Source organism: Electrophorus electricus, chromosome 3, assembly GCF_013358815.1.
Source record: "Electrophorus electricus isolate fEleEle1 chromosome 3, fEleEle1.pri, whole genome shotgun sequence".
Lineage (NCBI taxonomy): Eukaryota > Metazoa > Chordata > Actinopteri > Gymnotiformes > Gymnotidae > Electrophorus > Electrophorus electricus.
This window is the reverse complement of record NC_049537.1, coordinates 19677636-19817344: the sequence shown is the minus strand read 5'-3', so window position 1 is coordinate 19817344 and position 139709 is coordinate 19677636. Positions and strand designations below refer to the sequence as shown.

The 139709-nt window shown below is 41.0% G+C and overlaps 12 protein-coding genes across 27 annotated transcripts in view; 8 read left to right on the top strand and 4 right to left on the bottom strand.

The window, feature by feature from the left end:
* The window catches only part of ppp2r5a (protein phosphatase 2, regulatory subunit B', alpha isoform), a 36014-nt gene extending 18775 nt beyond the window's left edge, over positions 1–17239 (top strand). Inside the window, exons 3-13 of the mRNA XM_027015557.2 lie at positions 5434–5535; positions 5882–5974; positions 7473–7603; positions 8968–9027; positions 10091–10199; positions 11667–11720; positions 12027–12077; positions 12795–12914; positions 13385–13512; positions 13602–13703; positions 14193–17239. Coding sequence (XP_026871358.2) covers positions 5434–5535; positions 5882–5974; positions 7473–7603; positions 8968–9027; positions 10091–10199; positions 11667–11720; positions 12027–12077; positions 12795–12914; positions 13385–13512; positions 13602–13703; positions 14193–14397 — 1155 coding nt within the window. The 3' untranslated portion in view covers positions 14398–17239. The remainder of the gene's footprint in view (positions 1–5433; positions 5536–5881; positions 5975–7472; positions 7604–8967; positions 9028–10090; positions 10200–11666; positions 11721–12026; positions 12078–12794; positions 12915–13384; positions 13513–13601; positions 13704–14192) is intronic.
* Positions 17240–28394: 11155 nt separating this feature from the next.
* Positions 28395–34487, top strand: tagapb (T cell activation RhoGTPase activating protein b). Of its 2 annotated transcripts, none has more exons than XM_027015049.2 (10): positions 28395–28528; positions 29217–29301; positions 29458–29511; positions 29706–29775; positions 30061–30212; positions 30836–30997; positions 31088–31197; positions 31746–31929; positions 32526–32634; positions 33066–34487. In XM_027015049.2, the coding sequence occupies exons 2-10, from the start codon at positions 29275–29277 to the stop codon at positions 34166–34168; spliced, it is 1971 nt and encodes a 656-aa protein (XP_026870850.2). In that variant the 5' UTR covers positions 28395–28528; positions 29217–29274; the 3' UTR covers positions 34169–34487. The 2 variants fall into 2 exon arrangements, with proteins under 2 accessions (XP_026870850.2, XP_026870840.2); XM_027015039.2 differs by having other exon boundaries at positions 30058–30212.
* A 4626-nt stretch (positions 34488–39113) lies between these two features.
* rnf8 (ring finger protein 8, E3 ubiquitin protein ligase) lies at positions 39114–46490 on the top strand. 2 transcript variants are annotated; one of them, XM_027015838.2, is made up of 8 exons: positions 39114–39497; positions 39974–40102; positions 40472–41158; positions 42319–42381; positions 42479–42568; positions 42940–43047; positions 43916–44120; positions 44492–46487. In XM_027015838.2, the coding sequence occupies exons 1-8, from the start codon at positions 39363–39365 to the stop codon at positions 44554–44556; spliced, it is 1482 nt and encodes a 493-aa protein (XP_026871639.2). In that variant the 5' UTR covers positions 39114–39362; the 3' UTR covers positions 44557–46487. The 2 variants fall into 2 exon arrangements, with proteins under 2 accessions (XP_026871639.2, XP_026871648.2); XM_027015847.2 differs by lacking the exon at positions 39114–39497 and having other exon boundaries at positions 40009–40120; positions 44492–46490.
* A 580-nt stretch (positions 46491–47070) lies between these two features.
* On the top strand, positions 47071–51156 carry tcte1 (t-complex-associated-testis-expressed 1). Of its 2 annotated transcripts, XM_035524562.1 has the most exons (5): positions 47071–47085; positions 47462–47696; positions 47874–48442; positions 49021–49470; positions 50589–51156. In XM_035524562.1, exons 2-5 carry the CDS (start codon positions 47507–47509, stop codon positions 50760–50762), a joined length of 1383 nt encoding a protein of 460 aa, XP_035380455.1. In that variant the 5' UTR covers positions 47071–47085; positions 47462–47506; the 3' UTR covers positions 50763–51156. The 2 variants fall into 2 exon arrangements, with proteins under 2 accessions (XP_035380455.1, XP_026871659.2); XM_027015858.2 differs by lacking the exon at positions 47071–47085 and having other exon boundaries at positions 47267–47696.
* A 1802-nt stretch (positions 51157–52958) lies between these two features.
* Positions 52959–62785, bottom strand: tmem151ba (transmembrane protein 151Ba). The gene is made up of 2 exons (XM_027015870.2): positions 62309–62785; positions 52959–57681 (listed from the first exon to the last, which is right to left on the bottom strand). The coding sequence occupies exons 1-2, from the start codon at positions 62390–62392 to the stop codon at positions 56236–56238; spliced, it is 1530 nt and encodes a 509-aa protein (XP_026871671.2). The 5' UTR covers positions 62393–62785; the 3' UTR covers positions 52959–56235.
* Positions 62786–63800: 1015 nt separating this feature from the next.
* Positions 63801–72184, top strand: nfkbie (nuclear factor of kappa light polypeptide gene enhancer in B-cells inhibitor, epsilon). Its single transcript, XM_027016247.2, has 6 exons — positions 63801–64488; positions 67028–67130; positions 68731–68941; positions 69405–69493; positions 69791–70039; positions 71133–72184. The coding sequence occupies exons 1-6, from the start codon at positions 64151–64153 to the stop codon at positions 71196–71198; spliced, it is 1056 nt and encodes a 351-aa protein (XP_026872048.1). The 5' UTR covers positions 63801–64150; the 3' UTR covers positions 71199–72184.
* A 2176-nt stretch (positions 72185–74360) lies between these two features.
* slc35b2 (solute carrier family 35 member B2) lies at positions 74361–82761 on the top strand. 4 transcript variants are annotated; one of them, XM_027015703.2, is made up of 5 exons: positions 74361–74785; positions 77014–77133; positions 77370–77530; positions 77886–78170; positions 79428–82761. In XM_027015703.2, the coding sequence occupies exons 2-5, from the start codon at positions 77028–77030 to the stop codon at positions 80082–80084; spliced, it is 1209 nt and encodes a 402-aa protein (XP_026871504.2). In that variant the 5' UTR covers positions 74361–74785; positions 77014–77027; the 3' UTR covers positions 80085–82761. The 4 variants fall into 4 exon arrangements, with proteins under 4 accessions (XP_026871504.2, XP_026871496.2, XP_026871487.2 ...); XM_027015695.2 differs by having other exon boundaries at positions 76943–77133; XM_027015686.2 differs by having other exon boundaries at positions 76901–77133.
* A 7613-nt stretch (positions 82762–90374) lies between these two features.
* On the bottom strand, positions 90375–95959 carry hsp90ab1 (heat shock protein 90, alpha (cytosolic), class B member 1). 2 transcript variants are annotated; one of them, XM_027015337.2, is made up of 12 exons: positions 95851–95959; positions 94551–94694; positions 94236–94442; positions 93973–94132; positions 93757–93890; positions 93260–93577; positions 92941–93106; positions 92572–92762; positions 92259–92406; positions 91862–92130; positions 91110–91443; positions 90375–90857 (listed from the first exon to the last, which is right to left on the bottom strand). In XM_027015337.2, exons 2-12 carry the CDS (start codon positions 94692–94694, stop codon positions 90745–90747), a joined length of 2184 nt encoding a protein of 727 aa, XP_026871138.1. In that variant the 5' UTR covers positions 95851–95959; the 3' UTR covers positions 90375–90744. The 2 variants fall into 2 exon arrangements, with proteins under 2 accessions (XP_026871138.1, XP_026871146.1); XM_027015345.2 differs by lacking the exon at positions 90375–90857 and adding an exon at positions 91737–91765 and having other exon boundaries at positions 91391–91443.
* Positions 95960–97433: 1474 nt separating this feature from the next.
* rbm25b (RNA binding motif protein 25b) lies at positions 97434–112063 on the top strand. The gene is made up of 18 exons (XM_027015319.2): positions 97434–97539; positions 98398–98521; positions 99733–99782; positions 100068–100238; positions 100984–101041; positions 101150–101310; positions 101524–101709; positions 101970–102053; positions 104912–105180; positions 105614–105740; positions 106501–106590; positions 106783–106856; positions 107561–107711; positions 109210–109639; positions 110196–110497; positions 110929–111027; positions 111228–111275; positions 111369–112063. Exons 2-18 carry the CDS (start codon positions 98416–98418, stop codon positions 111459–111461), a joined length of 2499 nt encoding a protein of 832 aa, XP_026871120.2. The 5' UTR covers positions 97434–97539; positions 98398–98415; the 3' UTR covers positions 111462–112063.
* eif2s1b (eukaryotic translation initiation factor 2, subunit 1 alpha b) lies at positions 111633–116355 on the bottom strand. Its single transcript, XM_027015324.2, has 8 exons — positions 116226–116355; positions 115474–115716; positions 115304–115383; positions 115056–115207; positions 114108–114214; positions 113615–113712; positions 113297–113440; positions 111633–112783 (listed from the first exon to the last, which is right to left on the bottom strand). The coding sequence occupies exons 2-8, from the start codon at positions 115712–115714 to the stop codon at positions 112658–112660; spliced, it is 948 nt and encodes a 315-aa protein (XP_026871125.1). The 5' UTR covers positions 115715–115716; positions 116226–116355; the 3' UTR covers positions 111633–112657.
* A 1076-nt stretch (positions 116356–117431) lies between these two features.
* Positions 117432–121061, top strand: atp6v1d (ATPase H+ transporting V1 subunit D). Its single transcript, XM_027015644.2, has 9 exons — positions 117432–117659; positions 118807–118924; positions 119357–119436; positions 119515–119582; positions 119818–119862; positions 120057–120160; positions 120392–120458; positions 120533–120611; positions 120761–121061. Exons 1-9 carry the CDS (start codon positions 117619–117621, stop codon positions 120903–120905), a joined length of 747 nt encoding a protein of 248 aa, XP_026871445.1. The 5' UTR covers positions 117432–117618; the 3' UTR covers positions 120906–121061.
* A 14620-nt stretch (positions 121062–135681) lies between these two features.
* Positions 135682–139709, bottom strand: part of gphnb (gephyrin b) — an 86366-nt gene continuing 82338 nt past the window's right edge. For 7 of the 9 annotated variants that reach the window (XM_027015632.2, XM_027015589.2, XM_035524585.1 and 4 more), the window contains 8 exons: positions 139698–139709; positions 139288–139409; positions 138776–138863; positions 138435–138508; positions 138269–138342; positions 137598–137701; positions 137308–137404; positions 135682–136895 (listed from right to left, as the gene is read on the bottom strand). The exon at positions 139698–139709 is cut by the window's right edge and continues 142 nt beyond it. In XM_027015632.2, coding sequence (XP_026871433.1) covers positions 136762–136895; positions 137308–137404; positions 137598–137701; positions 138269–138342; positions 138435–138508; positions 138776–138863; positions 139288–139409; positions 139698–139709 — 705 coding nt within the window. In that variant the 3' untranslated portion in view covers positions 135682–136761. The remainder of the gene's footprint in view (positions 136896–137307; positions 137405–137597; positions 137702–138268; positions 138343–138434; positions 138509–138775; positions 138864–139287; positions 139410–139697) is intronic. The other 2 variants (XM_027015569.2, XM_027015625.2) reach the window with 1 other exon arrangement.

Sequence of the window (139709 nt, the reverse complement as noted above, 5' to 3'; positions counted from 1 at the left end):
AGAGAGGAGAAACTATTGGAAATAATAAGATGCCTTTCTCCCTTTCTTTTCTGTTTTAAATTGGTGACTTTTTTTTCAAAGACAGATGCATCAACAGGTATGCTGTAGATAAAAGACAGACAAGTGCATTTGTGGCTTGAAATGGCTTTAATGTTAAAATGCCTGCACTCAGGAACAATAACCTTCCTCGCCATAGCGATTCCACTGATTAACTGAAATGTCTCTATCACTAACATACAGTGATTGTAAAGTGATTCAGTGATAAGGGTGCCCAATATGGGCCAAAATAGCTTATTGCAACTGTATTGCTACACGTGGTGATGGCCACTCGACAATGTTAGGAACACACCGATGTACCCCAGATGTGCCCTGTTTTAAAGACTGCCATGGGGTATTCCAGTAAAAAGTAGCTGTTGTATCATGTAATCACTGCAGCTGAAAATAGGCCCACAGAGCGCTCGTCTGCAACATCTGAAATTGATTGGGATGTTCCTAGCATGTGCATGCGGGCGCACACACACACACACACACACACACACACACACACACACACACACACACACAGAGAGAGAAAGAAAAGATATTAATAATGATATCACATAAAGCTAAAATATACAAATGATCAAGGTGTGTGTGTGTGTGTGTGTGTGTGTGTGTGTGTGTGTAAAAGATATCCTCATGCCTAATAGATGTGGGTTCGCTACTATGCAATATACTGTGTTCACATGGTACAATTAAAAGAAATCTGGCATCATAAAACCCTGTTTCAAAACCTGGCACGTGTCAAGGTGAATGACTCCTCTTAGTATTTAGCCATGATCGTGGCTTGGCGTCTCAGATGCCAGACCAGATTCCACTCCCTGTACAGAACAGGCCTGTAGGTTCTCTACCAAACAGAACTGTAGATGCGCTCTACAGTAATTACACCCAAAGATAGAGGAACGATCGCCAATCGCTGTGAGTAATTACACACAGGATCAGCTGCCGGTCAGCTCCACCTCCCACCCCTCACATCATGAGACTACACCATCCAGCATGGGTCAGTGGAGAGGTTGGGAACTCGGGGAGTGATCTGAACCATAGAGCCCCTTCATTCAACACAGTCAAACTACTGCCCAGTAGAAGGCCTTTACCTTTCTGTACGCCAGCTCTGAACGAAGTGCTTGGCTAAGTCACTGCTGTGTTAATGAAAAACAAGCACTGGCAAGCATTGGTGAGAGGAGACTGAGCGTACCATGCGGACTGTGAAACGACTCCATTCCGATTAGCTAAATTAGGTTTTAAAACAGATGGTTTGTTCTCCAAGTGGCTCAGTAATTTATTTTCATTTAGCAGGCTTTATATCTTCAACTGGCAAATGAGCATCTGAAGTGAGTGGCATATTTTAACACCACAGGGAAAGCTAGAGCTTTGTGTTTTTTTCTGATTTAGATTAATCTTGTTCTCTTGGGCACACATTGTACATATACAAAGTGTGTCCTTTGAATACTTTTTCAAAGTCCAGTAAATGATATTTGCCAGAATGTTTTCCCTCCAGAGTAGAGGTCCTAATACTGGGTTAAACTTATGTAAACTTTATCTTTCTGATTGGAGAAATTAATGTGGCTTAACCCCTCCCACACTTAAACTTTACGTAAACTCTGCATTCCTGGTTTCTCTGAGCAACCTAGTTGGAGAAAGCTATCTAGTGAGCAAAAGCCAAATGTCTTGGAAGTGATTGTCTTGGAGTAACAGGTTCTATACAGACCTAAAATGTTTATCCATCAAAGATCTTGCAGCATCGTGAATTAATTCTATATGTATGAAAACGGGTTAGATTGGGCTGCGTTAACTTAGGATGTATGATTCTGATTTTCCCTGCTTGCACCATTTTCTTTCCAGATCTGTCTGAGTTGTGCAAATCTGTGACAGTAGGCTGTCAGTCAAGCATGCTCATTGAAATATTGGAATGCTTATTGGAAAATTAATTTTTTGTTTGTTTTTATTCACTTATTTGAAAATTTGCTTCATGTTTTAAATAACACTAGGTATGTATCAGATATTGTTAATATTTCACAATATTTTCCCCAAGCATCAGCCCATTTCTTACACATTTAAAATTTGACATCTCATACAGTGCTTTTCAAATTACATAGGACCTTATGCCTTTTTTCCCCAAAAATCTTCCCTCAGTCAAAACGGGTTGTTCTGATTTTTGTCTAGATCAAGTAGAACATCTACATGTGTTAAATCAGTGTGTAGCATCTCCCCTTGTGTGTCTCTGAGAATATGGGCAATTCTGATCGACACAAGCCTTCACTGAATTGTTATTCCATGACTGTCTTTGTGAGTTGAAACCTTGACGGCAGGGTTGTTTGTCCGCTTAGCAGCTGAGGGGAACGTGAGCCTCTCTTAGACCTCTCTGTAAATCTAAAGCTGTCATAGCAACATTTTTCAAGGTCAGTCCAAGAAGCTGCAAGAAAGCCCCTAAAGAAGGGCATTTACAGACAAGGGCCTGACAAATGTTGCAAAATAACTGCAGATCCCCAGATTTAATGGTGAGTGTGTCATGCAGTAAATGATGGGCTCACTTGCAAATGGGCTTTAATGTGGCTGTTTCTTTTGTCTGTTTTTCTCTTTGACATGTTCACCTATACATTACAGCTTTGCAACTTTTATTGTAAATGCGCATGACGCCAAAAGACAAGAGACGATTAAAGGCAGTCAGCAGAGCGTTGCAGCGCTCTCCTTTGGCGTTTTGATTCATGCTGCGGGAAATGTTTCGAGCGTAGCTGGAGGAGACAGAAGCAGAGGAACAGCACCTTCCCAATGAGACACGGGTCCGTTCCAGCAGAGCATCACAAAGGGGTAGCTCGGAATAACAGTCCCGTTTAATGTTCAGGACACATCAAACCCAGTGCGCCAGTGTTGTGGAATAACACAACTCTGCAAAATCTGCTCAAACCTTTACATGTATTAGTAGTCTGTCACTAGAACTCTGCCCTTGGGCTGGATGCATGACCTCGGTTTCAGAAGTATTCTAATGTCTCACATCCCAGGGAGTTGTCTCTTGCCACTGTGGCCCTTTGGCTTGCTCGCTGGGGGGGCTTGGACTCGGACATTCGTAAAGCTGCTTTGTGGCAACAACTGTTGTAAAAAGCACTATATAAATAAATTTCACTTGATTTAACATGTCCTGCAGCAGAAAAATGGCCTCGGTGTCAAAGCACTGAAGAATACACAATGAACTGGATGGTGGCGGTTTTACATGTATTGCTGCTAGGTACAATCTGCAAAGAGCGATAGCTAGTGTTTTGCAGAAAAGTAATCCACCTTTCCGTTTTTAAGCCACATTTCAAGAAGGCGCGTTGCTTGAAAACTACAATGGTTCAAAGAATCAGACTACCCTCCAAGCAGTATGTTTACTTCTTTTGCAAGTGAAAGACACTAATGAGTGACCAGAGAGAGCATTGCAGTATTCCACGACTGCACCCACACTTCAAAAACCTCAGATGAGCTAAGAATATAAACATTGCCATAATTGGGAATATGTTGGGTGGCAGCTTGAGCAGACAGGCCAGGCTAATTACCAAAGGCGCATAGCAGTACAGATGCCAGTTCAGGCCTGACCACACATCGCCTGTTACTAAATGCTTCAGGGTTAATGGAGAAAGGCCTAGAGCCAGCAATGGTCCATCGCACTGTTCAAAAGGGTAGCCACGCTGTCACCTGTGCCATCGTTCCCTGAGATGGCTCCACTCAGTGTCTTAGATTCAACATGGTGCTTTAATCAAAGCACTTTGGAGGGAGTAAAACCAATAAAGAACTAAATCCCTTGGCTATTTTGGTGTTTTATTTTTCAGTTTTGAAATTTTATCCTCTGCTGGCAAATTTTCCAGAATTAAAGTCTCCTGGTTCAATTTTGCAGTAATAAACACATTTGCAAGTGATATGACTTTATTTTCAATCCTTTCATATTCTATTATAGTTAAGGTTTGAAGGTTTATTTTCCTTCATACCACAGTTATTTAGAACACACACCATATTATGAGAATACAGTACCAGACTAATAAGAAACCTACTGGCATGAATGAATTCTCATATTTACCCATAACCAGCTGATTGCACATGAAGACGTATATTCTGTGCCTTGCCTGTTTTACTTTTCATTGATCTCATAAATACATGCTCACAATGACCCACCAGAAGCCCATGAAGACGGGCGCTAGCAGCACATTGCCATCAATGTAAAACAAATGTCAATGGGTCAGAAAGTCTCTTTGGAACTGATTGATCTTAAGACGATTTTTTGCCATTGCTGTTGAGAGGCAAAAACATTTCACAGCTGTCGGTAAACTAGTATGTGCTGCTTAGGCGAGCTGGCCACTCCTGGTGTTGTGTTGGAAAGAACCCCAGGGAATATTGTCAGGCTGAGTAAACCATGTGTTGTTACTGCCACTGGGTCAAACAGAGAATCTCGAGTGCATGACCCTCTTTCAAACACGCCCACCGATCCAGGTCCCTCGCCGCTGTGTGTCTGTGTGTGGCATGTGCTCCTACACATGTGCCGTTCAGATATGTTAAAGCCTTGGTACACTTTGCCGCATGGCATGTGTGACTCCTGTTTGTAAATTGGTGTGATTTGAGAAATCCATTGACTTAAATGGTTTCAAAAGCAAAAAATAGGAAAGTTGTTCCAAGTAAGTAGGTGTTGCCTCTTCCTGGTATAAATGAAAGAAGGCCTCTCAGCTATCTGCACAAACGTCATAGTCAAACAGCACAAATTTATGATGATTTTTATTACATTTTCAGTCAAAATGGCCATTAAGTAAGAGTTATTCATTTTAAAATATGAACACACAAAGCCTCCGACATATCAGATATATAATATCAAATCTGTCTATTGGATTTGTCGAGTTTTTACTTCTTTGAACTTTTATCGATTTCATTCTGCTGGTCTTACAAAATACAGTTGATCCCTCCCATCTAAAGACTTTCCTAAATGTGCACATTTTTACCGTTCAAAGATAATGTAGCATTATGTAAAGTGTGTGTACTGGTCCCTCTCCAAGGATGTGACGTGTGTATTGAGTGCGCAATACCCTGCAGAGATCAGTTGATTTATTTTATTTTTTTTTTTAAATTTGATTTCTTAAAGCCAGTTTAAGTTTACTTTGTTTTGGCAAATTTATGAATTTGTCTTAAGCTACACTCACCCAATCCCTTTTTTTTATTATTTATTTATTTTTATTCAACTACTAAGGGAGAGATCTGTGTCAGCCTGCTACGTAGAGTGCAAAAAAAAAGAATAATGAATTGCTTAATAAATGCATTTTTAAAAATCAGTGCTGCCAATGTGTATGAGAACAATGCAGCTTCCTGCAGTCCCCCTTCTGTGTTGGGGAAGGAGGCAAGGTCCTCTGAGCTAACGCAAGTCATGTTCATCATTCCCAGATTAGTACCAACCTGTTCAGAACACTGCCACCCAGTGAAAACCCAGATTTCGACCCAGAAGAAGATGAGCCCTCTTTGGAAGCCGCATGGCCACACATTCAGGTATGTAGCGATGGATAGTCATATTACGTCTGGGGTAATAGGCTCTATTCTATGTAAATGTAAGTAATGCGTGACCAATTTTTCACCTGTAAAAGTAACTGAGGAGGGACTATTGCACAAATCCTGCTTGGTGACAGCTGGTATACCTTATTAATTCCACCACTTTTACTTTGTATAGCATTTGTATGACAGCTCACAGAGTAATTGGAATACAATCTTGTAGCCATTGCGACTCCAGGTTCCAGTTGTAATTTAATTGCCGTAGTTGTGAAGTGACTCAACTTTTTCCTTTTGCTTGATTTGTGTTTTTATATTTATTGGTTGCCTAAATTTTCTTTTCTTGCAGCTGGTATATGAGTTTTTACTCCGTTTCCTGGAAAACCCGGATTTCCAGCCGAGCACTGCAAAGCGTTACATCGATCAAAAGTTTGTGTTACAGGTGTGTGTCATGCGCACATAAACTCACTGCGGTTATGCAAGTGTTTGCTTACTTTGGGAAGATCATGGAAATTGAGGACTAGTTCTAAGTCTGAAGCAATTTGCTTAAATTTAATTTATGTAATACTCTTTTTTCATTAGCTTGTCAAAGTGATTTTATATTGGAAATTTCAGATGTGTAGAGGGAAATACTATTAACCAAGCCTTGGACTAAGCGTTGGATACAATAGACAGTCGGTCACCACCGGGATCACAGGCCTGGCTGGTACAGGGCAGGGACAGAGCGGCAAGTGACGAGGACCAGTTGCCATGATATGAGTGTTGGTTTCCCCCCAGGTCTTTAAATAGCGCGCCTCTGTTTCCTGTGCAGGAAGGGGAGAGGATGGCATGGTTCGGGGGTGGGGCTTAGTGAGAGTGAGTTAGGAAGGTAAAGAAAGACAATTGTAGGGAAGCGGTTTTAAAAAAAGCAGCTCTGAACGAGGCCGGGATGCTGTACTGTGGTCTGGATTTTGATTGTCACTGATTTTGAGTTTGTCTGAATTTCCTATCATAGACCCAGAACCCACTCGGAGTTCACCAACACAGCACAGTTGAGTTAGCAGTTAGTTGAGCAGTTGCTTTTCAATGACGCCCGTGTTGGGTTTTAAGTTGTAATTCTGTTGGTATAGTTATGGCTCATCTTTTAACACACGGTCCACAAACACTGCATGTTTTCTAGTATTCTTTAGCTGCAGGGAAGATGGCAGTATCCTTCAGCTTCATCAGTGGTCATTTTCGCGCTACCGGACCACTGTTGGCTGGATATTGTTGGGTGGCAGATCACTCTCAACCAAACACGGGCTTTAAAAACTACAGTGCCTCTGCTGTCCCTGATCCACTCATTCCAGCACAACACCTGCTACCATGCCATAATCATGTCAGTGTCACAGCTGTGAGAATAAAATCCAGTCAGTAGTGGTTCTGTAGTCACATGGCCAGTGATGAATGGGGTAGAGAGTGGCTGACAAACTGGCAACAGATGTAACTGAACGCGTATAAAAATAACAACACTTATAAAATCAACCTATAAGATGTGTAAACCATTGAGTGTAAATGCAAGATTGATTTTTGTAATAAATTGGCTGGGGAGTTTGTAGGCTATAGATGTTTGTAATAAATTGGATTGTAAGTGCACAGGCTAAGAATGATCAGGAACTCTGCCTCACACTGGGAACTTGGACAGTGGAGAGTGCAAATATGGCTGCTATGATTTACACATTTTATGGCATCAGGGAGATGAGATGTGAGAATTGATTTAGAAGTGTAGTTTCTTTTTTGCTTGCCTAGAGAATGTCACCATGTAACAGGGATAAATGGTGTTGCAAGTGCCTTGATAGGACAGACTGAAGTTCACAAGTTTTGGTCTTATTGGTCTTACATGGAAATAACTTAGAAATGTTGTTTTCTCACACACACACACTCTGTTTCTCTCTCTGTCATTCTCTCGCTCCCTCTCTCAGCTGTTGGATCTCTTTGACAGTGAAGACCCACGGGAGAGAGACTTCCTGAAAACTATCCTGCATCGCATCTATGGAAAATTTCTGGGCTTGCGTGCCTTTATCCGCAAACAAATAAACAACATTTTCTTACGGTAATAATATATGCTCCAATAACAAGTTCAGTAAATACATAATGCCACCACCACCACTACCAACAGGCATATGCCCACCCCCCCCCAACACCAGGCACTTGTTGCTGTGGAAACGCACAAGTTGAGTAAATGTGGGGTTCCTATCTAAATACAAGTGTAGTATGTTTCTATTTGCTCTCAGATCTTATTAAATGTAGAAATGTTGAACTGTAGCTCTGTATTGAAATGATCAGCCTTTATGGTACAAGTTCACTGCCTCCAAAGGCTTTGACACCTTTGGCACCAGAGGTGACATGACCCATGGTCACACAACTCTGGGCCCAACACCCTTCAGAGTCCGCCATCGTTTTCAGTCACGCAGTTGAGCACTTGTGTCCCCACTACGTCTGGTTTGTTGCATGCTCAGCTCCCAGAGTGCAAGCTTGTTCACACATTACGAGCGTGAGCGAAGCGTGTGAATATGTTTATGCCGGCAAAACACGGTGCTGCTCTCAAGGGACCAGAAGCCATCTCTGTGCTGCTAGCCTCCCAGCATGTACGTGTGACTGTTGGTTTTTCTCTCTGTCTCTTCTTGTCTCTATCAAAGCTTCTATCTCTTTCTTTTCATCTTTCTCTTTTGTATTTCTCTCTCTCATGTGTTTGCATTGTGTGGCCTGGAGTTGCATTCATGTCTGCATTACTGTGCCCACCCAGACCATCTGTTGCAGGGTTGTAAATAGAAGCATGTGTCGGAGGTTTCTGTCAATGAGTGGGCACAGCAATACAGAGGCTCCATACCACCCCCACCCCTCTGCCTGAAACAGCCCCACCCCCTAAGACCCCACCCTCAACCCACAAACCTCTGTCCAAAAATAGCCCCTCCCCCAGATACCACCCCCACTCTCTGTCCAAAAATAGCCCCTCCCCCAGACACGACCCCATCCTCTGTCCAAAAATAGCCCCTCCCCCAGACACCATCCCCATCCTCCTGTCCAAAAATAGCCCCTCCCACAGACACCATCCCCACCCCCTGTCCAAAAATAGCCCCTCCCACAGACACCATCCCCACCCCTTGTCCAAAACTAGTCCCTCCCCCAAATGACACTACCCTCAACCCTCTGTCCAGAAATAGCCCCTCCCCCAAATGACACCACCCTCAACCCTCTGCCCCAAATTACCCCTCCCCTAAAGACACCACGTCCAGCCCTCTGCCCAAAAAGAGTTGCAGATTGTTACTACCCTTACTACTGCCAGCCAGGTTCTTTTATTCTGTCATTCATTCAAATGTTGATTTTAAATTTTTGATTTGTCCCCAAGTCACTCTTTTTCATGTGAGTAAATGTAGGACCCATTCTGTAGTTCGATACTAAACATCTGCTCCCCAGGTTCATTTATGAGACCGAACATTTCAATGGAGTGGCTGAGCTTCTGGAGATACTGGGGAGGTGAGTGCACCCCTGGTGCTGACCCCCCCCCCCCCCAACCCTTAAGCCTGCACATGACCCAGATATTTTTTTCTGACTTGCATCTTTTGTATCCTAAATGTAATACGCTAACACACATGACACGGATCTGTTCTAAAGGGAAGAGGCTCTATGAAATTATATTCTAATAATATTCTATTATATTTATTTTTTCAGAACTTAGATTGAAAATGAACAGTGATTAGATTGAAATGAACAGACCAGAGGCTAGAGACAATTCTTAAAAAGGGGGGTTAAACAACCTGCCATTACTTCCAATTCTGTATCTTCTTTGTATTGTGAAGAATTTTAAATGTTTAATTACACCTACTTAAACAAAATTTTTATATCTACATTATATACAGCTGTAAGACAAAGAAACAGAGAAAGTTTGCCAAACTGATGACCAGTTTTTAACAAATGCTCTTGATAGGATTCCTGTTTTTAGAAAGTACATCTTACCACTGATTAATATTCAGTTTAATATTCATATCTATCTCCCTTTCTTGCCAGGGTAGCTTTCTCTGTGTGCGTCTGTCCTGTAAATGAGTAATTTTCGATCAATCATGTGTTCATGCTTTCCACTAATTAATCATTAATTATTCATCAATATTTGAATAATTAATTAATATGGACTATTAATTATTCATATTTTGTTAGTTATAGAAATGTCATTGCCAGACTTTGTTGCCATAGACCACCAAGACGGGTACAGAACGGTAATTATGCCAGACTTTCCTCTAATCATGCCCGCTCCTGAGCACCACACGGCCGAGCGTTAGAGCCGCGCCGGTCCTGAGCACCAAAGTGCCGAGCAGGAGAGGCGCATCAGTCCTGAGCACCACAGTGCCGAGCCAGTGGTCAACACTGCTAAGGGACTGCTGGCACCGTGGCTCTCCCAGTGTTCCTCTTCCGGTGCTGTGGGAATCTGCAGCCTCCTAAGGGCATTACCTGCTTCCTGCCTCACACCTGTGCCTCCCACCTGTATGATGGCCAGTGACTGGGTGTTCTGGTGGATTTAAATGCCTGTTCTGCTTTGACACAGCATCATCAATGGATTTGCTCTGCCACTGAAGGCCGAACACAAGCAGTTTCTGATGAAGGTGCTCATACCCATGCACACAACCAGAGGGCTGGCCCTTTTCCATGCACAGGTACTGCAACACAAACACACGCACGCACGCACGCACAAAGACATGTACATGTAAGTTAATAGCAAACCATTGGTATGATTTCTAAAAATGTACATTCAGCTCTGACGCATTCAATTTTCCAAATGTAAGTGTAAGACCCATGATAAACTGTTTACAGACACTGTATTATAAATTATGAGTTCATCAGCATGACTAAGCAGATTAGAAGCTAGTCAGTTTTCAGATTTTCTGATGGATGAAAAGATTCTGTGAGTCTACACATGCCCAGGTGAGCATGCTACTACACAGGGGCCTTGGCAGAGAATGACACAAAAAGAAAAAGAAAGCAAACAGCAGGGAGCCAAGATAGCTGCCTTGTAAAGTCTCCTGTATTTCATTGTATTTCGTTCCCCTTTCCATCCAGTAACTTGAGAGGCAAGTAAATCTATTTCAGAAAAAGTCACATTCCAGAAAAAAAGTACGCTGATGGATTGATATTGACTGCTTTTCTACACATCTGCAGTGTGTCAGTGAGAAGAGCAGGGACAGGGGCAAGCCTCTGTCTTCTCCATTCAGAATGACCCTGGTCTCCAAGCATCACAATGCTACATTCCTATTAACGTTTAGACATTGTCCGAAAGGACCTCAGGCTGCCATTGATTTAACCTGATATTTTTGGACAATAACACCATCTAGTGGTTCATTTGCAATTTTGATGAGAAATCTGACTCTCTTGATGCCGCATTTATCAAACACTGTCTGGTCTGTCAGATATTTGCTTGTGGGCTGCAAGTCTCAGAATCAGGAATTTAGACGTGTAGGGACATTGAGTCTGGGTTGGATCAGGTGATGTGTTGCAGTCGTTGCAACATCTCAAAAAAATTTAAAACTGAACAAATGCTTCTTTTGAGGTACAAATCTAAGAGCCATTGCTATAGGTTAGCTCTCATATAAAAGAATGAGTGTGGAACTCAAATTAAAATGCATGTTGGGTGTACATCCATGCCTAAGAGTAATATTCATACAACTGTACTTTTTAAAAATTGTAATTACGGTATTTTTTGTGACAAATTATTTTAGTGTCGGATAATTTCCTTATTTATTAGATTATTTTGGTGTAATTTACATGTTTATGAACACCTTTATGTTGGTAATTCAAGTCTAAATGAATAATCATCCTGCATATGAATGTGCCAGTGATTTTGCATGTAAAAGGTCATGGTTACCTTGAAATTTGAGATTATTATGAGCTAAGTATTTTTGAATACATAGTCTCACAAGTAAAATGCATGTTTTCTAAAGAGGCTTTTATCTGTGTAGTCCACAGTCAGACACATTTAAAGCAAAGCCTTTTTTAAATTATCAAATGTATTATAAGTAGGCATAGTGAATAAATGGACAAATAAATCCAAATCATTCATACACAGATGATGACAAAGACTGGTCGTCTAAAGTTCTCATGTCGTACTCCTCTTCTGATTCCTGCAGCTGGCATATTGTGTGGTTCAGTTCCTGGAGAAGGACAGCACCCTCACAGAGCCGGTAGCACACGACTCCCAGCATACACCTCTTCAGTCTTTCCCAGTCCTGCTGACGGAGTTCCCTCCACTACACCTATCGGAGCTTTCCCTGCTCCGGCGCAAGAATAGTAATTGGCCAGCTGACTGACCTTGTAAATGAGCTGATGGGTTGGGTCAGCTGTCAGCTACACGGGGCTGCTCCAGGGTCAAGGCTGGGAAATAGTGCCCTAAAGCACTCCATTTGCAGGAGCACTAGTTTTTATGGTCTTTGCAACACTTTAGAATGCCGCCCTCATCACTGTGCTTTGGTTTGTATGTATTCCTGCAGGTGGTCCGTGGGCTTCTGAAATTTTGGCCCAAGACCTGTAGCCAGAAAGAGGTAAGACAGATGATTCCAGTAAATGACCTAAACGATTCGACGTTCATCAAGTGTACTGGCGTACTGAGCTGGATTTACACTGTGCGATCGTGACCGTTATGCTGTCACAGACAACAGTTGCAGATTGTTTTCTTTAGTCGCAAGTTAAAATCTTCTGTCCTTGAACTTGTATGTTGTGCTCCATGGCAGCCGATTTAGGTCCTCTGTGACCAAAGACGGCCTATGATTATATTCTGGCTGTGTCAGATATTTTGCTCCAAAATCTCAGTGTGACCACTGCTACAACACACAACCAGTAGGGGCTGGCCCGGAATTACACGCAACCTATGCGCAAACTAGAAATGGTGAAAACAAAATGAAGTATGTGGGACTCGAAGGACATTTGTGGGCTGGATTTGTGGCAGCAGAGGGAATTTTGGCAAAAATTTTGGCAAAAAATAAGTCACATAAGCAGAAAATCAAAAACCCACAATGCCATAAAATTATCACCAGAAAAACAAACTTTCTATAGACCGCTGGAATCACACAATGCAAAACCGGCTTTACTTGACAAGTGTATGTATCCTGTAAAGATTTAACACCCCTTTTCTATGTACTGATCTATATTACGAACATAAAATATCAGATAATATTGTTCCTTGTCTATAATTAAATGCCCTATTGTCCATTTGTTCATATACATTCACTCACAATGTTGTTCTTGGTTCTCATGCTTAGGTTATGTTTTTGGGAGAAATCGAGGAGATTCTGGACATTATTGAGCCTACTCAGTTTAAGAAGATCCAGGAACCATTGTTTAAACAAATCTCTAAGTGTGTGGCTAGTCCTCATTTTCAGGTATGGTCAGTCCAAAAATGTCTCATTCTCCCATTTTAAAGTTTATTTTTAAAGTTTATATTAAATCTAAACGGCATTGCTTAATAATTCTCTTATTGTTTCAAACGCTTCACTATTAGACATGAGCTCCTTCATTACTTAGTTTCAATATTGTTTCACTTTCTTACAAATCAGAAATCTTTATTAAACCTGTGTTTCTTATGTTCTGTGCGAAGGGCTGCAGCCAGTTACTAACTACAACCTAGGCTTGTACTGAGACCTGGGACTTTTGTCCTATATTGGACTTTTATCTTTAATAATACAAACCTGAGTGTACAGCAAAAGAAGCAGTCATGGTCGCCCTGAGCTAGTCAGCCCTACGGCTGGAGGACTTCACCCTCCATCTCAGTCTCTGCAGGCTACAAAGACAGTAGCTTCACCCTAAGACAGCATCCTTTAGATCGTAATGCAAGAAAATGACTCTTCCACAGGTAGCAGAACGGTCACTGTACTTCTGGAACAACGAGTACATCCTGAGCCTCATTGAGGAAAACATAGACAAGATCCTGCCCCTCATGTTCGGGAGCCTGTACAGGATTTCCAAGGAGCACTGGAACCAGTACGTACTGCATGCACACCAGTTGACTCTGAGCTGATGTGAGCCAACATGCAGAATGTGTTTTTCCTCATCATCCTCAACTTTTGCAGGACGATTGTAGCTCTCGTGTACAACGTGCTGAAAACACTGATGGAGATGAACGGCAAGCTGTTTGACGAGCTTACAGCCTCGTACAAAGCCGACAGGCAACGGTGAGACTTTTCTCCAAGATGACATAACAGGAAGTGCATTTGCAAAAATATATCACTGCTAGAGCACACGCGTGTTTTCTGCCACTCTTGGGAAAAGAGACACTCTCTTTTTATACATATATTGAAGCCCTGGTCCAGGTAATGTTAAATTGTATAAAGCGATGGGTGTCAACCTGCTGGTTCTGTGTACACCAAACAAAAGAGGATGACCATGAAAAAAACTGACATTACAATTAAAAAGTCTAAATTACTTTAGCCATTGGTAAATAATAATACTGATATCTCATCAGAGTAAAGAAATCCAAGATGGTGATTCCTAAACAGGCTGCTCTGAGAAAGTAAAAATAAAATGCCAAACTAAATCAGTAATCTTCTTCCTCTGCACTGCATGCTTTACTTTTGTTTACGTAAAGCGAGAACAGGTATACAAGTATATTATAACAAACTACCTTTCTTCCCATTCGAACCTTCTCACGCTTGTGTCCTCAGAGAGAAGAAGAAAGAGCAGGAGAGGGAGGACCTGTGGGAGAAGCTGGAGGCCCTGAAGCTGCAGGACGTCTCCAACAGCCGCGGGCTGCAGATCGCCCAGAACAACAACAACAACAACAACAGCCTCACGAATGCGGAGGAGCCAAACACCTCAGCTGCCATCACAGACAGTGTTAACAGCCAGACCTTCAACTGTGCCAAATGACACTGGACTGCTTTTTTTTTTTTTTTAAATTTAAGACGTGTCGGTTTTAAAAACCAGCTGCGAGTGGTCAAGAAGACAGGCTCTGTATAGACGTTAAACCTGAAAATGCGTAAAGAAAAGCTATATATATCTCTAAATAGAACAACTTTATTCTTTTTTGGCAGAAAATAATATATTTCAGCTATGTAAGACTATTTTTGGATGTTAAAGTGTAGTCACGTTATCGTGCTGAAATTTTGTTCACTGATCAAAGTTTTGACCTCCCCGCTTCTAGGGCCTAGTTTGGAGCTCGGTAGTACAAGAGCATGCTCTTAAAGTCGCACTTTATTTTGATGGGGTCCAGTGCTGATGTGAGTGCATGTCCCACCACTGAAAAACCAATCAGCTGCATTATGAAAGCTCGAGTATGAATGTTGGCTACGTGGGATATTCACCTGTCATATTGCATCACTGGACTTTAGCTACTTTAAGAATAACAAGAACCGGAGTGCGGCCTGGCACTGTTTAGCTTCAGTATGGTTTCAGTATGGCGTTAGTCTGTTTGATCATTTTTTGCCCATCCTAGGGTAACCAATTGGGTCAATGGGAAAAACCATATGCATGTGTTTGAATCGCGGAGAGCTGATTCTTCTGAGGACATGTCATCACCTCTGTGTGAGGAGATGGTAGTACTTCCTAGGAGCTGTCACCTCTCGATCCACCTCTGGATCGCAGTTGAAGGAAGTACAGGAACTGGTGGTGAGGCTTTGCGGAATGTTCTTATCAGTTGTAAAATCCAGGTTGAGATCAAATGGTCTAACTAGAAAATGTACTGTTTCAGTTCTCACCTGTCCTGTGCCACAACTTAAAACATTAAATAGAGATATATAGGCTGTCTGTTCCCACATATCTATTCTAGCATATTTAACTCAGTGTGCTGATGCTGGATGGATCAGGCCTTTTGGATGTCTGAGAACCTGAACCACAATAGTGAGCAATAAGTTATATGATCGACTGTGTTCATTTAAATTCAGTTATGTTGACGTTACATCTCACAAGCAGCTGATGGTTCTTTGCCTTCATCTGCTGACTAGCGTCGTCTTGGTTTTAGATGTAGATGTTTTAGGGCCTTATTTAGAGACAGATTTATCTGTAGATGACTGTGATGAACACTTTTAGGACCTTCCTTTCACAGGCCTCAACTGAAGCCTAGTTTTTATTTTTTAAAAGCCACGGATTTTCCAGTGAGCTGTTGGTACTCGAATAAAAAAAGAAAACAAAAAAGAAGGAAAGAGAAGGAGGAACACAGCCTCCCCAGTCATGCCATTGTGAACCAGTTTAGTCTCCAACATTTGCTTTGCACATATTAGGTTGTATGTGATGGACTGGCACCCTGTCCAGGTATGGTTCCTGCCTTGTGCCGTGTGCAACCGGGACAGGCTCCAGCCCCCGCAACCCCGAATTGGATTATGTGGTTTAGAAGATGAATGAATGAATGAATGAATGAATGAATGAATGAATGAATGAATGAGTGTTGCTGTCCAAAAGCGCCTTTTGCTGTAATACCAAAAACTGAACCGCTGGTCACAGCCGTTTTCATTTTGGTCTGTTAATATGTAATGTTTCCAAAAGAAATCTGATATTTTCACTAGGAGTCTAAGGTTGATTTATCAAATATAGTAATATTTAATTATAGAAAGTTGTAAAATGGTGCATTTTGTATTTGTTTTCAGTAGCAATTTATGATTCCTGCTCTATATGGCCAGGATTACACTGGGTGAGAATATGTGCAACATATCTGCATTCCTTTATATTCTAAACACAGGAGAGGAAAAGAAGGTGTTTATACCCATGAAAGAAGTATTAACCATTTTCCCCTTGAAACAAACATAGCTGAATATATCAGTTGCTCTGTGTTATCTTGGTGAAAATTGTTCTAGGGGTTTCCATAAAAGGGTCTGAGCCAAGACTACCGTTTCAGTTTTTTTTTCATTATAGGGCATTACCCAAGAACTTAGTTTAGTTAAGTGGATTACGTGGATATGAACATACGGGTTTTCCATTTGATTCAAGGGTTGCCACATGCTTAAGACCATGCTTTTGTACTAAGAACATCTAAATCTGGTAATTAGGGTTTCTGGGGGTTTTTTTAAGCTTTTAATATACTGCTGGTCTGTTTAAAAATGTGGGATTTGGGGATGAAGTTCTGACTTGAATATTTCTGATTATGCTACACTTAGAAACTTGAAGCTTTAGTCTGATGTAGTGTGTGTTCTATTTGATGTGCTTTTCACCCGGTGCAGAGCTCGAGCGTTGGAGACAGGTGAGATGAGCATCATACGGGCACCAGGGCCAGAGATGCAATGATTCATACTTCTACTGCAGCTGTCTGAAAGGAGGAGGCCAGGTTACAAATGTAACTTATGAATGAGAAGCACCTGATAACTATAGAGACGCAGCCTGCAGTATTAGCACGCTAAAGAGTGTGTGTGGATTGGGGGCTACTGAATTAGGCTGAATTGTTGTCTCTATGAAAAGGAAACTCGCAGGTAGGTGGAAAGTGAGAGCCATATATTTTCAGTGTATTTTAAAAATTTAAGGAATAAATCAGGGTTGATTGGACCAGTCTGGGTCTGAAGGTTAACTGGTGTGTAACCCAATTACCATGTGGGTTAAGCAGTGACTTTCTGTGCTTCAAGGTAAATATTTTTGTTATTGATGTTGCTGTAGGTCTCTTTATTTGTTGAATTTCTCTGATACTTCTTTGTCAGAGTACCATTCCTGTCCATGTGAAATCCAGTTATGTGGAGAACTTTAACATTTTGAATACCACTGAAATAAAGTCAACCTTATGTTTCTACAACCAGTCCCAGGAACGGTGTTCATTTATTAAAAAAATAATTAAATAAAAAGAGGTCTAATTTTGTTTTTATATGCAGTTCCAATGAGAAAAGATAGTAAGGTGTTTTTGTTCTCAGTTTGCAATTGCTATTAGTAATTCAAGTTAAACCAATTATTTTTAAAGATTTAACATTTCATATATTCATATTTCATATTAAACTGCAAACATCATGAATTTTGTCAATTTAGAATTGCTGGGGACTTTGAGAGTGCGATCCAGGCACTACTGCTGAACACTGGTAAATGCTTCCTTTGTACAGTCATGGCCAAAAGTTTTGAGACTAGCACAAATTTTGGTTTTCACAAAGTTTCCTGCTTCAGTTTTTATGGTAACAATTTGCATTAACTCTAAACTGAAATGAGAGCAGATGAATTGCAATTAATTGCAAAGTCATTCCTTGCCATGAAAATGTACTTAATCACAAAAATTACTGCATTTCAGCCACTGCATGTCAGCCCTGCCAAAGATGGCCTGCTAACACAATTTAAGTGATGGTCTCTTTAGCTCAAGAAAAAGTGTTAATGAAGACAAGGCAGCCAGTATCACTCTGTCATGCTGATTAGAAGAGCAGACTGGTTGCTTTAAAAGGGTCATGGTGTTCGAAGTTTTCTTCTGTTAACCATGGTTACCTCCAAGGAAACATGCAGTTATCATTGCACTGCAAATAAAAGGCCAAAATGTGGGTGGAAAAGATTTTTATCTTTTAAATTCGATTTCTTGTCTGGTTACGGTCATATGCAAAGTCTTTTGGAAAAGCGAATGTGTCTGATTTTTTTTTTCCCCAATCAAAACATAACGCACACCTAAGAGTGACTGAAGATGAATATAGGAAAGGATGTTGAACCATTGATCTGAAACCAGTTCTACCATTAGCGATGTAATGCCAATGGCCACTGACCACTACATGAAAATGGTCACTCAACATTATGACTGTGGAGTAGAGGATACTATTTTTTTTCTGAAATACATTGTTTAAAAGCTTTGTCTACTTCAGTGCTCAAAATGTCTTCGCACCAAGTTCAAAGTGTGCATGTTAATGGTTCTTTAATGCTCAAAAAGGAAGACAGGAAAAAATATGTAAGGTGCTGTCATTTCTTTGTCAATGTCATTTGCAAATTTCCAGTTGTTGAAACTCAGTCTTTAACAAAAGAAAGTATTAATTTTCAATTAAGATGAAGTTTTTGTGGAGTTTAATTTTTTTTTTTTATTGTCTGATGAGTAAATGTTTTGGTTATTCATTGGACAAATCTTGTAGTTGTCCTTCCTATTTCATGCATCTTGTGACATGAATCAATGTTGTGAAAAATAGTCTGTCCACTGATTTAAGTGGAAAAGTTTCATCTTGTCAGAGGTGTTAAATACTTAAGAAAGACTGCAGGAGACCAGGTTGTGAAATTTTTGTATTTGTTTTTGGTAGCAGAGTTTTTTTATGTTTAGTTTTGTTTATTCACCTGATATTGCACTGAGCATTTTTACAGGCCTTTGAAGACCACTACAATAAATTACATTCAAATAATGTTACCTAAGCAAAAGCCTATAAACTCAATGGAAAATATCAATTGCATTCTTAACACTGAATAGCTTGAATTGTTAGTATATGATAAACTGAGCTTGGGGGGGCAGAACAAAAAAAAAATCACCAGAGAAATGTCTACTACATTTGGTTCAAGGCAGGTGAAATATGTATCTGTATATTAATATATGTTTTATTATTTAGCTATTTGTGCTCTTTTCGGTTTTTATTTCCATTATTTCCAGTTGTGTGATGCCCAGGTATGATTCTATTTTTCAGGCTTTTGCTGTGCAATGAATTATGCTTAGCAATCAAATCATCAGGGATTAGACTTTAAACACAAACAGTCATTGTATGTATGCATATTATACATTCCCTCTTCATTCATTGTGACATATTTATTTATTCATTAATCTGCATCCGTTTCCCTATACGTCTCCTCGGCCACGGACAGAGCACTTAAAAAAAGCATTTCACTGCGAGTTATACCGTGTATGACTAGGTACGTGACTACTAAACTTTGAACTTTGATATGCAGTCTTACTCTGTATTAGAAATTAATTTTATCCTTTGGAATGATGTATCTCTTAGCCAACCAAAATGTTCTACTTACATTTCTACCATAATTGTTTACCATTGTACAGGCGAGCCTTAAACTCCCCTTCAAGCCTCCAGTGGCTGTAGTGCTGAACAACTCTGCAGTGTGTTGCAGTCAGACTCCAGTGTGCTGTACCGTCAAGCCCTATGCCTGCGATGAGGAGGCGAAGTTATGCGGATGCTGCAACCCCCATACGGCCAGTGAGTCGTTTTTAAAAGTGATAATTTTTTTTTAATGGGATTCATAAATAATGTCATGCTAAACAATTTCAATCCATGTACATGAAATTGGATATAGGTGCTTGGAACTTACTATTTAGTGAGGCAGATTTAACATGTGAGCTGTGGTTTGATTGTTAGACTTCATCTAGAAAATCTGATATTTAATATTTGAATCTTGAAAAGAGTTTGGAAGATTTTATCCAGCATTCACAAAATGGCCAGCCTTGTGACTTTGGGATAAAGAAGTGACTGATTTATGTAACTGCAGTTACTTGCCTAACAAAACCTCTTTAATCCTATAACTATATATATATATATATATATATATATATATATATATATATATATATATATATATATATATATATATATATAAAAAAAAAATTAGAAGCTTTGTAATTAATTAATCGAATTAATTAATCTTCACAATAACCTGTTTTACTTCCCTTTCCTCATCATACAGCTGCTGGATTTTTTTCGCCATTGTCTTTCTGGACGGCAGTTCGTAACTTGCATCAGCTGACGCAATTTGCAGCCTCTTGTAACCCTTTTATCTTCGACCACAGAGAGCGGTCTACAGTCCACAGCAATCCATCTCGCCAGTGAATTGGTCAATTTGTCTGACGTGGACTTTGACATTTTGTTTCTGAATGTGAACCCCGAAATGTGGTCGAGTGTTGACTGGCGACACTGTTTGCTCGTACTAGAAATACTATCACATTTAGCAGCTAAATTAACATTACTGACCTGCGCGCTAGCCCCAACATGTTTTGCGTTGAGGTGGTAACGAAGGGTGGAAGTGCTCCTGTGATAAGCAAACTCCTTCCTGCATAAAGTGCAAATAACATTTTTGTTTCTGGAAGTTTCTTGTATTTAAACTTCCCATCCACCAGCGTACCCTCTTCCGTCATCTCCATCATGCTCATCACATTGTGCGTCAATATAATCTGTATGCCTGGAACTCGTGCACTGAGAAACGTTCCACGGTGCAAAAGTTTGATTAAAATGCGTTACATTTTTTTAATTCGTTATTTTGCCTGTAATTAATTAATCGAAATTAACGCGTTAAAGTCCCACCCCTAATATATATATATATATATATATATATATATATATATATATATATATATATATATATATATATATATATATACATACACTACAGCTATAACCCTCTAACCTTTTTCTCTAACAAACAAATTCATTATTATAAATTAACTGTTTGGTGGTTTTACTTGTCATGTATAACTTAGATTATTGTTATTGTCAGATTATTTGTCATGGTTCAGGTATAACATGTTACACAGCCATATCTCCGCATACCGAGGGGAGGGTCATGCTTACTCCTACCTATAATGATGAAATGACTCTAAATAGATGCAACAGAAGGGCCTAGCAGGAGCCCTATAACTGAGTAATAATGCTCTTGTAATGTAGAATCTGCCCTGCACTGACCACTGATCCTAGTCCCAAACATCTTACATTATGCATCCTGTCTGGATTCATGTCTTTTTCACAGGGGAACTGAGAAATTAGATTGATTGGTCTGATCACGCACCTTGTCCAAAGGAAGGAGAGCAGGGTAGACTGCTTCTTGTGTCATTTCGGGACATCTGGTTTTCCAGAAATACACAACTGTATGGTATTTTAAATATGACTCCCTTCCCCAAATGGGAGGACCAATTCCACAGGGGGATGGTTCTGTTTCCACAGCTAATTACTGGAACAAGTTACAGGTGTTTATCGGGGCTGTAATCAGGGTTGAACTACTGGCGCAGTGCTCAGTTTCATTACCATGTTCGGTACCACAATACCGCCAATGGCAATATATAGATCACTCCAGTTTAACATACTGACCAAGTGCTGACTCCAGTGAGTCCGACTAGTTTATTTAAATCCTAAGTCTGACTTCAGAATTACACATTGGTGATAAAGGATTATTAAGTCCATATTTGTAGTATAGAAAGGAAGAGTTTCTTTGCTGGATTCTAGATGCTTATGGCCATGTAAAAAGAGATAAGTGTTGTATTTACTATAAAGTTCTGCAATGTTCAACAATGGATGTGTTACAGCATTACTGACATTATAGTGAAACTTGGCTAAACAGAATGTATAACTATATCAATAGCTAGTTTCTCAGTTAGCTGCTCAACATAGTAGAGCAACCTCTGTAGCAGTTAAATCCCATTGGTGTCACTTAGTGTTACAAACAATTTACATATACTTTTAACACACAGTAAATAAACTAAATATATAAAACACTATTTTAAAATGTAGTATTTAGCTGGCTGTAAGCCATTTCAATTACAAAGTATTGTTTTTCATTATGGGTGCTTGAACAAGTGATCATTGTTTTGGTCTAAATGGCTACCACAGAATGCAGCGGTGCAGATGAAAGGTTTCCATCATGGATACATTGTAATTATGTTGTTCAGCAGCTGATCTGCCCCAAGTTGAATTATTTGGCAGTGACAACAAGATTAATGAGCACATTTGTCTGTGTAGAGCTCAAATACGGACAGACAGTTTAGTTGTTTGGTCAAAAAAGGATGAAAAATAAACCCATTCCGAATCCAGAAGGGGTCAGTAATGTGTCAAATAAGCTCAGAAGGGCACTTTTAGGACATTAGCATATTTCCCTTCAAATATGTTGTTATTGCTTGCTCCTACATGTTACAAAATCAACCCACGCCACCCCTATTCTATACCAGTTACAATAGCTCCCATACAAAGCTCTGCACAGTCCTGCACCTCCCTACCTAGCTGAACCCCTACACTCACACTGCCCCACCCGGACACTTCGGTCCTCTGATGCAGGTCTCCTCTCCGTCCCCAAGTTTAGAATGGTCTCTGTAAGAATCAGATCTTTTAGTGTCATGGCTCCTAAATTATGGAACACACTACCTCAATCTCTCCTTCTCTGCGCTTCAATTTCCTCTTTTAAATCACAATTTAAAACATACTTCTTTTTTCAACATTTTTCATCACCTTTTACTGTTAGTTATTAATAGTTAAATGTGTTAAATAGTTACATGTGTAAAAATAGTTGTTAATGTGTTAAATGTGTTAGTCAATAAGGGGGTTTTTTGGTTCTTTTTCTCTCCATCTGTATTCTCCATCTGTAAAGCGACCTTGAGTTGGAGAAAGGAGTTATATAAATTAAACTTATTATTATTATTATTATTATTATTATTAGACCAAAGAACCAGCCCCTTTCTACACACATTTTATGCTCTTGAGTGACTGTCTCTTTCACACTACCCTCTCTTTCAGGGGATGACGGTCTCCGTCACCTTTGAGAAGTGCACCTCAGCGCTTCACCTTTGAGAAGTGCACCTCAGCGCTTCACCCTTTCCATGTGTATTCTCACATGTATGCGTCTTCATTCAGAGTCACACCTCCTCACCAGGAGTTGACACAGTGCTTCACAGCATCCCCTTACAGCGGGGGAGGGAACAGGGGGCACTTTAACCATAGACACACTCCCAACAGCCTCACAATACCATCAAACTTCATTACAAACTGCTTTACAAACACAGGCAATATTTCCAAGCACACCTGGTATGTCCAACTATAAAAAGTTGATCAACAATCGTCCTGTTATTTTTTAGTCTGTCATAAACTCTTCATGAAGAGACAGATAAACGGAGTTACCTGCTGTTTTACAGCACCTCCACAGTGTGTCCCACAGAAGATTATCAGCCCCATCCCTGTTTTTAGGCAAGGCCCTCAGTATGGCTTGGACCCCAATAAGGTATGCGCTAGATATTCTATGCTAAGAATGTTTTAGGATTTTGGGATATTATTGTCAGACTTCATTTTATGGTTTGGTGAGTGTGGTGTTAAAAAAAAAAAAGCTTGGATATTTTTACAACAAGGCTTTCCACATCAAGAATGCCTGTATTATGGTGTTTCCACATTTTATAAGATATAATCTCCATTTAACCTAAAATCAAACAATCTATCAATCTATCTATCAATCTATCAGTCTATCCTGACTTGTACAGTGGGTTACCCCACAGTACAAGAGGTCAGGGGTCCGAATCCTGACCAAGGTGTCCCAGTGTGGTCCTTAGGCATGGTCCTTAGCACGAACCACCTAGTCACACCAGCTTGACGTCGCCCAGATCAACAAGGTCCATATCAGGTGCTGGGGGACCAGGACAATCTGATGAAAGTGGGCAACTGGAACAAATACAAGATGCTCATGGACAAGAGCGAAGACTAGAGGACTGCTGAAATGCTGCTACACTAGCAACCCCAGTGCAAGATGGTATATACGCAGAGGATGTGGAAACTATGCATGCTTGGAAACTCAACAGCTAAACTAACACCGAAACAACTAGTAGCTCAGTGTTCCAACACCTGCAAGTGGCACCTGTTATCCAATGCTCATCCCCATATTCTGAAATTGGGAACCAAGACCCAGTGAGTCCATGCACTAAGATCAACAGTAGAGTTGCTCACCAGACTACCAGGCTACCTTCAACCAAGTAAGACATATGACTATCAAGACAATCAGATGATGCTTGCAGGCAGAGTGCACACAGAATGGCATAACCAAGTGTCTTCAAGGGGCTTCATGTATTTAAGGTGGTGTAGAACAAAAGGTGGAGGTTGGTGTGATGGGTTTACTCATTTAGTGGTCATCTGCTGACTGAGCAGTATCCAACTTTTTTTCTTTTTTTTTTTTTTACTGGAACTGAAGTCTAGTCCAGTATTAATTGATAGGAACCGTATTAATTTATTTTCCTTTTTCATTATTTTAACCTTATTCAATAAACTGAGCATGCTAAACTTACCTGGAGGTGTCCTGTACTCTTGGTGTAGTGAGCTCTGTACTTCATCCTTGATGCTGACCATGTGTAAATCCTGAAATTCCCACGGATTTACCATCCTCTGACTGGGAATCTGACTGTTGCTGGGCAGTTTAGGTGGGGGGAGGGGGAGTAGAGATGGAGGACCCTGTAGAGTCTTCATGGGATTGTGGCATCCCCACTAACTGATGAGCCCGGTCATCGTCACGACTCTAATGCAAGGTCTGTAACTTCATCAGGGTGCCCACAGTGGGGGAGACGATGTGGCTCTGGAGCAATAACATCCACTGACATAACAAAGTCCTTGGGTGCTACAGTCTCTGAGCAGCAGTGTTAGCTTTAGCTTTAGCATTAGCAGTTTATGAATGTGTGATTCTAGTGTTGGTGGAACACAAGACTATGGAGCTTTACCTAGCACAGCGATTTGAGTTTGGCCCTAACCTGCACCCATTGCTCATGTCAACTGTATTCAGGATAGCAGCTCCAACCATGGGATCTCCTGGTCCAACTCTGTGTGTTCCTGCTGCTCCGTTAAGCCCCCGGTCAGTGGTGTGCTGCCAGCACGCCCACACTCTGATACTCCTCACGCAGCATAGGAATGTCAGCTCTTAAACACCGATAACAAGCTCTGAAATCTAATTTCCAACACTGCCATTTTCTGAAGAAGACAGTAACAATTGTGACAGCCCTTCTGGAACCCGTGGAGCCATTTTCTGATATTTCTTTTGTCATCCAACAGGAGCTCAGATATAACTTCTGAAAATAAAGACAGAAAAGCAGAACTATGAAAAGAAGCGTCACAAACACAGCTAACAATAAATAGTAAACCTTTATTCTCATCAATCCCATATATGTGCATTTCAGCAATGGAGAAGTAGTCATTCATTTTATTGTCTTTATTGCTAACCGCTTTATGTGTACCAACAACATATCTAGCTAGCTAAATGAGACCCCTCGCATATGCACATTTCAGCAAGAGGGTTTCATTCAGTCAGCTGGACAGTCAGGAAAGGAAAGTGCATTGGCGGTGTGGCCAAAACAAAACAGAGCTGCTGTGATGAGACTGTTGCTCTAAAGGGAGGATGTTATGTATCCTGTGGTAGTGGAGCAGTGTGCCCTTGTGCTTGGCCTGGCCAGTGAAGACTCCAAACTGCTGCTGGATGACAAAGGGCCTCTTTCTCCTCACTGATGTGCTGGTCATTGCTAAGCTCAAGTAAGAGTGCTAGACACACACACACACACAAAAATACAAATATACGTGCACTTGACAATAGATCAGACAAAGTACTTAAGATTGGGTTAGTTGACCAGAGATTTGAAGGACCAAGAGGAAGTATAGCATTCCTACAGCTATTGCAGCTGAAGTTACAGGCATTATTAAACATGGTGGAGTGCAGGATGGCATCAGTGCAAATACCAGATGGCATCAGGCAGATAGAGAATACCTAGACCTAAGGAGTAATGGATGTGCCAATTAAGAGCAAATGCAAGAGAAGAATTGTATTGTTTAAGTGTGCTTAAGTCCACTGCAACAATGCCAAATATCCATGACCAGCAGTATGTCTGACATTTCTTGGGGAGCGTGAAACAATAGTTTATATAGTGATTAAAGCATGTAATATGTTACATTAAAATTTAGTATTAAATATATTATTTATAGATAAAACCAAACTGTGATGGAGTCCGTGTGTGTGTGTGTATGTGTGTGTGTCATGTCTCATTCATTTGTCTATGTACTGTGGTGATTTCATAAAGTTTTTATATGTTAAGTTCCAATAAAGTGAACCAATAAAAAAATCTTAGATTTCCCTTTAATGATTACGTAAAATGCTGTTAATTTTAATTGAACATTTAATTAATTGGACATTTTAATTGGATGGTTGAATTTAACAATGCAGAGTAACATCTCATAGTGCATAAGACTGCAAAGGTTGAATAGCAAATTCACTCACAAATGTGAAGAAACACTATTAAGTACCTTAACTACTTCTAATGCATTTTGGAATTCTTGACTTTCACTTTTATATTTATACATATTTGTTATCTCTCAACCATGTCAACCATTCCCAAACATACAGATATATTCTCCAGGCCATTCTATGCAGCTATGTCATCTTTCCTCTTTGTGTAATAGAGACACTAGAGGCCCATTTTCTTAGGATGCACACATACAATATAACACCAAGGTAGCAACCTAGATTAAAGAGGGCTCAACCTTCATGACCCTTTCAATTCCTGTGTCTTTAGATCCAGTGCTAGTTACAGACTGAAGCACAGAGTTAACCTGGAGGACCTTTGGGTCGATGGATTCAAAAGCGAGGATGATGATGTGGAGGATGAAGGTGGAAATAATGACGTACAGAAAACCATTCTTCTGGCCTGGTCCATCTCTCTCTGTCTGGTGTCAGTCAGGTGAATGTAGATAAAGTAGATGAAGTAGGTAGATATTGGTGCTGGATAACTCCAAAAGAGACTCAGAAAATGCTTCCACTTACATGTAATAACACAAACATCATCATCAAGATAGTAATTGTTTGTCATTATATTCAGAAATACATGGATCATCTGCAGCTCACCAAGCTATTCTCAGAGCTCTGTTTAACTCGGATAAGAGTATGGAAGAAACATTTCGAATGGCCTCAGCATGAAAACATTTTGTAATTCATTTACAGATGCCTCCAAGTTGATCTTTATTGTTTTACGGCTACGTCTATACTACAGTGTAGATGTGATCCAAATCAGATTTTTATGCCTACATGTGATAAAATGAGAACACAATATTAGTGTGAAGACAAAAATCTGACCTTTGCGAGTTAGATTTGTACTACTTCCGTATGTGGTCCTAGTAGGGTACATATGATGTGGTTGTGTGTCATCAATGAGAACAGGTCATCTGTTTATATTGCACTGCACAGGTGCAGATCTCTGTCCACATCCTTCACTTTGACCACTGCCTGGGTCCTCTCTCGCACCCACACACCTCTCTGCACAGACATGCATTCTGTACAGAGCACCTGCTTTGCCCTTTAACCTTTCCATCTGCCCTCCCTAATCCTCAAATGCTGGTGAACCATCAACCACACAGCAAATAATCTTTGCAATCAACTCTTTCACTGCTACTTCTTCCATTTCTCTGTTTCAGTGGTGAACCGTCACATAAATATGATGCTCGCTATTCTTCAGTGATATTTGGGTCATGGACGTAATGGTATTGTTATTGTAACGCGTGCTTGTACGTAACGTGCTGGTAAAAGAAGAAGTCACCACTGCAACAGGAAGAATGAAGCCTAACTCTGGACTGGTCACATGCTCCCTAACCACAATAACGGGTATTCCATAGCACACTGAAACTCTTAGAAGAAAATCGGTCATCTATAAGAAAGGCAACGGGACTTTTGGCAGACACCATCAAATTACCATTCAAATGTCCTAGGCATAGTTCATAGTTCATAGTTCAAACTGTATTCATCTATAGCATTTATGTATTCAAATTTACAGGATTAGGTATGAGATGGTCAGTTATGGAATAAGGATATTGAGTGAATCCTTCTTAATTACTTTTATTGTTATGTAACTTTGCCTGTGACATTTTTGGATTTTCTGCATTTTGAGAAAAAAAAAAGTTTCAGAATGTCATTTATTTTTGTATTGTGTGGAGGGGTTTAAGAACTATCATGGTGATGACTATCATGTGTAGACTGTCCATGTTGTGTTTGTGAAGATCCAAAGTCATACACACAGGTAATAACCCACTACCTCACATGTTCTGTCTCTGCATGCACTTCCTATTGCCCCAATAAACACTATAAATACCCCAGGTGCTACATCATCATAGAGGGAGAATTTCCATTTTTGACAGCTTCAAGCTGAAAAGAGGAAAGGGTGGTGTTGCCATGACGCTGCTTCCTGTCCCCATGACTTGAGGTGAAATTTCCTCTTGCTAAAAAGAGAGCATAGAGCTGCAGTTTGTCCACAGATGTGACTGCTACTCTGGTGACAAAGTGGTCTTTTGCAGTCTGTGGACTACTAACTTGAACCATGCTGTTATTTTGCCTGCAGTTTGCCTGAGGTTAAAGACCACTGGTTAGATACTCTTCAAAGGTAAGACATAATCTACAATTGTATGAATTATTTAGGCTTCTTTTAAATCATTTCAGTTTCATTCACCTCATTTAGCTCAATAAGGTAATTGTATGTAATGCATCAGGGGCACATCTAGGGGAAACATGTAAATTGAAAAATCAGTTCAGCAACAGTTTAAACTGGTAAGAGACTGTTTTGTTTGTAAGAGAATTCTCTGTTTTTCACAGCCTACAGCTTCAAAACTGCTCATTAGGTTCAATCTGTTGTCATGCTGTTAACACTACAGAATTTGATTTCTGAAAGAGATCGTCTTTATTCATGATTCAGTATTACTCATACCAAGTTCTAAAGTTTTCGTTTTGATACATTCACTTACAAATGTACATCCACAGAGTCACAGTCATCAGGTTTTCATCCTCAGTTAAACTAAATTCACTGTTGGATGTGCCTTAGTGATTTTCACAGGGCATTCTTTTATGATAAGGTTTTTAATGCACACATTATTTTTTATTAGAACTCATAAAACAAGGGCTCATGCTATTCTCATAGCACGAGCCCTTCAAACCGATACTGGGGGTAGTACGCTACATCATAGCACAACATGCTGGCTCATCCTCAGCCATTCATTTACAGCCACAAAGTAGATAGCACTGTACATGTAAAACCACTTTATTTGCAATAAAAACAACATTGCATATCTTACCAGGAAAATCACAGAGGCAAGGAAAAGGATAGGTGCCAGTTCTCCACTGCCAACTGTCTTCATGAAGGTCTTGACCAACACTATCACAGTATGTTCATTTATTGCTATGAGTAGCCTTCATGGACCATTAATCAAAAGTTCCTAGATTGGCCACAGTATCCATCTCTGGCTTGTAAATGCTCAAGGTTAAACTATGAGGACACCTAAAACTCTCTCATGTCTCCTTTCTATTTGTCTCTTATAGAATAAAAGCCTAAATGGTGGTGAAATGGACTCTGTTATTGAGCTGCCTGTTCAGGTGAGCACTTTATTTCAAAGACTGTCAAAAAGCTCAGAGTCAAGTTTGTTTGGTTTTCAGAAAAGTGCTTTGAATATTTGACATGTGCACTGCTGCGAATGCAGTAATGTACATGCTCGAGAGTCACATGCCAAACACTGGTGCCACACGTTTCTCTCACATACTCACCACCAAATGTTCTCTACTGTCTCCAGGACAACGACAAAGTCTCCGCCCCTTCGACGGAGTTGTGTAAGCAGGGACCGCAAGCTGAGCAGCCCATTGGTGAGTTTAAACCAGGTCCTGCATGTGTGGTGACATGTGGTTAGAGGCCCTCCAGGCTGCACCCATGTAACTGAGCGGGAGAGAGAGAAAAAAAGTTTTTTTGTGGAATCCTAACATGGTCTGAAACAATCTAATGAAGTTTACACTCAACCTTCACCACCGACTCCATGCCATGTATTAAGTTATTGACTCTTTCGGTATAAATAGCAGCAGCCTGTAGTGACTCAGACTTAGCTCTTGTAGCCCATGGCAACCTGATTTATGTTTATGTCATACACTCAGCAGAACACGAAAGCAACGCTGTTGTCTGGAAGAACCTGTTCTCCTTTAAGCTGAAGAGAAGTTCCACACATAGTGGCTTGCCCACCCAGAACAGACAGAGTCTGCTGTTTGGCTGTCGTCTGGCTGGAGACACTGCCCTCCCAAAACCAATCACTGTATGTCTGGCTTCCTCTTTTCTTAATTCCTTCTCTCTTTTAGCTCTTCTCTTTTCATTCATGCAGATTGATTTCCTCCGGGCACCCATTCAGAGACCTCCTGAGATACTGGGTGATTTAGATTTGTTTTAAATTTATGTCAAGACAGTGGCAAGATAGCTAGGAACTAGCTTTAATTACTTTAATTTCTGAAAACATATAAGCTGATGCATAGAACTGAAACAACAACTTGGGTATCACAAGGTGAGAGTTTCTATTTCAGACTAGTCCAGGCCTCTGCTGTCAGTGTAGTCCCTGTGACTGCAGTCACAACTAAGCAGCCTGAATTACAGCTGTGACAAAGCGTCACCACAGATCTAATCAATGGTAAATGTTCCATTAGATAATTGTGAGGGGCAGATCAGATTTTAGTGAGCTTTGTGTTAACATCTCTACCTTAGTAAAACCACTTTAAGAGTTAAATTGGAAAACTGCCAAAAACAACAGATGTCCCTTCTGGTGACTCAAACAGCTATTTCATTATCTGTTGTTTTTAATTATGGTGTTCAGGCCAGCTGTCTTATTTACGCATATATGTTCTCCCTAACACGTCTTTTCTTCCTTCATCCTGGTCTGTTCTCCAGGAGATTTTTGACCTGCTGTGGAGGAAGGGTCCCAGTACTGAGGGGGTTTTTAGGAAACCATGCAACAACAAGAACCTTAATGCCCTCCGGGAGCAGCTGGATTCTGGAGCTGAGGTGGACATGGAGGCCCTGCCTGTGGTTCTCCTCGTCGGGCTCTTGAAGGTAAACGTGCATTCCCTTTCCTGTAGTATCTTAGTGTGGCAAGATGCCTGCAGGCAGATGGCTGACGGACTAATGTGGTTGCAACGACAGACATTCCTGAGGGAACTCCCAGGAAGCCTGCTGGTGACTGAGCGCTACGCTGAATGGGTGGAGGCAGTGGAAAAGGGGGACAAGACAGAGAAGCTCTCTGAGATGAAGAGGTAAGTTCCTGGCTGGCTCTAAGAAAACTCCACAGTCTTCAGCATGAAACCATAATGCTGTAGCATGGGTGGTTGTTGTGCCGACACACCCATAGAGATACACACACACACATACACACACACATACATACACACAGTTGAACATGGCAGGTAAAGTTGCTGTGGAAGCTTACTTCAAGAAAGTCCCTAACTTTACTGGCTGTTGTACGGTGGGGTATACACACACACATACACACACACACACACACACACACACAGAAGGAAGATGCCACGGCTAAGGAGTTTGTGGAAGCTTACTTGAAGAAAGCCCCTAACTTCACTAGCTGTTATCTAAATGGAGAATAGAAAGAGGGGCTTTCAGTGGACTTTTCTCAAAGAGAACAAAATAGGGAAGGATCACACATGTCCAAATGTCATGCCGTGACTTCTGCTTTCTCCCTTTCACCCCTAACAAAACATGTGGTTTTGAAAGAGCAGCAACGAGAAGAAAGAAAGCATGAGATTTAATGTGGTGTCCTTCCTCTTGGTGTTCCCGTCTTTGTGTTTAGGATTGCTGACAAGCTCCCTAGAGCCAACAACCTCCTGCTGCAGAATCTGCTCTGTCTTCTGCACCACGTCAGCAAGCAATCGCAGATCAACAAAATGGATGCCAAGAACCTGGCTGTGTGCATCGCTCCGACCCTTCTGCAGCGGCACAGCGAGCAGGCCCTGGACGTGAGCACCGCTGAAAAGGTTAGTCACCTGTAGTCTTGTTCTAACTGAGCTGTTGACATCAAAAGGCTGCCAGTATCATGTGCTTGGTGTGGTTTACTGATGCACAACAGACCACAATATTTTAGGCCTCAGAAGAACTGGCACAAGATTGTTTTTGTTTGCTTGAGCACTCGGAGAGAGTTTGTAAAAAAAAACAATTTTTTTAATTTAAAAAGACCAAAAAAATTCTATTTTAAATACTGAGATCCAGTATTTTGCAAATATAAAAGTGGCACACATCAGGTGTCTGTTCACGGTCACACTAACAGGAAATTGTCAGATAGTTATCAGATGGGTATCAGGTCCGTGGGCGAAATACCTATGAATTCTGCTTAAGATTATGTGTGCAACTGCAGAGGAAATATTCAGTGTGAGTCAGTCCAAACCATTTTGAGACTTTTATATTTATGGATAATTTAAAAACATTATTGCTAAAACCCTTTAAGTAATTATTCAGCTATATAATTTACTTACACCCCTTTAAGTGCAATGCACTTAGAGCTAGTTTACCACATACATTTAAGACTCTAGTATTTTACTATTCTAAAGGCCATGATTACCTTTTTGCATTTCAGGTGACAAATGTAACCCAGTTCCTCATTGAGAACTGTTGTGACCTCTTTGGAGAAAAGATCCTAACTCTCTTTGGGGACCCAGAAGATGAGGACCCAGGAAATAACTCAGGTACAAAAAACCACAGCAGTTAAACCCAAACTCCTGCATTTATGCTGCTGCATTTAGGGCAGACTTGGAGAGCACTGTAGTTTACACACAATGTCACAATTATAACCCAATTATCAAGGGAGATAGACACATACCTAAAAATCTTTGAAGACTCATGAAATAAGGTTGTTAGATTTAAAATCCATGTAATTTTTATTATTATTGTTAGGTGTTTACTAATATGTTTCAAATTGATTTCCATATAATGTACACATGGTGACAAATATGGCAAATGGGTATATTTACAATGCACTGTAGTTTAATTAAAGTGAATGAACTGAAGTGAACTGCAACACAACACATCAAACTACTGAGTTTTAAAACTACTCCCCAAGTTCTCACATGTCTCAGAATGACAAAAACTATAATAATGCAACTTCAATTTTCCACAGATTCCACGCCTTCAAATCAGCATGACTCAGCGTATGAGAGTCCAGATCCTGACGGAGATGCAGAGGGTGGAGAGGCGATGATGGAACTTCCTCGGGAGGAGGAAGAGGATGGAGCTCTGGCCAACAGCCCAATCAGAATCGAGTATTCTCATGTACCCTCTGGCTCTTCAGAGGCCATATTTGAGACTTACAACGTGTCCTTCAACCGACGCTCCTCTGAGCCCACCATTTTCCCATCAGCTCCCATGAGCAATCTCCGAGGCCTGGCGCGTAGTCACGACGACTGTTCCACCAGCAGGGACAAGTATGAGGATCAGCCACTGAAGAAACTCAACTCGGACAACACACTCCTGCACCCGCAGGAGTGTGAGAGGAGGACTGCTTCTGCGCCCGTCTCAAAGACCGGTTCGTGCTCTTCGTCCTGCTCACTGGAGAGCTCTGCCTCAAATGTCTCAGAAAACTCACCATTCACCAGCTCTCCTCTGACGTCCCCCATGACCTCTCGAAAAAGCCAGCCGACGAGGCACGCGTCCACCATCGTCAAGACCCGCACGGACGTCCCGAAGATGTTCAAGAGAGCGCGTAGCTTGGGGAGTTTCTCCATCAGCAGGTCAGGCTCAAAGAAAGGCGAGGTGCAGAAAGATGCCGTGTTTCCCTGTGAGACTCTCCCGGAGGACACACTGAGCGAGGCGGACGCCCCGGACGAGCCCGGCCGCCGACAGCGTCCTCTCTCCGCCATTGAGGTCTTCCGGCACGTGGACAGTCTCAGCTCCCGCCCCCCGTCCTACGAGCAGGCTGTGTTGTCTGGGGTCTTGCCACTCCCTCCACTGTACCGACCCATGACAGTAGACGATGCCCGGGAGATAGGTCGGAAATCCCGTCCTGTCTCCATGAATGAAAACATCCTGGACCTTTGTCCTGTTAGCCAGTTCATGAACCCGGTTATACCCTCAAAGGACTGTTCGGTCGCACCAGAGCTGGTTCCGTTCAGGCAGAGGGCCATGTCGGAGTCAGTGACTTGCTCCAGGATGGAGAAGGTGAGCCGGAGATGCAGTCAGCCCGTGTTCGAGGAGTTCCCCTACGCAAAGGAGTCCTACGTCTAAATGGTTTTCATTAAATTGTGAGCATAAATCTTAAAATTATCAGCACAATGTTGGGGAATTTGCTGTGGTACAGTGTTTCCCTCATTTATAAAAGCTATTTAATATGCTAATGTAAATACAATTTTTAAAAAATATCACCAGTGTAAAGCTATGTAAATAGAATCTGACCTATTCAATCTGAATAGTTCATTTTTCAACTTCTGTATCAATCTCTTTTGGCACTTATTTGATGACACTTATAGATTAGTTATGTTTGTGGGGGGGTTTTTTAACGTTGCTGTCCCTCTTTCCTTCACTACAATAAACATTGTTGACTTAATTTTTGAGTTCTCCTACAGGAGTTTGTCAGCCCTCCATTTGCAAGATGTGGATGTTGTCATTTTTCTCTGCTGGTACAATAGATACAGCAAAGAGGTTCCATTCTGCGTGTGTGACATTAAGTGTGGCCTGAATCCAGAAGCAAAAGGCGCTGCCATCGTAGTCTAATAAGGCTGTGCAACATTTTAAAGCCCCCAACCCGCCAACACACACATCTTCCCTCCGTTTCTGTCGCGAAATTGAATAATGTACTCTATGTAGCTTCATTTAGAACAGTGTGTTCTGCTAACGAGCTGCAGAGAGAGGAAGTTGGCTGTGAGCATTTTGGTTTTTCGCTGAATTTGGTCTGCTGAATGTATACCGCCATTTCCTCCTTAGTTTAGAGCCCCATTAGCAACAGACAACTTTCTTTATAGATATTCCTGCAGAAAGAAGGTAGAACTAATTAATATTCTTTGCTAGTTATCTGATTAGCCCTGCAGCTACTAAGACATACAACGAGTATGTCATTTCACAGGAAGTGATGCACAATAGGATACTAGTGCGCATTGGTAGTTTATTCATAGATATGGCAGGTTCATGATGAACCATATTCATGGGAACGTGGTGCTGAATTTCAGTCTTTGCTAGAAAATTTTGCATAGTCCTCAGTCAAAGGCGTTCATATACAGGGCCTCTGTGTTATGTAACATAATAGCACTTGATCTAAAAACGTTGATTATATAGTTAGGATGGTTACCAAGGGTTTTGATGTTTGATTTGATATTTTACCCTTTAGTGGTCTTTTGCGTAGATGAAGTGAATGAAAAAGCACGACAGACAGTTCCAGGACAAACGTGACAGTTTCTTGCATGAATGCCGTGTTTAAAGATATACTGTAACTGCTAGGCACAACAGAACGGACCACATAAGAAATACAAGCATTCCCAGTCAAAATAAATTTGCATCTACAGTCCACTAAATATCTTAATATTCTTGCTGCCATTTTCAGAACCCTGGAACATTTCAGAAGTCTGTAAATTTTCAAAATTCTGATCACTTGACCAGCCTACCCTCCTGCAAGGACACTCCTACAAGAATCTTAACGTCCTTCTCAGTTTCAGAAAGAGATTGCAGAAGCATAGACATACAGTGGCAAGAGATTACGGAAGCATAGACAAACAGTGGCAGGAGTTTACGGAAGCATAGGCATACAGTGGCAGGAGATTATGGAAGCATAGGCATACAGTGTCAGGAGATTACAGAAGCATAGGCATTTGGTGTCAGTGCTGAGCATACAAATGCAAACTGCAAGGCTACTGTGCTGGAATAGAATCTTATGTTGGACTAGAGGCTGCAGTTCACACTGTGACTCTGCAGTGAAATAAAGCATCGCAACATTGCCAAAAGTTTTTCACCTTTGTATCAACATATCACCTCTACAGTATTTCCTGTGTTCTTTCTCTCTTTCTTTCTTTCACATTCTCTCCCTCACTCACTCTTTCTCACTCTCCCTCTCTCCTTCACCTTCTCCTTCCTTCTTTCTCTCTCTCTCTCTCTCTCTCTCTCTCTCTCTCTCTCATTTTTCTCTGAAGTGTCTTAACTATAGGCTTGTGGCTTGCACAGTATTTACATGCAGGCTCTGTACTGAATAATCCTTGCACGACTGAGTGGGTTTTGAAACTTTCTGATGTTACAAGAGAACTCAAGCACTGATGATCTTCAAACTCTCAGCAATTTTCAGGTCAATCGACATTGGTTTCACAATGGCTACCTTATCTGAGTAATAACAGGTGTGTGGTTCATAGACATGAACAAAATGATATTCAGACTCTGTTTACTCAAGTGGCCTGAATGGTTGATAACACTGTCTGATAAGATGAGCTTTTATTTTTATTTCATAACACGACTGTGGTTAATGTTGTTTATAATAAGATACTTACCAATTTATTTTTCAGAGACACTTAAATATTTCACCATTAATCGGTGAATAAGTTACCCATTTCTATATGAATTCTGCTTTGTAATTACTGTTTTAAATGGTTTTCACAACCATTTCACAAAAAAATTATTTTCACAACCATTTCAGAATAAGACCTGTATTTTATTACGATTCGGTATTGTATTAATCCGAACCAGAGGTGTTAACTCAGGCCTGTACTCTTTGGCTTGAAATGTAATTTTGTCATTTTCATTCCCCCAGCAATGCAACTGTTGTTATGAGCTGGGTATTCTCACCAGTAATTGGTTTCAGTGCAGAAGACCACACTCACTGTGCTGAGTTCCTCTGCTCCTCTGCCAAAGGAGTGTCAGGAAGCTGTTCTCAGCAGACTGTGGCCCCTTATGAGATCCTTTACGTCACAAAAGGGGGCACATTCTGTAAGGATGTAGAAGAACATAGTTGCTGGATGTTCTGCAATTCTGCAGTCCAAAACCAAACACCCTGATGTTTGAAATAATCTGAAAAATACACTACAAATCAGACCACATTGCAATAAATGAACCATGTTACTCAGGGGGTGGCAGAAAAGGACCATGAATTGTTAAAATGATAGGTTATGTGGTATAAAAAGCATATATTTGAAAATGTTTACAAATATAGTTCCATTCCAGAATAATACAAATTACTAATTGCATGCATATTTTTAAATGCATGCAATTAAACAAACAACTGCCCACCCCTAAAGGTAAAGTCCATTCAGAGACTGATTATTCATGCATGATAAGTATAGTCTACCTGCTGTTGTGGGTATTTGTGACAGGGGTGAATTCTGATTAAGTCTATTAATAGACTTAAAAGAGAGCGACAGCTTTGTCCTTGTACCAACAGCTCACACTTTAAGATGTAGTGGCCTTTCCTTCTGCCACATTTCTCTGAGTTCTTGCTATTGCAGATTCCAAGGTACAGTGTGGGCTAACGCAGGCTTTCTCTTGCATGTTAGTTGCTATGTCTTCCCAAAGTTGTGCATCATGCAGTTTCATAGCATGGCTAAATGTGCTTGGAGGAGAACACTAACCACCCAACTCTGCACACATGACAATCGCATGTTCACGGTGCGCTAGTGTCACTCTTTGCATCTTTCCCAGTTACAGTATTTTGGGTCTCAGGAGCAACTGAACTGTTTGAGAGTCTAGTCTGATCTTAAGATTCACAGACCACCAGGTACATTCACTGGCCAAAAATATGTATACACCCGTCCTAATTATTGAGTTCATTTTCATCCGTACCCATATCTAAGTCATGCTGCAAATAGATTGTCAAGCATACAAACAAATAGACAAATGAGGAGCTTGGTGGCTTTAAATATGACATTGTCATAGGAGCAGTGCAGTGCTCTGCAGCCATGCTTGGTAATGTTTGGAATGCATAGTGCAAAAAGTAAAGTCTAGGGCTGTTTTTCGTGTTTTAGCTTGCTTGGTCTAACATGACTGTGCACTTGTGCACAAAGTGAGCTCCATAAAGACTTTGTTTGATAAATTTGGAGGAACTCCAGGGGCCTACACAGAGTTTTGACCTCAAAGCCACTGAACACCTTTGGGATGAACTGGATACTGGAACATTGAATGCGAGCCAGGCCTTCTCATCCAACATCCATGCCTGTCCTCAAAAATGATCTTTTCACTGAATGGGCACAAACACCCACAGACACATCGCACCCAAAAGAGGCTCCCTCTAGAGCCATAAACATGAAACCAGCTATGTAATGCCCATAGATCTGGAATGGGATGTCCAACAAGATCATAAGGGTGTCATGGTCAGGTGTCCACATACTGTACTTTTAGCCATATAGTGTATGTCATGTAATATTAAGGTAATATGAAGCATCTAATGAGACAGTATAACTAATATAATAATAACTAAATTAAAGCTAAAATAAAATAATTACCCAGTTATTCACCATATTTACAGTAAAAGCAACATAGTATTTAAGAGTGAAGGAAATATGCAGTTCACTGTATTTCACTACATATCGTTTTTCTCTTTGGTAAAATAAAATTAAAACGTAGTCCATTCTTGACATGTCAAACTGTTTTCCAGACATAGAGCGGAATATCCCTGATACAGACCTTTGAAAGAATAGGAACAATGTAGTGGCTCAGATTAAAATTTCTCAAGAGGCAGACACTAATGCCATCTGGTGGCTGTCAGAGGTATCGCACAGAACCATGCACACGGAATATTTTTAAAGGACGTGGCACGGTCTATCATTCTGTTTCTTTGCTCTGCTAAAATTAATTACGCCATTAAGTTGAACCTGATTTTAGAGTAGCGATATTCCACAATGAGCAAAGGTTCCCTACAATTAGCTTGCATTGTCAGGCATGACAATAGAGCAGTGGTATTCTGATCCAACCATGCCGTTATGGACCTTGCTTTGTGTACTGGGGCACGGTCATGCTGGAATAGAAAAGGACCTTCCCCAAACTGTTCCCACAAAGTTTTCCAATTTTTCCAGTTTTTCAAAATGTCTTGGTATCCTGAAGCATTACGATTTTCCTTCACTGAATTAAGGGGCCTAGGCCAACCCCTGAAAAACAACCACACAGCATTATCCCTCCTTCACCAAACTCTACAGTTGGCACATTGCACTCAGGCAGGTAATGTTCTACTGGCATTCACCAAACCCAGACTCATCCATCAGACTGCCAGAGAGAGAGAGAAACATGATTCTTCACTCCACAGAGTGAAGAAGACACCTCCAGATGGCTATTATCTCCCGCCTTTCGCCGTGACTAGACTCTCATCTTTAGAACGGCTCTGTTGTTGTCTGGCGTCGTTTTGTATGTGCATATCTGTGGTTCTACTGCCTCTGGTGGCCCTCCAGATTGTGACTATGGCAACTTTTTCAAGAAAAAGCTGTAGTGTTAGCTAGTTAATTCTACATAGCTGCATGGCATGAGAATTATGGATGGGGTTGAAGAAGAACCCTCATTATCGTCCGAGCAAGACAATGCTGCGAATGGCAAAATATGGTGTTTAAAACGAGTTGGACGAAATAGTGGCTGGCTACGTCTTTTCGAAAATTCTGAGGTAATGTTATCCCTAACTGTGTATGCTAGCTAGGTAGCTAACATTAGATATTTAACTAGCTAGCTGACGCTAGTTTTCTGTGTGATTGGCTAGCTAAACAAATTAATAGTAACTTAACACCCGATTTAATCCTACGTGGTCAGCTAAAGTCGCCAAATAGTTATCTTAGTAACCTAGCGTTAGCTAAGTAATGAGATGTGATGTGGTATGTCATATAGCTATAACTAGCCGGTTAGCCCAGTGCTCTGGCTTAGCAGAACCGTGATAATTGGCAACGAGCTACTTTTAGCTAGGAAAACAGCTAACGTAAATTAATTAGCCGGATAGCTAGCAGGTACATTAGCGTAATATTAATAGCACATCTTTCGTTCCATTTATCTATTGTCACAGCTAAAGCCAGTAGATAAATCTATAGTAGGTTGTTAGGTAGCTTCAGTGATTTGTTGTTTTCCTTTTTAACTTCTTTTCTGAAATAGGTTACAATTGGACGTGGCCTAAATGTCACACATCAGATTCTGTCAGCGAGTTATCCACTGATGATATCCAGAAATCACTGTATGCTGAAGCAGAGAGAGGATGGTCAGTGGACGGTGACCGACAATGAGGTACAGTATCGTATGTAGGTCAGTTAATTTTACTGAGTAAAAACTGCTTGTGTTTAGCTACAACTGTTTCTCTGTAAAGTCTAAATACAGATGTAGCTTGAGTGTTTTGCGTCAAGTCTGCTGTTTTAATGTATGCTTACATGGGTATTTTTAATCCTTGACTCTACCAAATGCAACCATGCTTCAAATTTGATGCACTGTGATCTTTAATTTGGTCCATGACTGCTGCATAGAACAGCATTCAGTAATAACACTGGAAAACCATTTCTGTTGTCCTCTTGCCTGTCATGTCCTTCTTGGCTGTATAGCATAGGCTGAGATTCTTTTAAATATAATTATAAGCTTGTTTTTTTCCCCCCACTATTTTAGAGTATGAATGGAGTTTGGGTGAACGGAACACGTATATCTTCCATGAAACCTCGCCCTCTACAGCAGGGCGATATCGTTAGGTTCGGGGTTCCTTTAGATGGCAACCCAGTCGAGTTTGAGTACGTCCTGGTTCACTGCAGTCTCAGCAGAATTAAAGATTTCTTGACCAAGAGTGTTGGCACTGAAGCCAGCACCAGTGCCTCAGTCCCAAAACCCAACAAGGCCAAGCGCAAGTTAGGCACAGATGAAACTGTGCTACGCACCACACAGGACTCCGGTTCCAAGCTCTATCGCTCCTCCGATGTGGACAAGTCAACTGCCAGGCCCTGCCCAACCGCTCCAGTGGAGCACGATACCGGTTCTACCTGCAGGCCCCCGGATCAGGCTGAACCCAGTGGCCCACCTGGCAGCTCCGCTGACTGCAGGTCCAGCAGCCAGCAGCTCGCCGCATTACAGCGCTACAACAGAAACCTGCGCGCACTGAAGGAGCGTATGGGGCAGACACAGCGGCAGGCAGCTGAACTGGAGGGGCAGGAGCCTGGCAGCCCGAGCCAGCAGCAGCAGATGCAGGCACTTCAGGAGCAGCTGGAGGTGCTCCGAGGCCAACTGAGCTCGCAGCAGGAACAGGCCCTGCAGCGCGTGGAGATCGTGGAGCGGTCTATTTACTCGGAAGAAAGGAGACTGGAGGTGAGCGGCTCTCAAAGCCACTGTTTTATTATGGGTGAGCATGTCACAGTCCAGTATAGCATAAATGGTAGAGGTGGTTATAAGATCATTTTATTCTATACATGCTTCCTTTGGTTTGTGAGTACATTTAATGTGCTGCATCTGTCCATCAGTTCCATATCTAGCAGGTGGGTATGGCTTTGGAAATGTGTTGTAAATGAGATGTTTAGCTTGTAAGTAGCCCTGAGCAGACACCTGGGGCCAAGTCTCCAAGTGCTCGCAATGTGCAACTTGAACATGCAGATTAACACCCAGGGTTAAGCAACAATGATTGCAAGATGCCTGGGGCAAGTAAACCCAATGTTGGGCCAGCAGCATGAAAGATCACTTGCCCAGTTGAGCTAGTTCATGTTGGGGTGGGGGTCACAATGTGATGATAATGTATCTGACGCAAAACTCAATTTACTTGAATATTTAAACCCCTCGTAGTGCACAAAAATGCTCTTATCCATTTGCGCATCCAGTCAGAACAAACCAATATCTGTTCACAAACAATATCTGTTGACAAAGCAACATCAAAACAATGACCCCTCTGTACCTGATATGTTCTGCAAAGTTTGTAAGGAAGATCCTAACAAGGCAGATAAAAGTAGCTCTTTTTTATGTCTACTGCAAATTTTAGAAGTTTTTCTGTCACTATGTATATAGTGCATCTGGACATGAGCATACAACAGATGAAGCAGATGCCAAGATGACAAAGTTGGTCACAACAGCATATCACAGGGTTAAATGCGAGTGATATTTTCTTTTTGTTGTAAATAAGCAAAGGTTTCCTAAACAAGTCAAAGTATGTTGTGAGAATGTACACCTTATTATAAGAATAAAGAACCCCAACTAAATATATTAGTTTGTGTGTGCTTATTTATATGTGAATAGCGTTTTAAAGTACAAAGATTTGTTCATGCCATTAGAAATGAATTTTCCAGTTGGAAAATTGGAAAAAGGTTATTGTTGAACCCTGACAACTCTTCTTATTTTTGAGTGTAAAATTAAAAATTTGAGTTAATTGCCTCTTGGCCAACTGCATGTAGGTGTGTTTTTTGTGTGTGGTTTTTTTTTCAGCATGTGCTATGTCTCTTTAATCACTGACAATGCATTACAAACAATGTTGCTTGTTTAAGATGGAGAATGCTCAGCAGAAAGAAGATGGCTTGAAGAAACAGTTGGAAGAAGCTTTAAAGGAGGTAGTAGTTGTTTTGTTTGCATGTACGATATATATTTCATTTGTAGCAAAAGAGGCCAAAGGTATACTGACTTTGTATCCTTTACCATCCATTACAGCACCGAAAAGTAATAGATGAGCTCAGACATGCAAAGGAAGGTTTTGAGGAGGTTCTGCAGGCCAAAGATAAGGAACTGGAAGTTACCAAGGTAATCCCTCTGCGATGGAGAAACTAATTACATTTAGACATCGTATCTGCTGCCTGGTTTTCTTCCCTAAGAATGAATCAAGATATTCACTCCATGCTGCCCTTTTAAATCAAAGGGTAAAACCTGAAATGTAAAGGAAATAAACAAGCACAGTGGAAGAGCCTGAACCTAAAAGATCTAACTTGGTCATCAGTTAGACATCAACTTTTTCTGAAGGCTAAAATTGATTTATGTGTTCTGCTCAGATGACATTGAAGTCTTATGTTCTTTAAGAATAGCAGACAACATTAAAGGCCAAATAGCCATTCATGAAAAAGGAACTAATGCCATACCATGTTGCTTGTTTAAAGGCAGAGTTTTGTTTCCTGCAGGAGGAGAAGGAAAAAGCTAGAGCCCAGAAGGAGGAGGTGGTAACCCAGATGACGGAGGTCCTGGAAAATGAGCTTCAGTGCATCATCTGCTCTGAGCTCTTCATCGAGGTGTGGCCATGGTGCACGGCTGCTTTGCAAAGCTTCTCCAGATTGCCCTGCCTGTTTAGAATTTCTCTTATTTAGTTTTCTCTGCTCTGCATCACATGATGTAACTCATCAACTGCTTTAACCTGAGCTGAACTGGGTGTGCAAGATGGAGGAGCAACGGGATCAGAGTTGAGAAACACAGTTTTAGGGTCTCATTATCCCATTCTTGTTTTTCCCAACCTCAAGCATGCTCTAGCTGACTTCCACTGCTGCAGTCTCTCCCTTACAGGTGGAACACCTAATGGGTGACATTGTGTTCTTAAACACTTCATGTTGCTGATAACTTGACTGTAGTTTGTGTTGTCAAGTGAACACGACTGGAAAACTGCAGAACAGATTCACCATGTTTTATAAACTCTAGGCTATTTAGTCCAGTTAACCATAAACTATTAATCCAAAAGTAGACCATATATTCACTCAGATGCATCACTTATTTGTGATCAGTGTAATGGGGCTAAGGATGCTTGGCATCACATCAGTGTGCTTTGTGGCCAACTGCAAACGTTTCAGGGTTTTGTCAGAGGTGCTCATTTTGGATCCTACATAGACCCAAATCTGCTTTTAACATGAAGTTTCATTCCGACTAGATGCTGCTCAACGGCAGTTGATTTTCGTAGATTAATAAGTTCAAATTGTATAGTGCTTTTCTCATACCCAAGATCACTTAACAGAAGCATTAAAAAAAACTGCAAATGTTTTGACATGACTAGTACTGACAACGTGTTAAATTTCACTAAACTTTAGACTAATTTTGCTGAAATCCTTTGTTTATGACTGAACAGGTGCTTAACGCCAAGGCCCTTCTCTCCGACTGTTCCTTTTTGTCCAGGCCGTGACGCTGAACTGTGCGCACAGCTTCTGTCAGCACTGCATCCGAGACTGGCGGAGCCGGAAGGATGAGTGCCCCATCTGCAGGCAGCCCATCGTTGCCCAGACCCGCTCTCTCGTCTTGGACAACTGCATCGACCGCATGGTGGAGAACCTCAGCACCGAGATGAGAGAGAGGAGACTGGCGCTAGTCACCGAGAGGAAAGGTGAGAGGTGCGTTCGCACCTGCCCACTTGTCCAGTAACGCTGCGTTGTGTGGTGCCTGCATTGCCTTTGTGGAGTTGGTCATGGACGCATTACTGGTGCAGGTTGTTTGACACACTGGCTGGACTGTTGTAAAACGGGACTGTTAAGCTCCAGTCCTGGGGCTCCACTGCCCTTCGCAGTTTTGTTTTTCCTGTTCTAACATGCATGATCCAACATGTGAAGGGATTTATAGCTGGGTGATCAGGTGTGAGGGGGAAATCAACTTGAATTCAGGACACAACTGAATCGAGGTTTTAGATCTGTGGTGAATGACAGCATGTGACTGTGCCTCTAACAGTGCTGGACTGAGCCACTGCATGTGTCTGCACAGGCTGGAGAGCAGCCATGTCTCTAGGAATGTTATTGACCCAGGAGAACGACACCAGTGACAAGTGACTCATCAGTTATTGAAAGCTTCTGTGTGCTGTATAGACCCCAGCAAGTCATTTTCTTGAAGTGATGTATACCAACAAGAACAACTGTTTTCTTGAGAAACACTTGAACACTTAAGAATGTTTGTTTGTTTTTGTTTTTTTCTTGTTTGTATATCATTTGTTAGTTTTATTTTTCTCATATAAATAAAGCATCATTATTTGTTTTGCACTGAGCTATTATACTCTGAATAATTACTGAAAGTATGTAATACTCTCCACAATCATGTTTTTTCTCACCTATTGATGTACCTTTTTATAATGCTTAACCAAACATTAGATATGTAACATGTATTTACTGAAAGAGGGAAGGGCCGTCTTACGCTGACCACAAGGGGGCAGCAGAATATTAATAATGGCTTTGTAGACTTATAACAAAAATGCATTTTGGGTCTTAGTTGACAGGACATAAAGAGTAGCCGTTTCTACTCGTGGGTGTATATGTAAAGACCTCGGCTAACCTTCCATTGCTAACTTCCAGCTTGCAAGGGATCAGTATATAACACATTTTTCCACTGCTTTCAGTAGTAAGTTGAGTTGTTAAATCAGATCATCGGTGAGTCACTGCACCTGGTTTGCAGCGAGAGTAAGCCCTGCCTAGAACCACTGTCTGTGCCGTGCCGTGTGCTGTCAGTCCTTTAGCAGCGTGCTGAGAGGGGAATCATAATGTCAGCTGCTGTTTCACGTGGACGACAGCAACAGACAACCCTGGAGTGCTGATGTTCCACTCTTAGTTCTCAACTTTTTTGTTGAAGATCAGTCATGAAATGAACCACGTCGATGACAATGTGAACCACAGGTCCTTCTGCCTTAATGGGTCCGTTCAGGAATTGGTCCTCATACAGACTTGGAGGAAAAGTTATGTGGTTATGTTAACAAACTATAAAGAATATATAAACCTTGGCCACTGAAATATAGGGCACTCATCCTCATAGCCATGTGCTAGTCACAGTCCTGCTAGGATAAGATCTTTTACATTTTATATCTTTAAACATAAAACAGCCAAAATGGATTTTTTTAGTATCATATAAGGATGAGGGCTGTTTTGGAGGTTTCAGGAGAGAAGCAAACATATCTTTGAGTATATGTTGACTGATGAAATGTGCTACTTGGTGTTGTATGACTGTGGCAGCCATTTCACAACTCCCCCTGCCCGATGCTGCTCATGGTAAGACCCAGATTCTCCTCTTGCCAGTTTCCATGCTGAGGATAGCAGTGACTTTCTGCAGACCCTTTCTGTCTGAGATATGTATAGTTTAAAAAAAAATTGAGTTTTATTTACAATTTAAAAATAAAATATTGACTACAAAAATCAATTTCTAGAAGTATACAGATTACCGAAATCTGTTGATGTATAGCTACACATGTAAGATCCAGAGATCAATGAGTTTTTTGCATGTTGCATTCTAGTTTCACAAAGCTTAGGATGTAAACAGGCCAGTTTTTATGTTCACTTAGTGAAAATGATGCAAAGCCCTTTGCATTCTGCATAATTTATCTTTGCAGGCACATGGGACTGTTCCTCAGAGAAACTGACTCATAACTTATTCTTAAAGGCATGTTTGTGTTAAATGGTCTTCAGTACTTTTTCATGTGTATTGTTATATTGGCCCCGTGGGATTAAAGTCTAAGATTCGGATTTGTGGTATTTCAGGTGTTTTTTCACAAGATCCTATCAGTCTTTGTTCATTTGGTTTTTTTCTTCTGAGATTTCCACACCACTGCAGGATCTTTCTTCTTGAGAACAAATACCTCCCGCAACTGTGCTGCTAAGTGACAATTTTTTTCATGCTCTCTGTCACTAATACCCTCCTTTTGTGCTCTCTACAAATGACACTGTAGCAGCCAATGTTGCACCATGACCTTCAGATTTATGCCCTGTGCTAGATTCAATAGGAAGACACATTGAATTGGCATTTGGTTGGTGCTGGACAGAACCTCTCATGCCCTCAAATTCTTCAGTGTTTAAAATGAAATGAAGTAAGGACTGCATGAACTAAGAAGCCTTCAGCCAGCTTTTTCTTTTCACTGGGTGAATCCAGAATTAATTTCACTGTTCCTGTTAACTTCTACCATATCATTTCTAATTCTCAAAAAAACAAAAAACAAACAAAAAAAAAAACATAAATGCAAATTAGGGAAATGTACGTACGTTGTAGTCATTAGATTCCCTTCTCCCAGTACCGGAATGTCTGTACTTAAGAATTCGCTCATCTATGAAAATGTGACTCATATAATAATCTCCGTTAATTAATACGGTCAGTCAAGCATACATCTTGGGTTTCTCGTAGTCCTTTTGTTAGAAATGATTTACCATGGAACAGTAAGTTATTACTTACATCTGTTCTTGTTATGGTTTTGCTGAAGATCGAGCACTTTTCTCATTTGACGCGCTATTAGCGAACTGGGCTTTTTCGCACATAGCGGGCTGAGAGCTTTCGCGTGCCTGCTTGTTACCATGGCGACCTTCGATTCGACGCTGTGTGCACTGAGGGTAATGTGTAGCGTTAGCTGATTAAATTGTAATTGCACGTATATTTAGGATATTGTTTTAAAACACTTTATTATATAAACCATTGAATAACTGTGAAGTGTTTAGATTTATAAGGCTATCTATTAGCAGCAACTTGTGTTGCTACCTAACTTAATTGTGTCTAGGCTAGGCCTAAATGTAGCTAGCCAGCTAGTTAACCTAACCTAACTAAGGTTAACTTAAGACAGAGTTAGCTAATTTATGTAACGATGTCTAATTTATCTGAAAGGATTACCTTCACAGCTGACTAGGTTAGCTAAAGTGTCTTATCTAGCAGATACTCCACAATAGGTTAAGTCATTATTTGCCTTTTATATTACCTTTTTTTTCTAAACAGAGAATTTGTTTTGGAAAAGTCTGTCAATAACGTGCACACGATTGCATGCACAAAGTGGCAGTCATGAATCTGACCAAATATCCAGCTCGCATAAATCGGCAAACATCAACATTTAATTCAGCGGCAGACCCTCGAAAAATGCGCAGAATTATAGCCGAAGATCCAGAGTGGTCTCTAGCTGTGGTGCCTTTATTAGCAAACCTATGCCTTCAAAACATAGTGAAAAATTTTAAAGGTAATATTGTTTATATTGTTATTAATAAACCTGCTACTGTTCAAATAAATATGTATGTATACAAATAAGGCTTATTGTATTCTGGTTAGTAAAACGCTAAGATGTAGTGAATTTTGTCAACACTCTTTCGGTTCTTAGGATGTTATTAAAAGGTTTTGTTAATTTGATACGTTCCAGAGAAGCCCATTTTTGATGAGCTCCTGCCTGGTCACAAGGCCTTTGTCCTGGAGAAGCTGTCTACGTCTTTGTCTCTGAGTGTAACAGCTAACCTGATCAGTGATGAGGCTTACTGGAAGAGATGCTGTGAGAGCCGCTGGGGGCTGAGCGATGTCTCTGAGTACGGCCACAGCTGGAAACGCATGCTGTTTGAACGTCATCTGGAGAACATCATTGAACTTTTTATCCCAGACGTAACTGACCCCAAGTCAGTGCTGGATGTTGTGCCCCAATGTCGAAACTATGTGAGACGATTGAAGATCTCTCAGCTTCTGCCACCTATCAGGGAGCCACCAAAGTTTGAGGAGGATGACAGCTCAGATTCTGCCAGCGATATGGGTCACGAAGGGCCGTCGATGGATCACTTTGACTTCAGCATTCTGCTGGACAAATTGACCAACCTGGAGGAACTACAATTGGTTTATGGAGTGAAGGGGTGTGGCATGAATTTCGAATGGAATCTGTTTGAGTTTACCTTCCGTGACTGTGAATCGCTGGCCAAAGCCCTGAAATCCTGCAAGTCCTTAAAGGTTCATATGCATTACTGTGCATGAGCTTCCCTCCTTCTTGTTTACCTGCAGAGAATAGCATTCAAGCCTGCTCTTATTTCCAGTTGTGTTAAGCAATTAAATGTTAAAGCAGTGAAAAGACAACATGTCCCTTATGGCTGGCAAAGTGCTACCTTAAATCAAACTACAAATGCCAGAATCTAATACTTTGTCTATGCAGCTCATATGTTTCATACAGATAAAACATATGAGATAAAACATTGTAAATCAATTATTTAGAAACATGAACTTGAACTAAATGGTATCATGCAGTAAGTGAAGTTTAAGGGAAAGGTCACACCTGAAACTTCTCTCTCTCTGCCATTTCCTGCTTGCTGCTTCCTACTTTCTATTCTCCTTGACAAGTTTTTACCCCCTGCCACATCCCCATCTCCTCCGTTCTCCATGACTCCTGACACTCTTGAATCTTAAACAAGCAGATCCTTGGTGAAGTCGGTTGTAGTACAGAGCAAAAGCTGTCCTGTGTTTTATGTGAAGCCCTCCTTTTGAAATGTGCAGAATTGTGTACAGCTGATGTTTGCTGTACCTCCCTTTAACAGGTACTCAGAATTCAGCAGAGCAAGGTGGATGATGACAAGTGTCGTGTGCTAGTGAGCTCCTTGCTGGACCACCCTTCTCTTCTTGAGCTTGACCTCTCACACAATCTCATAGGAGACAGAGGCGCAAGAGCCATCGGCAAGCTCCTCGGCCGCAGCCACCTGAAGAGACTGGCCATTTACAACAACCAGATCCGGGGGCCAGGAGCCCAGGCCCTAAGCCACGCCCTTGCTAAAAACCCCTCCCTCGTCGCCCTCAATCTGAGACTCAACCGGCTAGCAGATGAGGGCGGGCAGGCTGTGGCCCAGGCTCTGCTGAAGAACCAGAACCTGGTGAGCCTTCATTTGGGGGCCAATGAGATGACGGAGCCCACAGCCACAGCAATGGCAAATGCTTTAGTGCACAACTCGACACTGAGGAACCTCAGCCTGGCCTGTAACAGGCTGGGAGTGGTGAGTCCTGTTTTCAGTGCTTAAGAGGGTCTTGGATAAAAAAACATGTTTGATCAAGTTTTTGTCTGTATACCTGAACGCTTCATCCACATGTAAAGATGTCATCTTAACACCTCAGTGCAAAGTTTTGTTCTTAATGGGGAACAAAGGCTCGCTTCTTTCCAGCATCTCAGGTTTCAAATGTGAACACAAAAAGGTTCACCCTTGTTGATCCGACAGTAATGCATGCTGAATTATTCATAGAGCTGGGTTGGAAGTACACTAACAGGCCAAGCAGTTGAAGGAAGAGTATGGCTCTCTGGGCATCTTATCAGCTCCACAGCTTTCTCATTTGGATCATTTGCCCCCATTTCCGCCCAGTTCTAATTCAGAGTGAAATTGTAGAATTAATTGCCATATTCAGGAGAAAGCTCTGGCTACTTTTACAAGAAACATTAGACTGATGTTCGACCAGCATGTACGCAGAGTGCATAATATGATATGCATGTTCATCACTGTTCTCTGACCTTGGATGTCTACTGGAGCTCAGATTGAAACAGACTGATACTTACCTGGAAGCAAAACAAATGCTAACAGCTTGTTTGAGTAATGGCACTGCAACTAATCATTGGATACAAAGGGTTACAAAAATATAAATACTCTTTATCACTCTTGTCACTTCATGTTTAACTATTAGCTAACAGCAAAGTTAACATGAAACAGAAAACCGATATCATTATTTGTCATGTTGATGATGTAAATTATGGACACATTTATTTAGATGGCTAGCAAGTTCTTAATTACTCTCAATGGATGTATAGGGAGCTAAATAAATAGGCATGACATTAGTTTTTATTATTATGTTGCTTGAGATATAGATATAGAGAGATGTTTGCTTTTCAGCAGTGTTTATACCAGTACTGATATGTTTGTTTTTTGCTATTTTGAAAGCCCAAACAGATAGTCAGCCACGAATGGTAATACTTTGTTTTTCAGACAAATCCTCCATCATCGATATCCTTATCATTTCAAGAATTCCTTTCCTAGCAGTTGTTGTGTAGTCAACACCAACAGTTTGCATCCTAAAAGTGGGTGGTGAGCAGTTCCATTCCATTTTGTTTCCTGTCCCGGACTTGCAGGATGGTGGGAAAGTTCTGGAGGAGGGAATGTCTCATAACAGCAGCCTGGTAGAGTGCGACATTCGCCTCACTGATATGAGCCTGGAGAACGAGTACTGCATCGGCCAAATACTCCGCACCAACCAGAGCAGAGCCTGCCGCAGACAGACACAGGACACCGGTGCCACCCAGTGAGCTTCCCAGTGGAGTATGTATCCCAGTCAGATTTATTAAATAAATACTCAGGAATGGAGGTTATCTCTGTGAGGATCATTAGCTATGTGTATATGTACCTGCAGTGGATGAGGCAAAATTTTCTTTTTATGACAAGGGAATGACTAGGTGAAGGAAGAGCTGTAGCACAAAGACAAGGGAACGAGTGAGTGAATAAGTGAGTGAACGATATATACAGTTATGTTCAAAATAATAGCAGTCCAACATGACTAACCAGATCAATCACTGTTTTTGGTAGAAATTATATTACTAAATGGCAAATAACTTACCAGTAAGTGTAGTAGAGTCATAGAAAACCATCAGACCCAACATTCATGATATGCATGCTCCTGAGTTTGGGTAATTGAATAATTAATTGAAACAGGCATGTTCAAAATAATAGCAGTGTGGAGTTCAATTAGTGAGGTCATTCATTCTGTGAAAAAACAGATGTCAATCAGGTGGCCCTTATTTAAGGATGAAGCCAACACATATTGTACATGCATTTCTCTCTGAAAACCTGAGAAAAATGGGTTGATCCAGACATTGTTCAGAACAACAGCGTACTTTGATTAAAACGTTGATTGGAGAGGGGAAAACGTATAAAGAAGTGCAGAAAATGATAGGCTGCTCCACTAAAATGATCTCCAATGCTTTAAAATGGAAAGCAAAACCAGAGAAACGTGAAAGAAAACAGAAGACTACCATTCGAATGGATCGAATAATAGCCAGAATGGCAAAGACTCAGCCAATGATCAGCTCCAGGGTGATCAAAGATGGTTTGAAGTTACCTGTGAGTACTGTGACAATTAGAAGTCGCCTGTGTGAAGCTAATCTATCTGCAAGAAGCCCCCGCAAAGTCCCATTGTTAAAAAAAAAAAAAAAAGACGTGCTGAAGAGGTTACAATTTGCCAAAGAACACATGGACTGGCCTAAAGATAAATGGAGAAACATTTTGTGGACTGATTAAAGTAAGATTGTTCTTTTTGGATCCAAGGGCCGCAGACAGTTTGTCAGAAGACCCCCAAACACTGAATTCAAGCCACAGTACACTCTGAAGACTCTGAAGAAGTGAAGCATAGTGGTGCAGACATCATGATATGGGGATGTTTCTCTTACTATGGTGTCGGGCCTATTTATCGCATACCGGGGATCATGGATCAGTTTGCACATATCAAAATACTTGAAGAGGTCATGTTTCCTTATACTAAAGAGGAAATGCCCTTGAAATGGGTTTCAACAAGACAATGGCCCCAAACACACCAGTAAGCGAGCAGCATCTTGGTTCCAGACCAGCAAAATTAAAGTTATGGAGTGGCCAGCCCAATCCCTGGACCTTAATCTGATAGAAAACCTGTGGGGGGACATCAAAAATGCCGTTTCTGAGGCAAAACCAAGAAATGCAGAGGAATTGTGGAAAGTTGCCAAATCATCCTGGGCTGGAATATGTGTTCACAGGTGCCAGAAGTTGGTTGACTCCATGCAACATAGATGTGAAGCAGTTCTCAGAAACAGTGGTTATACAACTAAATATTAGTTTAGTGATTCACAGCAATGCTAAATCCTAAAGATTTTACAGTTTATACAGTAAATATTTAAGTTTGTGAAGAAAAATGCAGACACTGCTATTTTTTTTTAACAGCCCAATTTTCATTTTTCTTCATTTTTCTTCATTTTCTGTAAAGTAATTTAAAAAATTGATACATTTTTCTTCATGTTTTGATTTAGAATATAGTGTGCTGTGTTCCAAATGCATAAAAACTATTATAAGGATTCTGAGCTTTACTCATGTTTTTAAACGCTGCTATTATTTTGAACTCAACTGTATATATCAATCAAAGTGCTTGATGAAGGACACACATAACTGTATTCACGCATATATCAGGATTTTAATTTTATATCTTTTGTTTGAAATAACTGTTTTAACAATACCTTTAATCAATGCAGCTTAATCCACTCTGAGATATGCTGCACCCATAAAATGTTCTGCCACAATGGTTTGAACAGTCGTTTGGCGCATACATTACCACAATTAACAAAACTGAGTTTTATCACACCTGATGTGTGAAAACTGTTGTTGGATAGATTTGGAAAGTTAGTGCGTAAAGCGAACAATAGAGTCATCTTGGGGGAGCTTATCAACACCTTAATTTCAGTAAATGTATCTTTCCAACATTGTATGTCATGCAGAGTTTATTAGGAGATTTTCACATGCAAGTGAAACACAAATACATTTGTTGCATTAGTCATATGAAAGCCAGAACCTTTCAATACAGATTCTGCTTTATTGAGTTTTTCAACTTTACATTTGTATTTGGGCTCCAAGCCATTACATGCCACATTATGTAAAGGCAACATTGTGTTTGCAGATTTAACGTGTGTTGATCGGTTCTGTGCACATTTCTGAACATCTCACAGGCAACAGCAGAACAGATTAATTTCACACAGTATCTACCACCAGCTCTTCACCTGCTGTTAACCAGCACTTCTTAGTATACAAAGTAATCAATACGTAGTAGGCAGTGGAATGCTTTTTGAAGTGATAGCGAAGGCCACAATTACAAAGACAAATTGTGAAAATAAAGTAGAAAAGAAATCTTTGACTCGGATAGTTCGTTTTTCTTTGTGCTTGATTTTGGTGAATCTGAATCTGCACTTTGCTGCTCTGCAATCAGTCTGTACTCTGTGACAATGCTGAAATATCTGACAGCATAACAATGGCAAATGAGGGCATCTCACCATCTATGTTTTCACTCATTTATAAACAACAAGAAGATGCTACTTGTTTGTTTTCTGACACATGTTTAATACAACACACTTGGATACAAGTTATATAAAATGTTTGCTGAATCAGAATTTGCTACCAATTGAGAAGGACAGTTAAAACTCCAAAGTTAAGGTGAAGAGGTAAAAGGAGAAACTCACCACTCACTAGGACAGTTTTCAAGGACCTTTACATTTACATGGAGGAGGTATATATAATCGCCAATCAAGTCGTCTTGCTACAATTAGCTCTAGCAACCATCTACACTCATCTATACCACACAGTTATTTTTAACATATCGCCTACTCTACTTCCCTGTTGTATTTATGAAACCATGGTAGGCAATCACACAAGTTTGTTTTGAAGTGAAGCTCCTCCTACCCAGAAATGTGAGGTCAGAGTCCGGCTGAGTGGTGGAGCATTTCTAGGCAGTACTGTTGCCTGGCAAATTAGGCTACGCTTTGACACAGTTAACATTGAATCTCAGTGAAGGGAGTTGTTGTCGTGAATAATTTCTCTTCTACGTTTTCTCCGCTACCGTACTCATCCCAACTGTCGTGGCCACCAAACAAATTGTTATATACAAAGTAGTGCACGAAACGGACACAGAGACCTGAGCGTCAGTTCATCCATTACTCATGATATACAGCTCCTTTCCCAAGTGATTTGGTATGGTAATTACAATGCGTCAAGTAAAATTTTTAAAAAAGTGCTGTGGTAGCACTGACACTGTATGATAGCTAAGCGTGCATTACAATGAGCAGTTCCTCCAACTGTTTACTCTGAGGGGTGGATTGAGTGTCATCTTCAGTCCCTGTCTGATTTATTATTTTCAGGAAGCCCAGCGGTATAGTTCAGCCTGGTTGCAGTGGACTACCACACCATCAGTAGTGCATGAAGGGACAGATACGTTGTGCTTATGTTCAGTGGGATTGTGTAAAAACTGGAAGAAAGTGTTGTGCGAAAGACAGATTGAACCTGTCCTTGAGCATGGTTCACTGATGCATTTTGGATAACATGATCTCTCACAAGAGCTACCAAATTCTAAAATGAAGAATTCAACAATCATTATGCAAAAACACTCCTGAAAACATTCATTTTAAAATAGCACAATAGCTACAGTGACTAAAGGAAAGCTATCAAAGCTACCAAAACTAGCTACTTTTTTTTTTTTTTTTTTACTTTGCTCTGATACAGTGATCATCATAAAGTGACCTGATCTAAAAAAAAAAAAAAAAAAAAAAGGCATTTAATTTAAGCATTTAAACAATGAAAGGCTTCCTCTTTGAGAGGACTTAATCAAAGCCTCATGGTGGCTTCAAGTAGGCAATGTCTGCATAAAAACACGAGAGAGGGCAACACCTTAACAATTATACATGCAGTGCTGATGCAGAAACAAATGTTAGGCACTTAAAATTAATTAGTTACAAAATGTTGTAGTCACAAGAACTATTTCATGCTGCTATATAAAAAACATAAAAAAAATATACAACATACATAAAAAGGAAATTTAACAATAGTAATGAAGATCACCATCACGCAAAGATCTGAAAATGTGTTAAGATTAATTCTATTTTGACGTGAGAATGACTTCTCTTGTCCTTTGGCTTGTATACACAAAATTATTCATAGTCCTGACTATAAATAGCTTAGGAAGAAAAATGTTTTAGACATGTAATATTTGCTTTTTTGGCAATTGCTTTCTAACTACTTTCAACATTAAATAGGCCCCCCTGGAATGATGTCCGAAACAGAAATAACTGTAGAACCTCTTAGAAAGCGAGATTGTCCCTTTTTTATGGTCTTAGGAGAAATGAAAAAAGTGCCTTTTAGCCATCTAGCTGCACTCTGAAAGAAAGCACAATAATTATGAAGGTTGTAGTGTCTTGTAGCATTTCACCTATTCAGCATTACATATACTTATTACATATACTTCAATCCTGACACTGCACGTTTCACTGGCACCATTACAAGTGCAGATCACTGATTCAAAATTTAACATAGCTCTGTTTTACCTTACAACTCTGTCATATTGATCATCAAAGGGCAAAGCAATTCTGATACCTAATCCCTGACACAGAACCATGGCCTATAAAAGGTTATTAGTCTTCAAAATGAAAATGATCAGCTGATCATGAATGTTAGCGTTAAAACAGTTAAACTGAGATTCAGCACTTGCATCCTGTTACTGTCTCATATCACGGAGGGCCATGACCAGAGATACAGAGCAAAGACAAGCAGTTTGCCTGCAGTGGACAGAATTAGAAGTGTCATTTTTCATCATTCTGTAAGAGTATGCTGCTTTCTATTGCCTGCAATAATAGAAATGTCACGGCATTCTGGTTAACTGTTGTTTATTATGCATAATAATTAAATAATTGTGTTTGCTTCTGGATTGTCTGTATTTGTGGAAAAGTGTTTTTCTCTTTATCCAGTGTATGATCCAACTATAAAGCAGTATAGTATTCCCAGACAAAGCAGCTCCAAGTTCCACTCAGTAGTCTAAAGGGATTCATTATTATCTGCAGATGGAAGCATATCTTTCTTTTAGACTTAAAGTTGCCTGAAGTCCATTCCTCATTATGAACACCGATGAGGGGACCCCTCTCCCAGGATGCCATCATACAACACCTCTTGTGAGCAACCAGCTCGCTAGCAAGCGCTCGAGGCTTTGCCAGACATAAGCCTGGGTCATAAAGACGTCTCCACGCAAGAACCATTGCGATGCAGCGAGCGGTGGTCGTGGTTGAGGCAGCCCTCGTTGCGGTGCACAATCAGAATGGGGAAGTACATTGCATCCTGATAGGCTGGGGGCGAAGGCAGGCCGTCCTCCGGGGCGGGCCTTCCTGCCAGGCAGTGGGTGCTCTCAGTGGGGCAGGCTGTGTCATTCAGGCTTCCGCTGTGGCTCCTCCACAGGAGGCTCCTCCTGGAGCCGTACAAGCGGCCCAGGGAGAAGCGGCTGCCGCTGAAGGCCAGGCGGGGGCTGCTGCTGTTGCACACGCTCAGAGCACTGCGGGAGAATATGGACGAGCTGCTGATGGCCCTCTGGCAGCGCTCGCAGCTCTGCCGGTAGCCAGCGCCAGTGCTAGTGCTGTGGGGGGAATAGCCATTGCAGGCCAGATCCATGAGCACAGCCTCCGAGTAGCTGGGCACCAGCTGCTGGTTGGAACGGATGTGCCACTCTAGCTCGGTGCTATCGATGGTGGTCACCCGCGGGATGTGGTGGCAATAGGGCCGCTCGTCCAGCGGCGTGGTGGGCACGTAGTCGAAGCCAAACAGCTTCTCCACGTGGTAGTGAAGATGAGCCGTGCGGTACTCGCTCAGTACCCGCATGGGCCAGGACAGTGTCAGTGCCGCCGCCCCCCAAAACACGCAGCGCCGTGCGTACCACGGCAGGTGCTCAGGGTTTGAGAAGGCGACCACGCACTCCCTGAAGTCCACGTTCTTCAAGTGCATGCCCTCGCGTGCCTCCATGTAGTCGTCCAGGCCCTCGTTCTCCGTGAAGAACCTTGCCCTCTGGGTGAGGTACGCGTTCTCCGACTCCACGTTAGCAAAGCTGAAGCACTTTGTGAAGCGGAGCTTGGTGACGGGGAAGCTCTCCAGACCAGCGAGATGCTTGGAGACATCCTTCACGCCGCAATTGGCGTAGTCGAACTCGGCCTCCGCTACGTGTGTGTTGACGCGCTCGTGGTACACCTGCGTGGCCGTGTAGGCATCGCCGTTGCGGTAGCGCGTCACCTGCCGCGTCCGCCGCACGTAGTGGTAGCTGATGGCCTTCCACCAGATGCACGGCGTGGCCTGGCACATCTGCCGCACCCGCTCTGAGACGCCGCCTACGTCCACCTTATGCTGCAGTTCACTGTGGGCGTAGCAGTGCCAGCACTCCGCCAAGTAGACCAGGTAGAGCATGAGCAGGAAGGCAGCAGGGATGTAGACGTAGCCACCCGAGCAGGGGCTCTCATGGTAAATCATAGACTTGCCCTTCAAGGAGCTGTTGAAGGTTAGGCGCGTCACCTTGGTGACGTGGCACCAGGCCATGGCAACCACGCAGCCGTACATGAGCAGGGTGAGGAGGAGGCATTTCCAGTGCGGCCGGCGGCACAGGCTCTTGCTTAGGGATTGCCTCCGAGGCCGCTGCTGTGGTCAGACAAGAAATGAAGGACGGGTGTGTGAGCAAAATGGTTATTTATTCAGCATCGCTCACTTCCATGTAAAAATGCACTGTGAAGATGTACGGTAAATACATGGGAAAGAACTGCTCACATAAAACAAAACTTACTATTAATAAGTTTTGATCCATCTTTCAGTGCTGGGCAACAGTTTTACAAAACTCCTCCAATATAGGAAACTAAAGGTATCAGAACTTAATATTGAAACTGACACTGTTAGAATGATTTTTGAAACAGAGGGACTAAAATGCTCCTGCAAAAGACTAGTCATAACAAAGATCTTCACAGAGAAACAGTCAGGTGACATCTTGTCTCACCCCAGAGCACAGCCAGCCTTAGAGAGTGCAGCAAAATCATGCTGCTCACAGGTCACTGAGCTGGCACCGAATCAACACAGAGGACACACAGGGCACAGCGCACAGAACCCAGTGACTATCAAACACCCTTAATGCGCATGATCTCACAAGATTTGGGAAAATTATTGTATAATGACAGCACCATAATTACCAAAAAAATAAGCTACACAAGTGAATAGCAATAGTCTAGCAAATAGCAAAGCTGGCTAATGCTGTTGCAGATATTTAGAATAGGCACGTATGTGTGTATCACCGCTCTGCTTCATTCAGATAGCTCATCCCCAGAGATGTGCTTTTAGGGTGATGTTCTGTGGGGCTTGACGAGGCATGGCTGTGCTGTGCTGTGCTCTTTACACAGCAGCAAACTTTAAATAATTAATGCTCCTCTTCTATAATTATTTTCTCCACCATGTCACATGCCTCTACCCAGTTCCACCATGACAAAGCTCACAGCAGGAAAGAAAAGGTAAGAACTGTTTGTTGTATGCAAATGGAACAGTCACCGAGCAATGTGAGATCGCCTCTCACAGACCGCACTGGGTCTGTGCAAGTGAACACAGAATTTGAGACTGGTGAGAGGAACAGACTACACACTTGTTGGCAATAAATGTGTTGTTTCTTTAAAAAGCAGAGCAGCAATATATACTGATTGAATATCCGCCTGCAGTTTTCTGAAACAATGTGGCTTTACTCACAAGCGTGTTTGCACGGTAGGCGTGGTTAACTCTCTGTAATCAAAACTGTTTTCCTTTGTCTGCTTACCTTACCAATTTGGACAATCCTTTATGTGCTTTGAGTAAATAGTGTTTATATATATATAAGAGAGAGAGAGGGAGAGAGAGTGAGAATGTAAATGGTATTTATATTTTTACACTCATTCTGACCTGTTTGCAAAGCCCACAATATTCACAAAGTCAAGCAGAGTCACAGCTGGAGGGTCGGTCCTTTTGTTTGGCGAAGAAGAGTGCGTTTCAAATACAAAGCCGGTTCTTTTCATTCTAGTGAATCAAATAGCCACAAGGATACAACAAAATGCGATCAGTGAGAGTTTCCACCAGTCAAGCTGGTGTTTTCGAATTCCACATGCACAAGTGTTCAGACTACAAATGGCATTGCAAACTGCAGTCATATGGTGGCTGGAACTAACAGCAACAATGGAGTGCTTAATGTGATTCTCTTAAATTTAGTTATTAAGCAAAAATAAATCAAATAAATCTAGGACTATGAGAAATGTATGTTGTTTTCCAGTTTGCCAATGCAGTTCTTATACATATTTAAATGAGAAAAGCGGCGCTGTCAGTAAATTTATTCATGCATAAAATTAACATAAATAAATGATCATACTTGCTTCTGAGAGGAAAAAGAGAACAGCAAAATCAGAGATGCAGCAGCTCCTACTTTTTTGGCAAATCCGGACTGAGCTCCAAAGCTATTCTGTCAAAGCCTGTGTGATACTCCCAGCTCTTCTACTGCTGGCTGTGCTGACAGCCCAGCACAGTGCTTGTGCTGTGTGTTCAGGCTAAGGATCTTTTCTGGGTCAGCAAAGTGGTGCCAGTTCTGAAACAAGTACTGGGGTGGGAGCGGTGACAGAGGCGCCCCACTTTCCTGCAGGTTATTTTCATGTTCTGAAGTTGTTCAGCTTGGTGGTGAGTCCAAAGGTGCTCATCTGAGTTCCCATTGTTGGTGAATGCATTACACTTAATGAAATGCAATGGTGCAACTTTATTGTGCAGACAGATGTTCAGCACTTGAGGCAGAAGAGATGAATATTAATATTCCCTGGTGCCTTTATGAAAGATGTTTTAATAACTGATAGGGTTATGTATTGGCAGCAGGTATTACACTGGTGTTAGACTTTCCCCCTGAATGAAGAATGATTTTTGTTCATGCGACTCTAAGGTGTAAATTTGAATGGTCTTTATGGAATAGCCAGATATGTGGTTAATGAAATGCTAGTGTAACAGAGTTAAAATATACGTATGTCGTAATTACAGAACTTTCTTCCCTTAAAATAGTCTATTCTGGTATAGTAGCTATGTTGGGACATTCCCTTTCCTCTTCCCTTTCCTGCCACTACCATTTTTACATATGTCTAATATGAAGAGCAGGTGTCAGATTTTGCTCCATATGGAATCTTCAGTGGTCCTTTACTTCCAAATCATCATAAATCACCAAATTATCATATATTTAATAACACATTCATTATCAGCAATTGTGCTGTAGAATATTCTGCTGACGGTCAGATTATTGAATATACTTATGTACTTCTTGCTAATGTCACATTGTATGCCTTATGCAGTGTATAGCCTGCTAATCTTTCTCCTTTATATCCTTTTCATTTAAATAAAATCAGAGCAGTGGAGAGAAAGAACACAAGCTGAGCTTTTCAATACTAAAAGGTTGTTTATTCTTGTAATCAGATTAAAATCTTCACAACGCAGAGTCTGTTGTCCATAACCACCCTAGCACAACGTGAGCTGAAACAATATAACAGCTGCACCACGGCTGAGTGGGGTACAGTGATGTTTTGTGTCCCTCCATAGTTTAATGATGACCTAATCGTCCAGTATCTGCATATCACTTTTTTCTGGAAAATTTAACAGACTGTATGTAGTATTGTGTTAAGAACCCCCTTTGCTTCCAGAAAACCCAAACTCACAAAATCATCATGGTATGGGTTCAACAAACATTCCTCAGGGAATGCTGGGGGAATTTGCTGCATGCTGTCTCAATAGCATCATGTGGCTTCTGCAAATGTTTCAGCCAAACTTTCTGCTGCTTCCCACTGTGCTAAAGGCACACCACCAGACTTACACTGTGCAGCCCACTGGAGTACACTGAAAACACTGTCATGTTCAGGAACCAGCTTGAGACAACGCCTACTTTTTGACATGGCACATTGTCTTTCTGGAAGTATCAGGTTTTTTTGTACGGTTTTGTTTTATTTAAAAGGTAAAGACAAACACACGGGCAACAATGCTTACTCACAGTATGATGTTCATAAGATGTGTGGTTGGTGTTACATGGCCACATTCCACAAAAAAAACCATTTCATGCACCATGACACCACCACTATCACACTATAGGCTGACACAAGGCAGAATTCCTTCTGCCAAATTCTGACCCAGCCATCTGCATGTCACAGATGTCACACTCATGAGGCAATGTTTCTCCTACTATCAGTCATGCAGTTTTGGCAACTGTGTACCCACTGTAGCCTCATCATCCTGTACCTAGCTGACAGGAGAGGAACCCAGCATGTTCTGCTGCATCTGATGCCCATCTGCTTCAAGGTTTCATGTGTCGTGCATTCAGAAATGCCATTTTGCACACCACCATTTTAAAGAGACATTAAGTTTTTGAGTATCTATGACCCTGGTCATTTACTCCATGTGTCATTCTGATGAATAACTGTTCTCTTTTTTTTGCACACAGAACAGTCATCCACTGATGCTCTGTGGTTTACTGCACTATGCTCTGTGAACAACATAGACTGTACTGTATGAAAATCCTGGCTGTGCAGCTGCCTCAGCTATGGCCCCAACTATTATACTGTACTAAAAGCTGCTTAGATTATAAATCTTGCCCATTCTAAATACTTTTTCCAATGTCCCAACTAATCTCATCACATTGCTTACATTCTAAGCTACTGCCACATTATTTGGTTCTTGGAGAAAACTGTTTTCATTAACTAGCCGATGTGTCTAATCAAGTGACTAGGAGGCCACTGAATGTTTATAAACCTAATTGCTGAATGATTGTTTTTGCTAATGCATTTGATTTTCAACCCAAACCTTGCCTTTCATTTGTAAAGTCTATTGCTTAGTCTACTTAACATTAAGTGCCTCTCTGTCATTTAGTAATTAACAAAAAGAGGTATTGAGGATAATTCATTTGATAAACAACGGGCACGCGACAGCCACTTAAGGAGGACTGAATTTCGATTAATTGAATTTGCCAAGGAGGGAAGCAAGCATTTAGCGAACGCGAAATTAAAGTCACTTTATTCTTTGTTAACTAAAAAAAATGTATGCATGTCAAGTGGGATTGAGAAGATGTGTGATCAAGATCTTCAAAAAAGCCGACTATGCACGGTGGGGGGTGGGGTGGGGGGGTCTCGAATACCGTAACGAGTGAAAAGTAAATATGAAGTACCATGCATAAACATAAAGATCTGGTGCTTTGGCTAGTGGTCTGCGTGGGGGGAGTACAGTGGTACAATAAGACACGAGTGCTCACCTCCTCGCGGGGGCTCTCCGCTTCATCGTCGGGAACTGCGTTGGTACTGCCCTCAGTGGCGCTCGCAGCCGATGCTGGTGACATGGTGGTATCGGAAGACGGGCACTGATCACATCGTGTATGCAAAACATGAGCCAGCCATGCATTGTCCACGACAGTTAATGCAAATCCTTAGTGATGCAGCATTTTGCCTATAGACATAAGAACAGCAAAACACTAGCTGTGCCCGGCGCTTTAAAAACGTACATCCACTATGCAGGCTATTATAGCTGTTGCTACGCGTCGCCTGTACAACACGCCCTCTGAGTCTTCGGGTAATAAAACCATTATAGCCTGTCCTCGTCACAACAAGAATTAGGTCCGGTTTTTTTAAATGATTTTTAGAAAATCTAGACGAAGAAATTTGCTCAGTGAACAAAAGCATGAACCACAGGCTAATAACCACGGAAACAATGAACAGAAAATCCACGTGCCCGGTCCGTGATGCCAGTGATGGGGTCGGAGCGCAGCAGACGGCGGCACCGCGGTTATCCTTTTCAGGTAACGGCAGCAGCAGCGAATGAGGAAGACGGAAGGGCTGTTTACCTGTCCTGCACGGACAGAGTAACGTACCTCGCCTGCGCGGTGCCGCGAGTCCTAATTCTATATTTCTACGGATCTAATGTGAAATCTAAGCACATTCAACCGGAGGATGTAACCTACGGGTTACGGATCATTCTTTGTAACGGTGATTTAAATGAGCCCATCCCTGGAATGGTATGATCAGCATATTGGTCTAAACCAATCATGCGAATGATTTTTTTGCCCTAATGCGTGATTGGAAAGGAATACAATCTGTCTTTTTTTGGGGGGGGGGCTACATTTATTGGGAGCCCTGTTGGGATGGTGGTCTCATTCAGTGTAACCAGTGCAACATTAATAATTATCCGAATTTAAAAAGTAGAACAATTAAAAATAGACTGATGGTGTTGAAAATGCGTTTTAGGTGTGCTTGGTTCTGTGAATTAATGTTTTTGTTGCAAGATTCCAACTCATTATTCTTAAGACTAAATAGGTTTCCTCTTAAGCCTCAGGATGCTGTTTTCTGCAGATGCTCTGTATCAACCACAATTTCCAGAATTCAAGGAAATAGTGTAGCCTACATGAACAAAAAAAACCATATAAAGCATAAAGTACCACTTGCCTTAACAGAGTGAAAAAAGGGGGGAAAAAATGACAGCCTCCATAGAAGCGATAACATATCACAAAAACCAAGTATATACCAAGTATTATAATTAGAGTTCACTGCAAATGTGTTATTAGTCTTAAATGTCCTTGGTATGTTCCAAGTTCACAGAAATTTGGCAAAGGAAGTCAACCTTTTTAAACGCCGAAGAGGTGTCCTCCGACTCAGTATGGCAGCTATAGGGCTACCACTCCCAGTGGGGAATTCCCACGCTAGACAAAACAGCGTGTGATTCTCAGTAACTTCACATTAGCTCCGCCCGTGTTCTCTGCCTCGTTGCACCCCCTCCTCCTCTCCACTCTGCCTCTGGTGGACTTACACTTTTTGACCGTCGCCGCTCTTAAAGTTAGATGTTTGTGTACTCTGCGTTCACTTTTGTTTAGCCCTTTGCCAAAACTGAATGCTCGAGGGTTTATGAACCGTCCGAAGCGGAGCCTGTGTCGCGTGTTTTTGAGTTCGCAGAAAAGAGAAGCTGAAGGTGGGATGAGAAACGGCGACGAGTGCGTTTGGTTTCACAATGGCACGGTGATTTTTCAGGTGACTAGCCGAAGTGACTCTTGCACGATTGATTTGATATTCTGACAGTAATTCCCGCGAAATTAGTTTCTCTGGATATCATGGCGCGAAGTGGTGGGGAGAAGAGCAAGTTTGATTTGCTAGAAGAAAATCGGACTGACTCGGGTATCGACTCGTTTAGGTCTTTAACCAAAGACGATCAGTACGGTACAAGTTCAGTGCCGGATACCACCAGGAGAGAAGAACAGGACAAACTCAGCGGCGGCACAGATGAACGGCTGGACTCCGCTTACGGGTCTTCATCTCTGACAGTTGATAGTCTGAATGAAATTATCGATAAATGCAGCATTTCGGAAACTCCATGTGCCGAGAGCGAAAAGGACTGTGAAAATATCGAGGAGGAAAATCCTTTAGCTACCATCACAGAAGATGGAGACACGTAGGTTTTAAACTTTGACAACCTTGTTTCTGCTCATTAATTTCGTCAGTATTTTGCAAATAAAACTAAATTTGTGGATAACTAGTGCAACAGAATAGTTGAGGACAAAAGGGGTTGAAGGTTAAATAACTAGCTAGCATAGCTCATTATGCAAGCCGGCGGGTAGATTATGCTGTTTTAAAGACTGAAAACTTCAACGCCTGCACTTGCTCATTGAAAGGTTTAATATGATGAAAATAGACTCGGGCTTGATTGAATTTCTGTTCAGACCGCGAAAACGGATAGAAGGCTGTTTAGCTCTCATTTGTGCTACCCCTGACTTGGAATGGATGAGTGCTACAAGTGCACATGGAAGGCCATGTCTACCTTTAAAAGTTTTTTAGCCATGCAGCCAGTTAACCTTTGCATCAGTAATTAACATAATTTAACGCACATTTGAACCTACAGTTTAGATACCTTTTTTTAGTGTGCGTATGTGTGTGTGTATAGAAAATGTGTAAAGATAAGGTTTTATAGGACTACGTTATTTGCACATATGTAGTTGGGCCCACACAGTTTTATTGTTTAATGGCATGCCTTTGGTGACAGACAATCATGTGTGCAAGTGAATCGATGAGGCTGACAATGTGTTGTTATGGAGGCAGTTATACAAGTCTACAAAACTGGATCCCTTATCTATGGTGCATCTGCATGAGAAAGCAGAAGTACACGCATCGGCTGTGGAATTCCCCAGCACTAGCCTGGAAACATGTTCTGATACCTCCCTTAAAAAAGCTTTTGTTGAGAGCCCAGAAACGTTTGAACCGACACAGTGTTCAACGTTTGTGATACAAAATGTATACGTACATTCTGAACCTTGCAGTAAAAAAAACAGTTATTCCAGTTGTACTTAACCTCAGGTAGCTGACACGCACATAGGCCTGAACTCTCTAGTTCTTTGTTGTTCTTATCGTAGCCCACAGAATGTGCAGAAAGTTGTTTTTTGGGGGGGTTTTTTATTTTATTTTTTGTGCTATTGAGCCCAACCAATCGAATATCAAGCATGACCCTTTCAGTGGGTGGATATGAATATTCATAATAATTATTCATTACAGTTCTGTCTTTGCTGTCTGCAGCCAGTATGACCTCTTTTTATTTCCGCTCTATTTGGTTCTTTGCCACGAGGAAATCTTTTGCCTGGTTCCTTCGCAGTCATGAGCTGTCAGACCGGGTGAATTCCCCCAGGCATTCCATGCCGGCTCTCACTTCAGGTGCTGAGGAGCAGACTTGCACTTTAGGACTGTTGTAAAATTTCCTCTGAAAAATCCCATTTCTTCTTCCTCAGATTTTTCTAAGGACCTGACTCTTTATCTCTAAGTCTGTGGTCTTTAGACTTCATTGATTAAAATATTTTTTGAGTGCAACATTTCCTTGTATATTACTGTAATACGGATGCAGGACTGCTGGTAAGAAACAAGACGGCTTGATCTCTTTATCATTATAGCGTATACAGTTAGAACACCTCAGAAAAAACATACTTGTACTGCGCAGAGCTCTGTAGGTATTGCAGTATGGTCAGAAACATTTTGACCTAAATATGCCACCATGTATGACTCATGAAGCGTTAAAGCCGTATAAAATAAGAAGCTGCATAAGCTCACAAGTGAAATTGGCACAATAATTGCTGAAATCTGGAGTATATTGTAATGTTTTGAGATTTGCTACTGTTAGCGTAATAGTCATTAAACTATATCAGGTTTATTTTTTCAGTGAAACTGTATGGGCTAAATTATTTATTTAAACAAAAATCCATGGAATTGAATGTTTAGTCTTTTATAGTTTAGCTTTTAAAACTGTACAAGTCCTACAGTACCTGCCATTATGTGTACCAGTGTAATATCATTTGTTTGGATCTCTCATTTCCTTAGCAGTCCAGTGCCTGAGTTCATGCAACAGCCCCTAACTTGCATGTTATTGCCACCATTCAACAGCTGGAGAGATGAACAAGAATGTTTGCACTGCTGGTTGTTTTACTGTGTCGCAGCATAAGTGCAAACGCAGCCCAAGATGCTTCTGTTGGAAAGTGGAGTTACTGTGGTCTTGAACTATTTCCTGTGCTCTGTCTCCCTGTTGCCTTCTGTCTGGTGCTTTAAACACACTCCACTGCCTTGGTTACATTTTATGTGCACTTCATCTGAAACCATGTCCGTAACTTGTCTACGTAAAACCATTTCTATTTTGATGTCTTCTTTTCCAAGAACCGGACAAGTCCAGCATTGTTCTAACTCTCCTGATTTGACTGCTATCTGTACGGAAGTTCCAGAGTTGCGCAATGCCTTTCTGCCTCACAGCCTCCTGACCACTCATACTATGGCACAGTAAAAGATTTTCTTAGTATCATTTATTCACCCTATATTTCTTTCCGGCACAGATTGTGAAATACTTTCCTTTTGTGTGTCGTCTTCCCCCACACAGTAGACAAAAAATGCTGAACTCGATTCTGATCATGTTTAACTTGAAGCCTTATTCTCTTTCTCTCTCCCTGCCTCTCCCTCTTCAGAATTCTTCACTTGGCCATAATCCATGAAGGGGAAGCGTTTTCACATCAGTTGATAGCTGTGTTCCCTAAAGAAGTGCTGGACATTCAGAATGACTTGTCTCAGGTAAACATGGGAGTCATTTTGCACATGTTCTTCCATTGGGTTTGCGCACACCTTAGTCTTTATTCACAGGTCTTCATGAACGTCGATGTAAACCAATGCAAATGAAGGTTTTGCAGTGCATTCAGGGGTTGTATTGGCCTACGTCATTGATATAGTAAGGGAAACTCCACCGCAACCAGAAATGAGACTTATCACACTCATAAGCTGCTTAGGTTTTCTGATAATATTTGGAAATACTGGTTTTATTACATTTTTTAGAGATGAAGTGGTAAAAAAACAATCGAAAATGAAAACTTGGACAAAATTTGTAAAGGATGCTAAGTGGGAGGGGATTTAATATCTGTGATTTTACTAATGGATGACTAATAGATGTTTAAAGAGAAGGTTATTCTAAATATGCTTGCAGTTGATCATTTAAACAGGTCTATAAATGTTTACGTGAGGCTATGTATTTAGTCTGTAAGTTGTTGCTATATTAGGGCTTAATTATATAAGATCATTCTAAATATTTCCACATTTGATCATTTAAACAGGTCTATAAACGTTTAGGTGAGGGTAAGTGTTGAGTCGGTAAGCCTGTGCTGTTTTAGGGTCTCCTTTTAACACCTTGTGGTGACTGCAAAAGGAGGAAACTGAATGAGAAGACAGAAGTGTTGCAGTCAGCATTTAAAACTATGACTAATGGAAATGTATTTTTGAGACAGTTACCGAAATCCACGTAATCGAGACACGGCGTTGGTCAGATCAGTCAACATGACATATCGGCACAGTCAATGTGCACTCTGAAATTGACTAAGCATAATGCACTGTCAGGTTCCTTACACTTCAGTCTGTTAGTATTATTTCAGTATCCTCTTTTGTTATCCAAAGATGGTGGTCTGAATAAGTTGGGTATTAGATAAGCATGGTTATTGGTTTATCTCCAAAAGTACTCCTTTGATTTGGAATTCTTATTGCATTATATCACAATAATAATAATAATAATAATAATAATAATAATAATAATAACTTTCCTATGCTTTTACATGGAATATCTCATAGCATACCTAAAATAAAATGTATAATTTAGAGTTTTATATTTTAAGGTTATGAATGGTGTTTATGACTAATAGTAGAATTATTCATACTCATTTTTCAATCTTTTTTTTTTTTCAAATGTCTACCATGCTGGGTAATTTAGTAGATATGAAACCCTGTATCATGAAGTTGGTAAGCTCGTCATTTAGTAGACGTCCTTTAACTATTGGCAATCCCCAACGTCACAGTGCATTTATAAAGGCACTGTTAAATTTGTGTTTACAACTTAATAGAGCTAGGACACTGTTGCACTGTTCCTTGTTAATGTTATTGTTTTTTTATGCATCAAGATGACCATTAATATTGATCTTAATAAAGAGTCAAAGGGCTATTGACCAGTAGAAATGTGAGTTAGTATGTTTGTCGAAGTGAATTTGATTTTAAGGTTATGCCTTTTTAAAAATATTATCAGTCTATTCAAATTATTAAAATATCAAATGAAAAAAAAAAATTGGACAGGTACAGCTCAAATGGCTGAATTTCAGCGTCTGCCTCAGTTGCTGACATCAGCCTCCTCTTGCAGACGCCGCTGCACCTGGCTGTGTACTTGGACCAGCCATTTGTGGTGAAAGCCCTGGTGGAGAGAGGGGCATGTCTGGAGCTCCAGGACCAGGATGGGAACACCCCTCTCCACATGGCCTGCCAACACGGCAGGCTGGAGTGTGCCACCAAGATGATCTGCAACATTTCGGCCACCGAGCTGGTCCGTGTGTTTGATGTCCAGAACTGGAGAGGTATGCCCGTGCGTGTACACGTGTGCGTGGGTGTACGTGTCCTCATGCACGTGTGTGCACGTGCTACATCCACGGAAGGGTTTTGTTTCGTGCTGCCTCCTTCCAGTTTGCTGGGTGTTGGCATAAGTCATGCCTGAAAGTGGGATGTTATGCACTTTCACTGAAAGTGGAATTGTTGTCACTTTATCATGTTGATGGAAACATAAATACAGTAATAATAGAATGGGGAAGTCTTAGTGTTTTGTAATTATCAGGCCAATTGCCATGACAACCCTAAATCTTTCTTCCATTATCCTAAGACCATGACCCATTTCTTCAATCTGTTTGGGTTATTTCAGTGTGTTCTTTTGTTTTCCAAAGAGTCTTTAATCATGCTGATTGACATGACGAACGTGGTTGTGGGGGGGGAGGTGGGAGTTTAAAAAAAAAAAAAATCTCCATTATTCTACTGTCCTAATCCCAGGTCTCACCTGCCTACACGTGGCCACCCTGCACAGACAGCACAGACTCGTGAGGCTCCTTATAAAGAAAGGTGTTGACCTCAACATTCAGGTGAGCAGAGCTTGAAAATGGGCTCCAGTTGTTAGCCACTTCCTTTAAAAAATAATGGGAAAATAATTTTGGGACTTAACGGTGACATGATTGGTCCGCTGCAGTTCATAAAAAAGCTCCTTCAGAGAACTCTTCTACAAAGTATGGAACTGCATAGGATGCTCACACACACAAACGCACACAAATTGATTGGTTAGATGACTCCTGCAGTATCCATACTGCAAATGTTGATATTGTGATAAACAAATGCCTTACTGCATGGCCCTGTTTCTGACGGTGTTTTGCCCCAACCTTTAGGAGGGGACCAGCGGCAAGACGGCATTGCACATGGCCGTGGAGGTCCATGACGTGGACATGGTGACTCTGCTGCTGAACAAGGGTGCCAATGTGGACGCGGCCATGCTCAACGGGTGCACAGCGCTGCACCTGGCCATCGGGCGCCAGGACGCCACCATCACCACCCGCCTGTGCCAGGCAGGAGCCGACAGAATGATCCGGAACATGGAGGATGACACACCACTGGACCTTGCCGATGGCAACGATGATGTAAGAATCACTTGTTTTTGTTGATAGGTTGTTTGTTTGTTTTTGTTTGTTTGTTTTTAAACAGTAAGATGTAGGGATTGATGGTCTAAGTACAAAGTAATGCACAGCAGTTTCCTACAGTGGATGTTATTACTATATTTATTAGGATTGCCAGTATAATACACATGTATATTCAGATGAGCACAAATTTAAAGGTCACAGAATGTTAATGTAACATACATGTAAAAGAAGGTCGTGCTAAAGAAATAAGCATTACAGTAGTTCACTCAATTGTTTTTTGTTTTTTTTTTACTGGTAAAATGTGAACGTGGACATACCTCTAGGGCTAGGTATTATTGAAATCATGACATAACACATTTGAAGTTATAAAACATTGCTAAACTGTCTTCCTTATGTTTGTTAGTCTACTTGATGAAAAGATCAAAGTGTAATGGTATATTTCCAGTGCAAGCTAATGTTGTCTGAATCATCTGCTGTCTCCCGTACGAGTACCCTGAACTATTTGTGGGGATTAGTGAATGAGTAAACAAGCAGAGCATTTCAGACAGAGCTATTGATTTGAGTTCACTCTAATTAAAACCAACTTTGAAGACCAGTTTTGTATTTCCTAATGTTCCACTGTGACATGTTCTCAGTAGAGTGACTCTACCATCTGAATAATGTCATTCAGGACTAATAGCTTCAACTCTGGATGGAGAAATTGTTCCATGTGCCTACACTAGTATACTCCAAAAATCACCAACAATAAAATGTGCATGTGGTTCGCTCACTCTTGGACAAAGCACAATGCTACACGTTTTCGTGATTTCTCTGCGGGCTTCTAAATCGTTGCTGGTTTAGGTAGTACACAATGTCTCTGGTGTCTCACAACAGAATGAATTCAGTTTATTAAGCTCAACTGTACAGTGTAACAACAAATTGGATATTTTAATCTTACAGGGCAAGGGTGTTGACCATGCAATAAAATGACATGGCGGTGACCAGAATTTTAATTGGTCTGCAGAGCTCTCTAAAGCGATTAAATAATTGTAGGGTTCTCAGTGTGACCTGCTGTGTGTGAAAAAGTAACACTATTTATGCTTTTGCTTTTCAGATACTTGCACTGTTCCCATTTGATGACATTCAGATCATGGGCAGAACCATTGGTGTGAACTTCTGAGTCTTTTTGTGTATGTGTCTGTGTGTGTTTGTTTGTTTGTTTTCCAGCAAATAAACTATGTAGGTCCTTACTTTTAGATTGCTTATGTATGGTGTAGTTGTTAATTTATGCATATATTTGTGATTATTGTCAGAAATGTATAAATTTCTGTGCCAAAGACGATCTGGAATGAAGAATTGAATGGCCAGTTCATGGTTTTGAAAGTATACCATAATGAATTATATAAACAAATTGAAGTTTGCACATACGAGGCTGTTTGGTTTCAGACAATGAAGTGGTTTGAGTAGGTTTGAAGTGGTCTGATTTGGTTTGAGTAATGTAAGTTAGCTTGTAAGGCTTTAAATGTAACATGCTCAACAGCTCTCAATATTTCACGGCCCCTGCCCCCTAATTCCTTTAATTAAAATTTCTACATTATATGATCATTTATTCCATCCAGCTTGTGTACCTAAGGAATGTTTGTTAGGCTTTCTCCCAAAACATAGCCTTAGACTTGCAGTTTGGTGTAAAAAGCTTATTAAAGTTCAATTGCTGGGGTGGAAACATTTACTTTTTCAAAACGGTTTAGTCAGATTTCCCAATTTTATCCACCTTTTAGGGCTTCATGTCCATAACTTGCTATGAATATGACTGAGCAGCAGCAAGCATGTGAAAAGGTGAATTCTGCCATGCAATGGTTTAAAACACCTGGTTACATGTGCTTTAATGTATGTATTTGAATGACAGTATTTTTACAGGAATCTAATCAGATATGTATGATGCTCATGTTACAGGCACAGAATCTTTCAGATGGTTTAATTAATGGGTCATTCCCCACCCTGTAGCTTAGTGTTTTATCTGATTTGTATTCTGTAGCCTGCAAGTACATAGAAATGTTTTGCATGGTAATTCCATATGTAAATAAACTCCAATTGCTGCTACACAGCAAAAAAAAATAATGCAAAAAGTGCTTGAGTGTTTTAAATAAAATACTTTTTCAACTTCCATTCCAGTAATTTCTCGAAGGACTACTTAGACATGCTTAGGTATTCTCACCGAACTACCTGGGTATAGTTGGGCAAGTGCAAAGAATAAGTATTCTTGTAAGTACTACTTGTAAGTAGCCCTTTGCACCACTGTGCTTATAACCTAACTCACTTGACCTACCTTAACCATGTCTGCAGGCACATGGAAATAGTCAAGTGATGAAATGGGAAGTAATTTGGGAAACCCTGCAACATGCAGAAGCGAGCATGTCGTGTAGTGTGAATACAATTCTCATTTCATAGTGTTGCAGTTTTTCAATATTTAACCAAGAATATTTTAACACAGGAGATCCATGTAGCACAAATATTCTTTTCATGCTAAATATTACAACTGCAAGATGTACAGTTTGACGTTTACAGTATCTAATTTGGGTGGGGGGGGAAATGAAAATATTTTGTATTAAACTTAAATTCCCAAAAATCTAATGTTGTGTTTTGTTTAAACCATATTCACTTTGATAATATTTACCTAAGGTTTTGATTACCAAACTTAAAAACGTCATTGTATGTAGAACAAGGAGTTTCTGAAAACACAAATTTTCCCCTGAATTTAAAATACTGTGATTGCAAAACAGGCAAGGTTTTTTGGGTTTTTTTTAGGAGAACATTAAGTAATCTAAATAGGAATATTTGAGAATAACAGACAACCTGTTTACCTTCAGAGGTAAAAATTCCTCTGAAGATGATGCCATCTTATTTTTATCTTATGACGGTAAGTACTTAGTTAAAAGTTGTTCAGGCATGTGAATTGTTACTGTTGGCGGTTTGTGTAACTCACATAGCTTTAATTGGACCGGTCACATCCAGTGACATCGGTTTAATTTCTCATGTCTGTTCATAAAATAAGACGGTATTAGAGCCCATATGCTCATACTGTTAGTTGAATTATTCGGACTATTTGCGTGCATGTTAGTGTGATTAGCATATCATAACCATTGAATGGGCCTATATTGCGTATTTGGTCACGAACGTGCTTATGGATTGCCACATTATAAGGGAACCTATCGGCAAGGTGGGTGACACCACTGAAACTACAAAAAAGGTAAAGAAGAGTCACTTTCTGCTGTATCTTTAAAAATCTTACCAATATCCCAGTAACTCACAACGAGATTAATATTAAGGTTAATATTAGAAGTCTCTCCTCGGCGGATGAGCTGATATGTGATCTGTGGAGAGGGTTACGACAGCATGCTGCATGTATGTGTTGCCTGTAATGTATAATGCATGTATCGCATGTATGGGAGGAAACAAGTGCTAGCTTTCTGCCTCCATCAATGACCAATTAGCACCTACTTTACAAATGTTCACCATTTACATGTTAAATTGCACAGTAAAGACAACTTTCTTACTATACCTACTGTATAAAAACATACTCAAGAAGTCAAGTTTTTTTTCTTTTGTTCAGCGTCAGTCACTTTTTTCTTTTTTTTTCTTTTTTTTATCCCTACTCACCACACACGTGTTGAGTGGGCAACGAAATGTTTCTCTGCGTGTGCTATATTTGACTGCAGCCAACGGTACACATAATAATTGCGATAAATACAAATAATGAGACTTTACCTTTTACAATGAGTCGCAACTATTAAATAAAATACACCGATCACTATACACTAGATTTAAACAATCGTTAAACAGGACGGTAGACAGTGGACTGGGTAATACGATGTGTGAATTTCTGTATGTATAAAAATTATTTTATTCAGAAGTTTTTTTCTCACTTTTTTTCTACTAGTTATGTTCTCGTGGGAGACATGAATAGGCCTAGACCTAAATAAAATTCATTATGTGCCTGTGTATTTTGAGATTCGTGTTTGGAGATATGTTGGAAGAACGGGCCTAAGCAGTTGCTCAAGACACTACTTCATACAATTGTGTATGTTAATACTAGTAGCGCAAGAAAAAATGCAGCCTGTCTTATTGGATCGATGTCTTATAAACTGACTACGCCATTTTTCCTTATGCAAACAACAGTTCTATTACGTTATAAATAAAACAATTTTTACGACAACTCTCGCCCTACTTTTTATGTCTATGTTTAATTTCCGATTTAGAGTTTACAAAACAAAAGTCTTTTCATCTCATAGCTAACTAGCTAATATTCCAGATTTTCTGAGGAACGCAGTCTACAGTGGGATTATATGTGACCTTTATAAAATATTATATTATGTTAAATGACTGCGTGAATATACAAATCTGCACTTATTTTGCATTCCTGCAAATACCGGAAACGACTTCGTGGCTGGGAAAGTTGCTAGCTAGTAATAGCAACCACAGAATGATCTCAGTTCATCTGTGATAGGATTGTGTGACAGACACGGTTAGAGAGCTCATTCAGATAGCTAGCATTAGCTAATTAACAGATGAGTTGACATTTATGGGAAAAGTTTAATTTTAGGAAAAAACGACACTGGAACGTCTGTCTTTTGTTGAACGCTTTTTGGGTATTGTATATTTTAACGATTCATGTTCTGCTTAAGTAAACAGTCTGAAAGAGTTCAGGGGGTGTAACGCTAGCCGTCTGACTAGCTAGCAAACTTTCTTGAAAATGCCACATTTTTTGAGGTAAGAACGCATTGTGTTTTTAACTTTTGTGTAAGTTATTGACTTTTAAAACTTAACCATCACAGGTAGTTCGTTGCTTATTTATCACGAGATTATTGCTATGCATTCCATCTTCTATTCCTAGCATGGCTAGCAAGCAAGGAAAGCAATCCATCAGACATTAGTTAGTTAACCTAGCTAGGTTATAGATAAGGTTAGCTGGACAACTAACCTCTTATTGTAAAACAGTTGGCTTAATGTACATGATGTAACTGCTTATCTAGCGATGCTCAATAATTTAAAATACTGTTTTATTTTCCGTGTTGAGTTTATACCAAGCAAACAATTCTCTGAAAACCTGCTAACGTAGCTAGCTAAACTAGCTATCTTAGAATAACTAACCTGTGAAGCTACCTGTGCGTGTTTTAACCTAGCTAGCAGATAGCTACGTGAGAAATAAAATATAGTTGGCTAGCTAGTGCTTTATTTACTAGTTAGGAACGTTCATATATGACCAAATATACAATTGAGTTAATTAAATTAGCTGGTTTGACAAACGCTGTTAACGGGTAGCTGGTAATGAGGATGTCAGTGAGCGAGCTACCATAGCTTGCTAGCTATGTACTTATGTTGCATTTGACAGGGAATTTTAGTCTCATCATATTTACTGTAGCAGTCTAACATTGTTAGATTTTATCGATGTCGTAGGTTAATTGTATGCCACACTTGGCAAACCAGTGCATTCATCCATTCTGGAACCAGTTCACAATGATGTCAGATTTGTTCTGTCAAACTAGCAAAAAGTAGTCTTGCAGAATCAGAAAATCTGTGTCAAATTTGCTTTACAGAATCGTGAAGAAGATATAACACGTCTAAACGAATAATTTTATATTTTACATTTCTTTACGGACTCGCATAGATATCATGTAATTAGCTGAGAAAGGCTGAATTAGATACGAACTCTTTTTGTACATGTTTCTCAACCTTAGGTTTTCACTTTTAGGGCACTAATAAAGATTAAAATATGATACCATCACGTCCTAGGATTACTTAACGATCCGTGTAGTGTTTTAACAAACGTGTCTGTTGATGGGAAGCTTAATTCTAGACTTAATGAATGTAGTTAAGGGGTAGTACAGATATTAGTTATTTGTCTGTAGCTTAATGCTGTGTGTGGGGTACTCATTCATTTTCATTCTCCTACCAAACCAAAAACTTTAGATTGACCAGTAGAGTACTGAAAAACGGCATGCTATTTTCAATTGTATTGTCATAAATGTTTAATTAGAATGTGTGTATTAAATGGGTTATTACTTATATTAAACAAAATGCGTTCAAGTTGACGTTGAAAGGATTTCTAAAACATTTTAAGATGTAGCAATTAATCTTTTAGTGACCAGGATTTAAACACCTGTATTTACTTTGATGTTGCCTTAAGTATAAGTACTTAAGTATTTTACCTGTATGTACAGAAGTTTCAGCCTAGGCAAATGGCATTTGTAACTATAAATCATGGGTTACTATTGTGTTTGTTGTTTTTGTTTTGTTTGTTGAGTTTTCCAAGCTCTTAGATAAAAAGTGTACTTTTGGGGGCATCAGTAGCTATTCTCCAAGAATCTTGCAGTGTGGCAAGGGTGGGCTGTGGCCTGGTGTGGCAGCTACTACAGCTTTCGTGGCCTGCAGGACTTGAGCCGTGTGTACAAAGAGGCTCTGTTGAAAGGTGCTTGGGTTTGGAAGAGGCCCACTTCAAGAATGTGCAAAATAGAAATGCACTCGATCACGGTTGTCTTCACTGCATTCACAGGGCACTAAATGGGAGAACTGATTATTTGTTTAAAAAAAAATAGATCTGTGCACTACCTCCAAATACAATATAGTTTTTTCATATTTGCTTCATTGCATGCAGAATGTCTGTGTTCCTGTTGGACTTGCCCTAAACAGTTCTTGATTTTCTCAGTATGCTTGTTTATTTTAGGACTGTGGGTGAACCTGGTTGCTGGTATCAGGTTTTGCTGGAAGTTAGAAAGTTTGTTGAAGGAGACATTTGTGTAGTTTCAATATTGCCTTTGTGTCCTGACTGTGAATGCGTTCGGCAATGCGTTGGAGAGCAAACATACCATTTGGTCTAAATCATAGGAAATGTGGTGTCTGTGTGTGTGTGCATGCGTGCACATGCAGTGTGTGGCCTGGCCTATTGCTGGGCCTCTGTACTGGTGTACTGGCTGATGCTGCAGACCGTCCCCTCCTAGAGGCCTGGCAGGACATGTGGCTTTTCCGTTTCTTTCTCAACATCCTGGGCTACGCCACCTTTATCATCCCTGGATACTTTCTAATCACCTACTTTAAGAGGATCAACTACCTAGAGACAGGTGTGGTAAATGATCTACCTTGTTCCTTTTCTAAGTTACTCTCCTCATTGAGCATAGCAATACACAGGATGGCTTTGGCAATCTCACGCTAATTTTAAACAAGTAATTTATCATGTACTAAGCCATCATAACCTTTTTGAGATGGTTGTTCACTAATTTTCTGTGAGCTCATGCTCCTTCCTCCTTCTTTTGCATTCAGCCAGCCTACTTCACCATGGCTTTTTGTGCTCTTGCAGGACGAGGGTTTTGTTTTCCTGCCATAAGGTCATGTGTGTTCGGCACTGATTCTAAGAATGCAGTGCTGGATGATGTATCTGTGGCACCCAGAGCTGAGACCGAGTCTACTTCATCAACACGACAATCCATGAAACTCATTTTCTGTGCTGCTGGACTTCAGGTGAGCAGTTTTGTGTTTGGTGTCTTTAGGCTGTGGATTGTTTAAACAGATAACCCACATAGTCACATTTGTTGTCTGTTCTCGAAATTGGCTGTCTTATATTTTAATGTTGTAAAATTATCTGTAAAATTATCTAGATAAAAAAAATCTTTTGTAACATTTAACTTTCAGGCAGTTTTGTTCCTGCATGCTTTACAGTCTCTGTGCTGTTTTAACCCTCCTGCTGAAGTTTGTCTTTGTTGAGTATAAAGCTATGCATTCACTGTGAATCTGTTAGTATAATTGCTTTGTTATTTTTGTCCTTTGGTGATCTTTAGTTGAGTTGCCTTAAAGGTGCTAGCTCCTTCCCCTGCAGGGCTCATATCTGACATGGGGCGTACTCCAGGAGCGGGTTATGACGCGCTCCTACGGCGGCACCGAAGAGGAGGGCGGCGGTGGCGGAGAGCACTTCAGCGACTCGCAGTTCCTGGTGTTCATGAACCGCATCCTGGCCCTGACTGTGGCAGGGCTGTGCTGTGTCGTCTTCAAACAGCCACGCCATGGCGTTCCCATGTACAAGTACTCGTTCGCCTCCCTCTCCAACATTCTCAGCAGCTGGTGCCAGTACGAGGCCCTCAAGTACATCAGCTTCCCAACACAGGTGAAGCACAGTGGCTGCACAGAAGGGCTGTGCGATATATTGTTTGATCATTTGATATCGTGATATTGACTCCTGCAATACTGAGAATGCAGAGTGTGGCAATGTGTAGTCAATGTCTCCAAGCCCCAGACATTTCCAGATGGGTGTTCTGTATGTGATTTGATCAATTCACATGATCCAACAAGTAATTTTGGTGAATATAATGCAGGCATATCTTTGTCCATGTCACATTAATGTGTCTATTTTTGACACAATATTCCATTATTTTAGATTTTAATTGATACTGTAGTTTTGGAGTTATTTTGAAGTCTATGTGCATTAATTTAAAAGTCTATATACCAATTTAAAAAGAGCCATTTAGATATTGTGGGTCATTTGGTTATGCATTTATGTTCCATAAGAAGTACAGGAATGATTTTATAGCATTTTAATAGGAAGTAGTGTGTTGCCACAGTGCCCGCTCAAGGGCTAGAAATTGGGAGTGCCTGACTAGTCAAATGTGGGTCACTTGGGTTAAATCCAGCATAGCTTTTCAGTCTAGAGAAGACCCAAAGGTTCCCAATAATATATGAAATAAAGGCACAGTACACACATGGAACTGTAGAGGAGGAACAGGGAAAATGGCTATCATGCAAGAGACATGCAACCTTCTCTTAACTTTACTTTGTCTATGTACTTGGTGTCCTGCATGCTTAGGAAACCACAATTCCTGAGTGATTAGGGATGTGGTATGTGTAGAAATACTTTTAAATCAAAGCTGACATTCAAAGATCTTTGCACCAAAGGTCTTTGCACCATTTTAAATCTGAAGCCTTAGAGAGCATATTTAAAATCTTAAGTACTGTTCGAGCTTGGTTTATGAATCTTCTGTATTTTGGAGCTTGGATTTTTTTGATGCATGTGTTTAGTGTACAAAAATTGTTATTCATGATATTCTGTGTATTCATGGATGTTGATATTGGGTAAAACTGCTTATTATACAGCTTCATTTACTGTCAATTTATAGTAGCATGCATAAATATTGTAAATATTTTTGTTTTAAATTGAACTGAATTTTTGATCACGTATGACTTCTGAAGGAAATTTATAGATTGATGTACTTGGCAGATTTTATAAATGAAATGCAAAGGGTATTTCCCCTTGTGCTTTAGTATTTTAAGTTTCCTGCATTTGAAAAGGGCACAGCCTCTTTTAGGCTTTGTAAGTGCAGCTTTGTTTCTCTTAGCTTATTCATGTTGGTGTTTCTGGCACTGGTAGGTTTTGGCCAAAGCCTCTAAGGTCATCCCCGTGATGCTGATGGGGAAACTGATTTCACACAAGAGCTACGAGTACTGGGAGTACTTCACAGCAGCGCTGATCTCTGTGGGGGTCAGCATGTTCCTCCTATCCAGCTCCCCCATCAAGCACCCGCCCACAGTGACCACATTCTCTGGGCTGTTCCTCCTGGCTGGCTACATCACCTTTGACAGCTTCACCTCCAACTGGCAGGACAACCTCTTCATGTACAAAGTGTCGTCGGTGCAGATGATGTTCGGCGTGAACCTGTTCTCCTGCCTCTTCACTGTAGGCTCGTTACTGGAACAGGGTGCCTTCTTTGACTCCCTGGCGTTCATGGTACGCCACTCGGAGTTCGCCCTGCACGCTGTGCTGCTGTCCATCTGCTCTGCCTGCGGCCAGCTCTTCATCTTCTACACCATCGCTCAGTTTGGTGCCGCCGTCTTCACTATCATCATGACCCTGCGCCAGGCCCTCGCTATCCTGCTCTCCTGCTTTCTGTACGGCCACACCGTCACCATCATTGGTGGCCTGGGTATTGTCTTGGTTTTCCTTGCCCTCTTCCTCCGCGTCTACGCACGTAGCCGTATGAAGAGGAACGGTAAGCGCACCGCACCACCGCCCTTGCAGAAGGTCTAGTCAGAGGATGCCGGAAGCATGGGGGGGGTCACAACTTTGTGCAGGGACCACATTTTCAGTGGTTCAGCCTGGGTTTGTTTGTCTTATTTTTTTGGGTGTCTCGCGCAACTTTGTTTCTGCTCTTTTTATAAAAAGATACAGAATGGGATGACTCCTTTTTCTTTAAAGAAAAAAAAAAAGGATTTAGAATTTGCTGTCACATGTAGAGTAATGGGAGCAATTGTTTGCATATACAGAGAGAGAGAGAGAGAGTGTGAGTGTGTGTGTTACTGAAATCCTCCATGGGTGGTTTTTCACCAGTGATGGGTCATTACTTGTTTGTGTTCGATGACTGCTGATACTGTCATCTTTCTGTTGCTAAAATAAAAGTTAATCCCCTGCTTTAAAGTTCTTATTTATAGTTTTGCTTTCCCTTAAAGCCTCCAAGGCCAATCCAGGTTGACACTCATCACTCTGAAGAACGTTGTGGTGTTTGGCATTAAGGGGTCATGTTTGTTGTGTTTGTTTCTCAGGCTAAAATACAACCTTGTCACCTATGCTACTTATTGGCTAAACAGCTCTTCAATATCAATGAATGGGATTTTATTAGGAAATCTTGTCAGAAATCTAGATTTGTTTGCACTCTTTATTTTTGGGGAGGTCTTATTTAGGTTTTCTTTTCATTGTATTTTACACCAGAGGCTACCTTGGCATTTAGGTGGAGCTGATTGCATTGGTTGCCCCAAGGTAGTTTTCTTGGGCTGGCTGTGGACTTGATGCTAAGCCTTGATCAGCCTCACAGACCATGAGTGCCTATTGATAGAGAAACTGGACTTCACTTGTTATACCAATTTGCAGATGGTGACCATTGTATAATCAAAGCATCCTGAAATGTTAGCTAAATAACTTGCTAGAAAATTCTTTGTTGTTCAAGTGGTGTTGTAGTGTTCTTCACCACCTTAACTGCTCCGGTATGGAAAAATTGCAGTTTCCCTTGGAGTTGTTGGTTAAAATATTCTTTTGAACGGTCACAGCATAAATACTTGACATGGCTGTGTGTACGTTTGCACAAGGAATTCTTAAGTGATCTTATTGTAAGGATATTTTCTCGTATGAAGATCTATTCTCCGGTTTGCTGGGGCGTTTGTGAAGATTATGTACAGCACGTTTGTTTCGTGGTATAGATAGTTTGAGGTACATTCCAAATGGTGCTATAGTTCATTAGCTTGTTTTCAGTGGGCATTTCATCCCACTGAGCCAACCACAGTGTAGCACCCGTGACTCGCTTACAGGGCGTATGTGGACGCACCTTTTTGGCAGGTACCAGAGCTCATTCACAAATTTGCAATTCACCTAGCTTACTTTTATATGTGCATATCAAGGCATATTTAAACAGAGCGCTAAATATGGGAAAAAAAGTGGCCTCTCAAGTGGCCTTGGAAATGTTTTTAAATGCAACAGTTTCCGTTTGAGGCATCCATTTGGATGGCTTTAACTGGCTGAGTACGGCACATTTCCTTTGGCGCCACATGGTGAATCTTGTGATTTTTCTGAATAGTGGTTCAAGTAAAGCAACCACAAAATGTGGACAAAAAGTACTGCAAAAGTCAGCTTTGGTCTTGAGGCCAGGGAGAAGAAACCTAGCATTACTTCAGGAGAAAATCAAGTGTGATGGAATATTTGAATGTGAATGGTTTATTTTCCTGTTACACTCTTAACTAACAATTGAAAAACATTATTTTGCTTATATTTATTTTGGAAATTTTCATTGTTTTGGGCAATGTACATGAAAGTGGGGATCTACCAACCAGTGGGTTAGCAATCATTCGTGCGTGCGTGCGTGCGTGCGTGCGTGCGTGCGCGCTTTAGAAAATAAGGTTTGGTTGGAAAACGGGTCTGTTGCCTTTGAGGTAGATCCCTGATGAAGACTCATGTTTGTAATGTCTATAAAGGTGTATGCTTTCAGTTATGGGTAAAACCTTTCTTTGGGGTATTTTTATTTGTTCAAATGAGTAGATGCTTTAACTAGATGAGAAGGGTTTACACCAACCTCCAGTAGTGAAATGGACTTACATACTGCAAGTATGAATGCACCTGATTTTTAAGTGTGAAAAACTTATGCAAATGAGTTTTTCATTCACCCCTCCATAGACAATTCAAGATGTTTATAAAACCCTGTTTATTTCATATGATCATCTGTCCTGTATTACAATTACTTTTAATGAGTAAGTCCTTAATTTACATGATTTCCTTTCTTTTTGGACAGATTCAAACTTAAGGTTGCTATGCAAATCAAAAAAAGGGTGGGTGGGTGTTTAAATTGATATCCTGACAAACACTGGTCCGTTGACAACACACTACCAAAATATTTATCTTATGATGAACAGACCCAGTGATCTTCAACATAGACATTAAATGGTTATATTTGTATCATGTCTCAGTAAATGTCTGGTACGTGTTTCTGTGTGAGTTCAATGCTGTACCGCTCTCTAGGAGAGGTTCTGTATTAAATCCCATGTTGCCTGGTGTGAATGTGTCTTGGACTCTGAAACTTGTTACTGGATTTTTGTTTGGAAGAATGTGAACAACGTGCCGAGGACATGAGGAAATGCAATCCAGCTAATGTATTCTGTTTTTACTCTTTTTGAAAAGGATGTATTAATTATGTTAGGCAAATTAAATTAATTTGATTATTTGATGAACGTCTTGCCCGTCTTTTCCGCCTCACATAGAGTAAATAAAAATATCAAGAACAGAAATCTCACAATTGCCAAAATCCACAGGCTGTCCACCAGCCAGAATGAGGTCCAAGCTCTTTCTTGAGTATTTGATGCGGAGTAGTGGAAGGACATGTTTTTCCAGAAGCGGTCTCCGGGCTATGTTTGGGCTGGAACCAAGGGCGTTTCTTCACTGCCTGTTTACTGGGGGACAGAATGAAAGGATGCTGCCTGACCCCAATGTTCTCAGGTCATTTGAAGGGACAGAACTGAGCTTATGCGTTTTCGTTTTTTTTCCATTCCCTTTTTTAATAAAGATGCCCTCTCCTCTCCATCCTGATGCTTCTTTCCCTTCTGTTTTTTATTCTTCTATCCGATCTGCATACACCTTTTTTTTTCTCTCTCTCTCTCTCTCTCTCTCTCTCTCCCTCCCCCCCCCCCCCCCCCCCCCCCCCCGTTCTGTTTCTCAGTCCTGTTCCATGCTCATTTTTTGGCGGCTCTCTGTCGTGATATCAATTATTACACAATTTTTACAAATTTTATTTTGTCACGTACACAGCAAGATGTCAAAGGCTTATAAAATGGGCCGTTTAATGGCTGTAGTTTTCATTTAACAAGTTTGTGTTGTATACTTAGGACTGCTCATTTTGCCAACATAACCAATGTGTTTGACAATGTAAGTCTATGTCTTTGCTTTTGTATTCCAACATGTATTTGGTAGGTTAAGTGGTTATATGCGGCTAGCCTTCAAATGTGTGCATTATCGTTACCTTGTCTCCTGTGTGACATGCTTTTACATATTAGCACAGGTCACTTTCTACTGCTATCTCCTTACAGTGAACAGAGAAACTGGCTCTGACTGAAAGTGTTAACTGAGTTTGGAAAGATGCTGGAATGCAATACATGTAGTGAGTTCGCATGGTGCAAGTGTTAGTAATGTAGTACCTATAGTGAATTCACATGGTGCAAGTGTTAGTAATGTAGTACCTATAGTGAATTCACATGGTGCTAGTGTTTGTAATGTAGTACCTGTAGTGAGGTCTTGGTGGTAATGTTTTTATTTTGTGTACGTTTGTTCAACAATTAAAGTGGGGCATGGAAACTTTCAGTTTCAGCCTGGGGCATCACTAGACCTAATTTAATGGGCATGTGCATGTTGTTCAAAGATAAAGGAAAAATTAGTTGTTTGAATACCATTTTAATGATGTTTCTAATAAAAGGTAGATTTGAAATGGGTCAATAGAGATCAAAAGAATTCAGTGGAGCATAGTTCCTTGGCATTATTGCCCTGGGTATTGTCAATCTTTACAGTATACTCAAATAATCAGTAATGACAAAATGATTAAAACCAAAATGCCTAAAATCAGAAATTTAAAAGACATGGTGCACAGGAAGACTGTAGATTGTTCCTAATCAAATTTGCAGTGCCCCTCTCAGAGTTGCACAGAGATGTTCAAAGGAGCTAAATTCCTTGCTTACGTTAAAATGAATCTCCAAATAGAGTAGCTGTTCTACCACCTTTCCTATTGCCTCATGGGGCATTTATGAGATTGAAGCTTGTTGGAGTTGATTTGACTGACACAGCTGCACTGCTGCATTAGTTTAGCAAGAGTTCTTACAAGCATAAAATTAAGTCTCTGCCTTGCAATGAAATCAATAATTAAGAATAGTTTGTTGGTAAGAGATCTGAGAAGAGCTACTAAAAGCTAACTGCATGCTTGGCACCAAGAGCTGTGACTTACATTATACATACCGCAGATTAGAGGAATTTACTTTTACTATATTCGATGTACACACTTTTTTTTTTTTTTTTTCTGGAAACGCTGGATTTGTAGAGATTTCAGGCACAAATGTTACAGATGTTGAAAAAACCCTAAGGGGCGAAGGCAAGCTGATGGAATGTGTAATGCTTTGGGCAATATTGGTGCTAGGAAACCTTGGGTCCTGGCATTCATATGGATGTCACTTTAGCATATAACACTCTCTCACACACACACCCCAAAAGTATTCCCTAATGGCAGAGGCTTTTTTCAGAAGGATAATGCACACTGCCACACTGCAAAAATGGTTTGAAAAACAAGACAAATACAAGAAAAGTGTTGGCCAAAACTCCCAAGATCTCAATCTGTTAATACATCTGAGGATCGAACATCTAAGGGATGTTCTGGAACACCCCCCCCCCCCCCCTGTCCATGGCAGCCCCACCTCACAGTTTACAGGACTTAAATGTCTTGGTGCTAGATACCACAAGACACCATCAGAGGTCTTAAGATGTTTTGCCAGCATGATGTGGACTTACACAAACAAACAAATTAATTCATTCATAAATATATTTGCTTCACAAATGGCACAGCTGATGAAGACTACTGTGTAGTCCTGAAACTGAATGTTTCATATAGAGGTCCTTCATTATCTGTGCAAGAAAAGCAAAAGAGCTAGCAGACATTAACTATAATCTGTTTCATTTATGATTCACACCTTCAGTAGATACTAGGTATATGAATAAAAGAATGACAATTACAGGAAAAACTCTCCAAAAAAAGTTTTTAAATTCACTGAAAAACCCCAAATACATTTACATTTAGGGGACTGACGACAAAGTGTGCCCTTGTGCATCTACCAAAAAAGTGTCCCACTTTTACAGTCTAATCTAAAACATCTGAGCAGTACCTTTGTTTTTTGATCAAAGTCACCTTGAACCTTGACGGCCTGCACCCGCATAGGCTGAGAAGATGGGAAGTTCTCAAATAAATTCTCTATTTTTTTTTTTTTTTTTGGTCATGGACCTTTATCTGTCCAAAATAACTACTGTAATCTGTCAATTAGCGATTTAAGTGATACACTTGTTTTTTTGTGTTCAGTCCTTGAATTACCATAAATGTGACTGCTTGTTTTTCATGGAAAATGAGGATTGTGTGATTCATAATGCGGCCTTGGCAGCACCCGTTTCATCGAGTCAAAGTGGTAATCTGTGAAATCTCACCTCCAACCTCGTTGTGGTTTCCACGACTATGTTACAGAAATAAAAATACTGTAGACAATTTTTGCAGAATGCCGATGCCTTTTGTGGAGCACTGTTGTTTTCTGAACACCTCCGCCTACTTGAGCCCACTCGTGTTTTGCCAGATAACCCAAAGTGTTCGATTCTTTTCAGTAATGCAAATGAGCCAGCAGAGGTAACGTTAATTTTATTTACAAATGCCTGGCAGCTAATGTAACCATAGCCTGTGCAACATGTATTTTGGTGCAAAATTATAGAAATCAGTCATACAGTCTCAGAAGCAATCATCACCAGTGTGGCTGTTTTTTTAATATATACGTTTTTACTGTGATTTATTAACTTAAATTTAGGTATAGCAAACTGGTGTGAAAACTTGTGTGTACATATGTCCCCTCTGAGCCCAGCAGGTACATTTTCATCTACAAAGCATTTGAACATACTATTTATTTATTTATTTATTTATTTAGCAAAGCCTATGAATATATGATATACTGCTTCAGCATACTTAAAGGAGGAAGATAAGTACTTACCAAAGATAAGTACCTATGAATCAATTTATAGGGCTAAACCCTCTGTCTGTACCAAAATTCTCTGGGGTACTTCTCCAGGGACCCTATAAGTGTGGGGGGATGTTTTCAATCCCTGCTGGAAGAACATAGTATAGCTAGTAACTGTAGCATAAGATCAACTGGGATATTCACATTAAGAATAAATTAATGTAGAAGAAACAGAGAATAGACAAAAGATCAATATCACAAGAACGATAACTATACCTATCACTATTACATGTGCCAAGAATAGACTTATAAACAGAATAGACTTATAAACAGTATTTGTTTCCAAAGGGATATGATATCCATATGATATCCCTGATATATGAGTAGAGTACTAAGTGAATATATTACAACAATTCACAAATGCAACATAAACAACAGCCAACATCTTCAAACACTGAGATAACAAATTCATATATAGCAAATGCCTATAATGGATTTTTTTTCCTGCATTCAGCATAATCCTGATGTAAGTTTAACTATTAGGGTGGATAAAGCAATAAATGACAGCATATGAATAGAATTTGGAACATTTGTTATTACTATTGATCATGTATAATAAAGGGCCAAGAAGTGAACTTTGGGCTACACCCATGCATACAACTAACGCTGTTGAATTAGTGCCATTAAAAGTAACAGAGTTCTCTCAAAAAGAAAACAGACCCAACACCCTGATGTGATGGGCCTATATTGATAAGGCAATTATCAACTATGTTATGTTTCTTGAATCTGTTTTTCTCACCCTCACATCAACACCAACATGTTCTAATCAAGGAGAAGCTTTAGAGTGATTGAACAGAGCAGTGAATTTAAAACTAGAACAAATGATAAGGTTGAACCAATCATGTGGTAAAGTGATTTATCACATATTACCAATATTTGCTGTAGTTAGCACTGATAACGATATGAAATAATTATGGGTGATACTGTATTCTTATTCACACGAGCTGTAAGGTTTTCACACAAATACAGTGTAAACTAACACAGTGTGACATGAGCTACAACGTGTTAATGAAGAGCTCAACCACAAAGGAAGAATATGTTCTGTGAAGTATCTGTTGAAAATATCAGGCCTAACATACAGGAATAAATGAACAAAATGAATCATTTAATCTGCTTAGTGTTTTCCTGGACATGTCAGCCTTTATGTTAAGTGGAATCACCTCGCCCACCAGCTGCAAAGGGCACCCACTCAAATAAGGTTAATTCAGCAAAAGTAGTAGGCGTAACACACATGAGCTATATGGTGGGCAGGAGGAAATTAGCAAGATACGAAGTAAGGGACCATCAGGAAACCTTGATTAGGGGGAATGTACAGTGGGAGGAGACACTAGGACACCTCGAATCTTTACAAGAAACATTAACCATATTCAGCAACCAAAGGTGGTAATTTTATGTTGATTCATCTTTCTGAATACTTCCAATGACCATTTAGTGTTTTGTTTTAACTCAAGTCTACTTGATACTGGCAGCATTTAAAAAAAAAGAAAAAAAAAAGGTGAATTCGGATGAGAAGGTTTCACACAATAAGGTTTCAGCTGGCACAAATCAAATGCCCAAACCTTCAATTATTCATACCAAATTTTGATGACTCAGTGTTTCTAACAAGCAACCATATTTTGTGCTGTTTTGGTATGAATAGGTACAAATCATTACATGTCCTCTGAGAGCACAGCTGGCCACAGTTTCTCTGTTTCGTGGAAGAAAAGGGATTCCCAGACAGAGAGCCACCATGTTCTGCCTCCACTTCTTACCTTGTTGTAACTGTTATCTGTGTAGGTGTAGATTTAGAAGATTGTAGATCTAGAAGTTGTAGATCACAGACCTTCTTTTGAACAAAAGACCCAAGTTTCCACAGGATGTAAGATATCGAAAGTTAAGGTGGGCTTTAGTATGCGCACATTTTTTAAATATGTATTGTAAAGTGTGGTTTTCTTTGTTTCAGCAGACTCTTTAAATCTTTCGCTGCCATGGTTGTCAAACCTTTAACAACAACAACAAAAAAAGTGAACAGTACCAGACCAACCAGTCGGTGGCGGTAGCTGTGTTTCAGTCACCGCAGCGCAGGTTGGGTGTTTTGCATCCGACCAACCTGTCAGAGTGCTAACCGCAAACATGGGATTACAGGAGGGAGCTGTTGGTTTAGCTGCCTTTCATTTGAGTGGTGGAGTTGCGCACTCTTAAGCAAAACGTTGAAGGGCAACGTTCAGTGTTCTTAAGAAGGGAAAACATTCCCTCCTGCACCTGCTGAAATGAGTGTTCAGTAGAGGTCTCCCCCTCCTCCCACTCATTGGTGCCTTTTTTCTCTCAAACATGTGACTTAGAAGAAACCTAAACACCATGATACAAGATTTTTGAATGCAAAATGAGGTCATCCAAAAAGGATGAAGAAAAAGCTGTCAGCAAGCACAGTGATTAGTCTCTTTATCTCTGCTTATAGCATATGCTGGGCCTTCTTTTTTCCCTCCCAACAGAAATATGTACAATATACACTTTTAGTATACATTAAATATCAGTACGTGTACTTTAAATGCTGATGTACAATTTGAATCCCACAAAGCAAAAAAAGAAAAGAAAAGAAAGTATAACTACTTAAATTTCAGTAAATGGAAAAAGTAGTCTTATTATTCATCACCACTACTTGTGGCTACAGATTCTGAAAGAATTTTTGCAGTTTGGAGCTGCATGCAGTTTTGTTTGCTAAATCCAAAACTAGCATTACATTAAGAAAGCAACATCTACAAACAATGCAATGTAAATACATGATCGAAAATTACAATTAAATATTGTTGTATCATTAATTTCGTTCCTTGGGAGTTTTTTTTCCTGTGATTTAAGACTTTTTTCTGAAGGGACTTCAAGTGACAAAATATACTGCCAAATATATAAAATCAGTGCTATTCATAGAAACAAAATTGAATAAGATATTGTTTATATACGACGAACACGTTTTCCCTCCCGGCTACAAGACTATCAGAGAGTGAGCAGTACCACCTGGTGGATTTATCAAGAAATTATTTTAATCATTACTGTTGTTTCCCTTGTCAGTGTTACCTGCCAAATTGAAAAGTCGATGAGTTTGATCAGAGAGCATACAAATTGAATTCTCCAGATCTGGGCTGGATTCCTGGTCTTTTTCCTTTAACACAACTGCTTCAGCTCATTGGCAGTGCCGTAAATATCTCACATCTCTGTAGGATCAGAAAGCATGTTTTCTCTAGCCAGCTACTATTGTGAAAACCGGCGTTGTTAATAGATTGCGGAGTAGCATTGTACTCACGTTAAAGAAACCGAATTGCCAAGCCTTTTCTTTTCTAATAGTTTCCAAACTAGAACACAACTTGAGCTTAGATAATGCGCTATAGAAATAAAGACCTTTCTGGTTATATTATCCATGCTTTATTTTCTTATAATAATCCGTTCTTTCAGACGGAGAATTGAGAAGCAGAAATGGTTTCTTCAAGGTAGCACCAAACAGGCCTACCTACAAGCGATGCCTACCTATAGCCGTTTATACCGCACTGGGACTACATACGAGTGAATGTGTTATGTTCCTGTCACCGAAAACCTTTTATACTATACTAAAGTAGCCAATATCAAAAACAAGATCATACAATATTGATGCGGTGTAATTTTTAGCTTTTAAACTAGACAAATATATTAGATTCTTAGCTTCGAAGTCGGATTTCCACAAAATACAAACAATACCTCCTACTTTTCAAAATGGGGAGTTTCCTTCAGCACACATTTAAACACACATGAAGGAACTCCAATTTAATCACAACCTTCAACAGCGAGTTCTCTTTAATACTACATTCAAATCCCCCCGTATAAAACTTGCTTAGTTATCCAACTTCACTGTTAAGTGAGTTATTCCGTGAACGTTTTAGCCGATTGGACAGCACACTGGCAACATCTGCAGGGCGACTGAAGTGATTGTGTAACCCCAACACAGGAACAGCTTGCCCCAGGCAAGAGTGTTCCTTGCATCACTAGTTTTATTTCAGAAGCCATCCACTCCCAGTAAATAAGTCAAATATTCAAGACACTGAATTAATTTTTTATTATTTATGAAAAAAAACAAGACACAAACACACAAAACTGGACTTGGGCAAAAGAACTTTGTAGTCCACCCCTCAATAGTGTGCATGTACATGAGCTTACAGGGGCAGCTGAGATGAACCCCCTCCAAACCAAATGGAATGTTCCAACAACCCCCCTCCCCCTTTCCCATTTTATGTCCCACACTTCAGAAAGCTCAGTGCAACTGGGTATTTAAATCACAGTTGTACAGACAAACAATCTTGTACAACAAAAAGAAAGGGTGGGAGAAAGGTTACCCTTCTGTGGGCAGGGCAGAGGTAAGCCATTGAAAGGAAGGACAGCAAGACTAAAAGGAAACAGGTGACTTAGTCCACCTCCTCCATACGAGAGGCATCGTCCTCGCCCTCCAGTGGGGGAATCTCCTCTGGAGCAGGGGTGGAGCTGGGCTCCTCTGCAGGCAGGTCATCATCATCAATACCTGTAGGAGAGAAAGGAAAGACTGGTCAGTCAAACCAGGCAGGGTGGGGGAAAAAGCTAGCCAAGCAATTCTGTTATGTACTTGGTTTTCTGGCAAGATACTTTTCATATCCATGTCTGAGTGGGGAACACATTGCTGGTACAGCTGTTTTCACCCATCACACATGGTGGCAGCACCAATGATTAAAGAGCCGGAAAAGCTTCAGTTCTTTGGTGTTTAGGATGACCTGCAAGCTGCAAACCAATCGCTTACCCAGTCCCAATTTGATCATCCTATAGATGCGGTTGGAGTGGGTCTGTGGGTCATCAAGGGAGAAGCCAGAAGAGAGCAGGGCAGTCTCAAAGAGAAGGATGACCAGGTCCTTCACAGCCTTGTCGTTCTTATCTGCCTCAGCCTTCTGCCTCAGGGTCTCCATGATGGGGTGGTCAGGGTTGATCTCCAGGTGTTTTTTGGCCATCATGTAGCCCATGGTGGAGTTGTCCCTCAGCGCCTGGGCCTTCATGATGCGCTCCATGTTGGCCGTCCAGCCGTATGTGCTGGTGACGATGCAGCAAGGCGAGGAGACCAATCGGTTGGATACTGTAACCTGCAGCAACAGAGAGAGGAAGGAGTTACAATAAAGTACAACAACTGCATACTATAGACAGAATGTTAGACTGATTAATGACAGTACTGTTGAGCAGTTAGATCAAGCAAAGCCGTTAGGGGGACCACCTACTTACACTGGTACTCCACCCAAAAAAAAAAACCAAATCCGATAAATCACTCACACAAGCCAAGCATCTTGCATTAACCCACACAAGCCAGTCCATCAAACCCCCCCTCCCCTCCACTGCTTTTGAGTAAAGCACACCAAGATTCACTACATTACTTACTCACCAAAATAACTTGAGAAATAATTAGAATACCTGTTTTTGGTAAAAATGTGTAGCAGAGAAAAGGGTCATGTCCTAATCCTAGACATTTTAAAGCATTCAACCATTCTACCGCAGATGTTCATTTACCTTTTCCACTTTCTTATCCAGAATCTCCTTCATGAGTTTGCAGAGATTCTCAAACTTGGACTTGTCCTCCTCCATCTTCTTCTTCTCCTCTTCATCCTCAGGAAGCTCAAGCCCCTCCTTGGTGACGGAGACGAGGGTCTTGCCATCAAACTCCTTCAGCTGCTGGACGCAGTACTCATCAATGGGCTCTACCATGTACAGCACCTCAAAGCCACGCTTGCGCACACGTTCCACGAAAGCAGAGTTGGCCACTTGGTCCTTGCTCTCACCTGGTGGAGGACAGTTCATAGGCATGTTCTGCATCCCGTTTGGGCCCTGGGTAGCTTATTCACAATTTCCACCAACCCCTGAAAGCAGTTTTAAAGCAGGAAGGGAACTGGGGATGATTGACTCTTACCAGTAATGTAGTAGATGGACTTCTGGTTCTCCTTCATGCGGCTGAGATATTCAGAGAGGGAGGTCATCTCATCTCCAGACTGTGAACTGTGATAGCGAAGCAGCTCAGACAGCTTCTTGCGGTTCTGGGAGTCCTCGTGGATGCCGAGCTACAACACCAACACAAGTTATCCCTTTTACCTGACGAAGTGGGTTAATGTAATACACTGCTATGAAAAGGTACAAATCCTAATGGAATGTTTCCACTAAATGATTATTTTAAAAACATGTAAAAAAATTCAGGTACACTGCTTTTCAGACAGGCCCATGCTTACCTTGATGTTCTTGGAGAAAGCTTCATAAAACTTTTTGTAGTTGTCCTTGTCCTCAGCCAGTTCAGAGAACAGCTCAAGACACTTCTTGACAATGTTCTTGCGGATCACCTTCAGTATCTTGCTCTGCTGAAGCATCTCTCTGGAGATGTTCAGTGGGAGGTCCTCAGAGTCCACCACACCACGGATAAAGTCTAAAGAGTTGGTTTCAAATCAATAAGTTTCAGAAATCAAGCTTGCAACAGCACTGCACAGAAGGCATGCTAAACCAGACTTTGGAGTTAAATAATGGATTAAATAATGGAGTTGCAGCTCCATTATTTAATCTCCACCCCAACCCTTAGGTCATAAAGACTTGGCAAAGCTTCTTACTCAAGTACTCTGGGATAAGCTCCTCGCAACTGTCCATGATGAAGACCCTCCTCACATACAGCTTGATGTTATTCTTCTTTTTCTTGTTCTCAAACAGGTCAAAGGGTGCACGACGGGGGATGAAGAGGAGGGCACGAAACTCCAGCTGCCCTTCCACAGAGAAGTGCTGGGGAGGGCACATCACAGGCATTAACACACTGCAAAAAATCTCAGTAGTCAAACTACCCTTCACAGGAAAGCCTGGACATTTATAACACTCACGAGTTGACTAGTCAAGTACACAGCATGTTACTTCTCTCCAAACTTTAATGTCCAATACCTTAATGGCAAGGTGGTCCTCCCAGTCATTGGTCAGGCTTTTGTAGAACTCTCCATACTCTTCATTGGTGATGTCATCAGGGTTTCTGGTCCAGATAGGCTTGGTCTTGTTCAGTTCTTCCTGGTCAATGTACTTCTCCTTGATTTTCTTCTTTTTCTTCTTATCCTTATCCTTGGAATCCTCATCATCATCCGAGCCCACATCCTCGATCTTTGGCTTGTCCTCTCCCTCCTCCTCCTCTTCTTCTTTCTCCTCCTTTTCTGCCTTTTCATCCTCTGCCTCATCATCACTGATCTCCTTGTCACGTTCCTTCTCCACCTAAACCACAAGCATTTTAACCAATCAAGGAATGCACCTTTAAAACAAACAAACTTACACAACCATACATGCTTGAGTACATTTGCAGAAACAAATACCCCAAACAGGTCAACTTTGCATCATTTGAATGTTTAGTGTTTGTGTATAGACCAGCTATGAATGCCAAGCATTTCACTTACAAAGAGGGTGATGGGATACCCAATGAACTGAGAGTGCTTCTTCACCACCTCCTTCACCCGCTTCTCCTCAATGTATTCAGTCTGGTCCTCCTTCAGGTAGAGGACCACCTTAGTCCCACGGCCAATAGGTTCACCTACAAACAAAAGCGTTACCGTTCAGTGTCTTGCTGCTGTAGAGGCACTTTTGCCCTCCATAATTCCATGAGCCTAACGTACCATGGTCAACCTTGACTGTGAAGGAACCGCCAGCAGAGGATTCCCAAGCATACTGCTCGTCATCATTGTGCTTGGTGATGACCACCACCTTCTCAGCCACCAAGTAAGCAGAATAGAAGCCCACGCCAAACTGTCCAATCATGGAGATATCTGCACCAGCCTGGTGGGGGAGGTTAAAAGAAGAGGGAAAAAAAAAAAGATTCTTAACATTTGATCTGTAAAGAGCAAAGACTGTTTGTTTATTTTCTTCCATAGGCATTTACCTGAAGAGCCTCCATGAAGGCCTTGGTCCCTGACTTTGCAATGGTACCGAGGTTATTGATGAGGTCAGCCTTGGTCATGCCAATTCCAGTGTCAACAAGAGTCAGGGTGCGCTCATGCTTGTTTGGGATGATGTCTATTTTGAGGTCCTTCCCACTGTCCAACTTTGATGGATCAGTCAGACTTTCATATCTGATTTTATCAAGCGCCTACAGGGTTGGAAAGGAGATAGTGTAAGCACTTCCTTATAATCCATGGTCCTGATTTGTAAAACGACATCAACTCCCCCTTGCTGCAACTCTGAAAATTACACTTACATCAGAGGCGTTGGAAATAAGTTCCCTGAGGAAGATCTCCTTGTTGGAGTAAAATGTGTTAATGATGAGGGACATCAGCTGAGCGATCTCTGCCTGGAAGGCAAAGGTCTCAGCTTCCTCCTCCTGTCGCATTTCTTCAGGCATCTGTGAGGTGGGTGGGAGCGCATGGTAAGGATCACCTTATAAACTGTCCCAGTTTTGGTTTCAATTAGGTTCGCTCTACTAGCAGAAATGTGCCTCAAACGGGCGCACTACTCTGATTTAATCACCAGAATTTCCGTCGATCGAAGGAAAATTAATCTGAAGAGTCAAAAATTAAAACTGGCATAACCAAAAGTACAGCAGCTCTTGAACATACCCTTCCACGTTGTAGCCAGTTTAACCTGTACGACCTGGCGCAGCTAGCCAAGATAGCTAAATTACTAACTGCACAATGGACGCGGCACGTGTTTCAAGAAGGGGTCATGGCTGACTAGCGAGAGAGCAAGGCATAAGTGACATTCGCCATCTACCTACGAGCAATTTTAATTATCATTATCGGTCAGTTCTATAAAACTGAATAATATTACTACGTATTAAAATAGCAAAAGCTGATTTATAAACCACCATCAAAACCAGTGACCATCGTTGGACCCGACAGCCATCGCAAAATCATTAAAGACGGAAGTAATAACTAGCTAGATACCCCGTGCCTTCCAGCTGGATAACTAGCTAGCCGCAAAATTAACGACAATTTGTACTTTCATGTTGATTTGCCAGCAACATGAACGTTTGTCAATTTCACTGGCTGGCTAGCGAGCGAGCCATCTGGTCGGCACGAACGACTATGTAGCTAGGATTGCTAACTCACGTTAGGCATTCAACTAGCTAGGACGATTCTTCGATCGATATATGAATGAAAAAATACATATTACAGACCGTAGCCACCAACCGAGGACCAAACGTTAGCCAGAACACGTCCTTTAGCTAGCTAGCATTAGCCCTAGCCACTCGTGTTAAACTTAGCAACATTAGTTAGCCAACATAGCTTTAACAATGATCGAGAAAAGGCCACACTCGAAGCGCAAACCGAGAATGTGCGAGATATTGCTAAAAGCTAGCTAGTTGGTTAAGATGACTAACGCTAGTTAGCATATGTTTACCACCGGTTAGGAGAACATTAGCTTTAATATCAACTATAGAACTGACCAATACAAATATCTAAAATTAGCTAGCTATAGCGACAAAATGTAAGCAGCCCTTTTTAAATTACACGAGAACAATAATGTCAAACACTTAAAAAATATATTGTTAAAAACACCTTGATTGGTTTCGTTGACTTGTCTTGAATAAAATGCAACCCACACTTCTATCTCCTTGCCGCGCCGATGCTGGGAAGTACAAGAGGGACGAATCGTTTTGTCAATATCTAGTTATATAGCAACCCAAACCGAGTGATTATGCGGCGTATCATTCCGCGGGCTGAGTCGGCTGTTCGAACGTAGGCCTACTTGTGCGTACATAGATAGATATATCATAGATATATCTGACAGTATACCAATTTCCTATCCCTGTTCTCAAAATAACAAATAAGATTTGAATGAGTACATTGCGTATAGTAAACACTTGACATATTTTAGCACAAAGCAATAGAAATGCTCTATTTTCTAAATAAAAAACATTGTAATTAATTCCATGTTTATTCCAGTAAATTACACTATTGTAATGTTTAATTAACAATAGCGATTGGTGAACTTACACTCAGATGTTGCTGAGAAGAAGCGTTCATCAATTCTACCAAAGGTTATTGAATTAAAACTGAATAAAAGCTTATTATTTACGTTTTTTGTTTTATTAGCTTCATTATTGTTTTATGTAATGTACTAATTACTATAGAATAGCACACAGTATTTTCGTAATTACACAAAAGAAAACATCTGCAGTACTTATTTTTTATGTCGGAAGGATATCATTTATTTGAGGTGGGTGTGCTTGGTCTCTTTCTAGCACTTTCCATGAAAAAACCGCCTAAACATGACGTCATGTGCCTGTCAAACGCATGCCGTGTTCAACTAATGTGCAAATTACGGGTTTAAGGGATTTTAATATAGAAAATAGTACCTAGAAATTTAGATTATAAGTACTGAAATTTCTAGATAACCAGACTGCAGCAAACAGTGTTTCAAAGACAGACAGAGACGCAATATGAACGTTGTTTCATGACTTTTTGTGTGTAGTCAGTATACGTTTCAGGTGATGTAAGTGTAATTGAATAATTGTTGGCGTAAAAAAAGAAAAGCTTCGTACATCATTTTACAGACTTTTCTCATATTAACTATATTTGATTTTTTTGTGTAGTGTTCAGTGAGTGTGAGTTCAGTGAGAAAACTGCTAAGAAGCTCGCACCAACCATTTCATTGCAATGATCTTGTAGGTAACCTATACGGGTAGTCTATCCGATATGTTGCAATGCAGTTTTCGTTAACCAGCCTCTAGCCTTTCATTAATGGCAAATTTCTGACCACAGTACCATTGTGTAAAAAATACACAGCAACACTACCTACCTGCCCAGTTCTGAATGAGATTAGGTATGTGCATGTCAATAGATGGACCACTGTCTGTAACTATACACTGCTAAAAGACAAACGTTTAAGCGCATATGCTAGACATTGCTTGAAAATCAATATTTGATACATTGCACGCGATTCAATTGACACACACCGTAGCCTGTAACAAAAACACATGTCTAAATTCAGCGAGTTCGTATATCCCAATAGCATTCCGTTAATTGTAGCTGGCTAAATGAGAAACGATTGCTTTAAAAAAAGTCTTTGGATAATTTCTCTTTATGCGATTTCATACCGTCAGTTAGGTCTTTTAAATTGCCCAGCTTATTCCCACAATGCAGTTTTACCGGAAATCTCACCGTTAGGTTGATCGGTGATTTGACTGCATTAGATCCGGTTAAGCTAACTTTCCGCGAGAAAAAGGTGAATTGTAATCGATTTGGGTAAGTACAAGAAAACAATGGAAATATTCAGTTTTAAGAGTACAATTTTAGTCCTTAGCGTACTTAACTGTACTAAAAAAAAACAAGTCGTCGATGGCAGTGAGATAGTTGGCTAATGTACTTCCATTTTCGTGTCGGCGCCGTGGCTAGCTCGCTAGCTGCCTTGCTGGCTAACAAAGCTAACGAGTGCTGCACATTTCTTGCTCGCTAGCAACACCGATGCAGATTTCTGGCTTAAAATGAAAAGCATGCTAGCTACATGTTCAGACATCTACTTAAACGAATGTACAGTGGACGTAGTAGGTACATGGGCAGTAGGTACATGATTTTCACCGGGAAAACAAATTGATTGATAAATTAAAATCTCTCTTTAGAATGAGAGCAACAGCATCTGCCTGTTGAGTAGAAAGCAATCCTGGCTAAGCCAGTTATTTTAGCTAGCTACCTATTTATCTAGCTAGTTAGGTTGGCTAACTAGCCATCACATTATCGTTATTGTACGAGCTGACATTTAGCGTGCGAACCGTGTAGCTGGCTAGCAGAGAACTGTGTTTCTACGTTGTTTAATTAGATTAGTTGGCCATCAACTGTTTTGTGACATTAAGCCTTCTTCCGCAGTATACAAATGGGCTAACATTATCGCAGGCTCGGTTTCTGGTTAGCACGGTTATCTTTATCTCGTAGACTATAAAGGTATAGAAATTATTTTATACACGGTCATCCTTTGTATCACAAACGTTGAAAAATATAAAGCCGAATGCGATAGGAAGAGGAGGTCAGTTATTGATTGCTAAACAGTATTATCAGCTCATGCTATTTAATTTTTTTTAACATTTATCATCTTCCCTCCTGATTTAGGTGGGTGTTCTACCCAAGATGTCCTTTCCTCCGCATCTCAACCGGCCACAAATAGGCATCCCTGCGATGCCGCCAGGCATCCCACCACCACAGTTCGCTGGATTTCCTCCTTCAATGCCACCAGGTAAATTAAGATGTACAGAGCTCCAGCCTAAATCTGAGAAACGTTATTGTATTGAACTGGTAACTGGAGAGAGAGTTTTACTTTTGGTACTGGGACTGTGAAACTGGAATGAAAGTCCAGTTACAGCTTGAAGCTGAAAAATGTATTTAACAGGTTACCTAATGTTACCCCACCACTACTAATAAATCTGTTTTTGTAGGGCTTTTTTTTTTGTTTTGAATCTTAAAGCACATTGTGTAAAACAAATCAAGATATTTTAAAAAGGCAATTACAAAATTAAGAAAATAATCATTGTAAAGTATAAAACAAAGGGCACAATAAATCAAGTGTGAGCCAGCCCAAATAAGTGTTTTCTTAAAACTGCATTAAAAACATATATAAAACCTGCATTCCATTAATGTTTTCTGGAATACTGTTCCAGAGTTGAGGAGCTATACAAGTAAGGTTGCTTTGGATGAGAAAGTGGTTGGGATGGGTTATGAGGCTCTAGGAGACTGGCCAGACAGGCGAGATACTCCACACTGTTAAAGACTTTAAATGGCAGAAGACTTTATTTGGTACAGAACCTATTAGGAAGCCACTGTGTGTTGAATGAGAATGGAATGTTGTGTTATGACACTTCTGAGTAAGATGCATTGTAATTAGTTTACTGCTTAGAGATCACATGACAACCAGTCTAATACATGGCAATAGTGACATTTAGATGTCACAAAAACATGTTCTAGGCTCAGAGCATCATGTAGGGTTAGCATACTTTTTTCTTTTTTCTTTTTTTTTGGCATGTTACTGAATCTCATAGGCAATCATTGCTGTATTGATTTTTAACAAACTAACAATGTTAAAGATGTTACACATGTTCAGTGATGAGCACCAAAGATGTTAGCAGCTGCTGTAGCTTTTGTTTACGGGGGGGAAAACCATCATGGGTTAGGATGACATTTATTTCAAGTAGACGTAGCAATGATATAAAGACTACTGTTTTCAACAGGATTTAGACCAAGACGTTTATTGCCAAATTACCGCCTTCCTGGGTATTAATGTTCAGCTGATTTGATATATCACATTTGTGATGTGATATTTGTAGATGTAATAGAGTTGTAGTTTAATAAAGAAGTTGGCAGTTTATTGTTCAGTGGCAAGTTGGATCATATCATAATTCTGAATGAGCTATTTAAAGGAAATGTATTGATGTCATTCATTTTTCACCACAGGAGCGCCAATGATCCCAGTTCACATGGGTATCATGACCCCAACCCCCACGGTAAATGGAACAAAAAAATACGTTCATTTTCTTTATTTCTTGAATATTTCTTATTAGAACAACACGTTCTTAATGCTGCCCTTAATACTTTGTCCACTGATTAAACTTGACACTATTATGCATGTGTCCTGAGGAATTAATGTGCACTGCTGTCTGTACACTAGGCACACTCACCGTCTGATGTATTGCTAGTAATGTAGAAAGTTAATACTAGTGTTTTTCCAAGTGGACATCGCCACGTCATTCAGACCCTTGATGACTCTCAATTCTTGATCGATTGGCCAGGTGCTCGTGCCCACGTCAGTGCCAGTGGTCAGCAAGGTAGCTGCCCCAAGGAAGGAGGCTCCGGCTGCTCATGCCAAGGAGAGTGATGAGAGCAGCGGGCCCACCACGACAGTGTTTGTAGGGAACATTTCGGAGAAGGCCTCGGACATGCTCATCAGGCAGCTGCTGTCGGTAAGTAGACTGGTAATGGTGGTTGTTACGCCTAAGCTTGGTTTAGACATGACAGATGAGGTAGGTTTTGCCTAGGTTCTTTATGTTGGAACTTAAAGGTTTGTCTCAGGTTTGCCTTTGGATTTGATGTCGCAACAGTTCAGTGATTGAACAAGCAAACAAGGAAGGTGAAAGCATTCACTTGGAAAACTCTTAGTCTTGTAAGTGGGCAGATTTTCCAAAGACTGCCTAAATGTATGTATTACTATAAGTGCATCATAAATGCAGTCACTGAGCAGATGGTGTAAATAAGTTTAAGCATTCTATGGACCATCAGTGCATCTCTTTAGTGGTGGAATGTTTACAAAAATTGAAGCCGTCTTGCTTTATTAAAGAAAATGCACTATTGCGCTTACAAAATAATGTGCTCAGAGTTTAGGATGACTGTTAAGCATCAGACATCTTTTACTTTGGCTCTTAGATGCTCTTGAGTGAACATGGAAGTATGATTGTAGAAACTTGTGTGCTTCTAACATACCAAAATAAGAGCCTTTTCATGCTTATTAGTTACATAGAGGCAATTTAGTCCAGTGAGATAATGAGAGCTGCTTTTGCCAGTTGAATTATTGAATTTTGATTTTGTGCAGCACCACTGCATGAAGCAATCACCATGCTGGGCAGGTAAATCTTATGTTTTTGCTGTTAATTGTCATGTATCAAACCTTATTTAGTGTGTGTTTGTTTTTTCTCTTTCTCGCCCTCTCAGAAATGCGGCTTGGTCTTAAGCTGGAAACGAGTTCAGGGGGCATCAGGAAAACTACAAGGTAAAAAAGGTCCCCAAAAGATCGAACAGTTCAGTGCACAAAATGTATGTATTACCCTACCGCTCATGTGAGGTTTTTTTTTTTTTTTGGTCATGTGTTGCGTGACAGCATTTGGGTTCTGCGAGTACAAGGAGCCCGAGTCGACCCTGCGGGCCTTGCGGCTGCTGCACGAGCTCCAGGTCGGCGAGAAGAAGCTGCTGGTGAAGGTGGACGCCAAGACCAAAGCCCAGCTGGATGAGTGGAAAGCCAAGAAAAGGAGCTCCAACGGGGTGAGGGCACCACCCTGCTGGTCATGGCCTGCACCATTTGTTCCCGCACTTTTTTTTTTTTTTTTTTTTATTTATTTATTTTTTAATTCCCCCCCCCCCACGTAGTTTTGTAAGGCCTAAAATATGCTCGCGTTGCTGTTTCATCCACTCTGATTCAATGGCTCCAGGATCTGTGATGGATGCATTTCATTAACACTTCTTTCTCTGTGGTAGAACGATAAGGCCGAGGAGGGGGGTGAGGATGAGGAGGAGGTCTTGGATGAAGAAACCCAAAAACGGGACCAGATAGTGAAGGGTGCAATCGATGGCCTGATCCGCGAGTATTCTAACGAGCTCAACGCCCCCTCTCAGGACGACGAGTCGAACCGCCGCAAGAAGAAGAAGGAGAAAAAAGAAGAGGTACGTAGAGCATGAGCGCTTTGGTACCCGTGCCTGGAGAGCATGGTGGAATTGTCCTGGAAGGAACCTGCAGTAAGGAGCCTGTCCTGGAATTGTCCTGCAGTAACTGCAGCTGTTCCTGGGATGAAAATATCCTGGGATTTGCGGTGTCTGACAATGTCAGCCTGAAGTGTTCACTGTGTTTTGCTATTGGGTGTGTTTTGATGTTGAACTGTTGTGCTTTACCAGATCTATTTCTTCACATCTATCTGTGTACCTAGGAGGACATTAACGCCATAGAAATGGAAGAGGACAAAAGAGATTTGATCTCCAGGGAGATCAACAAATTCCGCGACACCCACAAGGTAACACATTCTGTGAAAATCTCTCATGTCCCAGGTAGTGCAAACAAACAAACAAAAACGACAAACAAACAAACAAAACACTTGCATAGTTTAGGCTGTTGGAGTGCAATTGGAATAGAGCGGCCAACAGAACGAGACTAGATTAAATTACTGAGCTCGTTGAAACTCTTAGATTGGATTGGCTTTACTGAGCAGACCACAGATGTTTGCATTTAGAGTGACAGCCTCATGACTGGGCTCTTCGCACAGCAGAAGTTTGTCACTCAGCTCTGTCTCAATGACTCAGATTAAACCTAGTCAGGCTCTAAAACCCTTTCATTTTAAGATTTATTTATCGAGATCGTGTTTTAGTCTGAGACTAGGCCTAATCTCGGCCCTAGAGACAGCCCCTTGTCTGTCATGGATTAGTCCCCTCACATAAATGCCCAGAGGGATGGACAGGGATGCCATTTTAATGGCCTGAAGTGTAGGAGCTGGTCAGACTTCAGTCACACATAAAATGCATGCACGTAATGTACACTTCCCTCTAAGCTAATCTGTTCATTAAACCCCACCATTATGATAGAGATCATATGGTGACTAAAGCAAGATGAATCTCACAGCTTTGGAAAAAGTTGCAAGGATAGGATGTAAGTATGAGCTTTCCATTCTTTTCTACATATACTGGGCGCCCCCTTCTGGAGGACTTGCACAGGGGCAACTGCGTCATTTCTTTGGGGACATTCAATGGCAAATTTTAATATTGTATTTTTTTTCATTTATATCAAGTTTACATTTCAAATTTTTTTACATGCTTTCTCCATAAATTCAGTTTATAGATCTGAACAGATAATCAAAGGCTTCTTCCCCTCTACATATCCACTGTACAAAGTCCTACAGACTACATTACATTGTGTTACCCAAGTCCCCAAGTGGTCAGTGAACCTGCGTGGGTCCCCCCTTAAAGATGTAGTTCATGATATAAATGATTACTGCTGACTGAATAACCACTGCAGTGAGTTGGCCATGAGGCCAGTATGACAGTAGGGGGCGCCCTTCCACAGCACGCGGATGCTCTGAAGACTTGGCAGGTATGAGCTAGCCTTCTGTGTTTGTGTACCTGTCAGCACTCCATCGTTACCGCTTGCTTATGCGCACCTTAACTTTTTCTTCTTTAACTTTGTTTCCTTAACTTTTTTCACCCGCTCTCTTCTTTCTCTTTAGGTTATTTGTAGGACTTTTGTTCTTATTACACCTGTTTTGTGTTCAAGACCATTGGCCCAATGCAGCATATAATTGCACTATATGCAATGCCAAACATTATGGCCGAATCTTGAAGTTAGTGCTGTCCAGTTACACGTTCCTGATCAATTAAATCATTTCTCAATTAGCGATTTTTGAAGAGTGATTTCATTGTTTTATTTTGTCTGTATGCACATAGTATAGGGTTTTTTGTTTTTTTTTGTGTGTGTGTGTGGTTGAATGTCTTTTGTCTGTATAGATTATATTTGCAAACACAGGACGTTCTAGACATAGAAAATAATGGTGTTACAAGTGGCTTAGCTGTTTAGTTTCTTGAGGACTTCTCCCAGGATGCGAGACATGCTGAACTGTGGTTAAACATTTATAGGCTTAAGCTTCCAGTTTGTTTTCTGATTTGGCCTGCTCCTGAGACACCAATTTTTCTTTGACATCTAGCCTTCATACATATATACTCTCTCTCTCGCTCCCCCTCTCCCTACCATACGTAGCCTCTCTTGCTCTTCTATGCATCCCACCCACTGTTTCTGGATTCGGCTTGGGTTTTAATCAAAATAAAAAACGGTATTCACTCCAATTGCTTTGTGCCATTAAATGTTAATACATTGGCCATTGGGTAATGTATTAACTTCCTCCTCTTGTTTGCGATTAGTAGATAGGTGATAAGTAGTAGGAGGCATCTTCAATTAGATGGTTCTTTTTTAAAAAAAAAACAAGGACACATTCTAAAAACCGTGGGTGTCATGCTGGTTAAGGTCTTTTCATACTCTGAGTCACCCCCCCTGGGAGGACCTGGGAAGGCAGCAGCAGGGTAAGCCAGCCTCTACAAATTCATTTGTTGCCCTTTTATCCAAACGTGAAAGCAGAGTTCGACAGACTTCGTATCATTATGCAATGCACCTGTCAACCACGTTTGCACAAAGTGTTTGGAACTTGTTGTAATGACGTCATGTAACGAAACGGAAATTTCTGAATGAATGTCTCCTGCAAATCCTTTGACCTGCTCTTCCTCCCAGGCCTAACATAAAGGCTTGTAGGGGCAGCGAAGCTCTGAATCCATAGCTCAACACCTGTAAGTTCAAAAACAACTAGTTTCACAAGGATTGAAGCCTTTCTGATGCTGATGTTATGAGGTGGAAAAGATTTACAGCGTCTTTCCTTACCTGACTATGTCCCTTGTCATTTGAAATGTGGGAAGTAGGTCTGGGGGGAGAAAAGGGTGATTTCCAGGTTCTTCTTTTAGACATTGAGTTGAAAGTGTGGAGGACCTGCAGAAATAATAAGTGTATTCGGTGTTAAAAACCCAGAGAAAATCCAACTCTGGAAACCCATTGTTATTCTGTTGTGGCAAACCATGAAAGACTTCAACACTTTAGAGCAGTTGCTTTCCTCTTGCTCTTGATATTTAAGTTGCTTAAGGGTGGGGGATCCTCTGAACTCTGTATAAAATAAATATATACATACATGCATATTCATTTCTTGCTGGCAGCATTGATTAGCATAGCCCTAGAGGACAGAGCTGTCTAGCACCTCCTCAGTGCAGTTCAGGGTTCAGCCGTGCTGCTGTGCGGTGCGCCGGGGCGCGTCTGCTCAGGCCCTGCCTCTGTGCCTCCCTGCAGAAGCTGGAGGAGGAGAAGGGCAAGAGGGAGAAGGAGCGACAGGAGCTGGAGCGCGAGCGGCGCGAGCGGGACAAGGAGCGCGAGCGGGAGCGTGAGAGGAGGGAGCGCGAGCGGGAGAAGGACCGCGAGCGTGAGAGGGAGCGGGAGCGCGAGAGGGAGCGCGAGAGGGAGCGGGAGCGTGAGAGGGAGCGGGAGCGCACCAAGGAGCGCGAGAGGGAGCGTGAGTGGGACAGGAGCAGAGACCACAGCGAAGACCGCAGCAGGTCCAGGTGAGTGCTAGTGAGCCCAGAACTGGAGACCTGATGTTTTCATGTCTGCCATGACATTAAAAAAAAAAAATCTGTTTTTTTTCATGCATTTCTTTTTCAATTATTGCTTTTTATTATTTATTTACTATTGTATTTTACCATTACCATGCTCTGAATGTGCTAGTTTATACAAAACAATGCAATGCGTTGTATACTGAAACCGCTATAAACCGCAGCGATAAAAGACTGACAGCGTATCTGTGAGTTGCTTCAAGTTTAACGGGTTGTAGGAGATATTCTGTGCAAATGATGGCCCATGTGCAATCTAATTATCATTATTATACTGGCACTAAATTTTAGCCAAATGTTAACTTTCAAGGCTTCAGGATTGAGCATCAGGGCTGGAAATCCTTCTTTCCCGAACGGTGTTTAATCAGTTGCCATAACCTTCTAGAGAACAAAGCCGCGATCGAGACCGAGACAAGGAAAAGAAGCGGGACCGTGAGGAAGATGAGGAGGAAGCCTACGAGCGGCGTAAGCTGGAGAGGAAGCTCAGAGAAAAGGAAGCAGCCTATCAGGAGGTACTTGGAGCTGGCTTGCGCTGTGGCAGGATTTATCACGGCTCCGAGCCACTCACAGGGGAAGCTCAAAGCCTGTCAAACATTTCAGGATAATTAATTTGTTAAGAACTAAACTGCCAGGCAGACTGGTGAAGATAAATTTACTGGTGAAGTCTCTGATTACTTTACATTGCTGGTGATGGAAAGGAGATGTCAGAATGCCTATGGCAAAAAGATGGCCATTTTCTTGGTTATCCAAGCTACCACCTAAGCTTGTCTTGAGTTTATATATGGCCAAATGTATAATGCTAAAATAGTGGTAACACACAATCTCTCAATTTTCTTATTATTGCTTTTTATTATTTATTTGCTAGTGTATTTTACCATTACCATGCTCTTAATGTGCTAGTCTATACAAAACAATGCAATAAGTTGTATACCAAAACCTGTAAACTGAAAAACAACCCATAGGGTGTCAGATGATGTATTTATAATAATTTTGTGTAAAAGCTTTCCATGAGGTAGGCTTTACGGAATATAAGCTCTTTGGACCACTGGTTCCTACCACTGGCAGTATGAAGAATTCGGTAGTTCAGTTTACAATGGTTTTCATCCGTAGAGCCTAAATAAACGGTAACTTCTCAACGAATAAACTCGGAAGAATTCTTGAGGAACTGGTGTAATTTGGCGTGGAGCATTACAAGCATCACCGTGCACTGGCCCTTCTTATGGGACGACGGATTCTTAGTGTTTAACTCCTGCCGTTTTCTGTGCTGTGCAGCGGCTGAAGAACTGGGAGCTGAGGGAGAGGAAGAAGGCGAGAGACTACGCTAAGGAGGCGGAGAGAGAGGAGGAGCGACGGAGAGAGACGGTGAGGGTCACACCAGATGCTGCTTACAGTTTTTTTGTGATGTGTTGCGCATTTGTTCATTTTTCTTACTAGCAAGGACAAAGCACAGGATCTCCCCCCTCCCTGATGAGGTGGAAATATGGTCAAGCTGGCAGGGAATGTTATCTTTTTGTTTGAAGTAATTCCTCTTCTCTGACACACACTCTCAATCAGGCTAAAGAAGGCAAACGATTAAAAGAGTTCCTGGAGGACTATGATGATGACCGAGATGACCCTAAATATTACAAGTAAGCTCTAGACGCAAATATTGTTTGATGAATGATGTGTGCTAAGTGAAAAGTGATATGTTTGTGGATACATACCCTGCTAATGGTATGTTCATGCAAACACTATCATAAACCAATTAATCTTTTAAATTTCTTTAAGATTGAGAGATTGTAATTGCCTAAACACATTTGCTCATGGTGTAGTCAGTAAATGTGATTTTATAGCTTTATAGTATCTGTTGAGTCATTCATCTTGAAAAAGGAAACAAACTTGTATTAAAGGACACTAAAGAGTTTCTACTCTTTAACAGAATCCCACAGTAGGATGCCTGGCCCACTTTATGCTAAGCAGGCATGTAGGCATGAGTCATGGTTTTGCTTGTATGTATGTCAGTATATCTGGTCATACGGGCCTGTTAATTCAGTTACTTCTGAATCCTGAACAACAGGACTGGTGTAGAGACAGAAACAGGCTTGATCTCATTATCGTTAATTATATCCTGATTATCAAACAAATTCATACAAGCCCACTTGGTGGAAAAGCTGAAATGAGAAGTGGCTCATGTCAAACTAAGGTAACTGCTCTATAAAAACCACACAAAGAAAACCCCAAAAACTGAGTTATGTATATTAACAAACAAATGTGGAATACAATAGCAGACAGCTAAAATGTCTTTGCTATTGCATGTATTAAGCGGTGTGCTGTTGCTCTCTGTGGCCAATAGGGGCAGCGCACTGCAGAAGCGTCTGCGAGACAGAGAGAAGGAGATGGAGCTGGACGAGAGAGACAGGAAGCGAGAGAAGGAGGAGCTGGAGGAGATCCGGCAGCGTCTCCTGGCTGAGGGCCATCCCGATCCGGACGCTGAGCTACGCAGGGTACACAGTCCCCTCTGCCTTGTACCCTTCCAGTGAAATCAGCCTTTCTGCTCTCCTGCTATGTTGGCTATTCTTAAATGTTTTCTTTATAGACTTTGTAGTTTTCTCTGTTTAGCATTAACTGCAGTGTTTTTTTTTTTGGTTTTTTTTTTTAAAGGTGATATTTATTTTTCTTGTCTCACTAGCTTTAAAAGCAATGAGCAAAGACTTTGTGTTAACTGAATAGTCTGTTTGTTTTAAGAATATGGCTCAAGGAGCTCTCAGCAGACTGTAATGGTAAAACCCTAATCAGATCACTTGGCTACACAGTGGGTGGGTGGGTGGGTGATGTCTACGCTGAAACCACGGTGTCCTTAGTCCATGGCCGGATGTACGATATTCTGCTTTCCCAACACACGTGAAATGCACATCAAAGTGGCTACAGTATAATATGACCAGTTCATATTTTTGTGTGCACAAATCTGTGAGATCTGTCATTCATAATTTGAACATAGCTTTAGTGACATCAACTGGGTATTAAAAATGGAAGACTGGACTTTTATTTTGTCCTGCTATAGTGTGGGATGAATTGCACTGATGTGTCTAAATGAGAGGTCAGCAGGACATTGATTAAAAATTGAATCAGAAAAGGTCTCATGCCCTCTACTCTAGCTGCATTGTTATTTTTAATTGCCTCCACGTCCATGTAAGTGAATGGAGCATAATCCAAACCACCAGTTTGTGTGTCTGTTCAATTTTTCCAACACTTTGCCTCTCAATTAAGTTCCCTGTATATTATTCTTCCTCAGTTGTTGTTGTTGTATTATCCCCAGTCTATTTTGTTACCTTTTAAATTCATTTTGTGTCATTCAATATTGAAGTTATGGTAAATATTAAGTTGAGGTGACCTGTAACTGACTGTCTAGCATCATAAATTCATGAGTGCTTTTGCCCAAGCTACTTGAACCTTGATGCTTAATTACTTGACAGCTTCTCCATAATTTGGCCACTTGATCGTGTGTGTGTGTGTGTGTGTGTGTGTGTGTGTGTGTGTGTGTGTGTGTGTGTGTGTGTGTGTGTGTGTGTGTGTGTGTGTGTGTGTGTGTGTGTGTGTGTGTGTGTGTGTGTGTGTGTGTGTGTGTGTGTGTGTGTGTGTGTGTGTGTGTGTGAGTGAGAGAGATGGTGGTGGTATTTTGATGGACAGTTTGTCCATTCTGAAGCAAAGCCATGTCCTATTCAGTGGAAACGTTAAACTGTTTAAGTGTTAGCAGCCCATCAGAATATTTACAAATCTGCTGGCATAAGGCAGAGCCCCAGCTTCACCTCCACTCTCTGCACTGCTGCTGCTTCCAGACAGACTCCACTCTGCTCTCATGTGCAAACCTGAACAATGTGGCAGTTTTAGATCTAGCTGGAGGTTTCTTAATGTCACAGTGGGGATCAGTGTGATCATGCTTTCCACTCATAGATGGTCGGTGGTGGTGCTAAGCTCTCTCTTTCTGTTGGCCTTCCCTTCCAGATGGAGGAGGAGGCGGAGCGCTTGCGGCAGCCCCCCGTGAAACCGGAGCCTGGCGGGGAGCGGGAGAGGGAGCGCAAGCCCTCGCGGGAGGAGCGTGAGCGCGAGCGTGAGCGCGAACGCGAGCGCGAGCGTGGCAGGGAACGCGAGCGCCGCCGGCCAGTACAGGACACCCGGGCCCCGTCCCAGTCAGACGAGGACGTGGAGGATGGCGAGGAGGTGGAGGACGAGGAGGACTTGAAGCCCTGCCTCAAACCCACCATGAGGCCCATCATGGCAGCCCCGTCGGTGTCGTCAACCAGCGGCAACGCCACTCCCAACACGCCGCGGGAGGAGTCGCCCTGTGGCATCATCATCCCGCACGAGAACTCGCCTGCAGAGACACAGCCCCAGGAGGAGCACAGACCCAAGATTGGCCTCAGCCTCAAACTAGGTGAGCTGACACCAGAGCACAAAAGAGTTCATATATGTTTTTCAAATGTCAGCAGTCGTGCTTTTTAATTTTTAGTTATTTTATCTCAAGCAAGAACAGAATAATTATAACAAGTAATTTTAATGTCTTGACACTTGCTGGTCTGGAAGTGTGTTGAATGTGGGTGTTTACACAGTGCAGAAATAATATAATTTGTATATACAATATTTGTATATACAAAATATATAAGTTGTATATACAACGATCGACAAATTATTTTCCGCAGTGAACAGTGTGTGTTCGGGGACCCATGTGGGACTTCCTTTTAAGGACATTGTTGGAGCCCATCAAAAATCATGGAGTTGTGCAGTAATCAGTTTCAGCGCATTTATCTTGATACAGATTCAGAGACCTGATTTTAAAGCACCCTTCTGCCTGATCGCGATTAGGCGTGCAAGGGCTTACACTCCCTCTCCGGCTCCCCCACCAGGCTCCGGCTTCACGGGGATCTGCCGCATTGGCAGTCGTTTTGCGCAGTCATTAAGATTCCACAACCGTATGTTTTGTACTTGCTAAGGTGCCACAGGCAGCCCTGGGCAGCCAAACGTGGGCAAGCGCAAGAAACTGGCCGTAGAGAGCGTCTTCAACCGCTTCGACGACGACGAGGTAGACGAGGTGCCCCGCAAGAGAAAGCTGGTGCCCTTGGACTACGAGGACGAAGACAAGAGCAGCGGGGTAGGGGATGGCGTCGGCGCAGCTGGGGGCAAAGGGGCCAACACAGAGGAGAAACGCAAACACATCAAGAGCCTGATTGAGAAGATTCCCACCGCCAAACCTGAGCTCTTCAACTACCCGCTGGACTGGTCTGTCGTCGACACGGTAAGCACGTGCGTCGGGTTTGGGTCGCATGAGTTTCTGGGAGGGGATTTGGGTCTTTGTAACAGACCAACGGGATTCCTACAGACGTAATAAGATGGTCATGCTACTTTTTGTTAAAACCTTACTTCATGTTCCTGCTCATTTTGGACAGGAACATTTTAGTAGACAAAAATCCTTGAATTTTGGTAGACTTCCATCAACATTTATGATTCTGGCTCTGGCTACACCAGAAAGCAGGTGGGACAAGTAGTATTAACCATTAATGCAATGTTTTCACGATCTAGTCAGATTCTGCTGGATAAACTGTTGTCTCACCACCCACCAGAATATCCTGTTTTACTCGTATACTACATTAGGGAAGCATAATGTACGATTTTCACTTCATGTTGTCTAATTTGGTCCTCTCACATCCCGCCATCCCTGCCATTTAGACTCTTATGGAGAAACGCATTCGCCCATGGATCAATAAGAAGATTGTGGAGTACATCGGTGAGGAGGAGGCCACGCTAGTTGACTTTGTTTGCTCGAAGGTAAAGATCTGTGCCTTTCAGTGGAATTTTACTGGGTCTGCTATTAATGCACCCTTTAGAGTACATATTAAAATTTACAGCATAGGATGTTACGGTTAATAAACTTATTGTATTTACCCTGTAAATCTGGACCTATAAGAATTAGGGCTCTGTCTAGTTTATTTTGATAGGGATGTTCATGTATTTTTCATGTTTAACAGGTAATGGCTCACAGTACACCACAAGGCATCTTGGATGATGTTGCTATGGTAAGGCTGAACTGTATGTATGACTTGTTAAGCTTTGTAAATCCGCCAATAAATTAAAAATGCGTGTTTGTTTGGCTTTCTTCCCCTCCCCAGGTGTTAGATGAAGAAGCAGAAGTCTTCATTGTGAAGATGTGGAGGTTATTGATTTATGAAACTGAGGCCAAGAAGATCGGACTCGGCAAGTGAACGAGCACTCGGAGGATCAAATCTGGTCCTGACTTCCTGTTTTATCAGTTCCCTTCCTGAAGAGAAAAACACATGCACGACTTGGGGGGAAACTCGACATTTACAAAACCTTTGACCCAGAAAGTTGATCTTTTCAGCAATTCCATGTTAAATTTTTTTTGTTTGTTTTTGTTTTCTCTCCATCATCCTGTGACTGCAGTGACTGTATTAAGTTAGTGAGCACTGGATCTAAAGTCTAGCTACTCTTTCACCACTGAAGAAGTTGGTGAGCGATATTCCTCAGGGCTCATCTGCTAAGTGGACCTTCTTCAGTGTAGCCTCATCATACCTGCTTAGAGTAGATCTGATGTCTCGATCAATACCATATTATTGTAGACTCACACTGTAATATTTGCCAATCAAGTCTGGGTTTCAATTTGATTTTAATTTTGTTTTGGTATCCAAGTTGAGTTGCACCAAAGAGTTTATCCCCAAATGTCTCATGGTGGCATCTTTCCACTACAACAGTATGTTGAATGAATTGAACCCAACAATGTTCTGGAAGTCTGGTGAAACTGATCTTGATTTGTGCAAACATTAAAACAGTGGTCTCTGTTTTTGTACTTATTGGTCGATATGTGTTTTCAATAAAGGTGATCTTTTTTTAATAAAATTAATTTGCAGGTATGGGTTCTTAGAAGGGGAAAGTTATTTATTGTGTAGTCATAGAAGCTTAAGAGAATACTATACGTCAGCCCACCAGTTTGATTGTGGCAAAATAACTACTTTCCCTTATGCACTTAACTCTCCTAACACCAGGAGAACCCATGCACTGCAGCCTGGGTTTTCTCCTCACTCAAAGCTGATCTTCATCAGCTCACCCCTCCTGCTCAAAGTCCTCAAGGGCTAGAGGACCTGAGAGCTGCTGTCTCAGGCTGCGTAACCTTTTCCCTTAAAAGTATCTCAGCAAATTTCAGGCTAGTTAGAACTTTGTGCATAGGTTTCTCACCAAACTCAAAATGCCATATTTCACCAGTTTGCCTATAAGTTTTAATTTCTAGGTTTTCTTTTATGGATACCACTTTTGGGTTGGATACAAAACCAGTTCATGTCTGTATCCCCTCCACGAGGGTCTGGCCACTGCGTGTGAAGATACAGGGTTTATCCATGCTGTGTTTCTCTCATTCCCCTTCATTTGTCCCTCCGCACTGCGGGCTCTAGTCTTCAGCCTTGGCCTCCATCTCATCGGCATCGTCATCTCCATCTACTTCTGCGTTCTCTCTCTCCAGCCTCTCCAGCTGTCTCTGGAGCTCTGTCTCATCTGTGTCAGTCACCACTTTGGGCTAAAAGGGGAAACAGTCACATGCACCTCTCTCCATAAACAATGGGACAGACACAAGCACACAACCTAAAATAATACAGCAATTAAGGTTAAACTGCACAGCGTTAGCTGGTATTTCCAGATAAAAACTGCAATGTTCATAGACATTGTACACAGATAAATACAATATCTTAGTTGGTTTTCATTTGGTTGTAAATCCTCTGATGTCTACAGTTGACAGACAGCAGATGCTGGATACATATATGCATTTTTTTTTTGCATTACATTAAATTTACTAAGCATAAGTAAATATGCACACCACCAATGAACATTCATATGTTACATATGTTCTTTACACTTTTGATGTAACTGCATATGGGGAAATAATTACTGATAATATAAAAGCAGATAGAACCAAACAGGAAAATGAAAATAAGGATGTCAGGACTAATCTACACCTAATTCTAAACATAAAATCCTCATCAGAGCCCATAAAATGAATATGTGGGTCAGTGCAAGTTAAACTGAGGCTGACCTCCATCTGGATGTTGAAGACGCCTCGCTTCTCCTCAATCTTCTCCTTGATGATAGCCATGGCCTGGTTGAGCATGGACAGACCCTCAGTACGGTCCAGAGTGGTTGTGGTCATCACATATCGGGGAGGAGCGATTAGGTTTATCTGACCCAAAACACACAAACCACTTTATATTAAAACATGCTTTTAAAATATGGCACCTAACCTAGTGCCTTAATAAGGATGACACAGGATTGACATCTTTACTTTCACTTCTTTAGTTAATGCTTCCTCATCTTGTTCCCTGGACCACAGGATTTAGGTACCTGCACTGTTTACCTTGATTGGCATAGACTCTGTGGAGCAGTTCAGTCCTGCCCTCAGGGAATCTTTGACAGCATCAATGCCCTCATATCCATAACACGCCACTTCAATGTCTGTTGGGAGCAGATACTAGGAATGAGTTTAAATGCTAATACAGTTTAAATTTCCATAGTCCAAAACAATATGGCACATTCACCCATGAAGGATCACTAATACCACACAGCAATCCCATTCATACAACTCATTATTTAGGAACTATTTAGGCTTTCATCATTCAGTGACATTTACAATCTTGAATAATCTTCGATTTTGAAGTCACAAGGACACTGAACAGAGTGGGTGAAGACATAAATATATCTATATATTTAATATATTTATATATTATAACAAATATATCTGATTTCTAAGATTATTTCTTAACATGAACAGAAAGCAGAAACAACTGTTATCCACTTATGTGTTTGGGTTTACTGAGGATGCAGTAAAAAAGTTGCGTAGTGGCTCATACCCGCTCTTATTTTGACAGCCTGTGGCGTAAGCCTCCTGTTGATGTTGTCAATGAGCACACTCCTCTCATCTGCACTCAGGTCCAACCCATCCAGAATTGAGGGATCGCTGACAGAGGACAAAATAAAAGCATGAGTGCCTTTAAAATTTAAATTATTTTTAAACATTTTAATTTATTTTTAAATCTCAGAGCCCAAAACAGGAACTAATAATTTAGGTCTACTGATGCCCCAGAACCTCTCAGTGTCAGATATAACACTTGGAAAATAGGTTAACCAACAGATGGTAAACATGCATATGCATATTGTAAGGAACTTGTTGGTAAATAAATTATAAACGTATTATAAATGTAATATATATATAAAATAATGAATATCATCATCATGCTATTTTATTTTAAGTTTCATATCTGCTGCTGCAATATGAGACTTAAAATAAAATAGCATGATGATGACCTATGACTATCTGGCTGCAACAGACTCTAGTGGGTGTGTCTTAGATTCTTCCTTAGATTCCAGAAATTGGTGGTGTAGCCACACATAATCCCAGAAGTCTGAATTTGTAATCACTTTGAAGGTTTTAAAGAAATTGCTCTAAAAATTTACATGAGCAGTTGTGTATACAACTCAATAACTCAAATCAATAAATCTTGATTTCATTGCATTGTAACTAACACCATGAGATTTCCTTTTTTGTTCTCCTGAGTGGCAGACAGTCCAATATTTTCAACAAAATACAAAGTTGCCTATAATAGTTTGTCCAAGCACCCTATAAAACATCCCATTAATTGTAGACAGTTTCAGACATCAAAAGCCATAAAACACAGATGGCTGAACGGCTCATGGAAGGGGACTTGTGGGGCTTGACGTTGGGTTCCCATCACACATCCCCACACTCCTCTTGTGTGGCTTTAGGTCTGCAGTTGAGTGGAGGACAGTGAGCTACTCACGACACAGCCTGCTTAAAGACATCGTAGGCGCCGTAGCCGGGCCGCTTGTATTTCTCGTCGAACACCCAGGCGGTGCGCTGGTACAGGCTCTCCAGCTGCTCGTCCTTAGTATACTCCAGCACCTCGGCCACATGTCTCAGGATACTGTAGACCTAACACGCATCACACTCTTCAGACCGGCGCCCGGGGGAAAAAAAGGCAGCGCTGCAGTAAACTAAGACGGGGATTGCTCACCGGCAGTCACTTACGGTCTTAGACTTGGTAAACTTATCCTCGCACTTGATCGCCTCCTCTGGAGATACTCTTCTCTTCGACAAGTCAATATATCCTGCAGTCAGGGACGGATTCGTTCAAATCAGAACGTCGAAAGCTCCTGAGCCGAAACCTAGCTCAGTTTAAATAGCAGAGACGAGCTCACCTTTCTCTTTGTCGACTCGGATGACCACGACGCATTCGTTGCGGCCAATGCGAATGAGTTTGTTGATGGAGCGAATACGACGACGAGACAGCTCACTGAGAAGAATCATGCCCTCGATGTTGTTGTACTCCAGCAAGCTGACATATGCGCCCATCTCAGCGATGGAGCGCACGTTCACCATCACGACATCCTCCACCTCCGGGAACCGGTGGTGGTAGAATCTACAACTCAGCCCCGGCATCCCTTAAACGAGACAAAGAATTTAGCTTCCAAGTCTATCAGCAACTGACCGTCATTGACGACTGTACGCTAACTTAGTTACAGAAGGCAGGTTTCTGTTACTGTGTCCACTACGAGGGCATTAGTCTGACCCTCTCAATCAAGCAGCTTTAACTTAGATTACAGACGGCTCGCTGTTTAACTACCCACCCAACGGGCTACTCGTGCGATAAACTACCTGCCAGCTGACCGCCAACCCCACCTTCTGACACAACAGACGCTCATGTTACGCACTTTCACCTTAAATTTCTGTATTTAAGAGGTTGGCTAACAGAAGTGGATGACAAACGGTTGCTAGCTAGCTACTTAAATGAAATAACGAGAACTCACTAGCTAACCTAACCTAGCTACATGCGGCAAACATGTAAACTGCACCGGGACGAGATAGCGTTCGCGTCCTAACGTTGGCTAGTGTGGGTTTAACTGCTGTCTTTAGACTGAGCATTCTATAAAGACACGTGTATAAAAGTTACCTAAATCCCGATGTTACTGACAAATTAATTTAAATGTAAAAAGAACTTTGGAGATCGTAGTATCTCTTAAGACTCTGTAATCATAACTTAGCCATTGAGCCAGTTAGCATAAAAAGCGGGAAAATAGCAACGATAAGTACTTTAATACGTCTCCAAAACTGAACAAATGCAAAATAAAAGTGTTGTTCAGCGCTAGTGTGGTTGAGATGTTATACATGTTGGCGCAATATAACGAGCACTGTTTAACGCTTATTAATGAGCCAGCGGATGATCCATAAAATTACAAATTCTGTTTTATAGTAGTAACGAGCCATACGCAACTGTCACATTTTGCTGTTGCTCGTGAGACCATTGTGTTTATAGCATCACTTGACCACAGAAGTTAATTAAATTCTGTCAAAATAAAAATCCAGACTCAATATTCTTTTAACTATGTTTTCAATTTTAACTTAAAATGAAATATATCAAAATAAAAGAAACAAAAAATATTTAGAAAGATATAGAAAATTGGTTAAATTCATACATTGACCAAAAACTTATCAATCCACAGACAGTGAGAAGGAATTGCATAAATAAAAATCTCAAATCTAAATTCAAACTAGTGCATTGCCATTTTTAAGGGTTTATGTGTCCTGCTTATGAAGGTATTCATTAAGTGCTAGCACAAACCTCAAAACCACACTTGTTTGAATTACACAACTCACTGACTATTTTAGGTTTTGCTTATAGTTGACCAAAGACATACATACATACATATATATACACATATACATACACACACACACACACACACACACACACACATATATATATATATATATGTGTGTGTGTGTGTGTGTGTGTGTGTGTGTGTGTGTATATGTATATGTATATATATGTATATGTATGTATTTTTATTTATTTATTTATTTTTTAAGCTATTTTCTTAAAGGTATGTGTCCTGACTTTGAGGGTACCAGTGCAATATTGTATTTCCCAGTAACACTAGTTTGAATACAGGCTATAGGCCCAAAATAACAGAAATGTTTATTTTTGTCTCCTTACTTAGTGTAAGATCTATAAGAGCTCCTAGTTGCTAAATACCTATATTTTCCTTCACTGTGTCATTTTTCTCAACCGTTAATGTCTGAAACATGGCGAAATCCTAAATCGGGACTTTTGTTTTAATTGTGGTCAAATCACATGACAAGTTGTCAGCTGGTTGTGTTCTGTGCTGTGCTTTTGACTATGAGGGTCAGGGCAACAGTAAAACTGACATCAGGATTTCTCAACTAAACGGCATTCGGGAAAAAAAAAGAAAAAAGAAAAAAGAAACCCGTCGGTTTCAACGTACAAACGCAGCTATAAAACTATTTTCAGACAGTAGTGTTTTCTTGTTCCTTAAAAAGACAGGATGTCAAGCAAAGACCGGATCGACATTTTCCCTTCGAGAATGTAAGTAGCTAACGCTAGCTAGCTAGCTAATGCGTTAGCAAGCGAACACAGCCAGCACATATCTTACAAGCTATTCTATTTTAAAAATGGTACAAAAAAGACATATAAGTCTGAAAGGTTAAATGTACACCAGATTACTAACTATAACCACTGTTGTCATTGCAAACGGTAGCTAACTAGTTGGCTAAGATAGCTAAATCATTTTCAGGTAACCTAACAGACAGTACGTTGAATGAGCCGAGTGCTTACTGGCTAAGACGACTCATAGAGGTGGAAAACAGATGTAACCTTACCTGTACCTAGATTTTTATTTTTGATTGGACCCGGATTGTCCTTTCGAATATATAGGTTTTACTATAACAATTAACCCGAGGTTTGTGCATTTCAGTCATCGTGAGAAGTATTATTCAGGAATGTTGGTCGGGTATAGTAAGCTATAGGTTTTTCGTTAACAGCGTCACAATCAACAAACGCAGTAAAACAGAGACTAGCTGCTCAATTACATCAACAATTTGTATATAGTAGACTACTAATGTAGTTAGCGTTAGCTATGTTATTCCGCTAGGAAATAAAAAAAAACAAAATACAGAAGTGTTCTTATTCAGTATCATGTGATGTTAGTTTCCTGCTATGTTTGCTGGGAGTAATTGTAACCAGTAAACGGAGATCGAAAGACCTTTTTGGGACGTTTTTTTTTTTTAAATAGCGTTTGTAATAGCCTTCACAAAACTGTCTGGAAACATTTAATTTGCTTATTAAAAGAGCTTAGACGTCTGATGCGGGTTAAGTCTCACAATGGGGATTCTTTTTTGTCAGTGCTTTTGAGTTCACTGACTTAGCCATAATCACGTTCCATTAAATCAGTTTAGAGTGCAAACAAGACAAATATTCTAATGAGTAGATAGGTGTAGACAGAATTTTAAACATGTAACTACTCTGTAATAGAGATGAATATATGTTTGTTGAGGGTGTGTCACATCCTGTCCTGTATTCTAGGCAAAAAAATTACTAAGCCATCAAGTCAGAGCTACAAGTTGCCATTTTTGTATGAGTGTTAAATAAATTAGAACAGTTAGTGAAAGGACATGCAAGGTGTCATGTCTGGTTTCTTACTGCTTCTCTGTGTTGGTCTTGGTGATGGTTTCAGGGCTCAGACCATTATGAAGGCTCGGTTGAAAGGTGCTCAGACTGGCCGTAATCTGCTGAAGAAAAAAGCTGATGCCCTTTCCATGCGCTTCCGGCAGATTCTTAGAAAAATCATTGAGGTAGGACAAAGACCATTTCACATTTCACCTAGTAAAGTCATTTCTTTGAAAACTATTATATTAGCATCTACAACTGATGTACATCTATGCAGCCTTGTAAAATGACATTGCCCACTTGAATAGTGGACAGATTTCCTGCTACAAAGTGTTCAGAATTGTGTAATATGACACCATTAAGAATGGAAGTTTCTCTGATCGCTTTGTGTTGCTGTTTGTCCAGTCCTTGTTCTTAGGCACAATTTTGTATCATAATATTGACAATATAACAATAATAATATTGATTCACCTTATCTTTAATAGGTGTGTATTAACTAGTGTGTTAGATGCCTTACGAGTTATACTGCACAGTGTTTTTATTCATTAAGTGATTCTATAAATCAATAATAAACATTTATCGAGCATTTTAACAGCTTCTTTTGCGCCGTTCCCCAGACCAAGACACTGATGGGAGAAGTGATGAGGGAAGCAGCCTTTTCTTTAGCTGAAGCCAAATTCGCTGCAGGTGACTTTAGGTAGGAGCTGCTTGAGCTAGCGTCCGTCCCAGTGCTGTGTGCCTGATGACATCTGCTGAACGCGTGTTCTTTCCTCAGTGCCACCGTTATCCAAAACGTGAACAAAGCCCAGGTCAAGGTCAGGGCAAAGAAGGACAACGTAGCAGGTTTGGCTGAATCATCCTTTCACTCGTCCCAGGGCAATTTCTCTTAGTTTTTTTCATTATAAACAACATGTCCACTTGGCCATTTACCCTCTGTAAACTTAATTTCTTATTTATTTCATTTTTTTCTCTCCAGTTTTTAAAAAGTGTAGTTTACTTTTTTATTTTTAAGTGGAAGTGACATGAGGGCTCTTGCCTCATGCCTCACTAACTGGCCCTGTGCTTCCTCTGGCCTCAGGTGTGACACTGCCTGTGTTTGAGCACTACCAGGAAGGAGGGGACAGTAAGTTTGACTTAGCAAAACTTATTTCTTCACCTTACTTTTGAGTAGAACCAGGTCTACAAATATCGTTAACTCAGTGACAGGTAATTTAATTAAGCTTTAAAGCTTAGAGTAGCGTCTGAAGAATGACAGGGAGAAATACAAGCACGAATGAACAACCGTATTTCTGAATATTTTTTGTTGCTTATCTCTAGGTTATGAACTGACTGGTCTAGCCAGGGGTGGGGAACAGCTGTCCAGGCTGAAGAGGAACTATGCCAAAGCTGTGGAACTACTTGTAGAATTAGCTTCCCTTCAGGTAGAGGGCACTCATATGGACCTGAGAAAATAAGGCCAGAAATCTTAATCTTTACTTTGGTCTGCAGCAGGTGCACCAATGAGTAGCTAGTCTCCAAGTGTGGCTAAATACTATGTAGATTTTGTACATTAGTAAATAGTACTAATTGTTCCTTTTTTGTTGCACTGTTTTCTAAATCCTTACTAGGTAAAACCTTCACACTGACAACGTTTTGCATTATTTTACTTCCAGACGTCCTTCGTCACCCTGGATGAGGCCATCAAGATCACCAACCGGCGTGTGAATGCCATCGAGCATGGTGAGTAGGGCTCAGGATTACACGGCCTGCTGGTTCTAAAGGCGCTGCTGTTGACCCCTCCCACTTTCCCACAGTGATCATCCCAAGGATCGAGCGCACGCTCACTTACATCATCACGGAGCTGGATGAGAGAGAGCGAGAGGAGTTCTACAGGTGAGCTCGGGCACAACAGAAATCTGTTTGAACGTTCTTTCTTAAAAACCTCTCACTCTGCTCCTTTCCCATCAGTTATAGTGGAACGGTTATTTTTGTAGGAGATTTCTTGGCCTTTTAAACGTCTGCCTGTGCTTGACTCTCACCAGGCTGAAGAAGATACAGGAGAAGAAGAAACAGCTTCGGGAGCGGACAGAGAAGGAAATTGCCCAGCGCCTGGCTCAGCTGGGCCCCATGGCTGAGCCGGCCAACATGCTCACCGAGGAGGCCGATGAAGACCTGCTGTTTGAATGAGGATGCCTGCTACCTGGTCCAGGGGCTCGTCCTGGGCGGTTTCCACACCCTATTTATTCATGCCTCTGAGACCATGTTCACCATATTTTGTGAAAGGGGGGGAAAAAAAATCATTGTTTTGTGTACATGTTGGTGCTTATTTTGTTTTGCTTGGGAGAGAAGACTTTTCATGTTAATATAAAAGCACGTCACACTAGTGTAAAATAAAAATAAATAAAATAATACTGTAAAAAATAGATAAATAGTGTATAAAATACGTAGTTTCCATTGGTAGCAGTAACCAACTTTTATTTCTCTCTCTCTCTCTCTATATATATATATGTGTGTGTGTGTGTGTGTGTGTGTGTGTGTATGTATATATAAAGTATATAATATATATATATATATATATATATATATATATATAAAGTGTATGTGTGTGTGCGTGCGTGTATATTAGATATATATATATATATGCGTGTGTATATATGTATTTATATATATATATATATATTTATGTATGTATTTATATATATATACATATATAAATACACATACATAAATATATACATACTTTATATATTTATATAATATATATATATATATATATATATATATATATATAAAGTATGTATATGTATATATATATATATATATATAAAGTATGTATATGTATATATAAAGTGTATATATATATATATATATATATATATATATATATATATATATATATATATATATATATATAAAGTATGTATGTGTTAACGTTACCAATGGTAGTGATATTTTTCTAAGTATACTGCCACATCTTGTTCGGTATATGTGAATGATTTAGACTGAAAATATTGTGTTGAGTAGTCAAAGGCAATTATTCTGAAATGCTGTTGTTATTCTGCAAACTTGTTTACATATTCCGAATGCTAGGACCAGTTTTTCTCACGTGTTCCCAAAAAATGTCTAATAAAACTATACTTGCTTCATATGTGTGATGGTGCTTATGACAGCACCACCTTTATATCAACACACCAATGGTCATATAGTGATTCCGATAAACCCCTCTCTTCTCAAACGTGTATTGTATTCTGTAAGTATTCTTGTGTGTGGAGTTCATTTCAATAAAGAGTGTAGATGATCATTTCCTCCCCATCATTATTCAGTTAGATATACAGTTCACAGTTTATTCATGGCATGAAATAGGCGCCCCCTTCCAATTATGAGGGTTAAGTCAGTCAGCTCTTACTGCAAGAGCTGTGAACTCATTTAAAATGTAAACGAAAATTAAAGATATTTTGGCATGGGTTAGTTAAATCTGTTTTTGCTAAATAATGTGCAGGGCAAAGCGTAAAGGCTTCATGAGTTTGTCTGAATGTCCCCAAATTATTTTCCGTGTAAGAAATTGAAATATTAAATACATTGAAAAATAAATAAATTATATATATATATATATATATATATATATATATATATATATATATATATATATATATATATATATATATATTATAAAGAGGTTATTTTTGTGTTTTAAAGGGTTTAAGGGTGGTCACCCTTAAAATGTTGGCATGGCAGTGCTAAAGTAACCTTTGGCACATCTCAGTGGCCTGTCTAAGTAACATGGCAGGAGGGCTCAGACATTTAGATTTCATCTTTTATTTGTTATTGCCACAGCAACAATGAAAGTACAGTCAAAGCATTAAACAACAACTATTGGTTAGCGCTTTTTGTGATGCGTGAGATTGGATTGGTTGGGTGGGAGACTTGAGAGGTATGCACCACTAGCCTGCTAGTACCAACACACACCACTATGGGAAAGGTATAGAGGAGTGCATGTAATAAAATACAGTTAATGTCAGTAGTGGTTTTATTTCTAATTTGACTGCAGACAAAAATGCCAGTCTGCACATTTATTCAGACAGTAAATGTTATATCTTCTAATCTACTGAGCTGCACTTTCAGTTTACAAGAGGAATGTGGGCCCAAATGTCTAAATGTTAGTAATTTCTCAAAAGTGTCCCCAAAACAGGGTGTTTGAGACTTATTCAATTCAAACAGGCAGTACCCTGGCGTGTTTGCCGTCTTTTGCCAGCAGGGTGTGCTGATGCTCCTGTGGAAGCGCGTCAGTGAAGTTCACGTAATTAGACACCAAAGGTCATGCAGTGACTGAAGAAACAAGAAAAACATAATGAGACACAGTGTCATATAGAGATTAATATCTTCTCATCTCCTTATAAGAAGCAACTCAATGAGAAAGTGGTTTTGAATAATATAAACTGAAAATATAATGACCTACATTAAGATGCGAGAGAGAAAGAAAATATTTAAATTAAAATTTACATATGCATCATTTCTTATGAGGTCTCAAGCAAACTATGAACATCGTTAAAGTCCTGTTTGCTGTCTGTGAGAACACTCACGAACACACACTTTGGTTCCGAGTGTGTTTAGGCACACATCTACACGGCAATGACTCAAGGCTTTGTCCAGATGTTTTTAGACACACCTTCATGGTCTTATACCACATGGGCAGGAGGAATTGCAGCTCTGTGCTGTGGAGAGAGATCCACTGGACGAGAAGCAGCGGTGGTGCTCAGACCCCAGCCAGAGCTTGCGTGGTCAACACAGCATGGGAGATTCGGGCACTTTTTAGTCTGATTTTATCCTTCTAAGATAAAAAGTCAACCTCCAAGCTTTGCATCAATCTCTATAAGTCAGACATTAATTTATCAGGACATACTTTATACTGTTTTAGAATCATATAGCATCAAATATTTTAACAGCATGATGCAAAATTTAACATTTCTTCTTTAAATATCTGTTATAACAGCAAACATTTTAAACTGAATATTTATCAATTTTTAATACAAAATTCCTAAAGAAGGCAACTCTATTAAACAATAGAGTTTCGAACAATAGAGATTCGAAATATTTCTGCAATGTTTCAGCACATTGCTCTGAAAAGAGATCAGCGCTCGCGGACACGTTTAGCCAGGCTCCTAGGACCTCTGTCACCCCCTCTGTTATTTCTCACCCCCCCTTTCTCTCCTTCTCTCTCTCTTCTTCAAAAGGTCAAACTGTTTGCTGTGTATTGACACTGCTGTTTGACTGACTCCTAGACATCTGAACATGTTCCAAGTGTGCAAACAAACACTGAGAATTTGAGCTTTTGCTCTTATATCTTTGGCTTGTTATCCTGGTACTTCACATTTCCTAGTAAAAGAGAAGAGCCAGTTAATTTCAGAAAATATTCCAAGAAACCTCCTAACTAGAAAACTACTGCATGGCTTAAGGGAGGTACAGAGGTGCCTGAGTGGAGCAGGTAACAGATGAAGAATAAACAAAACAGAACTCAATATTTTACTGCTCATGCTCCTTTTACATAAAGATTTTCCCACAGCTAGAGCATGGACTCTTGAACAGTATAAGAGGCTTTGGGGCAATGTGTTATGAGGCCAGTGGGATCTGACACATGAACAGGGCTGTTTTAGTCCACCACCCCCCAGTATGCGAGAGGCATTGAAGAAGACTAATGTGTGGATACTCATCTTGGTTCCATAGGAACAGCCTGGCATCTAGGGATGGGACGCTGGACAGTGATGTTTTCATGCCGTGTCCGAAGAGCAGACATTTCGAGACGCTGCTCTGAAGCGTAGTTCCAAATGCCCGTGTCACGTGACCATGGCTAAGTGATGCACCATTGCATGTTTCACCCCTGTTTCGACAGGTGGTATACCTGCCGCTTCTACGGCTGATTGGCACCGTCTGGAAAAAACCTGATCACGCATCTGTCTAAACTGCAGTAGACAGTTTCAGACAGTTTGTGGGAACTTTGTGACAGCTGTGTCAGTGAATCCCATACAACTGCTGATGCTGTCGTGGAGGTCAAAAAATATCTGACTGATGCTTTTGTTCCTAGGACACATGATCCTCTGGTTTACTGGCAAAAGCAATGTGCTGCATACCAGCACCTTTATGCAATGTAAAAAATATCTATATACACCAGCAACAAGTGTTCCATCTGAACGAATTTGAGGAAGTAATTTGTAGCAAAAAAGAAGCTGACTCAACTCCATGACAAATAACAATATTTGTAACAAGGACAAATATTTTTGAAAAAAATATTTTGACATATAATAAATGTGAGACATTGTTCTGTAATTTTCCTTTATAGATTTTCATTTACATTCACTCAAACTTCATTCCACCATAGATTAAACATGCTCCACAAAGAAAGCACATTAAAGCGGTCTAAACTTCATAGTCTACAAAGTAGATTCAAACCCACAACACACGTGGTTATTTATCCTAATAAACATAGCAGCCTTTTGTCAAAATATTATTAACAGATTATATTCATGTCTTCCACATGAAACTGAAATACCAAGCAACTGAAATAGCCTCACAGATCTTTATAAAAACAACACAAAATGACCTCCCCAGCTTTGAAAAAGATTGCTCTCATGGAACACTTGTTGCTGGTGTATATAGATATTTTTTACATTGCATAAAGGTGCTGGTATGCAGCACATTGCTTTTGCAAGTAAACCAGAGGATCATGTGTCCTAGGAACAAAAGCATCAGTCAGATATTTTTTGACCTCCACGACGGCATCAGCAGTTGTATTGGATTCACTGACACAGCTGTCACAAAGTTCCCACAAACTGTCTGAAACTGTCTACTGCAGTTTAGTCGGATGCGTGATCAGGTTTGTTCCAGACGGTGCCAGTCAATCGTAGGAGCGGCAGGTATACCACCTGTCGAAACAGGGGTGAAATGCTCCATGGTGTATCACTCAAGCATGGTCACGTGACACGGGCATTTGGAACCACGCTTCAGAGCAGCGTCTCGAAATGTCTGCTTTGGAAGCTTGACAGAGCTTTGAAAAGTTAGAATTGAGCGATCCATCCTTAAATGAAACAGACTGAGCGGTACTCTGCTGGTGAGAACAACTGCAGCTTAGGAGCCAACAGAGTTGCTGTATGACAGATTGTTTTAAACACTCTTTGACTGTTAATTCTTTAATTAGGGTGTATACAATTAATAAAAGAAGAGCACTTGGATGGACTTTGTTCATAATCACTTCAAGACCTCTGAAACTTTTCACGATTTCTCAGTGTCACATTTCTACAAGCTCTCAGCATAAGTTTGGGGTTGCACCTGCACATCTCAGAGGCTTCTTCGGCTGCCACATGGCCCAAGTTAAGAGCGCTGATTCAGTGCAGGCGCTTTGGAAACAACTGAGCTGCCCAGGCATTCGTGCAAATCAAAGCACAGGCAAATTGTGATGCCAGCGAGGCACAATGCAGTTCTCCGAGGTCTTTACTTTTTCCACACACTGTGTCTCTTACTAACACAGAGGGCCACAAACCTGACATCACTTCTGTTCATGAGTTACAGTCCACTTCTCCATGTTGGGAAACATGGGCGTGGCTTAACTCTGCTGCACAGGTTGATCCAAGTGGTATTTGCATCAAAGGATGAAAACTAGTAGCTTCCAAATGATTATTTCCTCAACTGTCCACTTAGGTGTGGATAACCCAGTCAATGAGTTTTCACAGTTTTGGTGGAACCCTAATTTTAGTGTTCGTTGTCAATCTGTATTTATAGCAAAATGATTTGAATCTGTAAAATTACATTTACATTTAAAGCAATTAGCTGATGTTTTTATCCAAAGCCACCTACAGCTTACAATTACAACTGATCTATCTATCTATGATGTTTGCTTTGATCTATCTATGATGCTTGCTTTGATCTATCTATGATGCTTGCTTTGTGACAACATGTTTATGATTAAGTTTTATGCTTATGCCTATTTCTGAATTCCTCATTCATGGCGCAATGTGTCTGTGGCAGAACACACCAAGGTCAAAGGTGAAAACATTCCCTGGGTTGAGGCCTCTAAGACCTCATTGGCTCGTTCCAAACTTCTCCCTCCATTGTGCTCTGCTCTCTTAACTTAAACGTGTACGTAGACCGGTTGAAGTTAGACTGGCATCCTGATGCTAGACTACTGACCTGAGATACTTCAACAGCACATATAAACATCACTACAGTCCCCTGACTCAACTCTGATGAATTTCCAATACTATTGAAAGATGCTAATAAATGGAGGGCATGTGTACCTGGTAGCAAAGGCGCAGGGTGTGGATGGGGTCTAACAGGTCTAAGGCCCACTACCACGGTCCTGAAGGCCTGCTGGACGTCTTGCTCCTACAGCAGGAGAAACACCAGTCCCAGATCCACCTGAATTGTCTGTCACTCTTCTCTAGTCTCCAAACACTCTTAAGGCATCAGTCATTAAGACTCTTATCAAGAAACAGAATTCCAACCTCTAAGAGCTGTCAAATTCTAGGCCTATTTTAAATCTTCCGTTTTGATCTAAGATTGTGAAGAAAGCTAAGCTTTCGGCCACATAAGAATCACATACATGAAAAATGTTTGTTGGGATTTAGGCCGTATCACAGAGACAGCTTTAGTGAAGATAACGGATGATCTTTTATTCTCCTCTGATCGAGGTTATTTATCTTTGCTGGTCCTGATCTGAGTGCAGCATTTGACACAATAGATCCCAATATCCTGCTAAGCAGGCTAGAAAACCTTGTTGTGGTCACAGGAAAAGTTTCTTGGTTCGTTTCATACTAACTGTAGCCTAATGGTAAAGCATTCCTCCAGACAAAGCTAAAATACAGTTTCTATGCTTAAATCTCTACTCTTTACACTATATATACACCTCTGGGTAGTGTCGTTTGTAAACATGTCACTAGTTTCCAATGCTATGCTATGATATGCACTCAGTTGTATATCATCTAATTTACATTCATGTTTACACTTACAGCCCTTGTCCAGAGTGACTTACAGAACTGCTTTGTAGGCTCTATCAACTACAAATCCTCATGTGTACAATAGATAGGTCAGTGTTAAGAACACTATCAGCATAAAGCCCTGGCTAGAGTGGAAAAGAAGACAGTATTTTTTAAAGTGCATATTTAAGTGCTTAGTGGCTCAGTGAGGAGGTGAGTCTTCGTTCTTTGTTTGAAGACATCTGGGGACTCAGCTGTATGGATGCTCTTTCCACGACCTGGGTGCCAGGACAGAGGAGAGTCTTAATGTAGGTCGTCTTGGTGTCTCGAGGGATGAGGGTTCACACTGAGCAGTAAAAGTGGCTTGAAGGCAGAGTGGTGCTGACTGGGGCTTGATTCGTGCTTTTAGGTACGTGGGACCTGGTCCCCTTATGGCTTTGTAGGCAAGTGTTAGTGATTTTAGATCTTTAGGTACCTCCACTACAAGGTACCAGTGGAGGGAACGCAACAGGGAGAAGAATGCTCTGGGAGGTTGAGCCAAGCAGCTGCATTATGGATGAGTTGCAGGGGGACTGATGCCACAGAGAGAAAGGCCCGATAGGAGCAAGTTGCAGCAGCTCAATCTCAAGACGTCCCCCCGGGTGGCTTCTGTAAAAGGAAATGGCTGGATCGTCCTGATCTTGTAGAGTAGGAACCTGTAACACTGAGACAAGTTAGCAATATGAGGATACTTTGATAATTTGTTACTCAGAAGTACCCCAGGGTTGCATAACCTTGTCAATTGGAGTCATCCAGGTGTTCTCTAGGAAGATCCAAAGGAGATGGGTTCCCCTTGTCAAATTTAATTATAAAATAACTCCCAAAGCAGTTTGCCTTATAAATGAGAATGTAAGGTTTTTTTTGTTGTTTTTTTCTGCAGAAGTTCTCCCCAGTGGATAGCTCACCTCTGTCATATACTGGTGTTTCCCTCATATATAACAAACATTTGCATGGGTGACATGATGTTTGTGACAAATACAGAACCCCTTTCCCTAATGGAAAATTACTTATTGATCATGTAGGGTTCTGTAGGGTTTCATGCTCCCTAACAGTGATTCTATAGACAAAGATGTACTGACTATGAGCTGTTCATGCATTAAACAAATGTGTTTCCAAAGCCCCCTGTTGTGAGTTGAACCCTAAATGTCCTTAACACATTGTTATTACATTGTGTTATTACACTGCTTTTCCATTAACATACAAGAAGACAGCCACCTGTTGCAGAAAGTTTCCTCTACCCATAGTGGACAGGCAGTGGCACATTAAGGATACAACACGTATGGATTTGCTTCAAGGAAAACATTTTAAAGCCCAGCCAGGAATGGCTGCAATGGATATCCCAGGACTGTCTCACACTTTGTGGTAATAGTTTTCGTATGAGAGGTTGCTGACATAGAGTACTGTAAATGTACGCATAATGTTGTTTAAAAGGGGCGCTGTTATTGTCATAAAGTGTTTCTCGTTGTAGCACTAAAATCTGCAATGCAAGCAGGAATATGTGCTTTAAGCAACAACAGATCCACGTAGTAAAATCATCCACTTTAACAGCAGCGGAGAGGAAAACTGTCATTTCAGCTTCTTGTTTGATTTCCTGTGTGCAGTATTGTTCAGGGTGCCATGTTGCCAGATGGTTTTGAGGAACCACCAAGTTTTCTCTTGCAGGAGGAAATCTGTTCACTTTTTTGGGATTTCTATTGCGGGTGCAACATTGCCAGGTAGATATTAAATCAATGTGACCAAGAGTAAAAACAAGCTTTTCCTTACAAGAGGACACGTGTAGACCTGCGATGTTCTTTTGTGGATCTTTCATGTATGGCTTAATTATGAAATAAGGCCTTCAACCTCTCTTTGGCATTTCAGCTTCTCATTTATTTATATCTGTATAAAAAGGCATTAAAAGTATTGTTATGGGTGTATAAGCCATAGGAAAAAAAGTAAGAAGCAAATGCAAGTCTCCAACCGAAGTGTTTAATGTAACGAATGAAAATGAAACTGAACATAAAAGTGCACTAGCAAGAAAAGAAACAATAAAACTGAAACAATAATTCATAAACAAATGCCACGTGAATACCTTCGCAGTAAGATGGACGCCAGTGGCAGGGGTAGAAGAAATGTAAGTAAATTGACAATGGCACTGGTAATGTTTTCTTTATTGGATCATTACATTATGATCTTACTGTATACAAAAAACTGGTTTGATACTTAAAGGATAAAAATGTGACATTACAAATGATTTAAGTTAAAAAATGTTATCTCATGTAATAAGAGTAAAGTATCTGAAGGGGGTTGTTGTGTATGAGTTTTTTCGTACCATGCAGGAACACCAGGCTAATTTACAAATCATATTCTCTGTTCTTTACCTCCCTGCAAAACAGTGTCCAAAACAGAAACACTGACAGAAAACTCTCTAACATCAGTGTCCAAAACACAAACTGACAGAAATCTCTCTCACATCAGTGTCCAAAATAGTACTACAGAATGAAAACACTATGTACAAGTCAGTGTCTAAAATGATGCTACTGACAGAAAACACTCGCTGTGGGCCATAGGAAGCATGCTATGAAATGTCTGTAAGCCTTTGACACAGTACAACAGAGGGTGGTGCCAAACTAGTGGAGTGAGAAAAACAAAATATTGATAAGGCATCACCTGTGTAATCCTTTATGAAATACAGAGCTCTGGATGTTTAGGAACTCACCTCTCCTCACGTTAGCACCAACAGCAATAACTTCTCAAGTTGCTGTGTGAGCAGACACCACACTCTGCAGCCACCAAACTCATGGTTAATCACATGGAAAATTACCCACCTATGAACTACATGGCTAGATTTTCCATCTTGATTTATGGCACTAATTTATGTTCACAAAGAGGGAACTATACCATTACTGATGTTTATTACCATATAAAACAGAGTGTCCTTTGAGATGCATAAATATCTACCTTTTATTTGATGAGGATGGCTCACTTCCATAACCATTGCAAGACCATATATCCTGCCTGGCTCATGTCCAGCAGAACAATGACAATTCCACATGCATCTCTTAAAGAGATACCACACCCAATAAGGCTAATACCTGCCATCACACCCTATCCACGCGCTTCATGTTACTTCAACTTTTTAGTTTAACTAGTGTGTTAGTAGTGTCACCAACTTCGTGCTGTGTTTGCTTTTTAGCTATTCTCCACGAGTTAGTCAATCTCTTTCCTGTTAAGCTTATTAAATAAAAGAATAGTTTCCTTTGAAGAAATGACGATTCACCGCTGATACTACGTCGATGTCAGAAGTGGGATAGATCCGTCATAATGGAAGAAATGGTGCTGCACATCAATGAACTTGAAGGCAGAAGGTGAGGAAGGCACAGCTTGGATGAAGGGGCTACCGAGCCTTACGCCTGCCTCCGCCCAGATGGTTCCAGCCATGCAAGATGGCTGGCTGGGAGAGACACCGAAGGAGGCGGGCTGAGGATCGCTCATGGATCTGCTGCCAGAGCAGCTCCATGACCTAGTGATGACCTCTAGTGATGCGTCCTAGAGGCGTGGATGGTGTTGTCAGTCTGCCAACTGTTCCCAGAGGCAGACACTAAAGGGAGAGTGGAGGAGCTGACCATGATTTGGCAGGCTTACCCAGCTTACCCAGGCTGCATGAGAAGATCTGGCACTGGAACACTTCCTGAACGTGCTGCTGCCAGAGGAGCTGAGGTGGCACATACAGCTCTCTGCACCAGCCAGTCTCCAAGTGTCTGCTACCAAGGCTGAGAAAGACAACATGGTGTTATGTGGTGGAAGGGCTCCATGAGGTGGCAATGTGCCTTGTGATATGCCTTGCAACCCTCAAGTGAGTGGCAGTGGAGCAATTTGAGTGCTGGCAGTGTAGTCACAGAGGGCACAGACAGTGTCATGAGCCAGAGCCAGAGAGAACAACCCATTGATACTATAACTAGGAAGATCAGCGGCTGACGTGGAGTCTGGATTGAGTGCAGCATAGGCAGAAAACAGCTCACTGCCCTGATTGACACTGGCTTGTTGGTACAACTGCTACAACCACTGCCACAGCATGCTCTTTCACACGACGGATGGCACCCTGGACGGCTGGGAAGCGATGATCGTCCAACTCAGGTCTGTCACCGACAGCTGAATAGGCTTGAGAGGGAGGACACAGCCCCTGGTCATAGTTGGAGTGGCGGGTCTGAGCTGACTGCACAGATTCTGGCTCATGCCTATACAAGACTGGATTAGACAGTTTGGATTTCCTTGTGGTGGCCAGGGCCATGGTTAACCTCCATAAATAAAGAGATCCTCCAGAGCCTTAAACAGGCAAGAAGGAAAACTGTCCACGTTGGAGGAGCGAGTGGAGGAGCAGAGGTAGAGAAACGCATCCCATGGGTTCATTTTCCATGGGAGAAACTGCGGGCTCCGGAGGAGCCAAACAAGCAGCATCAGAGCTGGTGGGTGGATCCCCGGGGGTCGGGGGCACTGTTGGGCCCGGGGCACCACGGCTTTCCATGGGTAAAGCTGCCAGTGCTGAAGATGTTGGCGGATCCCTGCAGGCCATGGGCAGAGCACACGGGCAGCACAATCCTCAGTGACCAAGAAAGTGGAAAGTACAGAGGGCAGGAGGAGCAAGTAAAAAGGTTTGCATGACACTGGAGAGGAGTGTGAACTCTGGCAGAGGAGTGGGTTTGGCTAAATGGAGAAGCAGAAACAGCAGCTGTGGGAATTTCTGAGTCATTATGAGCTTCCTGGGTCACGCTGTGAGCAGAACCGGACTGGAGACTGACCCAGGAAAGGGGGACATGGTATAGTGGTGGGCAATCCCACAGAACGTCAGAGATTTGGAGAGCTTCATGGATTTTGCTTCGTACTGCTGGTGTTTCGCGTGCGGGTTGCCTGGTGTCGCTGCACTGCTACACGGACACACAGAGAAGGGGGTTACATCTGAGGCACCAATTCTGGCATTTCCCAGGGCAGGCGGCGCGTTCACGGCAGATGCAGGCACCAGTGATAATGGCACTCATGCCATCCTTTCACAGATACAGCACGGGACTAAGAGAGCCGTTGCATGCTACAGCTGTCGCTTGACCAATCCAGAAGGCAACTACGGCACGATGAGGAGGGAACCATTGGAGGTTGTGGTGGGACTCGGCCATTTCTGCCCTTACCTGTACGGCGTACTGATCACGCACTGCTGACCTGGCTTGTGCAGTTCAGAGAGGTTCAGGGAGCAAGGTGGATCAGGACACTGCAGGAGTGCCACTTCACACCGGTTGATGGCCTCGTGAAGCATGCAGACAGTCACCAGGGATGCTGCTCTGCGCTCTAGTCATCATGGGATGGCCCCTGTATCAAGCGCCTACATGATATGGTGGCTCTGGTATGGGAGTTGGACTGTTGTGGTCCATAGGGGTCATCTAGCTCCATACAGGCCCTGAAAACAGGATACCTTGCAGGAGGCACCTCTGCAACACAGGTACTCCTCCAATAGGACGGGAAGTGCCCACTCCTGAAGAGCGGGCACCCCGTGGAACTGGAGCCGTCCATGATGGGAGAGCCAATGGGAACGCGGAGAGATGCATGGCCAAGACGCCTAGGATGGGAGCGCCTCTCCGCAGCCTTATTTAGTTTAAAAACATATTCAATGTTGTTTAATAGTTGAATTGTATGTTTAGTTTAACTAATGTGTTAGTAGTATGTCATGGACTTCATGCTGTGTTTGGTTTTTGTGATGCTCCACTAATTTTCCACAGTTAGTTTCCTGTCCCTTTTCTGTTCTTGTTCTGCTTATAAAATAAAATCTTATCATTTGCTGCATGGTGACAATGGGAGTTGTTATAAGTGCTATATAAATAAATTTGACTATGAAAATTTTGACCTAATTTGAAGAAATTGCATTTCCTGACCCTTCATCACTAACACTACAGTAAATAACTCAAACAAATGTTTCCTTGAGTGTTCCTTCCACAAACTCATTTTCCATAGGATAAGATTTACTGACATGGCAGTTTGCCTGGGATTAAAATAACCTGGGGTTATTTCTCCTGGGATTCAAATAACCTGGGGTTATTTCTCCTGATCATTTAATAGCAGGAAAATGACAAAAAATGACATCTTTACTGTTGCCAGTGGAGCCAGTGGTCTGTAAAGATTTAGTTCTGTAGTTTCGGACAGGACTGAAATGATTCAGGATAATAATTGCATTACTCCGCCTCCCCATATAAAACTGATCCTGTCTGAACAGATCAAATATCAAACAATTTGTGAGCATGTAAAAGTAGTTATGTTAGTTTATCGCAAATCATCTGGAAGCTTCTGTGGGGAAAATAGATAACAGGAATGATCTTTTTATCGTTCTTATCTGTGCAAGACTGGCTTCAGAAGCAGTTCCGAGGAAATTATCAGTAGGCCTAAAGCTCACTATGTGATATACTAAGCTATTCAAAGCTTCTTGCCTTTTGGGGAAAAATGTCAAGATTCTTCCACTTCTGAAACAAATATCGGTACATTTAAACTGCAGCAATGTGAGGTGATTTTTGCTACGCCATTCCTTCATTTCTTTGGAGACAAGCAGTGATTGTGCATGGAGGATTATGGACATGAGCAGCCAGTCCAGGATGGTATAATAGGTATTATGGATATAATAGGTCCCTTTTAATTGAAGGATGGGAGCAATCTTGCATTCAAGAAAAAAAATATTATTAATTTTATGTATTAAACATAAATGTTAGGCCTTGTAACTCACTATCTTAAATTGCAACTTCTTATCAATCTTTAGATCCAAATATTGCATAGTGCAACCATTCTTTAACTGATATTTGTGTTAACTGTAATATAAATGATATCAAGTAAACCCGAGAGTTACTGCAGACGTCCATAGGAATAAACTCTATGTGAAATATCATCAACTCAAAAACATATTTACGTTATATAGAAAACAACAATCGTAGGTCATAATATTGGTAATATTGGAAAGATAACATACAGTATAAGTGATTGGGAGTCCAAAGAGCTCTTACTGGTGAGATGAACCAATTGATATGATTCACTAAAAACAGTCTGAATAGCAATTGGTAAATAAGTAGCAGTAGTAAACAAGTTGACTAATTTTAGCCACTCAACAATGCTGATGTGTGATTGTTAAGATTTGGTACTATAGACAATAGCTTTATGCTTCTTCATAACTCAATAGCTTTTAGGCTTTTTGTGGTGTGCCACAAGCTGTGTATGAAATCGTGTGTAAGCATTCACACACACACACACACACACACACACACACACACATATATATACACACACTCTACATAAATATAATGGTAGAGCAGGTAGAGCAGGAGAATTTATGTTTAAATGTGTGTGTGTGTATATATATATATACATACACACACACACACACACACACACACACACACACACACACACACACACACACATACATGCATGAATGAGGTAAGTAGAGTATAAGTACAGTTATTCATCATGTTTCTTTTCACAAGGCTACTGGGCTACTGCGTTGTGGACTGTTAACACAGCAGTGACACTGCTATGGTAGTGGCACAGTAACAGCTGTTGTGCTGGTCTGAGTGCACGAGGTACATCAGTGTTTTTACCTACGGTAACATTACTACCGGGTGGAGAATGGTCTGCCTCCTAAATATCAAAAACATAAAAAGAAGAATTATTGTGTTTATTAATATATTTATGTATGCAGTTTGTAAGCCCTCAAAAGGATGCAAATGGGTTTGAAAAATAAATATGGACTAAAAATGCTAAAAAGTCATCATTTCTCTAACTTGATCTTGATTGTTTTCAAAGAGATTAATAATCATAACAATCATGTTAATGAACAGATGTTTTGGGCTTTGAACTGACTTTGTTTTCATTCACCCTTAAACTGAAGCTCAGTAGAGTATTAGAATCACATTTTGGATTCTTGTGGCTTTATTAAGAAATAAAACTGTGCAAAAATATATTTTTTATATAATGATCAAGGATTTTATTATCATAGTCTCTCTTATCAGTTTCATATCATTACAGAAAATGTTATTGTACAGAGTTGTTCAATAATGTCTCCTCATTGCTTGGGAATTTTCCTCTGAAGTGCTGGTCACATATCTGTACAATATGATTCTTATTTTTTAACTGTACATTTTTGTGTAGTAAGTTAAAAAGGCTGTCAGCACTTAAATAAGCTGTTTCATAATTTCTTTCCCTCTCGGTTTTGAATTTATTCAAATAAAACGTTATCCAGTGACCCCACCCCTGGGGGCAAGGGAGGAGCTTCACCAGGTCATGTGATTATAAGGAAGCTTTAGGGATAGGGCGGGCTGGCGTGTCCCCACCCCCCAGGCACAGCCTTCATCCACCCATGCTTTTGGCACTGCGTACATAAACAAGACTCACAAGATAAACAACAAGCAAAGCTCTTCGTGAAGCCATAATGATGCATATTAATGGGAGAAAGAACAGAAGCGTCACATGAATGACACTTAAGACAGAGAGTGCCGTTGTCCAGTACCACACACGATTTTGTACTTCGTCTTTTCCTCCCGCTCTCAAAAACAGAGATTCAATTTATTCATCTGTTCTTTTGTGTTAAGATGAGGAAATAACATAGATATTTGTTCCTGGCAGGCACCTACCGCTTTTTATTAAAATGCTACAGCTATTGATAAGATCTAGCATTGAACACACAAAGCAATTGCAATGAAAAGAACAAAGTTGTCTTAATATAATAATAATGAGAAGAATAATGATAATAATTAATAATAAGAGTAATAATAATATATTACAGAATAAATCTCTTTTATAATTAGATTTTTTTACTTAAAAGTTATATCTTTTTGTTTGAAATACTAGAATCTTTTTTTAAATATGTATCTAGTTTTGTGATCAAGATGTTGACTATACTTCAACGTTATCCAAATCAATAAAAACTAGCTGTGGCATTGCATATTACAGAGATAGTCGATGATATGTGGGCATGCACCGTCAACCACTCCCTTGCGCCGTGGTCCTCACACCCTTCCTCTCGTCTCTCTCTGATGACATCATAGCCGTCCTATGACCATGACATCGACTACCTCACCCTTGTGCAGCTCCACGTATTGCTCTGTTTTGGGAGGTAGCATGAGAAGGCCGTTGGCACTGCGCATGCTCATTAACCTGCTGTTCACCTGGTTCCCTGATCACAGGTGACAGAGAGAGAGAGAGAGAGAGAGAGAGAGAGAGAGAGAGAGAGAGAGAGAGGCCAAGGTGCATTACAGTTCCAGCAATGAAACAGAATTTTCAAGATTACAATTAAAAACAGCTTAAGTGGCATCAAGAGTAGATTCATTCATTTTCTTCAAATTATTAGCGTTGTTTTCTTTTTAATTACATGGAGCACAAAAAGGAAAAAAAGCGACTTAAAATGAAAAACTAAACCACAGGAAGTGTAAATTAAATTACATCTTTGTGTTGTTGTTTTTTTTTTTTACAAACACAACATTTGTGTCCAAGCAAAGGTCTCATGCCTTTACCTAGTGCACACACAGACACATGCACCCATATGCGCACCACAATTTATGCATGCACACCCACACATATCTACCTACCTGTGCTCTGGGCCCATGGGAGGGGCTCCTGATGGTGCCACGTCAAAATACAGCGGTGATACTCAGGGCGCGGGTCAAGTTTCACATCACAGGACAACTGCAAAGAATTCACAGGGCAACGGTACTTGCCTGCTGTTTCTTGGCAATGCTCTCAAAAGAGTTACACAACTCAGCTCATCCACAAGGAAAAGCTGACTATAATCGCTCTGTAATCAAGCTGAAACATGCGTTATTCCACTAATGCATCTAGGTTGTAGATCTGCAGTCAGTAGAACAGGGAGTAGGCTTACCCTGGCTTTGATGATGGTGGGCCGTGGGTCCAAAATTCCCTGCATCTTCCTCAAGGCGGGGATAACGAAGAGGTTACACGTGACAACGGCTGACACAGGATTACCTGGGATTATACAAAAAAAGAAAAGCATTTTATCCACCTTGGTGACGTAACGGTGACAGCCTTGACGATCAAGCTGAGCTTCTGATATGAGAATAGGTTTACAATAAACTTGATGCTCCTAATATATATTTACACTCACTACCCACTTTGTTAGAAACATAAATTTTTTTAGAAACACTTTTGTGGTGTCCGGTTTAAGACTATAACCAAAATGTTGCCATGCGCTGTTTGTATTAGCCATTTTCCAACTCTTGGTCGACTTCTATAGTCAGTTTCTGACACACTGTTAATGGGAAGTATGGCGTAGCGCTCAGATAATATCGGGTCAGCAGTGGGACTGTGCTCAAAAACACTGCCTCCTGATGAACAGGGTAGAGGATGGCTGACAAACTGTGCATGCCAACAGACAGGCCACAGTCTGGAACAGGGCACACGCAAAGCACACCTATAAGACAGGTGGTGCTAATAAAGTAGCCAGTGAGCATAAGTGGAGCTTGTTTTAAATATATAGCTACTTTAAATATAATGCTAGATGTCTACTAAGAATGTACCAAGAGACTCTCTCACCATCCCTACCTGGTAGAGCAAAGATAAGCTTTCGTGTACCATCCATGTCCAAAGTAGCAAATGTTGTGGGGAGACTATTTTGAAGAGACAAAAAAGAAATCAGATTTTCTGCTGCCTTTTAAAAGGGTCACTGTCCCTTTAAGGACCCATGCATCCGTCCACTTACCCTGGTTTCATAAAGACCCGCCCAAAGTGGATCTGAGCATGGAGGTCAATGTCAAGTACCTGCTTCAGGTAGTCCTGTCAAAATGGGCCAATTAACCATGCACATTAACAATGATCGATACATGAATTCTTATGAAAATGGAGACAGGAAGAAATAAAATCAGTTAAAAAAAAAAAAATCTTTCACTGCCTCCAATTCTAGAATGAGCCACTAGATGTCAGCATGGAGTTGAATAAATATAAATAAAGCTTTGTAATAAGAACTCTAGAGGAGGTGCAGTGTTTCTGCTAAATAAATAAGCAAATAAATATATGAATGAATGAATGGCGACATGGCCACACCTTCTCCCCCATGGACACGCCCCCTGAGGTGATGATGACGTCGGCACGGCTGATGCCCTCGTTCAGGGCGTTCAGGAGGTCATCTGGGCTGTAGGCATGATGACACGACAGCAACAGTTACCACGACAGCTACCCACCTTATAGCAACCACACTGCTTTCAGAGCCTGTCAAACAGTGACCTGTCAGGCTGTCCTGCACTCACTGCGAACATCTCTGACCCCGAGCCTACAGGCATCAGCAGCGCTGCTGAAGTGTTTCTGAGCAGACACCAGAGCATTTATGCTAGTCGTTCCATATAAAAGCATCCGCCAAACGCTGCGAACGTGAGTTTGAGTGCCACCTCCAAAAACGGAGGAGCACACCCAGCATTAGCCAGCAAGGTGCCGAAATCCGGCATTGACAACGAATTGCTCCAGCCGTCGTCAGTCCAGGCTGACGGGCTGCCTCTGTTCTGCCGCGCGCGGTCACCCCCTCTGGTCGAGTCTCCCTGTGAGAGCTGTGGTGTGCTCACTTGTCTCCCACAATCCCCAGGTTGATGGTGGGGTAGCCGTGCTCCTGGATGGTGGCGAGCAGCGTGGACCGGTTGGAGTCGCGGATCTTCCCGGGATGAAGATCGTCCTCTGGGTTCAGCAGCTAAGGGATGGGAGGGCGAGACAGTGCAGCCCCGTCATAGACCGCCACGTTGAAGCCCCCCCAAGCCACGCCTCCCACACCATGCCCTCCACAAGCCACGCCACCGCCGGATTTGAAGACTATGCTCGGGTCCGGGGTTGAAGGCAGAGCGGTGCTCGGGTCTTGACCGTATAAGGCCCAGCAAATCCCAGCCGGTGTAGTGGATACATGCTTGACTGCCAGCATGTCTATGCGTGCATGTGTATGTGTACTGTGTGTGCTGCACTGTGTGCGTTTGGCGGTTTGAACCTCGTTGCCTGT

Excerpts from the sequence above, each read along its gene's own strand:
- tcte1 (XM_035524562.1), top strand. The coding sequence starts at position 47,507 with ATGCACAAAGTGGCAGTCATGAATCTGACCAAATATCCAGCTCGCATA. Across the intron at positions 47,697-47,873 it reads CATAGTGAAAAATTTTAAAG|AGAAGCCCATTTTTGATGAG; the intron begins GTAATATTGTTT and ends GATACGTTCCAG. Across the intron at positions 49,471-50,588 it reads CCTGTAACAGGCTGGGAGTG|GATGGTGGGAAAGTTCTGGA; the intron begins GTGAGTCCTGTT and ends CCGGACTTGCAG.
- atp6v1d (XM_027015644.2), top strand. The coding sequence starts at position 117,619 with ATGTCAAGCAAAGACCGGATCGACATTTTCCCTTCGAGAAT. Across the intron at positions 118,925-119,356 it reads TTCTTAGAAAAATCATTGAG|ACCAAGACACTGATGGGAGA; the intron begins GTAGGACAAAGA and ends GCCGTTCCCCAG. Across the intron at positions 120,612-120,760 it reads GAGCGAGAGGAGTTCTACAG|GCTGAAGAAGATACAGGAGA; the intron begins GTGAGCTCGGGC and ends GACTCTCACCAG.
- rbm25b (XM_027015319.2), top strand. The coding sequence starts at position 98,416 with ATGTCCTTTCCTCCGCATCTCAACCGGCCACAAATAGGCATCCCTGCG. Across the intron at positions 107,712-109,209 it reads CGGACGCTGAGCTACGCAGG|ATGGAGGAGGAGGCGGAGCG; the intron begins GTACACAGTCCC and ends CTTCCCTTCCAG. Across the intron at positions 111,276-111,368 it reads TCTTGGATGATGTTGCTATG|GTGTTAGATGAAGAAGCAGA; the intron begins GTAAGGCTGAAC and ends TCCCCTCCCCAG.
- tagapb (XM_027015039.2), top strand. The coding sequence starts at position 29,275 with ATGAAGGTCTTGACCAACACTATCACA. Across the intron at positions 29,776-30,057 it reads GCAAGCTGAGCAGCCCATTG|CAGAACACGAAAGCAACGCT; the intron begins GTGAGTTTAAAC and ends TCATACACTCAG. Across the intron at positions 30,998-31,087 it reads TCCTCGTCGGGCTCTTGAAG|ACATTCCTGAGGGAACTCCC; the intron begins GTAAACGTGCAT and ends TTGCAACGACAG.
- eif2s1b (XM_027015324.2), bottom strand. The coding sequence starts at position 115,714 with ATGCCGGGGCTGAGTTGTAGATTCTACCACCACCGGTTCCCGGAGGTG. Across the intron at positions 114,215-115,055 it reads GTCTTTAAGCAGGCTGTGTC|CGATCCCTCAATTCTGGATG; the intron begins GTGAGTAGCTCA and ends GTCCTCTGTCAG. Across the intron at positions 113,441-113,614 it reads CAGAGTCTATGCCAATCAAG|ATAAACCTAATCGCTCCTCC; the intron begins GTAAACAGTGCA and ends GTTTTGGGTCAG.
- nfkbie (XM_027016247.2), top strand. The coding sequence starts at position 64,151 with ATGGCGCGAAGTGGTGGGGAGAAGAGCAAGTTTGATTTGCTAGAAGAA. Across the intron at positions 64,489-67,027 it reads ATCACAGAAGATGGAGACAC|AATTCTTCACTTGGCCATAA; the intron begins GTAGGTTTTAAA and ends CTCCCTCTTCAG. Across the intron at positions 70,040-71,132 it reads TTGCCGATGGCAACGATGAT|ATACTTGCACTGTTCCCATT; the intron begins GTAAGAATCACT and ends TTTGCTTTTCAG.
- slc35b2 (XM_035524451.1), top strand. The coding sequence starts at position 76,848 with ATGCGTTCGGCAATGCGTTGGAGAGCAAACATACCATTTGGTCTAAAT. Across the intron at positions 77,134-77,369 it reads GATCAACTACCTAGAGACAG|GACGAGGGTTTTGTTTTCCT; the intron begins GTGTGGTAAATG and ends GTGCTCTTGCAG. Across the intron at positions 77,531-77,885 it reads TCTGTGCTGCTGGACTTCAG|GGCTCATATCTGACATGGGG; the intron begins GTGAGCAGTTTT and ends CTTCCCCTGCAG.
- rnf8 (XM_027015838.2), top strand. The coding sequence starts at position 39,363 with ATGAGAATTATGGATGGGGTTGAAGAAGAACCCTCATTATCGTCCGAG. Across the intron at positions 41,159-42,318 it reads CGGAAGAAAGGAGACTGGAG|ATGGAGAATGCTCAGCAGAA; the intron begins GTGAGCGGCTCT and ends TGCTTGTTTAAG. Across the intron at positions 42,569-42,939 it reads AGGAACTGGAAGTTACCAAG|GAGGAGAAGGAAAAAGCTAG; the intron begins GTAATCCCTCTG and ends TGTTTCCTGCAG.
- tmem151ba (XM_027015870.2), bottom strand. The coding sequence starts at position 62,392 with ATGTCACCAGCATCGGCTGCGAGCGCCACTGAGGGCAGTACCAACGCA. Across the intron at positions 57,682-62,308 it reads CGGAGAGCCCCCGCGAGGAG|CAGCGGCCTCGGAGGCAATC; the intron begins GTGAGCACTCGT and ends GTCTGACCACAG.
- hsp90ab1 (XM_027015337.2), bottom strand. The coding sequence starts at position 94,694 with ATGCCTGAAGAAATGCGACAGGAGGAGGAAGCTGAGACCTTTGCCTTC. Across the intron at positions 94,133-94,235 it reads CCTTCATGGAGGCTCTTCAG|GCTGGTGCAGATATCTCCAT; the intron begins GTAAATGCCTAT and ends CTCCCCCACCAG. Across the intron at positions 93,107-93,259 it reads AGGACCACCTTGCCATTAAG|CACTTCTCTGTGGAAGGGCA; the intron begins GTATTGGACATT and ends TGCCCTCCCCAG.